Consider the following 144179-nt stretch of genomic DNA (forward strand, 5'->3'; position numbering starts at 1 on the left):
TTTCCAAACACTTGCCTGTGAGGACTAGGAACTATAGTTGCTGGATTTAGAATATGTAGATAAGGTTCATACACCCAGTTGTTCACATGTATACCACTGCATTCAGAGCAAAACTTTTCCTTGAGGCATTTGTGAGTATAAAACGAAAGAGGGAGAAAACCATCAGGTTGTACACTTTAAATACACAAATTCTGTCAATTATACTTTTTTTTTTCAATTATACTTTAATAAAGCTGAAAAATATAATTTCTTAAAAAAAAAAGGAGCATGCAGAACAACAAACTCCTAATTATATGAAGTAAATATAGTATTTCTTATTTCATGTAAGTCACATCCATGGAGATGATGATGTTACTATAATCATATGCATATCTGTTGATTAACACAATGAAATACCTCAAATCTCTCAAAAACTTTGCTTCACTCTTTATTATGCAAAAAAATCACTACTCAAATTAAATCTTCACCTCTCTGATAAAGTCTCAACTATTTTGTAGGTTTCCCTTTTCAGTGATGCTGTGTTAGCCAAAGAAATGTGCAAAAATCCTGTGTTCATAAACAGTGTGATACCAGTAACCACTTGTTTATATTGTAAATAGGTAGCCAGCTGAAAAATTTTGACAATTTAATTGCAGCTTGCCAGCTATGAAGACAAGCCAACAGGCTACCCTGCTGTGTCCATAAATCTGACTCACATACATTGGACGAGCTGCTTGATCTTTGATTGTTCATACAAGACAAATCAGCAGAGAGAGGAATTCATAAAAAGAGAATAAAGCTTTGCAGAATAGAAACTGTCTTTGGATTTTCAGAAGTGACTAAAACATTTTAATAGGGTTCTTTTACTGTCTCTGCTTACCTATGAAATATTGACAGGTCTTCCTGACTGGAAAAAATAAAAACTCATTAAACTCTCTATGTCTTACTCGATTGAATAAAAGGTAGAAAAGATAGACTGGTTATTATGAGAAAAGAGAAACAATAGAAAGTATGGAAACTGGGGCTCCAAACACCAGTCTTGACTTGCGCACTCCTGAGCAATTTTCTAACTAGCCATCCACTTCCCATGCCTCTTGTGGTGAGTCGTGGTCCTCTGGGCACGCAGACCTGCCAGCCAGCAACTTCCAGTCCTCGTGTGCCTCACAGGTTTGTTCCGTTTCTCCAGATATTGCCCCCCAGGATGTGCATGTTAACTTCTGTTTTGAGACAAGGTCCAAACGACACCTACCCCGCTTCTGGATTGAAAGGATACTATAAGTGCAGGAAAGTCAGCTAAGAGCTCACCTGAAGACACACGCCTTTGCTCTTGCTAATTTTTAGATTAATGGAATGTTATGATGAGAGGGAAATGAGTGAGGGAGGTGACAACTCACATCAGGATGAAGCAAATATTTTAAAAATCGGATGCTATTGAAAGGCAAATACTACAGTAGGACTCCCATGAGGCAAGCTGTAAACACTAATGCTTTCTCCCCCCACCCTGAGTGTTTGGCTCTTCAGATTAACAGCTTCGTTAAGTTGTTCAGTTGCCAAGTTGTGTCCGACTCTGCAACCCCATGGACTGCAGCACACCAGGCTTCCCTACCTTCAACCATACTTCTGATGACTAAAATCTTGACATTTTTCTCCATCCTGGCCATCTTGTTCATAAACAGATAATGCAAAATAAAACAGATAATGTAAAAATTTTGTCTTATATTTTCATTCTTCTCATAGCTGTTGCAATTTGGAAGAATTGCTTTGTAATTCAATATTTATAGTGTTTTATAGCTTGCAATAATTGTTTTATATATATATATATACATAAATTTATATATAATTGTTTTGTAGCTTCTCAGGTAGCTCAGCTGGTAAAGAATCTGCCGGCAATGCAGGAGATCTCAGTTCAATTCATGGGTTGGGAAATTCCCCTGGAGAAGGGATAGGCTACTCACTCCAGTATTCTTGCCTGGGGAATCCCCATGGGCAGAGGATCCTGGTGGGCTACAGTCCATGGGGTTGCAAAGAGTCAGGCAGGACTAAGCGACTAAGCACAGCATATCTTGAAAAGCAATATATATATGTTATCTCATTTAATCCCACCACTCTCAACTTTACAGACAAAAAAAGCTGCACATCAGAGAGATTAAATTGCTCAAGGACGCACAGCTCATAGAAGAAAGAGGCAAAACCCAGGCAGGCCCTTATCTTCTAGTTCAGTGCTCTCTTCATGCACCAAATCCACCTCGGAGGAGGAGAGTTTTGAAGTTCTGGATAAAATTAAAAGCGAGCTTATTTTCCAATATTGCTTATAAAAGTGTCTAGCTTTATGAGCAGTCCGAGAAAGATACAATTTCAGATGATTGATTCAAAAGCAGTAAAGAGAAAAAAGATATTATCCCATTTCTTCATTTTAAATTCAAGGTCTCTTGGAGAACAAGATAGCCTATAAACTCAAAATCCACTTAGAGCCACATAAATCACTTTTTGTTTTTAAATCACTTTTTTTTAAATATGATATTCTGAAATTCATTTCTAAAAATGTTCTGTTTTTAAGTCCTCTGATCAAAAAGTTCTAGGGATTAGAAAATACACTTTAAAAATAATATCCTCTTGCATTTCCTTCCTCGGAAGTTGACAGATTAAAATGAAAATTCATATATTACTGAGAGTGAAATTTTTACAACAAACAATCAAAATAAAATGTATAATCTCTTAACACATTTACACATTGTGACTATATATTATACTTCCTGTGATTTCGGTTTCATTTCCACAGTTTCTTGCAGGCTTGTGAACTTCTCAATAGACTGAAAGGACATACTCTGCACTGAACAGGTTTTCTGAGAAACGTTATTGGGCTGCTGGACTCCATAAGTTCAGAAGTTTGGAAACTTCCCCTATGTTTCTGAGTAACAGATCTTTGTGTGTTTTTTTTTATAATAAGGATAACACCATTATTATAATAATCATATATTAATAGAATATAAATCAATAATATAATTAATCATACTGTATTATGCTATGTTTTATATTCTAATATAAATTATAATGTACAGTTTAATCTCTTCCTTTTTAATATTGATAGCTGTTGATTCACTTTATTTCCTTACGGCTTGCTAGAACCTACCGAAAAAAAAATCATTAAGTAAAATGATTAGAGTGGGCAGCTCTTCTTGTTCCCTACTTTAATGTGGATAGTATGACTGTTTCTCAATAGTAAGATTCTTGTCATTAGTTTCTAACAAATATCCTTAATTAATTTAAAACAATTTCTTTCTGTTTATCTCATATAAAATTTTTTTATTAGGAATAGAAGTTGAGAATGGAGTTTTGGCTAAGACATGGTTACCTCTAAGACCAGACCTGATCTACTGTGCTTTGGGCTATTGAGAAAGAGATTTAGCAACTTCAGCAACATAAGGAAAGTCTAAATCAAAACAGTTAAAAAGAAATTGTTTAGTGCTATAAAGCTCTCAGCCTAGAGGAAAGTGTTTTTTAAAAAAACAAACATTTGTATGCATCCACGTCTTGAAGTGAAGTGAAGTGAAAGTCATTCAGTCGTGTCTGACTCTTTGTGACCCCATGGACTATACAATCCATGGAATTCTCCAGGCCAGAATACTGGAAGGGGTAGCCTTTCCCTTCTACAGGGGATCTTCCCAACCCAGGGATCAAACCCAGGTCTCCCACATTGCAGGCGGATTCTTTGCAGGCTGAGACACAACGGAAGCCCATCCATGTCTTGAATGTGTCTATATGCACTGAAGAAGGAAGCTTAAATTCAAAATAATTATAAAAATAATCCTGACACATTCTGAATATAAACTAGTTCTTATGCTACTTGAAACATAATTAAAGAACAATTTTTCTTATCGCATATATATGGAATTTAGAAAGATGGTAAAGACGACCCTATATGCAAGACAGCAAAAGAGACACAGAAAGAACAGACTTTTGGATTCTGTGAGAGAAGGCGAGGGTGGGATGATTTGAGAGAATAGCATTGAAACATTTATACTACCATATGTGAAACAGATGACCAGTCCAAGTTTAATGCATCAAACAGGGCACTCAAACCCAGTGCACTGGGACAACCCAGAGGGATGGAATGGGGAGGGATGTGAGAGGGGGTTCGGAATAGGGGGACACATGTACACCCATGACTGATTCATGTCATTGTATGGTAAAAACCACCACAATGTTGTAAAGTAATTAGCCTCCAATTAAACAAATTAATTTTAAAAAGAAACAAAGAACAATTTTCTTGTTTGCAAATGATGCGACTGATAAGGGCTTAGTTTCCAAAATATACAAACAGCCCATACAACTCAACAATTTAAAAAAGCCCAATTGAAAAATGGGCAGAAGACCTAAATAGCTATTTCTCCAAAGACATATGGATGGCCAACAGGCACATGACAAGGTGCTCAACGTCACTAATTATTAGAGAAATGAAAATTAAAGCTATAATGAGGTACCACCTCGCACTGGGCCTAATGGCCATCATTAAAAATGATTAGCAAATGCTGGAGAGGGTATGGAGAAAAGGAACCCTCCTACGTTATTTGTGGGAGTGTAAGTTGGTGCAGTCACAGTGTGAAACAATATGGAGGTTCTACAAAAAACTTAAAATCTAGTTGCCATATGATCCATCAATCCCATTCCTGGGCCTACATCTGGACAAAACTATAATTCAAAAAGATGCAGGCACCCCTATGTTCATAGCAGCACTGTTCACAATAGCCAAGACATGAAAACAATCTTAATGTCCACAGACAGATGATGGATAAAGCAAATGTGTTACAAATATACAATGGAACACTACTTAGCCATAAAAAGAACAAAATAGAAACAGACTCATAGACATAGAGAACAGACTTGTGGTTGTCAAGGGTCTGGGGAGGGAGAGGGGTGAACTGGGAGCATGGGATTAGCAGATGAAAACCCTCATATTTGGAATGGATAAACAACAAGGTCTTACAGCACAGGGAACTATATTCAATATTCTGTGATAAACCATAATGGAGAAGAGTACAAAAAATAATGCATATGTATGTGTAACTGAATCAGTTTGCTGCACAGCAGAATTAACACAACACTGTAAATCAACTAGACTTCAGTTTAAAAAAAGAACAATTTTTCTTCTGGTGTCTTCTAGACTAATTAATCCAAACAGGTCATAAGAGCCAAAATTATTTTGTGATTATTCTTATTCTTTGCGATTGTTTTCAGAGTTCTTCACTGTTATAGAAAGCAATTTTATACATAATAATTCACATTTCTAAAACTCCATCTCAGTAAACATTATCTCAATATTTCCAGGCATTTAAAAAATATGATTTATTCAAAGATATGGTTTTGAACTCTTTTATCTGCATTTTCACATTTACTAATATAATCCTCATCTATTTAGAAAAACTGTACACATTGGCTCTGGGCATAAATCCAGGAGCAGTTTTTTGAAGTTTGCTTTCCGTTTACTCTGTAGAGACATGTTGGTATTACTCAGTAGCCCTGCATAGTTTATTTAAAACAGCAAAAATCATTCCAGCATGATAACACCAGCTTTTGGGGGGTGGGTGGAGGGCATATGTGACTTTCGGGGTCTTAACTCCCTGACCAGGGATTGAACCTGGAGCCCTCGGCAGTGAAAGTGCAAAGTCCTAACCACTGAACTCCCAGGGAATTTTCAACACCAGCTAATCATTACCAACTAATCATGTGTTAAACAAAGATTAACTCTAAATGGATTAAAAACCAAAATGTAAGATCTGAAAATATAAAATTCCTAGACTAAAAACTAACATATCCTGGGGCAACTATCCCTCAACAATACAAACTTTTGGTCATTAGGATTACAGAAGGAGAGGACAGACTCATCACCATCCTTGGGAAGAGGAAATCAAGCAGAAAGATTGCGTGTCCTGGCTGTCCTTCTCAGATGAAATTCCAGTTTGCCCTTTTCGTATTATGCTCAGAATATAAATCAGCACTTCAAATTTGCTGTATTTATTTCCTCAGTCATTATGCTTTCACTAGTGAACTTTCTTATTTCTATTTCTTGATGTCACACTAACATTACTTTTTGTTATTTCATTTTATAGTCTTTAATAGCTTATTAATTATATCTTTTTTGTTTGTTTTGGTTTGATTGTTGTTTTGGTGTGTACAGGATGCAGCCTTAATATCACAGTTTCCAAGTAACATTATACTACATTCAGTATAAGAACTTTGCTTCTTGCATGAGATCCATAAACAGCATTCTCCCATTTTTCCCTCCCAGTCTCTGTGCTATTGTTGCATACACTTTCTTTCTAAATATACTTTATCCTCATTATTTGCAGATTCCATATTTGTGAATTCATCCACTTAATAAAATTTATTTATAAACCAAATCAACATTCATCGCACATTCATTGCACTTTCTCAGTCATTTGTGGACATATGCAGAGGAGGAAAAACTTTGAGTCGCCTGAGGCACACGGTCCCATCTGAGGCCAAACAAGGCAATGCTCTGCCTGTTTCACCTCTGACGGGACCTCTCAAATAGCCCTGTTTGTGGTCTATTAGTGCCACCATTCAAATTGTGTACTTGTTGGCTATTTAGTTGTTTAACATGGCCAAAAGCCTGCATACTGAAAACTACAAAATGTTGCTGGAAGAAATAAACAATACAGATAAATGGAGCAACATCCCATGTTCCTGAATTGGAAGACTTTGTATTGTTAAGGTGTCTCAGTTCAGTTCAGTTCAGTTGCTCAGTCGTGTCCAACTCTTTGCAGCCACATGGACTGCAGCATGCCAGGCTTCCCTGTCCATCACCAACTCCCAGAGATTGCTCAAACTCATGTCCATTGAGTCAGTGATGCCATCCAACCATCTCATCCTCTGTCATCCCCCTCTCCTCCTGCCTTCAACCTTTCCCAGCAACAGGGTCTTTTCAAATGAGTCAGTTCTTTGCATCAGGTGGCCAAAGTATTGGAGTTTCAGCTTCAACATCAGCCCTTCCAATGAACATTCAGGACTGATTTCCTATAGGATGGACTGGTTGGATCTCCTTGCTGTCCAAGGGACTCTTGAGAGTCTTCTCCAACACGACAGTTCAAAATCATCAATTCCTCTGCTCTCAGCTTTCTTTATAGTCCAACTCTCATATCCATACATGACTACTGGAAAAACCATAGCTTTGACTAGATGGACTTTTTCTGGCAAAGTAATGTGTCTGCTTTTTAATATGCTGTGTAGGTTGGTGATAACTTTTCTTCCAAGGAGCAAGCATCTTTCAATTTCATGGCTTCAGTCACCATCTGCAGTGATTTTGGAGCCCCCCAAAATAAAGTCTGTCATTCTTTCCACTATTCCCCATCTATTTGCCATGAAGTGATGGGACCAGATGCCATGATCTTAGTTTTCTGAATGTTGAGTTTTAAGGCAACTTTTTCACTCTCTTCTTTCACTTTCATCAAGAGGCTCTTTAGTTCTTCTTTGCTTTCTGCCATAAGGGTGGTGTCGTCTGCCTATCTGAGGCTATTGGTATTTCTTCTGGCAATCTTGATTCCAGCTTGTGTTTCATCCAGTACAGCATTCCTCATGATGTACTCCGCATATAAGTTAAATAACTTTTTCAGTTAGACATTGTCTAATTTTACTAAATATCTATATATCTTCCTGTGTCTTTCCTTATTTAATCCTCATTACCCTATGAGCAAGGTACTATTAATTATCCCCATTTTACAAATAAGGATAATAGAAGTTAGAGCGGTTAAGTGAACTGCTCAAAGTCATGCTGCTAGTAAATGGATGAGCTTGCAGGCAGATTCCAGAAGCTTCTCTAAATCCTACCTATATTTATTTATTCTATATATGGGATAGTTAGTCTGTTTATATATATTTATCATATATGTATATATAGCTACAATTAAATTCAGCTGTTTCTAACCTCCATGTCTGAGGCAACTGGTAGAGACTTGGAAGTTGAATGATGCATTGACTCAGCTGCTATTTATTGGGCATCTACTAACGGCTAGGCATTGTGATGAGTGCTAAGGATGTAGAGATGAAAAATGCAGTTGCTGTCATTAACGGTTGGGAAAAGGGAAGAAGGCAGGCACCTAAAAGTCCCATGAGGAAAGAACTAGATAAGGACCCATGGATAGAAATTATAAAGGAAGATTTTGATACAGCAAGTAAGTTTTCCTAATGGTCAAAGCTGTCTGAAAATGGAATAGGGTGATCTATTATAGAAGAGACTGACTCAGGAATAACATGGCTGATCAGCCACTAGGCCGTCACTTTGAGCTGGGATTTTTAAAGAACGATTTCAACAAAATGACTACTTGCAGAGACGTGTGCAGGACTGGGGGAGCTAACAAGAAGTGTGATGCTCCTGTTGTTGTTGCTCAGTTGCTCAGTGTTGTCTGACTCTTTGCGACCCCATGGACTGCAGCACGCCAGGCTTCCCTGTCCATCACCAACTCCCATGAGCTTGCTCAAACGCATGTCCTTCGAGTCGGTGATGCCATCCAACCATCTCATCCTCTGTCGTCCCCTTCTCCTCCTGCCTTCAATCTCTCCCAGCATCAGGGTCTTTTCCAATGAGTTGGCTTTTCAAATCAGGTGACCAAAGTATTGTTCCTAGGTACTAGCAGAAGCCAGAAGACATTTCGACCCTTTTCCATGAATTTGCAGAAAGGACCTGATTTAAAGTTGGGGCCTTGGAAAAGAAATTCTCAGAAAGAAAGGGAATTTCTGGAAAGTAGCAGAATTTTCCAGAACTGGGACAATGTAGTACCCCCAGAAACAATCAATATACTTCCACTTCTCTCTCATCAGCTTATTCTCTTATTTGCTGTGCCACTCATGCACCAAACCCAAATGAAAGCCGGAGTCAAGAGGCTATAGGAAAGTGAAAGTTGCTCAGTGGTGCCTGACTCTTTGCAACCCCAAGGACTATAGAGTCCATGGCATTCTCCAGGCTAGAACACTGGATTGGGTAGCCCTTCCCTTCTCCAGGGGACCTCTCCAACCCAGGGATCAAACCCAGGTCTCCCACATTGCAGGCGGATTCTTTACAAATTGAGCCATGAGGGAAGCCCAGAGGCTACAGGTGAAATAGTTAATAGACCATGTAACACAATTCACAGGGGCCAGTGTCTGCGGCCCCCACAGGGCAGAGGAGAATGGACGTGGATCTGGACCAGCAAAAGGAGACTAAACAGCACAGTTGGCTAAGAGCCCTTCTTTACTAAGAAGCAAAAAATTCTCCCTGAGATTTGCAAAAGTGAACAATTAGGAAAGTGAATATCAGCGATGTTAGACAGCCAGTGGAAATTTACTGTATGATGCAGGGAGGTCAAATCCAGTGCTCTGTGATAGTCTAGAGGGTGGAATGAGGTGGGAGGTGGGAGGTTGGAGGGAGGTTCAAAAGGGAGGGGACATACCTGTATGGCAGAAACCAACACAATACTGTAAAGCAATTATCCTCCAATTAAAAATGTTAATTTAAAAAAAAGAAGAAACCTCAAGAATGGGAGAAAATTAGAGCTCAACAGAAAATCCGACTCTGCTCTTCCCAAGCCTCTTTCCCAGCGCAGTGTCCCCCTGCTGCGCTCCAGGGTGCACCACCTGCCCTGATGTCTGGACGAAACACCGGTCAAGCAGAGCCTCCTTCCAGCGCCGGGTACCAAGACCAGCCCGGCGCGGGTTAGCCCAGCTTTCCCAGGACGAGGAAGCTAGGCTGGGGCAGGCGTTCTGCCCCGCCCAGGCGCTGATGCCCGCAGGGTCCGCCCAGCTCTGTTCTGCACGCTGGGTTTGCTGAGACCATTCAGAATGCCCGCTGCCAGACAAGCAGGGCTCTCCACGTGGGCAGAGGCAAGGCTGTCAGGTGGCAAGGATCCAAGGCGGAGCCTTCTTCCCCTCCAGGTCCACCCACCGCCCCTCCCCATCCCCGACCCAGAAAAAGACACGCACACAAAAAACTTTTGCCACACTATTAATATATTCGCGTTTCCTCCCACTTTCCCAATGGGCTACCAGCTGCAGAACTCCTGAATAGAAAGCTTAATTGTGCTTTGTCATGCAGAGTACCTCGATTTTCTATAGAAGGTTACAAAGGGCCATTTGAAGTATTTCTTTCTCGCCTAATAGTGAACCATTTGCATAGGGCACCTCTGCGCCTGCCAGACCCAGGTAGTTCTGCCCAAGCTCCCAGGGGCCCCCGGGTAACAAAACTCAGGGCGGTGTCCAAGGGGCGCCCCACCCCGCCTCCTGTCCCGAGTTCCCACTCTTCTTTCCACTTTCTCGGATCACGGCCAGCCTGGGCCGCCGATCTAGAGGATGTGAAGCTTGAGGCCGGCAGACCGCGGTGGCCCGATGCCTCCTGCCATCCAAGCCCTCTCCCCCGGACTGGGGCCTGCTCTAGGCCTGGCCTCCGAGCTCAAGTGGTGTTTTCAGCTCCTACCTGTGGGTCCAGAAACCAGGCTGTTACCCAAGGGAGGCCCTGTGTTCCCTGGCCTCTGGCATAAGGCCCAAAGGAGTTACAGAAGACACTGACCTTGAGTTTGATTTGGATAGACGCTGTTCCATTTCTCCTGGGTGATTGGCAGGACTGCCTTCCCAATATCTTTTCTTGTTGCTTGTTTTGACAGTTCAAATCCAGGTCTATGTGACATATAAAGCTAATAAAATTCTAATTTCATTGTTAATCTTATTTCATTGCAGTATAGAAAGTTTTTACCCTCACACCTGCGTGGCAGGGTGTAATTCCATTAATAAAAAAAAAATCAACATATTCATTGCATGTCTTTTCCCTGATGATATATTGTGAGCAGTGTGAGTTGAAAAAGAACCATTTATTCCCACCGTGAATGAGCCTGCATGGGGCGGGAGCTTCACCTGCCCCTCAGTCAATTAGGAATGTATCGAAAAGTCTAGCAGAAAACGAGTTAAATTAACCGTTGGCTAATTTCCTTGTGTCCCTCCTACATAATCCCCCCTTTTCAGCTTGCCCCAGAAATTACCACATGTTGCAAGGTTCAAATAGTGCCTAATGAAACAGTGACTAAACGCTTCTCCCTCCAGTGCCACCGCCGGGGGAGCCTTTTCGCTGGCCTTCAAAGCCTGAGCAATTCTGGTTCTCAGGTCTCTTAAAAATGATATTTTTTCTTTGTCAGGAAAAAAAAAATTATTTTTAAGCTGTCAGTAACTCGTGATCCAGTGGGTGAACACTGCTGCCCACTCACTTCCTGCCACTGAGGACATGGTAAGATTCTGAGCTGCGGTGTCCTGGCAGGGGCCGCTCCGGCATCCTCCCGTCTCCGGGGACAGCTGGGGTCCTGCCGTTGGGAGGGTTGCGCCAGGGCTAAGGGAGGTTGGAGGAGGATGGGGAGATCGGCCTGGAGAACAAAGAGGATAAAGATTCAGAGAAACAGAGACATACCAAGGCAGAAAGAGTACCAGCGACAGGGAAAAAACCAGAGGCTGACAACGGGAGGGAAGCAGATAGAGAGATACAGACAACATTGCCAACTTTCAACTTTCTTCTCCCAACTTAGAACCACGTGCCTGGCTCAAGCAACTCATCAGCCCCTGGGGGAAGGTGTTTTGAAGTCTTGAGATGCAAGGCCCTAATAATTAATCGTGGTCATTAATTAATTAAGGAGGAAAGGGGGGAGGTGGCTTGCTGCTGCTTGACCCCAAACAATTTAAATTGGGCTTTGTGAAGGTAGACTCCAAAAGCCTGCCCTCCCCCTCCTTCCTATTATTTCTCTTTCACGCTCTCAAAAATTTCCATTATAATCCTCAGCGGTCTGGGGCCAGCAGAGCTGCGCGTCCCTCTCTCGAGCCCTTCCCAGCAAACTGAGGCCAAGCTGGCTTCCACTCCTCCTCAGAGCCGGCTGCCGCCCATGGACAGGGAGCTCTTTCCCATAAGGGGTAGCTCCCACCTGCCTTTTTTCTCTGCACCTGCTGCGGGTTGTTTCTCCCTGAACTTCAGAAACCAAACAGTTGCTTAAAGTTGAATTAGTCTGCTGCAGTGTTCATACAGGCTAAATATCACTACAGTCTCCCTCTCTCCCTCTCTCTCTCCGTCTCCTTTTTCCTCCTCTCACTAGAGACTTGAGTTCCTTATTTGAAATGGGGCAGCTAATACAAAGTCATCAAAGCACTATGGTTCTTGTCTTAAAGTGACAGCCCTCTTTATGAGGCTGTTTGAAATACGCCCCCTGCTTTTCAATGTCTCTCTATCCATCTTTGTCTGCTCTTCAGAAAAGCGGACAATATAAAGCCCAGCCTGGCGAGCTCCCCACGCTCAGGCCTGGGCAGTGCCAACCTCCGCCTTTAAGCAGATTGAAATTGTCACTGCTTCATTAATCTGAAACTAGTTACTTTCCTAAGCACACAGCACACACTTCCGATCTGTCCAGATTCACTCAGAGGGGCCCCTGGGGCCTTCCTGGGTTTGGAATTTGGAAGATTCAACAAAGGTAGGACGAGAATTCAGAAACACACAGGGCTTTGCTTGCAGAAGTGCAATGCCTGGTGCAGAAGGGCAGGCACTGACCCCAATATAAGGGCATGCAAAACACCATTTTCAGAGACAGTGGGATGGGCAAGCTTTTGGAAGGTGCACTTGAGAACAACAAGTCCAGCTACGCGAACTGATAAGGATATCTATCTCCATATAGAGTAGTTTATGGCAGGGATTTGAGGGGCTCACAGGCTTTGGACTTTCTGTCCCCAAACAGAAGAAACTTGCTTCCAAATGGGAGCCAGGGTTGGCTGTTGTTTATTCATCTGAGCTCCGCTTCAGTTCTGTTCCTAAGAGATCTCTTTAAGTTCTGGTTCCAACTATAGTCTGTGTTACCCAGTCCAAGTGCCAGAGCCTTGGGTGAAGAGCCCTTCATTCCTGTGGAATTCCTCATCATCTGGGAGACAAGCTGACTCTTTTCTCTATACCTCCACCATTAACAAAAGACAATACAAATTCCTCTACTTTTAATATTTCCTGCTGGTTTAGAATAGCAAGTTTTTGGATTCTATTCCATATAATTTAGGGGAGAGACATGGGCTTTTTTTTTTTTCAGAGAAGCTCAATCTTCAGTAATGTGAGCCTAAAGATTTATAAAATAGATTTATATTAAATTATGTTAATAGAAGCCTAGTAAATGCACCATTTAATTGCATGGAAAAAAATTTCCCTTTTAAGAGGTCTGTCACCTTAACAGGTACATTCAAAGATTCCCTGTGAATAATGAAAATAGGAACAATTGCTTTGATGCTCTGAGCTGCATTCAAGTCTAGGACAGCTTTAGGCTGTGTTTGGAGAGGATGGGAGGAGTTCTTTTTAAAGCAGTGATTGCTCCTTTAAACCCAATTTCCTCCAGCAAACAGGTTCTATTGGAAGTGTCACGTTCCCCCTCTCTCTTACACCCTTAAGGCTGGACCTGAGGTCTTACTCAGAGCTGTCATGTTTGGTGGTTTAGTTGTGCTAAGTCACGTCTGACTCTTTCGACCCCATGGACTTTAGCCTGCCAGGCTCCTCTGTCCATGGGATTTCCCAGGCAAGAATACTGGAGTGGGTTGCCATTTCCTTCCTCCAGGGGATCTTCCCGACCCAGGAATTGAACCCAGGTCTCCTGCATTGCAGGCAGATTCTTTACTGACTGAACTACGAGGGAATCTGTTTTCCTCCTTCTTCTAGCCCAACTCTCAGTGTCTTCCTGCCTCCCTCAAAGAAGTCTCCCAAGCAGTGCCATGAAAAATGAGTGAAAACTGCAGAAAAGAAGTGGGAAGAAAAGAAAAAAGGGAAAAAAATCTAGTAAAAATAACCCTTTCTTTTCCACTTACACGACCACCATCAGGAGTTCCCCCCACATACACACACATGTATGGGTACACGCATATACACGCACAGACCCAGTTGCCCTCTGTGGCCACCTTTCATTTAGAACAACCACCTTTCTGGCAATTCCCTGACCACAGTCAGGATGGACCTAGCGAACTGCATTCCTAATCCTGATTAGATATAAGTGGGCAGCACTGGTGAGGAGTGGGGACAAGGGGAGGAAGGAGAAAGTCAGAAGATCAAAGACGTCACTTCAGAATTTTTGTTTCTCCTAAACTATCTTTGGATATCCTTGGGGGGATATGTTGAGGGTTGGCAGTAGGGAGTAAACGATGATGGCCTCTTCAGAATAAGGAGAGGAGTAGGATCTACCATCACAGCGTCTCTATCACCCAGGTCCATGGGTCCATGCTGATAGTGTCTCTATAACCAAGGATAGCTACTGAGTCCCTTCTGCCCTCGTCGTGGCTTGCAGTCAAGAAGCCTTGCTGAGTGCCACGATTATTGTTAGGCCCTTGGCCTTGGGCTTGTGTTGGTCACTGAGTGGGAGGGTGAAGGCGAAAGGTCTTGTCTCTTCCTCTTTGCTGGGATTGTCTGGACTGGGTCAGGACACAAAGGCAGGAGGTCATTCTTCCTGCTGTCCCCCCTCCCCAGTCCCCAGCTCTTTTCCTGTTTAAAGAGGGGGATCCATCCACACTAATGACTCCTGCTGCTCACGTCTTTTCTCTTAGTGGAGCAAGGTCCGGATTTTTAATTATCATTTTTATTCTATTTATCTTTCCATGATGTGGTTATAGGCCCCCAAGAGGCCAAACTTTGTGGGAACAGAGTTCTGTGTCTCAAGTGGGATATATTGAAAAACTAGCATCTAGTGCTTCCCAGGTAGAAAAGTAAGGGTGACTCCATGCATCTTAAACATTCTTCTTTTAACAAGTCTGGGGACAATTCTCTTAGAGTGGCTGATGTCAAGATCGTTGAGCAGAGTATTTGTACACTGAGTGTTGGCCTAGGTGTTCTTAACCTAAGAAGAAACCATAGGTCTTTAAAATCAGACAGATCCCCACAGCCTCATTCCCAAACTTCCTAAAGCTCAGCTGAAATTTTTCCGGGAGGAAGGGGTTTGGGGAAGTGTAAAATAGTAGACAAGGAAACCTCATGGTCCACTCTGACAGTGACAAGAAGATTCACTCTGCTCCAAATGTTCTAGGACATGGAGGACCTCCCCAGGAACCCCGGGGAAACTTTCTTTGGAGAATGTCCAACGTCTTTGCCTGAAGCTTTTTGCCTCTCGTGCGGGATCCCCTGTTTATTCTCTCTTCCCCAAGGAATTTCCCCAAGAGGGGAGGGAGAGGTACGGAGACCATCCCAGGAGGACTGGTACGGCGTCTCCTTCTCAGGGAGGTGGAGCTGGGCAAGGAGCGGCATCCGGTGTGGCAAATGGGTGGCTCTGGGCGGGGATGGGGGTAGTCAGGAGAGGTGCAGATGCTCAAATCTGCGAGGGCAGAGACTTGGGGAGGAACAAGCCCGAGCGTGGGGACGACGGAAGGGCCGGGGCGGGTGCGGATGGGATGGGGACGGAGTCGTCTATCTAGGAACTAGCAGGAGGGCTCAGAGGTGCAGCCGGGGCTCTTCGGCCTTCGGTTACTTCCTGCGAAGGGATTCTTCCTTAGGCGCCGGTTCTTTGAGCTACGAAACCCCCACCTTTCCACCCCTGTACTGGTGCCCAGAGATGCCTGTTTATTAGTAAGGAGGAGGAAGGGATCTTCGGGAAAGGCGGCAGGCCAGCGCCCCTTCCCCTTAGCCGCGACAGGGCGAGGGGCCCGAAGCTCTGCTCGGGCTAGCTCTAGCTCTCTGTGAGCTAGAGAGCGATACAGATCCTGAGCCCCTGCCCGGGGCAGGAGCGAGCCGGTTGCCTGTGACCACTGCGCAGGCCCAGTCCCACGTCCCCGCACAAAGCCCCAGCAGCTCCCCATTCAGGGCGAGCCGTCCAGCCTCGCCCCCCAACTCCCACCCCCGCGCCTCGCCTGCCCCGACCAGCACCAGAATAAGAGTTGACAGCGGGCCTCCGGAATGTGAAAGGAGACTTTCCTTTTCTGGAGTGTGTGTGTGTGCGCGCGCGCGCGCGCATGTGTGCGTCTGTGTGTGTGTGTGTGAGAGAGAGAGAGAGAGAGAGAGAGAGAGAGAGAGAGAGAGAGGAGAGAGAATCTCTGGCCAGGGAAACCATGGTCACATCTTTCCCCCTCTTTCCTCCTTCCCATACTAGATCTGCAAGCTCACCTGTTCAAATTTCAGTCCCTATAGACCTAAAGTAAATCAGACCTAAAGAGGTGTATGTGGTGTTAACAGTTCCTATGGCTTGGACCTTTGGGGTGGCATCTTTACAGAAAATAATCCGAAATAACACCAGTGGGTGTTAGTGGGACTCAGCCTTCAGGGAAATGAGACTTCCTAGTTCCAGCTTCACTCTCCATTAAAGGACAGAACCTAGCTGTGCTGAAGAGTGAGTCAGGTTGCCTGGCTTGGCAGAGCCAGGGCAGAGCCAAAGTCTTCTCCAGGGCCAGGCTTGCAGGAGTGAACTCTGCAAGGTGATGGGAGCAGTGGGACTAGAAGGGAACTAATTTAGGTGAAAAGGAGACAAGGGAAAAACCCCCAAAGTCCAAGGGCACCTCTGAGCTATTTTGGAAACTTGAGAATGCATATCTTTGGACAGACTAACTCCCTATTCCTGAAAAAAAAATTTTTTTTCACAGCAGTGGTGGAAACCAGCTAATTTCTTAGCTAGACAAACACTCAAAAATGGTATTGTTTCTAGTCGCTTGTAGCATCATTCATAAGTTTCCATGCTTTTGCTTCCAACCTGTTTGATGGACTGTTGCCCTTCCTAAAACAATTCCTACTATTCAGATTCCTTCACATAATTCAGGTTTTAGTATTTGAGAGAAATGAAGAAGGAAAAAAGGGAGGAGGGACTGCTACAGAAAATAAATAGGGGTAAGGGACTTTCAACCTCCCCTGCTAAATAAATTGAAAGGTTTGCCTCTCATTAATTGTCAGTGTCACTCTAAATGGATTTATCCTGTCAGCTGTGAGGAAGAGAGCTATTTTAAGAATGGGGAGTACTACCTGGTAGGCAGCATCATGACTGAAAGTGTCTTGGCAGAAGTTTTGGTGACACAAATCCTACAGAGTCACAAACTCCCTCAACCAAGAGACTCGCATTATCAAGTTACAGTCATTACTTTGCTGTAAATTCTCAGACACTTTTATTCTCTATCCATAGGGGGAAGAGAGAGACAGAGGAAGTTGGTGAGAGCCAACACCGCGAATCTAAACCTTGATTTTTGTCTCATTTATTTAAATAAATATAAATATAAATTTTATATAAAACTATTCACAAAGAGACTTCCAGTGACTTGGATTTGAGACTCTCCTCAGGCAAATTTTCAGAAAGCAAGACCTACAGGGTTTAATTTTCTAAGTTATTTGCAACTCAATACCTTCATTTAAAAAAATAATCAAGAAACCCCATGTTCTTATCTGGTTCTGAAAGACAGGGAATGGGAAATGACATGCGCTTTAAAAAAACCCACATACAGTTTTAAACTTAAACCAATCCTGTTTTTCCTTTGTTATATGACAAAACTGAGTTGAATCTAGATTATTTACATAAAAAACAACAACGACGACCTATAACTGAGAGTGAGCCCCAAACAGACAGATCAAGGAGACAGGAGAAGGGTCAGGCCCGGTATGCACGCCCCCGGGGAAAGCTCCTCTCTAGCTTCTCCAGGTGGGACCACCGAAAGGGTGAGGATTTTGGCCCCTGGGTGCCAGCCACATCGGGAGTTAGGGGAGATGCCGGGAGCACGTGTGTTGAGGGGGCGAGGGGGGACGGCCCTCCCTTATAAGGGGGAAATCTCCTTGTCATCGTTGGCCGAGGCCGGCGACAAGGAGTCCTCATCCTCGGAGCGCGCGAAGTGCGCCTGGCTGCCAACGCACTTGCAGCCCGCGTGACTGTTCCTTTGCGTGCCCTTCCCTTCCTTCTTATGCTTCACCCTGCGGTTCTGAAACCAGATTTTCACCTGCTTCTCTGACAGATTCAGGTACGTGGCGATTTCGATCCTCCGGAGTCGAGACAGGTACATGTTGGAAGAGAATTCCCGCTCCAGCTCCAGGAGCTGCGTGCTGGTGAACGCCGTCCTCATCCTCTTGCCATTGGGTACCTGGCTGGCGTCCGAGCCCCCTGCAGACGGGCCAAGAGAGGACAGAAAGGTGATTCTCGGGCGAGGCGCTCCCACCCCAAGGCCCTCTCTTGGAAACGATGCCTCTCAAGGACCCACCCGCGAAGCTCAACCAAACACCTGTATCCATCCCTCACTCTTTCTCATTTGGAGACAAATCTTTACTTAGCCGGGAAGGACAGAGACGCCCAAAGCAAGCGAAGGCCTTTGATCTCGGGGATGTTAAGTCAGAGGATTAAAGTGGGGGCGGGGGAGGGGTTGGCAGAGTCCTGTGGTCTCCTGTCCAACCTAGCGGAAAGGCAGGCTTAACCAAAAGCATCGAAACGCTTTTAGCCAGCCTCGACGCCCGATTGCCACACTTCAGTTCAAACACACCAACCCCGAACCTCAGTCCGTTAACCTCGGGTTTCTCAGCTCTCAAGTTCAAAGTCTCAACGGGCCCGCTATTATCCCAGACTCGAGCACCAGGTACTGGAGTCGAGCGCACCAAGCTTCTTGGAGAGGCTGGCAAGGCTAACTTTCACCTTCTCGGAACTTACGGGGACAACTCCGCAGTTATTCTAAAAGCCCCTCCTTCGTCCCCTCCGCCCACCCCACAGGCTCCCACTTCCTCCACTGAAGGCGCGACGTTTTACTCCCGGGAGCCGGCAAGGCGTAGCGCGCAGGTGCCCAGGACCCGCCCTACCCATGGTGAGGCAGTGAAATCTCCGCGGGTCCGCCACGTTGTAGGTGGTGGCGGTGCAGACAGGTGCGTGGTGCTGCGGGTGCCCCAAGGCCGCCGCGGCCGCCGCCGCTGCCGCCGCGGCCGCCGCTGCTGCAGCCGAGCCGGGCTGCTGGGGCTGGTGGTGGTGATGGTGATGCTGCGGCGGGTGGTGGTGATGGTGCGCGTGGGTCACGCGCGGGCAAAACTGGGCGTCCCCAGGACCCGAAGAAAACTGACTCTTGAGCAGGGGCAGGGCCCCGGCGGCTCCTGCCGCTCCGCCACCCGCGGCCCCTGCACTCCCGGCCCCTGCGTTCCCGCCGCCGGAGCTCGCGGGCCCACGAGAGGAGTGCAGGTGCGAAGTGACGCAGAGCGGGCAAACGCAGAACGCGCCGCTCTTGCGGGACGCGCAGCCCGGCCCGGACATGGACATCACCAACGGGGACGGCATGCCCAGCGGGATGAAAAAATCTGGCCCGGGGTGCGGCTCGGGAAGCGAGGGCGCGGGCCGTGAGGAGTCCTTGATGATGAGCGAGTCGACATAGAAGGAGCGCGACATGTCGGGAGGGGTGGGTGGCTGGAGGACCCGGCCGGTCGTGGGGGCCCCCTCCCCTCTCCTGTCCAGAGCTCTGGCCCCGGGCGCGGCGCGGACGCAGGCGGTCAAGCCCTTGGGGACGCCGAGGTGTCGGCGCCTGGACTGCGAACAAAGGGGTCCCTGGAGAGGGCTGGTCCTCAAGTCCCCCGCCCGACGCCCCGGCTCCGGGATTTTATAGCCCCCACCCCGACACGTGATGCTGCGGAGTACCGCTCGGCTCTTGCTCCTCCGAAGCTCCCCACCCTCGGGATAGGCTGCCCGAGTCACAACAGAAGCGGCGAGGAGGGGCGGGCGCGCGGCAGGGAAGAATTCGGAGGAGGGGGATGGGGGAGACTTCGCAAAGTGTAGGTTTTGTTAATTTCCCGGGGAGGCCGGCCTCCTCCCCCTCTTTCTCCACGCTTTCCCGAGAAATCACAGAGCTCCATCCTCCATCCCACCCCTCTCCCTAGCCTGGGCCCCAGACCAACTCCTCCAAGCTTCCGGCTGCACAGCGCACCAGGTGGGGACTTGGAGGCCTTTCTAATCGGAATGCCCCGTGCTCCCTGCTCCTCTGTGCCAGCCGTGGATAAGGCACGGAATAGTATGAAGCCTGAGGTTTAGAACAGGATTGTGCCGCTGTGGACCGGCAGCGGCCCAGCCCTGGAGCAAAGCGTGGGACAGGCACACACAAGCACACAGAGTCCCCCAGCTTTTGGACTTGGCCAATGTCATTCAGGTGGTTGTGGGGGATCTGGGAGGCATAACAGAGAGGCCTCCCAGCTAAGAAGAGGAACTTTTCATTTTGATGCTTCAGAAGTTCTGAAGTGCTTGGCACTTGGGGCCTTCCTGGGACCACTCAGATCAACCATCTTTCCTTGTGCCTTTTTCGAACCCGAAACTCCCCCTTTGGCAGAGAGAGACACTGAAAGGGTCACTCTTTTCTTTCTCCACGGGGTTCCACTGCTACATTTCCAGGCCAACCCTACAAACTCCAACCTAAGGACTTTGGGGAGAGGACCAATCCCTGGCCCTTCTGGAAACTGGGCAGGGGTTGAGGGAAGCCTTTGCTCTGGGTCCTGCCATCTCCTACCCCTTTGCATTTTACAGATCTTAGGCAGCTAGAAGACTAACTAGGAAGCACGCTCTTCTATGGACCTCTTTTAAAGCCCTTAAAAATTAAAGAGGAATTGAGCCCCTTGATGCCTCAGTATGGGAGAAGTGGTTTGGTAAAGGAAACCTCCCTGAATGGCAGTGGAAGACTGGTGCACCAAAGACTCTGCGAGAGACTAGCTGTCCTCCTAGGGGCTATTGATCTTTGGGGAAGGCAAGGCTGCAGAAATGACAGCTTTCTCTTCTTTCACCCTGTAGAAAGTCTGGCTGGGAGGGTGAGCAACAGCTCCAAGTCCAATCCTTTTCCTCAGATGGCAAACTTCAGGCCTGAGATCACAATGATTCGAAGAAACTTGGTGACCAGACCCCTCCACCTGTGAGAGCCAAGGGTCAAAATCCTAGGGGAGACCAGCTTCTCAGCTGGTGACATGGCTGTCTCTATTTTTCAGTCTCTCCTTTTCCCTTTCCATCTCTGTGACCATCTCTCTTGCCTGCTAGAGAAGTATAATTGGGTTGTAGGGACGCCCCCGCTCTGGGGAGCCCAGGATTTATGGATGGCAATTAAAGTTTTATGAATTGCAGCTGAGGCTGGTTATTGAGCTATTTGAATGTGATTAGAATTCAATTAGAAAGCGGTTAGTGGACAGTGGGTCTCCAGAGTGTAAACAGACAGCTATTCCAGAAATGTGCTAATCCAACATCTTGTGACAACAATTAAGGAGTCTCAAGGCTTAACTCAGGGCAGCTCAGCTGTAACTACTTTTGTAACACAAGGCTTGCCGCTGCAGCCATCGCAAGCTCTCAGCTTCAACCCAGCCTGCCTGGCCCAGCCCATCTTCAAATGGGAGAATCCAGGCAGTCCCCGAGTCACTGCAGCCTCAGAAAGAAGACTGGGAGCTCTACCATTGGGAGATGCCTAGTGCCAGGATGTTTTGACAGGCCTAAATTGTTCAAATAGGTGACATGATTTCCCTGTTCACTTTATAAGTATATACATATTTTTTCACTTATATTTTATATAATATATGCATTTATTTATTCACTGTGATCTGCAGTGGTTCTAGTTCTGTGCATGGGGAAAACTTCTATGCTAATATGCTGGGAGTTGTGCCTATGTGAGGACCATTTTATTTTAGAGAATCCTAATTATGATGCTTGAGCATCTAACTCAATTAATGTCTGACTACAGAAACATCCAGTTGGTGTGCTGGGGAATTTTGAAAAAAGTGAAAGGCCCCTGGGGTTGCTTAGGACTGCAAGGGGAGCAGCGGGTTGGGGCTGGCCTGAGGCTGAAAGCAGACCACGAGTGAGAAATGTGTCTATTAGGGTACTGGGTCAATGGCCAGAGCCCGCCATGAGCAAGTATTTTGGGGTCATGTTCCACACTGGAGTCTCTCTTTAGTTCTCTTTGAATCTCTCTGTCTCTCCTCTTTCCCCCACTCCAGCCCCATCTTCAGAAGCTCCCCTTCCATGTGCGTAGCCCCCTCATCCCCCCACGGCCCTGGACAGCTCTGTGACTGACCCTGCTAGCCCTGCCCTTCCTCAGATAGCAGCTCCTCCAACCCATTTGAAGCAGAAAGGGACCTTGGGCAGGCCATTGGCATGCCCCCATGGGGCCCCCGCTGCCACCCAATTTTATTTCTCAGTGATCCTGTCCGATAAAATTTCATCGTCCATTAAGTAATCCCCGAAGTGAGAGCTCTTATGAGCCTATAATGAGCTCTAATTGCCACGACTCGGGGAGCCACGTGGAAGGATTTATTCGGCATTAAGCAGTCGGGTACAGAGTACAGGCTGTTACCTAAGCCATTGCTTTCATAATTCAAGGAGAAAATTAGTTCTTTTGGGGGGGGCGGAAATCCTTTGATTTTTTTTCCCCTCCCTCTTGCTGGGGATGATAGAGGATGGCTTTGCTTTATCTTTGATGATGTCACAAATGCAAAGGTAACAAAAATTGTCCCCCACCATCCCCCACCCCTGAGCACTCGAGATACCCCATCCTTACCCTCAACTGAGGGGAAAAAATTCAAAGCAGTTCAGTAGAGCCACCTTCTTGCCTCTAAACTGTCCAACTCGAGTCTGGATGAGCAATTTCCTCGCAGCTCAACCTTGAGATGTGAATTCTTGGATATAGCTTTCAGAAAGTCTTCCAGTACTTTCCCCCATCTGGGATCACACCAGACTTGAACCCCACGTTTTCCTCTTCCTGTTTCCTGTCACCGGCAAAAACAGGGAAATAAGGAGCGGTGTGAACTTGGCATTACTTATTCAACAAACGTAGAGTTGTGACCCACTGACGTGCTTACTGGGGTTTTTTTGCCCCCCCCCCCCCCCCCCCGGCGGCTGTAACTCCTGCTTTGCCCCTCCCTCTGCTCCCCGCCTCCCCCAACTCCAAGTCCTTTTTTTCCTCTTAGTTTCAGCGTTTGCCCACAGGGTTCTGCTGCCGGATCTTCTGCCCGATAGGGAGGAGGCCACGAGCAGGGGCCGACAGCCAGGAGTTGGCGGGGCCGCCTCGGATTTATTTGCTCCTCTTACATTGATTTCATATTAGTTTCCAAAGCGATGAATGATCTCAAAGCTGGGTTTTGTTAGCCGAACACAAACAGGAGACAGGACTTACTTGCCCCCAGCTCCCTTTAATGAGGTCATTATCAAAGCGTGAACAAGTCTATGAATGTTTTATTGAAAGCGCATCGTTAACTTGTATCCATCCTTTTCTCCAAGTGGCATTGTGATATTGCTGTCTATGGCACATCTTACCCGATATAGCCCGAGATTTCCCCATTCTCTGTAACCAGGCAACCCTTTCTGAATACCCCAAAATTGAAAAGAACCGCTTAGTCTTCAAGAAAGTCCTCAATAATAGTGGAAAAGAACAAAGATCCAGGAGACAACAAAATGCCACAGGGGTGACTTTTCATGAGCAATTATCTCTCATTAATCAGAAGAACAGCTGCAATATTAATTTTCTCTCTTTCTTCCTCTCTTTTCACAGTCCCCAACATTTGAATAATCATAAATTTTGATTTTATGAAGGAGTCACATTTCAGGGGCCGCAGGAAAGCAGCTACCTAGGTGAAGACAAGGAGAAAACGCTCTCATTTGATTTTTGTTGTTGTTTGGGTAAAGCTGCCAACAAAGCAAAATGGAAAAATAAATACATATAAATAAGAGAAATACAGGAGAAAATGGTCCTCCCCCACCACTTCTTCTTGTAGATGGTGACTGAGAAGCAGGACTTTTCCCCGATCCCTCTTCTAAAATTTCCCCTTCCTCCCCCTCCTCCCTTGGACCCACTCCCCAGTTGTGTTGTGAGCAGGGCAGAGGGAAATGCCCCGGCGTCTGGCGTGGGAGTTTCGGCCGGGTTTCTGCCCGTTTAACTTGCAGACGTGAAGCCAAGCGTTGTCGATATGACCAAAGGGACACTCTTTGGGCGTAACTTGCATTGTGGCCATCAAAAGCCCGCCGGCCTTGGATTAGCCGAGACGTGCACTCAGCAGAATTGGGGCGCTCGCTCGCTTTTCAGGAGCCAGAGAGGAAATTGTTCACGGGATGTGTAGCCAGGGTGGAAAATGAGGGTCCCCAGATGAGGCTGTAACCTGCAAACGGGCTCGGGGGAGTTCAGAGAATCTCATTAAGGCCAAGGCTGCAATTAGCAAATACACACTCTTAGAGAACCCAAGCCCCTCTTGAAAAGCCCCCAGTGGGGAGAAAGACAGGCAGTTGGGAGTCAGTCCCCCATTCCTGCGCTGGCTGAGGGGTGAGGACTTAGGCCCTGGTTGCCCCTTTGGCTGCCCCACTACGGTTACTTTTAATGCATGGCCGGGAGAGGCCGGGCCCTGGAGAGCACAGTCTGCGGACCTTGTGTTCACCCACCACCAGAAATGATCTTGCCTGTCCCAACTGTTTATTCAGAACCGATGGGCCTTTGAGAAACCTGAATTCGCCTTTGTGCTCGCCACAGGCGCAAGAGTTCAATTCGGCCCTCAGAGAGGAAGGGGTGGGGGAGGTTCTGGGAAAGAAGTGAGGAGTTTGGCCGAGAATTTCAGGAACGGCCTTCAGAACAAGAGTTTTGATGGCACCCAGTCCCCACCACACAGCCCTTCTGCTCCCCGATTCACCTTAATTAATATTCACCCAGTCCCAAATCCTTAAGCCTAACAAGGCCTCCCTCCCCCATTTAAAGCTCTCCTCTGTCACCAGAATAAAATTTATTGAGCGCCTTCTCAGTGCCCAGCGTGTGCTGGGCTCTGCAGGGAGCAAGCCTGAAAAGGCCCAGACTGTATCCTATAGAATATTGTTTCATTTTAGTAACAATGGTCTGAGGTGGGGAACAATTATCCAGATAATTGAAGCAAATGCTGCATCTCCCTCCCTCTCCAGTTCTCTTGGCGCTTGCCTTTTTTTTTTAAACTGGGTTTTTCAAAGTTAGTGGTTTTGGTTGGAAGGGGGGATCTGGGAATATAAAGGGAGGGCTGAATTAACACCAATTCTCCACTTTCCTTGGCCTAAGTTTGCTGAAAGCACTGGGCCCAAATGGCTCCTTAGTAATGGGATTCAGGACGGTTTTTTATTTTTAAAAAAGGTTTCCAAAAAGAGGATGAATCATTATAATTTTTTAGCAAGCTGGCCTTTCTGGTGTCCAACTTTGATCATCTACAAAAATCACCTGGGGAGTATGGATGCCCTAGAGATTTTGATTTAATGGTGTGTGGCCAGAACACTGAAATTTAAAACAAACAAAAACCATGGCGCGCTTTCTACGTGGTCCTAATGCTGGTGAGGGCTGAAAAATAATGGGTAAATCCTACCGTCACTTATCCAAGATAATAACCGCTTTGAATCCCATTGAACAACTGATAGTGGTTGAAAGTGGGTGCTGAGAGCCCACTGTATAACTGGTTCCGGACTGGGGGATCCACTGCGCAAGGCCCGTCCCCTGGAAATTTACACTTTGTCGAAGGAAGCGATAAACCAACTCAAAGCTGGTTACTTACAAAAGGTCTCGTGAATATGAAAGCAAAGCCCGAGCGGCTCTGGGAGCGGAGAAAGCCCAAGTGTGAAGTGACCTGCGGGACCACCGGCTGTCATCGGCCTGGGACTGGATTGGAGGGAATGGGTCAGGCCACCCAAGGGCGCACCCAAATGCCGAGAGGAGTTTCTTTTGGCTAATTGAAAGTATTGAAAAGAGGTCTCCCTTAGACTGGTAGAAGAATATCAGGGTCTGCCTCTGTGAACCAGGAAAAAAACCGCCCGCCGCTTTCGAGTCTTCTCCAGGAATTAGGGGCTGCCTAGCACCCGGCCTGGTGCTTAATGAGAGCTCGCGGCGTCTCTTGTTTCCTGTAATTATCTGCGATCTGCAGCTCCACGGATCCTGAGGTTTGGGAAGGAGGTACCAGAGCCCGGGGTTTCCTAGTGAGTAACCAGGAAGCCGGGGCCTCTGCCCAATCACCACACCGCCCCCACACGCCTTTTCCCGGCCGGATTTGCCAGCTAAGGCTCCTCCGCAGCCCGGCGTCCGCTCGCTAAAGGCGCCCAGTCCCGTGGTTTTTCCAGCCCTCTGTTTCTGGGCGAACAGTTCAGTAGCCTCCTCAACCTGGGCCCGCCAGGAAAGCCTCGCCACCCCCTACTCCGCCCGTCGGAGGCCTCTAGCTTTATTTTGGCAGTCCCTGTTTAGGACTGCGGTCTACATTTCAAGGCTCCTTTGGCCTGGAGAGACCTTACTGCTTGGAGGACGGACGGTTTTACAGAGGAGGAAACAGGAGGGTATGAGCATCTCTATTTCCCGAGCTCTCACTGTGTGTGCCTTGCCCACAAAATCTCATTTAATTTGCATAGCTGCCCTACCAGATAAAGTGCTATTTTTCTGTTATTTCTCCAGTGAGAATCCTGAATCTTATTAAAGTTCAAAGGCTCATCCAAGGTCACAGAGCTAAAGATGAGGCAGCCAGAACTCAGATCCTGTCTGTAGAATGTAAAAGCTGGAAGTTTTAAGCACTAGGTGATACTATCTCCTAATAATATATCTAGTATGTATTGTGCACCTACTATATTTTAAAAAAATGATTTTTATTGGCGTATGCATGTGTGCTCAGTCATGTCCAACTCTTTGCAACGCTATGGACTGTAGCCAGCCAGGCTCCTCTGTCCATGGGATTTCCCAGGCAAGACTACTGGAGTGGGTTGCCATTCCCTTTTCTAGGGGATCTTCCTGACCCCGAGATTGAACCTGCATCTCCTCTGTTGGCAGGCAGATTCTTTCACCACTGAGCCATCTGGGAAGTGTTATTGGAGTGTCGTTGATTTACAAGGATGTGTGCTAGTTTCAGGTATACAACAAAGGGAATCAGGTAAACACGTATCCACTCTTTGAACATTCTTTTCCCACATAGGTCATTACAGAGCGTTGAGTTCCCTGCGCTATACAGCAGATCCTCATTAGTTATCTACTTCATGCATAGCAGTGGAGCCCCTGCTATGTCCTCAGCTGTGAGTTAAGCCTTTAGTGTATTTCTCATGAGAAATTTATTTCATGAGAAGTAAATGTATTTCTCATAGTGACCCTGTGAGGAAGATACTTTTATTATTTCGAATTTGTTTATTGTCCACTCCTTGGTTAATGTGGCTTTCCTGCAAATTAAAGGTTACAAAGGCCAGTCTAATGTAGCCCATATTATAGAAAAGGCATAGACTGGAGTGGGATGAGATAGGGAATATGACTGTTTTTATTCACTTGCTCCCAGAACATAGTAAGTGCTAAAGACAGTCGGCCAGGTGAAAGCAACTTGTTCCTCTTATTTCAAAAGCTGTCATCATAATCAGTATTTATGTCTTCAGGTTTATCTCAGTGCTGGTTGAGTACCTCCCCCAGTTGAGTGCAAGCTGCCCTGGGCAGAAACTGCGTCTGTTTTTATTCACAGGTGTGTATAAAACGTCTAGCCCAGAGGTGGCATATATTAGGAGTGGAGTAAATACTTGTTGAATGACTAATCCCTCATTTTGCAGATAGGATAAATGAGGCTCAGAGGGGCTATGCAACTTGTCCAAAGCCATGCAGCTTAGAAGTGGGAGAGGGAAGATTCAAACCGAGGATTTTCTAACGCTGACCCCGTCCCCCTTTTCACCGTGGCCCACAGCTTTCTGTGCTGAGTCCTCTGGGTCACAGGGATTGAGCACTGGGACTGGCGCTGCGCGGCCAGGGGCTGTCCCAAGTCCGTGCCCAGTCACTCCTCTCCCCAGGCCGAGAGATACGGAAGCTGTCGGAGGCCGGCGAGGCCGCTCCCTAGACGCGGTGAATAGGCACTCCCCGCCGGTCGGCCCCTACCCAGCGCTCCAGCTGCCACCGCGGGAAACCTGCACCCCATTCCTTCCCGGTGTCTGTCTCCCTCTCTGAGTCTTGATCTGCTCCTCTCCCTGGCTAACTTCTCACTGGAAAACGAACGACTCTAAGAGATCGCCTTGAACCCACAACCTGCAAACGCTTCCATCAGCAACAGTCCCCAAACTCCAAGCACACGGGCATCCACGCTGGGCACAGCGTCCTCACCGTAGCAGGGGCGCATGCGCAAGCTGAGTGCAGGTCTGGAGAACCTTGAGAGTCTATGCGTGCGCAAGCGCGGGTGAAGCGTGTGAGCGAGTGTGGGGGTGAGCGTGAGTGAGTATGAGAATGAGTGCATGCGGGAGGGTATATGTGATGTGCATCTGTGTATCAGCAAGCGTATGAAGAGGCGAGGAGTGTGAATATGAGTTAAGTCTAAAAGTGGAGAGTGTAGGTATTTAGGAGCTTGAATGGGGGTTGTAAGCATAAGGGCGCCTGTGAATATTGGGGTGTGTGGATGTATGAATGTGAGAATTAAAGAGACTGTGTGAGGATATATGTGTTGCCGAGGGTATATGATTGGGCGTGTGACTGTGAGTTTGTGAGAAGTGTGGGGTCCCAATGCGTATGTGCGAGAGTATGTGCGTTTGTGGAAGCACGTGTGTGTGCATGCCCGCAAGTGTGTACTGAAGAGTATGGGGAGTATGAGGGTTTGAGTATGAGTGTGAATGTGGAAGAGAGTGCGTGTGTGTGTGTGTGTGAAGTTGGCATATGAGACCACCGCCTTCGTGGGCCGTGTGCATGGGGTTCGGGTCCTTCCGCGGGCCTCAAAGCGGCTCTCTCCAGCTCACCCAGTGGGCATCCTCCTTAGCACACCTCCTCCTCCGACTGGGGGCCTTGGAAGCTGCCAGGTCAGAGTGGGGGGCGGGGGGAGCAGAGCCGAGAGAACCTGGCGGGGAAGCCAGGACCTGCTGAGTGGCGGGGCTTCGGAGCGACGCCTCCAGGAGTCCCCTTCTTTTCTTCGCCGCCTGCCTCCGGTTTCCCTCACTCCTGTCTGGATCATCTTTCCATCCATTTTCTCACTCAGTGGACATTTATGTGTCCTCTGCTAAGGCAGAGGACGTCCTAAGCGACGTTTAGACAAAGCCAGGCTCTGCTTTAGGTGCTGGGGAAACCGGGAGAACTCACTCACTGTGGAGTTTTCACAGGGCTTTCTGTTGATGAGTAACTGCTTTGCCAAATACTGATGATTTGATACAAACTAAAATTTTGGTCTCTGCCCTCAAGCAGAAGGGCATGGAAGGCTTTTAAGACAGACAGTGATACCAATAAGACAATTCACTGAACCAAGTGTCTGTGTATCCCGGTTCCATTCCAGCCTCAACCCTTTCACTGAGCTTGGGCTTAGGGTTAGGAGGTCCTGGGTGTGAAGCTCCCCTCCTTTGACAACGAAAATAATCATGACTCTTCTCATAGGGTGGCTGTGGGTGTTAATTGAGTTAAGTTGTGATAACTGTGGGGAAATGCCTGGCACGTGGTAAGCACTCAATATACCAGCTATGATGATGGTGATGATGATGTTCCCCAGGTCACAAGCAATGTGGGAGAAGGGGAGATGCTGTGTTTGTGGGCTACCAGTTTAAGAGATTATCCAAGGATTTAAATTAATCTGTGTATGATTATCCTGCATTCCTCTCCAGAATCAGGCTCTATCAGATACCTGGTCTTCAGTCTTCTCTAGTGACTTCTTTATTTATTTTTATTTGGCTGCACTGGGTCTTCATTGCAGCATGTGGGATCTTATTAATAGTTGCAGCATGCAAACTCTTAGTTATGGCATGTGGGATCCAGTTCCCTGACCAGGGATGGAACCCAGGCCCCCTGCTAGGGAGTATGGAGTCTTAGCCACTGAACCACCAGGAAAGTTCCTCTAGTGACTTCTTGTGCTCCAGAATTAATGACACCGATAGTGCTGTTGTCAGGAGAAAGTGAAAAAGCAATGGGGGAAGAAAGCAAAAATCTACAGGAGCCAAATGTTCTTTCAGGCAACCTTAGAAGCTTTTCAAGTTCACTCGTGTACCATTAAAGTAAAAGGGAGTATTTTCACAGTGACACAAAATACATGCTGTAATTTAACTTGTGAACAAGATTTCTGATGAAATATAACATAGGAAATATATTTCCTGATTAGCCAGGTAACTCCCTGGAATAAGATACTGTATAAACAATTGCAGGACATACTTTGTTTTTAAAAAAGAAATCTGTCTTATTAAGATTCATTTTTTGATGTTCTAACTAGGATCACAAAATAATTTTCTTTTAAACCAAAAAGGGCATGTTCAAAGATTGAATTTCCTTGTTGAGGTTTTTTTTTTTTTTTTTGAGAAAAAAATAACATCAAAAATAAATCTTGAAAAGTGTGAGAATTGGTGGCACCATCTACGTTCTTGAATTTAGCAAAATGAAATGGAATTTTGCCTTTATCCTGCTGGCTCATTTCATATTACAACTAGAGAAACTGAGGTCCAGGAAGATGAACTAGTGTGAATAGTCAGTTCCTCCATCAATCACCAAATAGATCATTTCAATCTTGTTCCTCTAGGCACAGTTTTACATTTGCAGGAAGAATTCCTGCAACTAGAAGGAAAAAGACAGGGAGGAGTTTCAATTCCCTTCCATATGGGCACATCTCTATCTCTGGCAGTTCTGCCTTCTGGTCCGTCAGACCCAAATTTTGTCGTCTTCCTGACTCCTCTCTTTTTATACGTTTAATCCACTGGGAAGTCCTGATGGCTCTATGTTTAAAAATATCCAGAGCCTGACCCCCCTCCACATTCCCACAATTGCCATACTGGTCTACCTTACATTCTAGTCTCCTGACTAGGCTTTTTCCTCCTATACTTGTTTCTACAGTCTGTTCTCAACCCAGCACCCAGAGGAGCCTCTAAAAATAGGAGTCAAATCAGGTCAGAGCAAAAGCTATACTGAAGATATTACAGTGGCCAGAAAGGCCCTCCATGATCTGGCCGTGTGCATCTCTCTGACCTCCTCTTCTCATATTGGCCTACCTGCCTGCTCTGCCTTCCTTGCTTGTCTGGCTCTCTCTTGCACTGGCCTTCCCCTCTGCTGAGAATTCTACCCCATAAGCTCACTTCCTCATCTTCTGGTCTTATCCCAAATGTCATTTTTTTCACTATTTTAAAGATACCAAAGCCTCTACTATGCCCTCTGTCCTCCCAACCCCCTTATTATGCTCCATTTTGTTCTCCCATAACACTTAGCATTTTCCAACATGCTGTATAATGTACTGTGTTAGTATGCTTATGGTGGAATCTCCCTGCAAGAATGAAAGCTCCTGGAGAATATTTATCTGTTGGGATCTGTTGGGGTCACTGAGAACAGAGCCTGGCACAGTAGGCAGTGCTCAAAAATACTAGACACAGGATTGAAAGAAGAATGCCAGTGTTCTAGGTAGATGCCTAAACACAACTCATATCTTACATCTGCATAACATTTTGGAGTTTACAAAGAATATGTTTTAAACGTATCTTAAATATGTTATGTCACTGAATCTGCACAATTAATATAAGCTAGATAGGACTATTTCCCCCTAGTTGTTATTTCCACAATGAGGTATTCAGAGGTTATAAGACTTGACCAAATGAGATCCAGGACTAAAATCTAAATCAGAGTGTCTTTTTGGGTGAGAGACGTTTGGCTCAATGAGGAAAACTAAGTTACTAGATTCATAGTAGATTCTTCTAAATCCTGCCCCAGGATGAAGGCTGGGGTCCTCCCTCCACTGTCTGCTTTTCAGCTAAATGAGTAGTGCTTGGGGGACATAACACAATGGCCACATCCTCTTGTGTTTATAATTTGCACAGAGTTGAAAACAAGAGATATTGTCCTGTTAGCTCAAGCTTATTTGGAGTCTGCCCTGAATCTCTGGACTTGGCGGAATGCCCTCCCTTGTCTAACTGCTCTGGGCAAACCAACAGGCTGTCTGAGTCAGTGTATTACAGTTCTTTCCTCATGTTTGGGCTCTCTGTCAGTCCATCAGATTTAGCTGATGAGCTCATTGACTACAAACTGATTTAGCAAGATAATATCCCTCATTCTCTGGGCATACACAGCACTATTGTCTTCCACAGATACTAGTAAAAATTGACATCTCCTTTCGAGAGCATTGATATCTCAATAGCCATTAATCAATAATTGTTTTTAAAGCAACAAATTATCATATTGAACTACAAAAGGAGTTAAAAAATAGATGTAAAAAATAGATGTAAATATAAAATTACCAATTCTGAACAAATTTTTAGAGATAATACTTTTTCCTCAAAGATGTTCACGTTTAATAAAATAAATGACAGTTGCTTCTTTGTTATCCCCCAACTGGCATAAATTGTTACTTTTTTATGTGAATAGGAAAAATTTAAACATTTCGAGACAAGAAAAGGAAAAGAACAATTTAATTGTTTATTGAAATATTAATTCAATGTTTGGTTATTCACAGATTATCTCCATGCCATCTCCATTGAGAATTTAATACTTGTCTCAGTTATACACTATTTTTTAGTTCCAGGTGCTCGAAAGCAACAGAGATGTTAATTATGAATGCAGAAGGCATAGTTTAGAAACAATGGCAGCCAAAATTAACTGTATCATTGCTGCTCTAAAGGGGTTTTTTTACCTGTTCTTTTTTCTGAGATCAGGCAAATTAATGGAATTTCTAACAGTGTACCTAATAATGATCACAATGCCATTTATACTGGACAGAGAATGATTCTTACCCAGATAAGATTCTTGGATATTTAGTTGTAAACCCTAAAGAAAGCATATCAGAATAATGGCCAATTTTAAATATAAGGTCTAGGCCATATTGCTAGAGGAACTTCTTGAAATAGAGCTGCAGTTGCTATTGAAATTTGAATCAGTTTATTTTACCATTATTTCCTGAGTTCCTACATGTGCTAGGTACTAGGGTTACGAAGATGGCCAGAATCTAACCACAGCCTTCGTGAATTCTAATGGGATGCAACAGTCTATGGAACCATGGAGAACAGAACCATTCTTTCTTCTAGCTGGCATCAGGGACCCTGGGATCGGGACTTGAACTGTTTGTAGGATATGCTCAGATTCAAAACAATGCCACCACAACAACAGCCGTGAGAGAAGAGACTTCTAGGTCAAAGGTCTGCTGGTGGGCACAGGCCTAGAAGATGGATGTTCCATCATGTGGGAGTGGAATGCCTGCATACAGCAGGGTGAAACAGCGAGGGCTGCTGAGGGGTGGAAAGCAAAGGGTCCAAGTGGCAAGTGAAGCACTAGGAGATATCGCTATACTAAATGGACAGTCACTGAAGGTGCTGAGCAGAAAATTGCAATGATTATATTATAATCATTGAAAAGGATGGATTGGAAGAGAGAGAAACCCATTGAAAAGGATGGATTGGAAGAGAGAGAAACCAGAAGCAGTTAAAGTCTTAAAGTCCAGTCCTGAGATGATGAAGGTCACACTAATCAGTGGTGGCAGGAAAGGAAAAGAAAGGATAAATTTAAGAGCCATGTGGAAGGGACCACAAACAGTCCTTGGTTGCCAATTGGTTGGAACATAGGTGCAGAAAGAGAAGAGGCAGTGGGAAATTTATATTTCTATCTCAGGTGTCTGCATTGATGGTGATGATGTTAAATATTAACCCAGTGGTAATAGCTGGAAGAGAAGCTGGTTTTTTTGTTTGTTTGTTTCAAATGGGCTTGTAGATAGAGTGGGTGGAAGAGGAAGAAGAAAAACTATTTGGTCTTAAAGATTTTGAGTTGTAAGTGTTCTCTGAACCACCAAGGAGAAATTTTTTACATATAGTAGTGTTGTAAATATGGATCTGAACTTAAGAGAAATTGGGGTTGGAATAAAAATGGCGTTCGTCTATAGTATTCAAACTGTATTTTTATAATAGTTGCAGTATTAAGATAAGATGAAATTACTCAGGGTTGAGGTGATGGATAGTATGGTGGTTGGGAAAGGCATCAAGGTTGTTGTTTTGGTTTAGTGCCCATCAGAGTAAATGGTACATAGTATTTAACATATTTGTTGAGAGCTGATTCTGTTCTAGAGTCTCATTTCTTTGTCCTCAGGTCACTTTGTCTCTTGGTCACTCTATCTTGACAATGGAACTGGAATGCAATAGATTTGAAAATCAAAGTTGTAAGGCAGTTTGGTAGAAATACAGGATTAGTATTCAAAAGAGTCTCCTTTAGCCAACCATGTGCCTTAGAAGGTTGGCCTGAGCACTCTTCTCCTTATCCTAACCCATCTGATAGAAACAGAGTGAGTTAAAGAAATGCTAAGGTAGCATTCAGATACCTTGCCTTGTTTTCTTTCCAAAAGACTTCCTTTCCATGTAGACCTTAGACGTTTTCTGATTGATATGACTTTGTCTCCACAGGGCTGTTGACAACTTAGCCTGCCAAGAACCCATCAAGTAGGGCAATCAGATGTTTATGGTCTGGTCCTGAGCAGCAGCATCGCCCAGATTCCCAGTGTGAGTCAGAATCCCACATGACTGTTCCAGGTCACAAGATGTTTGTATTTCCTTAAGGACTTCAAGTGCTTGCAAAATGGTCTGTCATAGCCACCTCCAGAAAGAAGGTTGCTCATCTTTGAGTTCCCAGGTAGATGAAAAGAGCAGGGAGAAATGGTAAATCATTGCACAAAATCATACACCTTTGCACATACCTTTATCATCAGCTATAACTTTTTATTTATTTTTCATTCATCACCTCATTATCTATCTAACTGCCCACATCCTAGTACATTCTGGACCAACTTCTCTGTTTTAAGCAGTCAGGCCTGTTTGTGGTCCACAGCACATAGAGTTCTGTGTTTAGGGCACTTAAAGTGCCTCTACCCTTTTCTTCTACCTTTTTCTTCCTAATAGTGAAAACTCAAGTCATCTAAAATTCCTCAATGTTTACGTAAATAGTAGCTATAAGTTTTATCTCTACATAGTATACACTGGGGTGTAATTTCTCAGGTTCTATTTACACAGATGCTAATCTTTCAAGAGCAGTATCTTATAGACTAGCCCTAGCATCATCTAGAGAGATGGTTGAGTTAAATGGACTACTCAACTAAGACAATTTGAGGTTTCTTAAATGATGAGTTTAATAACAATAGTAACTATCATGTATTAAGTGTCCACTATGCCAGACTAATGGAGACAGGCGTGCCAACCCACTCCAGTATTCTTGCCTGTAGAATCCCATGGACAGAGGAGCATGTCAGGCTACAATCCATAGGGTCACAAAGAGTCAGACACAACTGAAGCAACTTAGCATACAGGCACACATGCCAGACTAAGCATTCTGCTGTGTTATTACATTTGATTGAGTGAGAAGATACCCTCCTCATTTTACAGATGAGAAAATGGAAGTTTAGAGAGGTTAATTTGCCTGAGAGCACATGATTAGTAAAACTCAGAACCTAGATTCAAATCTATGTCTTTGAGACTCTGCCATTCATAATCTTACCAAAACACCATATGTTTAGTGTTAATTTTTTAAAGAACAAAAATAGTTTCTGTATTTTCTTGATCTCTTTCCATTCCACCTTGTACAGGGCTGTGTACTGAGTGCTGTAATTAAATGGGCTATTTTTAGTTATAGGAACACACAGATGTTCAATTTTCCTGTGTGGATTGAGTGTTTTTGGTAAAGATAAACAGAGAAGTAAGGATTTGCTGAGGGTGTATCTCAGTAAATGTGAAGCCAGACCAATGAAGAACTGGAAAAATTGTTTCATCTTATGCCCATTTCTTTCAAAGAGACTTACTTAGAGACCTATGGATCCTCCTTCCCTTTGAGAACAAAGCTTGCTAATGTTCAGATAAAAGAACCTTTTTTAGAAATTAGCTCCTTCATTAATTCCACAAATATTTATTGAGTGCTCATTATATGTCAAGCAGTCTTCATGGCACTAGGGCAAAGAAAAGAGATAAAGTTTTCTCCTAATTGGGCTTATTTTCTAGTAGTTCCTTATATTAAGTTTTAGGGATCTGTTGATAAATCTCATGGGGCTCATCTTTTCTTAATGCTTATTCTACAGATTTTGAGTCTTCTCCATTTTTAAGATTGCACTTGAATTAAGAAGTAGGTATACGTCAGTATTTCCCAAATTTATTACATTGGTTAATTATTTCTACAGCATTCATAGTGTTTGATTTCAGCCTTGGAATTCTAGGGAAGCTGACACTCTCTATGGCTCCAAAGAAGAAGCTGTAATCTGGACTAAGCTGATCAGTGTATATTGTCCCTTCCATTATGATTGGCTTGGTAAATAGCTTATAATCTGAGAGGGTCCAATAAGACCAAATCTCAGAACTTCTGTGGGTAGGAGGAGTTCAAGAATACTTAGTCTCTCACATGCTCTGGAGAGTGTGATGTGTAAGTATGAAGGATGGATCTGCTGCAGTCATTTTTCAGAGAAGAGCAGAAATCTAATATATAGATATAAACAGAGTTCAGAAATGGAGCTGGAGGTCTGATCAAATTGTACCATGTTTGTCCCACCTCTAGACTTTAATCATCAGTGAAGTCAACAAATGTCTACCTACTGAGACAGTTTGAATTCAGTTTCATTAATTATACCTTAAAGCATAACAATTGACACCAAACAACAATGACAAAAGGAAGAAAGGAAGAAAAGGAAAAAGAAAAAATACTTACCTTCCCTTTTTATTTTTTCTACAAGCATTTCACTGGACTAGATATTCTCAAAGTGACTTCACATTGGGAAATGCTGATTTTGACAATTGGTGGCTATTACCCAATGTCAGTCCATCCTCAAGGAGATCAGTCCTGGGTGTTCATTGGAAAGACTGATGTTGAAGCTGAAACTCCAATACTTTGGCTACCTGATGCGAAGAGCTGACTCATTTGAAAAAACCCTGATGCTGGGAAAGATTGAGGGCAGGAGGAGAAGGGAGTGACAGAGGATGAGATGGCTGGATGGCATCACCGGCTCAATGGACGTGAATTTGGGTAAACTCTGGGAGTTGGTGATGGACAGGGAGGCCTGGCGTGCTGCCGTTCATGGGATCGCAAGGAGTTGGACACGGCTGATTGACTAAACTGACTGACTGACCCAATGTCCTAGATAGGAGAAAATATGCATCCCTTTGTTCAAGATCTTTCCAAGTTTTAAGAAATATCTTTATACCCACTGTTCTGTAATCTAAGTGCAAAGAGGTATTCTTAAAAGCTAGTCTTAAAAAAATGGCATGTAGTTTAAATTTTTAACACAATTTTTCAGTGAGTGATTAAAGTATCTTGGAAATATTGCATGAATGCAAGCTCAGTCACTCAACCATGTCTAACTCTTTGAGACCCTGTGGACTGTAGCCTGCCAGGCACCTCGGTCCATGGGATTTTCCAAGCAAGAATACTGGAGTGGGTTGCCATTTCCTACTCCAAGGGATCTTCCCAACCCAGAGATCAAACCCGTGTCTCCTGTGTCTCCTGTATTAGCAGGCAGATTTTTTTTTTTTTTTACCACTCCTCCACCTTTGAAATATTAGCTAAGGAAAAAAAAAAGAAAGAAAAACAGAGGACACTATAATTATGATGAAAGAAATAATATATCTCAGGGGAAAGAAAATATAGAAAAGTTGGAAGAAAATAAAGATAAAGATAAAAATCAGTTTTCTGCAAAGGGACGTTTTAACACTAATCTAGAAGAGAAAGTATGCAATAAAATTTCTAAGGTTGTATAATTTAATGTCATGTAGGAAAAATATAAAGATAGTAGTTAATAAATCATAAGATCTCTTAAGATTGAATAGACAGAAAAATGAAGACTCAATATAGATAAATATAATTCAAATTTTATTAATAAAGTTATATCCATGTTACTTTAATTATGATACAGAAACAAAAAGGGGATTAAGGATCGTAGGACTGTTCCTTAATGTTATAAACCTAATCTGACTCAATTAAATCAGATTGAATAGCTCTTCTCAACATAACCATCAAAATGTTGTTTTTGATGATTTTAGGAATGAGAACAGAAAGCAATATCTGACCCTGGCAGTGGCATTTATCAAAATGACATTTGATGCATATGTGATGGTAGATCCTGAGTTACCTAAGTTTGTAAACTCATTTCAGTAACCTGAAAACAGTCTCTACTAGTGGGCACTAATTATAAAAATAACATGTTGGAGACATTACATTCAGGGTTTGATTGGTATCACTCATAGTTGATCTGAGATTATCATTTAAAGAGCTTTTGATTTTGGATTCATTTGCCAAGTTGCATCATTCGTAAAACATCTCAAATCAGGCATGACAGGATAGAACCACATGCTGGTGCTATGGAGTGTAGCTGGGCCCGAATGGACCCTGATTTAGTCAACAGTCATGCTTTCATCATGAATGATCAGCTGCTCTATGATATTAACGAGAATGGTCACCTGCTGTGTGACATGCCCTTAAACTGGTCCTCATAGTTGGTGGTGGGTGACAGGAAGGCTGCTCTGGGAATGAAGATACAGGAATCTGACAGAAGGAGGGCGGAGTGGGACTCTGAGCCAACATGAAATCACTTCTAAGGTGAGTGGGAGCTACATCAGCCCAGCAAGGACATTTGAAGGAAGCATCTCCTTAGACAAACTGCTCACAGGCTAATCACTATGCTAATCCACAGCAAAGCAGTTTGTCCATTCCTTAGATGATACATACATTACCACCTCAATGAGCCTCTTATAGATAATGTAAACTGTTGGGTTAAATCTCAGAAAACAATTAAGTCAAGTTGACTGTTCCTTCCAGTTCAGCCATGAATTTTAAGTTGCCCGGCAACTGTGTAGGTCTGAATGGATGGCTACTGAAAAACCCCTTCACAGTCTCACAGTGTGGCTTTGCTCAGAAAGTCAAGGAGGGAGAAAGACAGGATGAGAAAAATGGTTGCGGTATCTTCTTATATTTCTGTAGGGCTTTGTAGATGCTCAGAACATGATCCAGCATGGTGAATTATTTCTGCAGGAGCAGCTAGGAAGTGTATTGTCTTCATTCTCTAGATAAGAGTATTGAAGGAAAATAATTTAGAGTAGGTTGATTATAATGCAGCATGCAAATACATGTCTACCACTCTTTATTCTAGTATTCTCTCCACACTGATTAAAATGACATCATCATTAGTCATAACAACTAGCGCTTATTGAGTACTTATCATTCCTTACAGGTATTATCTCATTTAACCCTCCCAACAGCTCTGTGCAATAAGCGTTATAATTAGTTCTGCTACATAGATAAGGGTAACAAGTATTGAGTCAACCCCAGTTTCCTGTTTCTTAAGTATCATCCTGGGATTGCTAAGTGTTTGGGGAGGCAAAGAATTTTTTTTTTAATAACCACTCAGCAGCTCCTCATTATGTTGCATAAAAATAGTTAGCCTTGTTTTCTCTTTAAGTTTCTATTTTTTTCCTTCCTTGTGGTGGAAACTTACCCTCAGAATCAAAGAGTCTTAGGTCTTCATTGTATCTCAGCCTTTTAGGAGCCAGTTGAACTTGAGTCTCTCATTTAACTTCAGCTTCCTCTAAAACGTGTAGAATGGAAATAATATCCCTCTGTTTTTATTTCACTGGAGTGTTTTGACGGTCAGATGAGACATTCTAAGTGAAGATGTTTATGACATGATAAGCACTATGTAAACATTGATATAAATATTTATTCTACTTATAAATTGTCTTTTTTCTTTGCCTCATTTTCCCTTATTTTTCTGAAGAAGAACATTGCATTCTTTTATATGTTCCTATCCAAAGTCTTCTGAACAGTGCAATTAACTGTAACACAAAAGATAATAGAAAGATTCCTGAAAAAGTTCACTTAGAACTACTGTGTTCCTCCAGATCTGAGTTTTCCCAATGGTAACGGGTACATTTAATTTTCAGAGCCTCCAGATTACCTCTCAGCGAGTTATATCTTCAAAGGACACTTTGGTGATCTTTAAGTACATCAAGTACAGAGTTACTAGATGATTTCCCCAAACCTAAAATTATTCATGCATCTTCTTAGGTGCTGAGCATCACTAACAGAAACATAATGTGTTGGGTACTGAAGCCCTGAAGTTCATTTGCTTGAGAGAATTTGTTTACAATTTTAGTTCTACATAAAAGTAACTCAGGTTTTACGAAGAGGCTGAATCATAGTAGGCAATGAAAATAGAAATGAAAGACATTTCAAAAGTATGAATGTAAAAAGCAGGTGTTCAAAAAGAAAATAATGAGGGAAATATCATAAGAAAACAGCAGATGTGATTGAAAGCACGGCATGGCAAGCCTATCCTGTGTGTGTTGGAGGTTCAGTGAGCAGTGCAGAGAGAGAGGCCAGGAGCGAGTTCTCTCCTAAGTTCCCATGTGAAGCTGGGTGTTGTCTAAACTCAATCATGTGAGAAGTCCAGCATGATTGGAACCAGGAAGTCCCAACTCTTCCCTGTCATGTTCAAAGAAGCGGAGAAGAATCTCGACATTAGTGAGTAGCAAGGCCATTGGTTCCCAGTGAGAGTTCCCAAAAGGTAGAAAATAGATTTCATCACACCCAATTCAAGAGCAAAGATTGGTTATGTCCCTCAACCTTAAAGATGAAGCACAATATCGCAAAAATTATGTACTGAGTGTCTATCTAGGGGGGCTTCCCAGGTGGTGCTCGTGGTTAAGAACCTGCAAGCCAATGCAGGAAAAGAAGGAGATGTGAGTTCAACCCTTGGTCGGGAAGATCCCCTGGAGCGGGGCATGGCAGCCCACTCCAGTATTCTTGCCTGGAGAACCCCAAGCACAGAGGAACCTGTCAGGCTACTGTCCATAGGGTCGCAAAGAGTCAGACACAACTGAAGCAGCTTAGCACACACGTAAGTATGGCACTGTGGCAATGTACAGAAGCGTAAAACAAAACAACCTAACTACAAAAGGTACCAAACAAATGTTTACACATGGACACACATACACAGATTTCCCCAAAACTGTACAAATTGAGAGTTTCGTCAGTCCATTGAATCTGTTTTTCTTTGTCTTTTTACTGTTGCTACCAGGGTCCAGAAGGAAATGTTAGTCTCTTTATCTTCTGACTTGGCTGTAATAATCATGTATCCCAGCATAACAGATTACCCCAAAACTCAGTGCCTTAAAACAGTAGTAGATGTTTGTTATTTTGGCAGCTTCCATGGACTAGGGATTGGTGGTCTGGCGCAGGATCTCATAATGTTGCAGTTAGCCGGGCCTGCGGTCATCTAAGGGCTTGAGAAGGGCTGTTTTCAGGATGGCTCTCACGGGCATGGCAGGAAACCTTAGCTCCTCTCTTCGTGAGCCTCCCTGTAGGGGAGTGTCCTCCTGACCTGGCAACTGGCTTCCCCCAGAGTGAGTGATTTAAGACCATGAAGGGTATGTTGCCATGTCTTCTATAACCTAGTGAGGGAGGGGTCCACAGAAGGGTGTGAATACCAGAGGTTGAGGCTCATTTGGGATTATCTTGGACATTGACTATCACATTGGTCAAATCACACTATGTCTGGTCTGAACCCCAAATAATAAAATGGCTATTGACCCAGCAAAGCTGATAAGAGTCAGATATAGCCTCTGAAAAGAGTCAGAAAACTTGAAACTACCTTCTTGGAGGAAAAATGGTGGAAGCAAATGGGCATGTTTAGCTTAAAGAAAAAAGATTTTTTTCACTTACTTGAAGAAAAAATAAACTTGATTTCTTTCTCTCCAGAAATTGGAAAGAGAATTAATAGAGGAAGATATAATGAATGACTCTTGAATTCCAGGCAATAAGAAAGGGCTCGGAATAAAAAAATAAGGCCAAGACACAGTCCCAGACCATAAAGAATCCAGTCTTTAAGAACTGTGGAAAATATAATAAAGCATTTTTGCATATATGCAGTACATTACAGATATTTAATATAGCTGTCAAAGATGTTCAGTAGAGCAGGACACACCACATGATTTAGGCTGAAGCATGGTTTTGGAGGTTAGTGTGTACAAAATGACTTCTGGATTTCATTCTGGTTTTATGAGCCTATGATTTTAGGAATAGACTCTAGAACTTTGTGGATTTAAAAGATGGCAATGAGGAAAACCCAGTACAACTTACATGTCATATTTATAGCATTGGTTTAAATCAGGTGAGCAGCTATAGATAATTATTCTAGGGTAATCTAGGAGATTGGCTTAAAGTTGGCTTAAAGCTCAACATTCAGAAAACAAAGATCATGGCATCCAATCCCATCACTTCATGGCAAATAGATGGAGAAACAGTGGAAACAGTGGCAGATTTGATTTTGGGGGGCTCCAAAATCACTGCAGATGGTGACTGCAGCCATGAAATTAAAAGATGCTTACTCCTTGGAAGAAAAGTTATGACCAACCTAGACAGAATATTAAAAAGCAGAGACATTACTTTGCCAACAAAGGTCCAGCTAGTCAAGGCTATGGTTTTTCTAGTAGTCATGTATGGATATGAGAGTTGGACTATAAAGAAAGCTGAGTGCTGAAGAACTGATGTTTGGAACTGTGGTGTTGGAGAAGATGCTTGAGAGTCCCTTGGACAGCAAGGAGATCCAACCAGTCCATCCTAAATGAGATCAGTCCTGAATATTCATTGAAAGAACTGATCTGAAACTGAAACTTTGGCCACCTGATGCGAAGAGCTGACTCGTTTGAAAAGACCCTGATGCTGGGAGGGATTGAGGGCGGGAGGAGGAGGGGACGACAGATGATGAGATGGTTGGATGGCATCACTGACTCAATGGACATGAGTTTGAGTAATCTCCAGGAGTTGGTGATGGACAGGGAGGCCTGGCCTGCTGCAGTCCATGGGGTCACAAAGAGTTGGACACGACTGAGTGACTGGACTGAACTGAACTGAATCTAGGAGAATCCATATGGATTTTATAGATTTTTTATTAAAATATTTGGACACCAGACATTGAACTAAATATGTATATACAGTGTGAAATGAACAAAGAAAAAAATGAGAACGAGTTCCTGTGGGTAGTCCGTAATATTTATAAATCACTCACTGTGTACTACGCACTGTTGTAGGTGTTGGGAAAATGAAAGTGATCTGTATTTCTCTGCTGGTGTCTAAGATGGGAGAGCTTAACTGGAAAGATCATGGGGTGAGAAAACATGCTGTTTAGGCTCAAATCCTGGTTCTACCATTTCCTAGCTGTGTGACTTTGGGCCAAGATAATTTCCTTTTGCTTCAGTCTGCATATGTATGTATAAAATAGGAATGAAAATGGTACCTATGTTAATGGGATGTTTGTGAGGCTAAGTGGGTTGATATATGCAAAGTGCTTAGAACAGTGTCTGGGATACTATGTATGCTATATAAGCGTTTGTTTCTTTTCCCTAATAGAGGAGATTCTGCCCTCAGGAAGCTCCCAGTCTAGTTTATATCACCTTCTCTTCCCCTTCCTCAGTCACCACAGTTATTCAGATGACTGTAGAAGCTAAAAAAGATAACTGTCCCTCCCCAAAGGCCTTTCACATGCTTATATCACACATCAACTTTCCCTAGGTGCTGGAGTGCTGGAGTGCTGGAGTGAGTGCTATTTTTCACTAGTTATACTCTGAGCACCACAAACTTGAGGAATTGGGACACACTGTGCCAATTTTGTGTTAAAAAATTTTTTTACAATGATCAATGTGGGTTGAAAGAATTAATTTCTTTTTTGGAATTATATCTTTGAGTGAAGACATTTTGTTTGTTTTCCTGGAGAACCAAGAAATTTGAATTTCTCCAGATAATCTAAAACTCTCCTGATGCAATTAAAAATTCTTCTTTTTTTAAAAAAGTTTTTGTTTTAAAATATTTAGTTATTTGACTGTGGAGGATCTTAGTTGCTGTATGCGAGATCTTTAATCTTTGTCTTGGCCTGTGGGATCTTTAGTTGCAGCATGTTTAGTTTAGGCAGGCAGGATCTAGTTCCCTGAGCAGAGACTGAAGCCTGGGCCCCAGCACTGAGAGATCCGAGTCTTAGCCACTGGACCACCAGGGAAGTCCCTAAAATTCTTCTTACCTAAGTACTCATGGCTGGCACCAAATATTTTTTCTCCTAAGGCTATGTTCCCTAATATCACATCTATCCTATCCAAATATCTAAATAAATTATGCTCAAGAACATACAAAATCAAATGTTATTATTGATATTATTGTTCCTATCACTCTTGTTATAGAGGAATAGAGACAGAGTAATAAGAAGAAAAATAGCATCTAACATCTTCTGTGTAATTACCAGGATCTAGGCACTATATTCTAGACCCCACCCCATTTGTCTTTTTCAGAGTTCATATGCTAGATATGATTCCTCCTTCAGCCAGTTTCTTAGGTTGGCCATTCCTATAATACAAGTGTGGTGTAAATTTAGACATAGCGGTAAAGCAGGGTGCAGGCCTGAAGCTTTGATTTTTCACCAAAGATCTTTATTTCCCCAACCCAGAATTCCAGCAGGAAAATTTTCGACATTGCTTCCTTGTCCCATGGACAGAGTTTTTCTGGTTTCTCTCCTGCAGCCTTTCCTGGTTGGATGTTGTGGTCCTGCCTTGAACCTTCCCAGGGTCAAGTCTCCTATCCCAGCATGCTAAAATTCCTACCTTTAGCAGCTGGGACCTATTTCTGGTCCAGTAATTCCCCCCTCCCTTCCCCTCCTAGTCCTATAGTGTATTCTATGAGTCTATTACTCAAGCTTTAAGCTTTATCTTTGCTTCTGGCACTAAAAAATTTCTCCTATTCTTTGAATTCAGTATTTACTATACTACTAACTTTTAAAAATTAGGCTTTATTTTTTAAGAGCTGTTTTAAACTATAAGGGAAATTGAGAATATAATACAAAATGTTCCCTACACTCATGCATGCAGTTTTCTTTATTATTAACATCTTACAGTATGTTTGCTAAAAATAATGAGGCAATATTGATACATTATTATTAACTAAAGTCTATAGTTTATTCAGATCTTCCTAGTTTTTACCTAATTTCCTTTTCCTGTCCCAGAATCCCATCCAGCATGCCATATAACATTTATTTGTCATGTCTCCATAGACTCCCCTTGGCTGTGACAGTTTCTCAAACTTTTCTTATTTTTGATGACCTTGGCAGTCTCAGGAGTACCATTCAGGTATTTTGTAGGATGTCCCGCTATTGGAATTTGTCTAGTGTTTTTCTTTGATTAGAAAGGGGTCATGGATTTGGGGGAGCAAGATCGGAAAGGTTCAGTGCTATTTTCATCATATCATAAAAAGGCACAAACTATCAATGTGATTTATGGTCAACATGATGTTGACCTTGACCTTGACTGTTTAAACAGTGTTTGTCAGTGTCACCACTGTAGAGTTAGTCTTCCCTCCCTTTCCTTGGGAAGGAAGTTACTATGTATGGTCCACACTTAAGGAGTGGAGAGTTATGCTTCCCTTTATTACTGTTTTTTTTTTTTTTTTTTTTTTTTAACAGTTATATGTAACCAAGGGGTTTTGTGTTGGCTCTGTCTGTCAAAATGCTACTTACAGAAATTAAGTCCTTTCTCAGGATTTTCTGTTCTCTTTAATACAGCTGACACTGGTTGCTATCTTACCTTATTTCTGCAGCATCTCACATGAACAGTTAACTCCTTTCTTCTTTGACTTTTCTCTTCCTTTACTTGAAACATCACACTCTCCGAGTTGCCTTTTATACAACTTTGGTTAGGCTCTCTCAATTTCCTTTGTCAGTTTTTCCTCCTCTCCCCATTTCTGCTCACTGAAATTCTTTCAGCCTACATCCTCTTAATCTTCACTCTCTCCCAGCCACCTCACCTCTTGGCTTCTGAGCCATCCTGCTCACTACTATGGCTAACTTTACCATCTATGAGTTGATGGATCCCATGTATTTATTTTCTACCAAGATTTATCTTTTGAGCCTCTCCCCCAACTCATTCTTTCTCCTTTCCTCTCTCTGTTTTATCTACCTCTTCATTTATCTACATATACATCTATCCATCTATCTAATATCTCTGTCTGTCTATCCATCTATGTTCTACTGGACATCTCCACTGGGTATCTCATATTTCACAATAAATCCATTATCCTCTCCTACAAACCTGGGAGATTTTAAGTGTAGCTGAACTCAGGGGACTCAGGACATTATCATTAGGAAAAGTCATGTTTGCTTCATCCCTCGGTTCTGCTTTCCTCAGTGCTGGCATCATTCTTAGACTATTTCTACCATAAGAATGACATGGTTCCTAGTAGATCATAGAAAAGAGGTCCCCCTGTTCCCAGTAGTTCTATTAAAAGTCCTGATATTGTGAGGATTTCCCTGGTGGTGCAGTGGGTAAGAATCTGCCTGCCAATGCAGGGGACACAGGTTCAATCCCTGGTCTGGGAAGATTCCACATGTTGCAGAGCAACTAAGCCCACACTCTAGACTCTAAGAGCTGCAAGTACTGAGCCGGCATGCTGCAACTACTGAAGCCTATGCATCTAGGGCCTGTGCTCCACAACAAGAAAAGCCACTTCAATGAGAAGCTCATGTACCACAATGAAGAGGAGCCCCCACTCTCTGCAACTAGAGAAAACCCTCGTGCAGCAATGAAGACCAGCACAACCAAAACTAAATAAATTTTTTAAAAAAGAAAGAAATTTGAAACTGCCCAAGACCACTCAACTAGGTAATGCAAAAATTTGGAAGTTTTCAAATCTAGGAATATTTGCCTTAAAAGCAACTGCAGATTTGTTGCCTCATGACACCCCCAAGGCATTATCTTGTTTGGCTTTGAACCATTTGGTGTGAAGGTTAAGTGTGAAAGTGTGTGAAGCAGGGATAGAAAGGGGAACTCAAATGGAATGAGTCCATACTGCAGAGTGCAGGAGAGCACATAAACAGTGAGGGAAAATACACTAAGGAGGGAGATTTGTCCCCAGGAAGAAACTGGGGAAGGCACGTGACAGGAAGTTGGACCCTGGAGGGCTGGAGGTGGAATTTGGGATTATGATGTCAACCATCATCAGGGAAATGTTTGACTCATTTTCCCTCACCCTCTTGGCATTGTTGCCAGGCCCCATATCCTTTTGCTGGCTCTGACAGGTTTTTCAGAATAGGACAAAGAAGCGCAAAATAGGAAGAGCAAAAATAAGGTAGCCCCCACCTTACACTGAGGCAGTGGGAATTACAAAGGTCTCTCTGCTGCATAGATCTTAGAATAAAGAACATTTATCCCACACAGAACCACTGTTAGATAAGGGTGAGGTTCTCACAGTCCTCCCAAGCCTCATGAACTCATGATGTTCTGGAAATAGCACCAGTAACAATGCATCTCAATTCAGATAACATTTATTGAGCCCCTTCTTTGAAGCAGGAGTTGCAAGAGTGCTGTATGTGACTTCCCCTGCCCTTGGGAAGTTGTCAGCTATGTGATGATTTAGATATTTTGGAGCATCGGCCCCTTATCTTGGCCACTATTTCTACAGAAAGGTGAATTCTCAGTCAGAGTACACAGGGTGTGGGCCATGTGTGGGACATACTGACCTTTCTTCCTCTGATTCCCTTTGCTCACTCTCCCATTTGCTGTCATTCCTTTAACTGACTGCAGCCACTTGGCCTTCTAGTTCCTGCCAAGAAGGAAATTCAGGAGCTTGGCCTACCCAGTGCACTGAATTGAAGCCCTGAATTAGACTCTTAAATAGTTATTTGGCTATAAGGCAGTCACGTAGCATCTCTGAAGCTGAGGAGTAAGTTACAACCTTGGTTACCTCGCACAGTTTTGGGGGAATGTTAAGTGATATTTGTGCTTCATAAACAGTAAAGCATTACATAATGCAATAAAACTGAGCTGATCCCCAGAGACTCAGTTAACTACTTGGATGGGACCATAGAGATACCCTCTTGCCACCCAATGTTTACTATATGCAAGGCTTTCTTCTAAGCATTTCACATGTAGTGACTTATTTAATCTGCAGAGAGCCCAATGGGGTAGTACTATTATTATCCTCATTTTACACATGAGGAGCAGAGAAGTTAAGACTGGTCCAGAGTCACACTGTAAGTGACAGAGCTGAATTCAAAGCCAGGCAGTCAGGCAGGGAGTTAATCACCAAACCAAGCTCCCTCCTCTGTGCTTTCTTACCACCCTCTCTGTACTCCTCTGGGAGCACTCGGCAGGGTTATGATTGCTTGCCTTAGTGATAAATGAGCTACTAGAAGGCAGAAACTATACCTCATCACACACACCCCCCACCGTGCCTGCCACATGGTTGGTGCTCAGTACATATCTGTTGAACGAATAAATGTCCTCAGCAGAGACACATAGCAAGTCTGATTCCATCTACTATGTTTTTCTTTCATCTTGTCTTGGCTAACTATGTTCGTTTTTTTTCAACTGTTACTAGTAGGAGGTTCTTTGGCATGTCTCACTTGCCCTGATTGCCCACCTTTGCACTTTCTCAACTCAACAACGAATCATCTAAACTGGTAGGAAGTGAACACTGTACTTGGGAGAATATTCTGACCAGCACCAGGTCCGGTGTGACTATCCTTTCCTGCTGTCAGTATATATTCCTTATCCTGGACTCTCTCAGGAGCCCACTCCTGCCCCTGAATGATTTGTTTGCCTGGGCAGGTTCTTGACTATGAATACAACCAAGTACCCAGAGTGAACCTTGGGCCTTTAGTGATGATCTAGGCAGGTGAGAGGAATCCACTAAATTCTGCCTCCTCTCTCCTCCCTCCCTTCACCTTTCTTTTCCTGGGAGGAGCTGGAAGGAAGGGAAAGGGATTCCCTAAGTTCTTGAAGGAGAAATGAGGTTATGGCTGGTGAAGAAGTTGAGGGAGGCAATTGCATCTTCTAATCTGGAATCCAGAGTTTGTTAATTTTGTGTCATGGCCTGACTACAATGAGCTTTCTCGTAAGAAAAAAAAATGTATCAGCATCACTGGCCTCATCTATTGGACTATATTTAAGGGGACGATGGGACAAGATGTTTGAACTTGGACATATTTTGAAAAATCCTGTATTACAGTGGGCAAACATATTTGCGCTGTGTCTGTTGGGTTCCTCAAATTGGAAAAGTACAGACTCTGGTTCTCATCATAGACTAAAAAACCTGACGAAAAGTGAGATTCGATTGTTGGATAAACCGGCAATCACATGCACAATAAATTCTCTACTTCAAACTAGGGCTTTTATTTTTAGTTGTTTTGGTTAGAGATTACTCTGGGGAACCAAGTGCCCCACTGGACACTCAGAACCCTGTTCTTTGGGTCGGGGTCAAAACCACCAGTTTCCAGAGACATTCTCCTTAAGCGTCAGCGACTCTTCTCCTGGAGGGCGAGGCCGCGCCGGCGGGAGCGCGCTCCAGGAATAGACCGCGGGTGCAAGAGGAGGAAAGCGACCTGGGGAAGCGCGCGAGGCCTCACGTGCGCGCTCCCGCTCGCCAGCCCGCGCGCTCTCGCGCCCACGCGCCCGCTCACCCGCCCGCCTGCACTCCCGGGAAGTCTCGCGATGTCGTAGCCGGGTGCTCCCGCTGCGGGAGGCTCTGGCTGTTGCTGTGGTTGCCTGAGTTGCTGCTGCGGCGGTCGCGGCACTGCTGGTGGAGGTGTCGGCCCTTGGGCGGATGTTGACATTGTGTTGTTGTTATTGCTGACGGTAATGGCGGCGGCGCTGCCGACGGCCAGGACCCCATCTCCTCTGTAGCCGAAGCTGAGACTGCACAGAACGAACTCCGCGGCCTCGGAGCCCGCGGCAGCGACTCCCCTCAGCCTTCGCCGCCTCGCCAGCCCGTATCTCGGCCTCAGCCTCTGGACAGGCCCCTTCGGGCTGGGGGTCTCGGAGTCTCAGGATGGCGGATTTCGACGAGATCTATGAGGAGGAGGAGGACGAGGAGCGGGCCCTGGAAGAGCAGCTGCTCAAATACTCGCCGGACCCGGTGGTGGTCCGCGGCTCCGGTCACGTCACCGTGTAAGGCCCGGTGGAGGGCGAGGGCGAGGACGGGAGGTGCAGGGCTGGGGTGGGCCTCTTACTCCGCGGGGGCCTTCTCTCCCTGGTGTCCGTCGAGTGTCTGAGGCCTTCGGGAAGAGTAGGCGACCAGGAAGTGAGAACTTGTTTTATTTTCATTTGTTTCTGTCTCCGGAGTGGGGACAAACGCTGCCCTGCGTCCCCTCACACTCCTGTTAGCAGGCCCCACGGGCCTGGGCGCTCTGACGGATCCCGGGAGGAAGGTTATTCTTTAGGGTCTGCCCTTCCGGCCACCCCTTCAGCTTCGGGGTGGAAATACACGTATTTCTCAGGTGCCTCCCACAGTTTTCTCACCCATTTACTCTGTGGTTCTCTTTGCTCGTTTGTGCCTTTGAGCCTAGTGACATATGGCTCAGAGACCGGACCTGGGCCGGGTGAGACCCTGGCGACGATCAGTAAAGAGTGGTTCCCTGTCGTCGTGTCTGTTTCACTCATACCCACAAGTCTTCCCAGTTTCTTGCAGAGTCAGTTTCTGCGGAACTAATGCAAGTTCCTGTAATTGTATATGATAAAAAAATGTATGGATGAACATATGTATTTAAGATGCAGAATGATGTATGTTTACACATAATTTAAAAATCTACGTGATGGACACACACTGCTCAGGTTACTCAGGGTTCTCTGTAATCTAAGTCCTTCCTTGGGGCACGAACTCTGGGATGGCTTCTTCATTTGATAAGGGTTCCTGTAAGTTCAGTTGGCAACATTTTAAAAGCCTGATATTATTCAAACAATAAGGAAGGAGCACTTTCTGAAAGGTCATGACTAATAAAGGAATGTGAAGACTTGTACCAAATAATGAGCTGTCCGGAAGCAGGAAGTTTTGTAATGTTTGTCTGAGAAGTTCAGAGTTTTGTACAAGTTGAAGAATTTATCCCTTTTCATTTTAGAGCTCTGTTCAAATCCTAGGTCAAACTTCATGCTTGTCAGACATCTCTCCACTTCACCTTTTTAGTAAAATACAAAGGGCCAGTCAGTTTGAAATTGCCTGGAACACTTTATATTTTATTTTTGGCTTAGGGTGAGTGGGATGTGCAGTGAATAACTTTTAGTGAAATAGTAGGACTTCTCATATAAGACGGTCAGCAAAATCCTTGCATGTCTCAAAACATGGTATGACCAGCCATATTGTTGTTTCGGTGTGCTTATGTAATGCCTTGATTTCTTTAGTACCTGTTAGTTTATATTCTGGTGACTTAGTATAAAAACACTACATTATCTCTATCACAGTGCCATGAGAAGACAATAAAATTTATCACTGTACTAACAGTTACTTAGTATTTTAAGTGTCATCACTAGCATAATTAAGACATATAGCCAAATACTATGGGATATTAAATCTTTTTAACATATATCACAGAAATGTTTATATCTCAGAGCCTGCCATTTGTTTTGTTTGACTATTTGAACCTTAATACATTCTTTTAAACCTAAGGAGTGCTTAAAGATTGGTTTTCAAACTTCGTCATGGTATCTGTCCACCTTAATTTCCTTAAATTCCTCATATCAAAGAAAAGCTGGGAAAATTTTATTTTAAAAGGTGCAGCTATAGTTATAATGTTTCTTCTGTTTGAGTAAAAGAAAAGCTAAGTACATTGTTGGGCATGATGGAAAAGTCAGAGAGCTCAGAACCGAATAGGTGATTAGTAAATTTGATTTTAGTTGGCTACTTACAGAGGTTAACAGAGTAGGAGAGAATTATTGGTGGTTCCCAATCTTAATTGCCCATTAGAACCACTTGGGGAGTTTTTGTCATTGCCCCAGTGAAAGCCAAGTATCTGAGTGAGGTCCTAGTTTAAAAAGTTCCACAAGTGACTCAAGTAGGTACCCAGGATTAAAAACTGCTATTCCAGAGTAATAAGAGAAACTAAATGCCCCCAATAAACAATATGCCTTTCTGCATAGAAGTTAATTTTTCTGTGCTCTCTCTCAACAACTTCACTTCCTTTCCTGTTACTTTGGTTCTAGGCTCTGGGTTCAAATCTACCCTTTGCCACTTCTTGGGTAAATTATTTATCTATGACTCTTCATTTAAGATGGGGCTAGTTGTAGTCCCTGATTGTCAAAATTAAGGATTAATTGAGACAGTACATGCAAAGAATTCATCACATTGTGTGGTACTGTGCTCAGTAAATATAGCCTTTATTAATCATCCACACATAGAGTGTTCCTCTTTGAGAAACATAGGTATAAAGCACAGTACTAAGAAATCCAAGTGCCATTCTCAAACCTAATAGTGATTCACTTTAGTCTTATTTTTCCATTTCTGGGCAATTTGTATGAGGGTAAATTGTGTGAAATATTTCAAGGAGAATTAATAAGAATCTTCTGCATTGAAGACCTGATCCTGTTTTGTGGTGACATAGATAAGTATGGTTAATAGTAGTACAAAACTTTTTGTATCATTCACAGGCATACTATGCCAGTAGGAGCCAGTTAATACCTATAATGGTTTTTGAAATTGGTGTTTGTGTGTTGCTGTAACTGTTGAGCATGTTCAGTTTCTCTTGCCTGCAAGTATAAATGGGAAGAGCCATTAAAATAGTTAAAAGACTACTGGTTAAGCTTATCACTGCAGCTGCCCTATCTGCTCCTCCTTTATTTTAACTAAGGAGCTGCTCAGAGCTGTTTTCCCTTACCGGTTTGGAAGTGAATGTAGTGTAATGTATTGAATCATCTGTAATCTACATCAATCTGAAACTATATAGATCCATTCATGTGTGTTTTTCACAGATTCTACTTTTGAGTAGACCTTTCTGATTGATTATTTCTACTCTTTTCCCCTCTATGGTATCATACATCATATTATAATATTACTGTTATTTTATAAATCACTGTATTCTCGTATGACATGCGACATGTCATTATAGTGATGTGAGAAAGTAAGTCATCTTTCATTTTCTACTACACAGGCAGGGCTTGGTTAGTTTTGTGGCATAATCAGATTTTGGGGATACAAGTATTTAAAATGTATAATTTGCCTAAATGAAGTTTGCTTTAATGTAGTTTCTAGTATTTTCATGTTGACCACAGGTCAGGCTTAAACTGTGTACTTCCATTAAGATCAGTATTCTCTCTTGATATTTTTCTAAATGAGTGTAATAATTTCCTTCGTTTTTGGATTTGCATGTAGCAATATGGAACAAGGTGGCAGCTCCAATAGGAAGAAATCTTATGCAAAATAGTATTTTGAGGAAAACTGGTATTTGAAGGAAGAGAGGGAAATGATAAGTTCCTGTTATTGCATAATTTTTATGTACATGTAATTTAAAAGACTTGAGCTCACACTTCAGTTAAAAGATTTTTCTGTGTGTGTGTGTGTACTTCTCAGTTTATTATGTAATGAAGATGAAGGAAAGGTGATTAATTTATTAGGAGTTAATTGGCAAAATTGGTTAGTATTTTTTAAAATTATGACATTCTCTTCCCCATAGAATAAATTTTTGTAACTATCATTTGTTGAAGAGTTTGATTTTTCACAGTGATGATAGCAGTGTGTTTAATATAAAAATTAGAATTTAAAACTAGGTTTTAGGCCAGTATTTCATGTCTAATCTGTCATCATAACTGACATCAATTCCTGTCTCATTTCATGCCCTCCCATATAGAAATCAAACTTGGAGCCTCCCTAGGACATGTATAATTTTTGACTTCTAATATAAGCCTTGTCATAGAACCAGCTTATTTCTAGGTTTGTTTCTAATGTTATTCTCTTCTAATTTCACTAAATTACTGTGTCTTCGGGTACTTTCCTCTGAGGTATAATCTTTCTACCATGTCCACAAAAATTCTGCATCCTTTACCAGTTTTTATCGATAGCTGTGAGACATCACTCTCTTTATCATTCATTTCAGGTAAGCTGTGGAAAATTGAAAGATTTAGAAATGTGACTTGAAAAAAATATGGAAACACTTTGGAATACAATAGGACTTTTGCATAGGAGACATCACAGAACACCTCAGTATATATTGACCTTTCAGATGGTAGAGTTAAAAAAAATTCTGTCTTGAAATGTACCTGACCAAGATTCCTACTGCATGCTGTGGTAAGCAACAGGAGACCAGAATATGATTTGCTCAAGTAACAGATTCACTTCAGTTAAATAATTTTGTAAACTTTTGTAACTCTAACCTCCTTACCTCCACTCAGCATAAATATTCCATTTTTAATAAACTTTTTGTTTGGAGACTTTTAAGGTTCTTCTTGATATTCCTCCACAAAGCTGGATAGTCCTTTGAAGGCAGGAATTACGCTTACTGGTTTTTATTTTTCCACTACTTAATACGGTGTCTGGAATAGTGAAGTGAAAGTCACTCAGTTGTGTCTGACTCTTTGCCACCCTATGGACTATACAGTCCATGGACTTCTCCAGGCCAGAATACTGGAGTGGGTAGCCTTTCTCTTCTCCAGGGGATCTTCCCAACCCAGGGATCGAACCCAGATCTCCCGCATTACAGGTGGATTCGTTTCCAGCTGAGCCACAGGGGAAGCCCAAAAATACTGGAGTGGGTAGCCTGTCCCTTCTCCAGTGGATCTTTCCGACCCAGGAATTGATCTGGGGTCTCCTGCATTGCAGATGGATTCTTTACCCTCTGAGCTATCAGGGAAGCCCTGTCTGGAATATGATGGGTTCTGAAATGTTCTGTAAATAAATGAGGTAATTCCATACATCTTTGGATCTTGTAAAACTTGTCAAAAGAATAACTGTTTTCTTCTTTTTTTTTTTTTTGTACCTCTTGAGTGAAGGCAAACTATTTTGCAGTAGAACTCTTATAATCACATTCATAAGATAAATGGGTTATCATTTTTTACTTTATTTTTTTATTTTTGGCTGCACTTTCAGGATCTTAGTTCCCTGGCCAAAGATTGAACCCTGGCAGTGAAAGCACAGAGTCCTAACCACTGGACCTCCAGGAAATTCCCTGGTTGTCTTTTTCTAAAAAGCAAATTTGGTAATTGTGAGAAAATTGTCTCTTTAAAGTAGATATTATTTTCCCAGAGATTTTTCTTGCTCCTTATAATTTGAGAGGAAATTACTTTGATTTAGAACATAGCATTGAGCATATTTCTGACACTATAAAGAAAAAAGTGCTCAATATCTTAACTGGACCAAGTGCTAAAACTTCTCAGTGAGTAAACTTTCTTGAAGAGATGAGAAATATGGTAGTAAGCCTGTTTCAAAATTTTACTGTAACTTGAAATTCACATGATCAGTTCAGTCGCTCATTCGTGTCCGACTTTTTGCGACCCCATGACTGTAGCACGCCAGACTTCCCTGTCCATCATTGACTGCCAGACCTTACTCAAAATCATGTCCATCGAGTCTGTGATGCTATCCAACCATCTCATCCTCTGTTGTCCCCTTCTCCTCCTGCCTTCAGTTTTTCCTAGCATCAGGGTCTTTTCCAGTGAGTCAGTTCTTTGCATCAGGTGGCCAGAGTATTAGAGTTTCAGCTTCAGCATCAGTCCTTCCAATGAATATTGAGGACTGATTTCCTTTAGGATGGACTGGTTGGATCTCCTTGCAGTCCAAGGGACTCTGAAGAGTCTTCTCCAACACCACAATTCAAAAGCATCAATTCTTCAGCGCTCAGCTTTCTTTATAGTCCAACTCTCACATATATCCATGACTATTGGAAAACCCATAACTTTGACTAAATGGACCTTTGTTGGCAAAGTAATGTCTCTGCTTTTTAATATGCTGTCTAGGTTGGTCATAGCTTTTCTTCCAAGGAGCAAACATCTTTTAATTTAATGGCTGCACTCATCATCTGCAGTGATTTTGGAGCCCAAAAAGGTAAAGTCTGTCACTGTCTCCATTGTTTCCCCATCTATCTGCCATGAAGTGATGGGACCAGACGCCATGATCTTAGTTTTCTGAATGTTGAGCTTTAAGCCAACATTTTCACTCTCCTCCTTCACTTTCATCAAGAGGCTCTTTAGTTCTTCTTCGCTTTCTGCCATAAGGGTGGTATCACCTAAATATATGAGGTTATTGGTATTTCTCCCAGCAATCTTGATTCCCGCTTGTGCTTCATCCAGTCCAGCATTTCTCATGATGTACTCTGCATATAAGTTAAATAAGCAGGGTGACAATATACAGCCTTGACATACTCCTTTCCCAGTTTGGAACCAGTTTGTTGTTCCATGTCCAGTTCTAACTGTTGCTTCTTGACCTGCATACAGATTTCTCAGGAGGCAGGTCAGGTGGTCTGGTATTCCCATCTCTTGAAGAATTTTCCACCGTTTGTTGTGCTCCACACAGTCAAAGGCTTTGGCATAGTCAATAAAGCAGAAGTAGATGTTTTTTGGAACTCTCGCTTTTTCAATGATCCAATGAATGTTGGCAATTTGATCTCTGGTTCCTCTGCCTTTTCTAAATCCAGCTTGAATATCTGGAAGTTTACTGTTCATGTACTGTTGAAGCCTGGCTTGGAGAATTTTGAGCATTACTTTACTAGCGTGAGAGATGAGTGCAACTGTGTGGTAGTTTGAACATTCTTTGACGTTGCCTTTCTTTGGGATTGGAATGAAAACTAACCTTTTCCAGTCTTGTTGCCACTGCTGAGTTTTCCAAATTTGCTGGCATATACAGTGCAGCACTTTCACAGCATCATCTTTTAGGATTTGAAATAGATCAACTGGAATTCCATCACCTCCACTAACTTTGTAGTGATACTTCCCACGGCCCATTTGACTTCGCATTCTAAGATGTCTGGCTCTAGGTGAGTGATCACACCATCCTGGTTATCTGGGTCATGAAGATCTTTTTTGTATAGATCTTCTGTGCATTCTTGCCCCCTCTTAATATCTTCTGCTTCTGTTAGGTCCATACCATTTCTGTCCTTTATTGTGCCCATCTTTGCATGAAATGTTCACCTGGTATCTCTAATTTTCTTGAAGAGATCTCTAGTCTTTCCCATTCTATTGTTTTCCTCTATTTCTTTGCATTGATCACTGAGGAAGGCTTTCTTATTTCTCCTTGCTATTCTTTGGAACTCTGCATTCAAATAGGTATATATTTCTTTTTCCCCTTTGCCTGTGGCTTCTCTTCTTTTCTCAGCTATTTGTAAGGCCTCCTCAGACAACCATTTTGCCTTTTTGCATTTCTTTTTCGTGGGGGTGGTCTTGATCAAAATTTTACTGTAATTTGAAATTCTCATGATATTCCAGTCCAAACAGTTCAGTGTGGGATTTCTGCCTGCCAACAGATGTGAAATTATCTACTACTTAAAATGTTATGTTTAGCTAAGTGGAATATAGGAACTAAATGGTGGAAAGTAAATGATAAGAGATTATTTATGATGGTAATCAAAAGGTCTTATTATTGTAAATAACATTATTCTAAAGAGTAATATTTTTGAGAGCTGCTCTTGAATCCCAACTTGAGTTTATATTCCTAACAGGTTAAATGCCTAGGATATTAGATCAACTATATACTCAAAAGGGAATCTTTTTTTCTGTTTTTAGTAATTTTACTTTATTTTTTGTGCTGGGTCTTTGTTGCCCTGGGCTGGCTTTCTCTAGTTGTGAGCAGGGGCTACACTTGGCTGCAGAGCATGGTGTCTAGAGCTCAGTCGTTCTGGTGCATGGGCTTCGTTGCTCCGTGGCACGTGGAATCTTCCCAGATAGGGATTGAACCCATGTCCCCTCCATTGGCAGGCAGTTTCTTATCCATTGCACCACCAGGAAAGTTCAGAATGGACTCTTAAGTCTTTTTAGTATCTGTGGCTTAGGTTTTTAATCTACTATAAAGCTACTTAAGATATTATTCTCAATGAAATTAAGCTTTAAAATATAACAGCAACAGATGCTTTTAAGTATCCTTACTCTGATGTCTTCTGTGTAAGATTTGTTGGTGACTTTTCACAATTTGTTTCAGAATCCATTTGTAAAATCAGATGTATTATACCAATGTTTCCCTGTTCATGCAGTCTAACTTAATCTCAGTACAGTATTTCTTAAACTTGCCTGATTATTAGAATCACTTGCCTGATTATCAGAATCACTAAGGACATTTTAAAAAATACACATTTCAGACATCCCTAATTAGAATCTTTAAGGGAAGAGTCTAGGAATTTTTATTTTTGATAGGAGCTTGGTTGATTCTTAGACATGTTTGGAAAGCAAGAGATGGTTCTGTGGAAAGAGTGGTCTCTGATGTCAAGCAGATTGATTTCAGTTCTCAGAAACTTCCAAACTGTAGCCGTTAACCTTTCTTAACTTTTGTTTTCTCATCTGCAAGAGGGATATCTATCTCAGGGATTAGGTGTGACAGAAATAACTTACCTGATTCAGTTCAGTTCATTCGCTCAGTCGTGTCCGACTCTTTGTGACCCCATGAACCTGGCAGCACACCAGACCTCCCAGTCCATCACCGACTCCCAGAGTGCACCCAAACCCATGTCCATTGAGTCGGTGATGCCATCCAACCATCTCATCCTCTGTCGTCCCCTTCTCTTCCTGCCCTCAATCTTTCCCAGCATCAGGGTCTTTTCCAATGAGTCAGCTCTTTGCATCAGGTGGCCAAAGTATTGGAGTTTCAGCTTCAACATCAGTCCTTTCAATGAGCACCCAGGACTGATCTCCTTTAGGATGGATATTACCTGAACCCATAATAGACATTTGGCAAATTATTGCCATATATTTTTATATTTATCCCTGCATGTGTATTTTTTGGTTAATCTTTATCATTGTCTTGAAAATCAGTCTGAAATATGCTCTCCTGCTTTAAGATCCTATCAGAATTATTTGATTGAGTAGAGGAAACTTTTAATGAAAAGAAAATATTGACAGATTGGTACATAGTGATGTTCTTAGAGGCTTTTGAGGTATTTAAAGTTTGAGGATCTTTTCTAAATGGCACTTTCTTTTGAATTTTGCATATGAGAGCTTTTGCTTTCTTGTTTATGTTCTTCTTTTCTTTCTAATTGATCAGCTGTAGGTTAGAAATGAGACAACCAACTTTAAAAGACCAATGTATAAAGTAAGAGAAGTTGGTTCTGAGTGCTGGATTTAGATGCTTGAATTTTACTTTTTGTTTTCTTTTTTTTGTTATTTGTTTTTTGTTGGATGCTTGAATTTTAATACTTGGGTTTTGAGATTCTTATCTCCTCAGAGTATTTTTCAATTAATCCTTCATTATCAACTGTCTTGTTGAGGTTTCCTGACAAGTAATTTGACAAGTATTTATTAAATTTTATGCCCAGTATTATGTGAGGCTCTGAGTTTACAGTTATGAATGAAACATACATAGTTCCTCTGCCCTTCTGGAGCTTACAGCTAACAGATAAATTATGTCTAAGAAAGTTACTGCGAAGGAGACATTAGCATCTGTGGCAGAAAATAATGTGATAGAGAGAACCCCTCTGAGAAGGTAACATTTAGGAAGGGTGAAAGAGTCCTGTGAAGAGCCCCGCGGGTCTGGAGAACAGCAAAATAAGTTTGGCTTGCCTGAGGAACTGAAAGGATGCTACTACTGTATTGTGGCTAGAACATAGGAAACAAAGGAGATAGTTCCTTGAAATGAGGTTGGCAAGTTCAGGGACCAAGAAGGATTGTTAGAGAGATTAGAGTGAAACTGGGGAGAGTAGTTAGGAGCTGTTGGAACAGTAAAGATGAGATGTTAGTGGCCTGATTTAGGGTGATGGACTTTAGATAAAGGAGGCATTACAATTCTGGCTGTAAGCCATCAAATTTAGCAGCTTTTCTTTGAGGTATGGCAGAACATTTTCTTGGTCACTTTTGCCATCTCATTTCCCAGTTGTGTTATTTTTTGTTTTCTTTTGGTCTTTGTTTTGGTTTTGTGGAGGGTGAGGTCAAAGATCGGTGGCTGCGCTTACTATTGACTTGAGACTGTCATGATGACATACCTGCATTTCCTGTTCTGCTGCCACAGGGCAGCTAAGTATGACAAGAGAACAGTAGCTACTCCACAAGATCGTGGCTTTCCCACAAGGTCATAGATTTTGAAGTGAGGACCTTTGTACCCTTTAGCTACAAGATGTGTGGTGTTTGACAGTGATCTGTTCTTTAAATTTGAGGAAAAGACTGCTTTTTACATTTTTACTCTTAAAGCTGAATTGTCTACATAAGGACTGAAATTTCCTCAAAGATCTGGAAAAATGATTTTCTTCTTCTTGATGCTCTTTTCCATTCTACATGTAGTAAGTGAAGTTTACTTAGTGTAGAGTTGGTTGGACTGTTGTTTTAACTTACTTTTGTTTTTTGATAAGAAGTGAATATATATGTCTGTATCTCTGTCTGCCTCATCTGTCTGTCTGTCTGTTTGCTTCCTACAAGAGTAACTGGTTTTATTCTCTTTCATCATGCATTGTAAGTAATTACAGTGGAGTCCTTGATTAGTCCAGTGAAGGAGTTCCTATGTATCCAGCCTTCTTTCTTTGCCCTTTCTAAACTATCCAATTATAGATGTTGGAAGTGGGAGGGAAGTTCATGAGGGAGGGAATATATGTATACATATAGCTGATTCATATTATTATATAGCGGAAACTAATACAACATTGTAAAGCAATTATATTCCAATTAATAAGTTAAAATTTTTAAAAAAAATTGTAAATGTTACTTGAAGTTGATATTTTGGTAGTCTGTGCTCCAAACCAGTTCAACTGTATATTGCTTCTTAAATGGACATAGTTTATCATCATTGTGTTGCTCATCATGTTATATAAATTATGAAGCATACTCTAGACTGTATACAGATTAGATCTATAAAATCTTTTTTCCTTAGTCTGATACAGATAATGTAAAGTAGTTGAGTTAGATTAGTTGAATCCCTATATTATCAGAAGTAATACCATGAAGTTTAATTACTATATATGTTTTAATTACTATATATATTTTACAAAACTTTCACTGCTTAACAACATATGTAATTGTCTGTTGAAAATATAATCTTAATAGTTGAAAATTAGTAAAATTCTAATACTAGAATATTATAAAACTGTATAGTGATGAGGTATAGTGATGAGTGATTGTAGTACATGATTTAAGTACATTTTTGATTTCGCTAGTTTATGAATGAGATTATACTTTCACAGAGCTGGTTGAACTCAAATGTATAGAATTTTGTCACACAGTTAAAATTTTTAGACTTATATTCTGAGACTCATATATTTATGTCTCTAACTCCAGGGGTTCTGTATCTTCTGGGTGCACTTTCAGTTCTATCCTTCCATGAGCCACATTGATATTTAGATGTGTATTAAGGCAGCCAGATGATTTTAAAGCATGATTTTTATGTATTAAAATCTATTAATTTCTCCTTTGATTATGACTTTATCTCCCCAAATAGCTAAAAAGTTGACTCCATTGAGCTCAGAGTTCAGCATTAGAAAATAAGTGCTGTCTTCACTTGCCATTTGTATAACTTACGTGTTCAGATTGAATCTGAAATTTCTGGTTTATATCTCAACACGCTAGCAAATAATGCTCAAAATTCTCCAAGCCAGGCTTCAACAGTACGTGAACTATGAACTTCCAGATGTTCAAGCTGGATTTAGAAAAGGCAGAGGAACCAGAGATCAAATTGCCAGCGTTTCGTTGGATCATCAAAAAAGCAAGAGAGTTCCAGAAAAACATCTACTTCTGCTTTATTGACTATGCCAAAGCCTTTTACTGTGTGGAGCACAACAAACGGTGGAAAATTCTTCAAGAGATGGGAATACCAGACCACCTGACCTGCCTCCTGAGAAATCTGTATGCAGGTCAAGAAGCAACAGTTAGAACTGGACATGGAACAACAAACTGGTTCCAAACTGGGAAAGGAGTATGTCAAGGCTGTATATTGTCACCCTGCTTATTTAACTTATATGCAGAGTACATCATGAGAAATGCTGGACTGGATGAAGCACAAGCGGGAATCAAGATTGCTGGGAGAAATACCAATAACCTCATATATTCAGGTGATACCACCCTAAGGGAGAAAGCGAAGAACTAAAGAGCCTCTTGATGAAAGTGAAACAGGAGAGTGAAAATGTGAGTTGGACTATAAAGGAAGCTGAGGGCTGAAGAATTGATGCTTTTGAATTGTGGTGTTGGAGAAGACTCTTGAGAGTCCCTTGGACTGCAAGGAGATCCAACCAGTCCATCCTAAAGGAAATCAGTCCTGAATATTCATTGGAAGGACTGATGCTGAAGCTGAAACTCTAATACTCTGGCCACCTGATGCAAAGAACTGACTCATTGAGAAAGACCCTGATGCTGGGAAAGATTAAAGACGGGAGAAGAAGGGGACGACAGAGGATGAGATGGTTGGATGGCATCACAGAGTCAATGAACATGAGTTTGAGTAAGCTTGGGGAGTTGGTGATGGACAGGGAAGTCTGTTGTGCTGCAGTCCATGGGGTCGCAAAGAGTCAGACACGACTGAGCCACTGAATTGAACTGAACTGATGTTCATATGTGTTATCATATTGACAAGAAGATAACATTCTTTTGAGTCTATAGATTTGTATGGGTTGAGTGTCTCAGAGTCCAAAATATCCAAAACTGAATTTGTATTTTTTCCCCCTGTATCAGCTTTCAAGTGCAGCCTTCTCCTTCTCAGTGGATGGTATACCTGGTATCCTGTTGCTTAGAGTAAAAAAAAGACTTTGACACATCCTTGATGTCCCTATTTTTCTTTTACTGCATCTAATCTGTCAAGAAGTAAATCTCTTGACTCTGTCTTAAAAATATCCATGGCTGATCCATGTCAATGTATGGCAAAAACCACTACAATATTGTAAAGTAATTAGCCTCCAACGAATAAAAATAAATGGAAAAAAAATATCCAAAATCTAACCACTTTTTGCCATCTCTGTACTGCTGGTGTGAGTTGTCAATGTCTCTCTTCTGCCTTGTGTTTCATACTTTTCTTCACCCTGCTCCCACCTTTGCTTCTCAACCTTTACAATCTTTTTGGTACATCTGCCACAGTGATTTTTTTAAAACACAAATCAGATCATGTCTCTTTTCTGTCAGAACTCCCCATCTTCAGAATTAAAGTTCCTTTTAATGACCTGTAAGACCTTACCTGATGTGGCCCATCATTATTTCTCTGACTTCCACCGTTCTTCATTTGTTTACCCTAGTCTAGTCACACAAACCTCCTTTCTATTCCCTGAATTATTCTAGGCACACTTCTGGCTTAGGGCTTTGCACTGTTTGGTTCCACTTTCTGGAATATCCCTCTGCCCCAGATACCCAAATGGCTAGCTCCTTCACCTTCTTCACATCTTTCACAATTATCTTAATGAGTCCTATCCTCCTTTCTACTTAAAATTAAAACTCATCTACTTCCCCTTACTCTGTGCTTCTCTTTTTTCATAGTGCTTCCTCTGTCAGAATGTGAAATGAGCCACACTTGGTAAAGAGTACAAACTTTAGCAAAGAGGAAAACTCTCAAACTTTGTTGACAGGAATAAAGTTTTAAAACTTTCTTCCATTTTTTGGTAGTAGTAGTTCTACCTATAAAATGTGAATCCAGAAAACCTGTCTATTTTTTTTTTTTTCCTTAAAAACTTTGAAATTGCATTTGACCTTTGGGCATAAGCGACCCTGAGAACAGGTTGTTTTATGTGAGGCAAGTAAACCTAGAAAATTTGCTTTCTTGAGATAATATATCTAGTTGATATCTGAACCAGGGTTAGAATTCAGGCATTCTGTTTCTCCATTGTGTTGCTCTTATATTTTCACCACAGTAACTTCTTTGTGCCTTTTAACCTTTGTCTTACCTGCATGGATTCCTGGCCTCATGCTTGCCCATATTAGCTCCAACTGTTTAATTTTTCCTAGCTTTCCTGAGGGGCTTCTCTGGTGGCTCAGAAGGTAAAGAATCTGCCTGCAGTGCAGGAGACCAGGGTTCACTCCCTGGGTTGGGAAGACGCCTAGAGAAGGGAATGGCTACCCACTCCAGTGTTCTTGCCTGGAGAATCCCTTGGACAGAGAAGCCTAGTGGGCTTCCTGAACCCAGCTGCTCTCTGTGTATCCCGTTTCCTCCACTTTACCCCTGACCTTGAAGAGGTTAGCCGAAAGTTGGAGTATCTTTGACAGTTAACATTAGTTAGTTTTATCATTGGCTGTTTTATTTGCTAAGCTGTTTGAAGAGGGTGTTTGTGACGTCATTGTGATCTGGACATTCTCTAGTTTATCTATAAAAAGTGAAAGTGAAGTTGCTTAGTTGTGTCTGACTCTTTGTGACCCCATGGACTGTAGCCTACCATCTGTAGCCTCCATCCATGGAATTTTCCAGGTGAAAATACTGGAGTGGGTTGCTGTTTCCTTCTCCAGGGGATCTTCTCGACCCAGGGATCCAACCCAGATTTCCCACGTCGCAGGCAGACGCTTTACCTTCTGAGACACCAGGGAAGCCCCCATCATTATCTATAGTGGACATTAAATGATAATATTTTCAACTTTATTAGAAGGGTGATAACCGTAATAAAAACATAGCATTACATTTGCATTGTTTTGTAAAAAATAAAAGCAGTTAAACATACGGAGTTTATGCAATGCATTGTTGGTGGTCTATGTATGTGAACTCATTTAATGAGTTAGAGGTTGTTATTATCCTTGGTGTATAAATAGGGAAACTGAGGCTCAGAAAAAGTAACTAACTTGCTCAAAGTGACACATCTGGAAAAGGCAGTCAAGATTTCAGTCCAGGCAGTCTGGCTTCAGAATCTTGTTTGCTTAATTGCTTTTATTGAACCAGAGCAGCAAACTCAAGTGTTCTCTATATAATTCATCAACAGAAATACTTATAGGAAAATCTTATATATTTGGGGATTTTAGATACAAATGTGAAAAGCTCAAAACCAGATTTTTTCCCCTAGATCCATATGAGAATGTTAATATTTATTGTGTGTTATTTTTTAATGCATTCTTGTAGTTTATCAGCATTTTAAAATTTATTTTTAAAATATTTATCTGGCGGCTCTGGGTGTTGTAGCTTGTGGGATCTTATAGTTGCAGCATGCAAACTCTTAGTTGCAACGTGGGATCTAGTTCGCTGACCAGATATTGAACCTCAGGCCCCTTATATTGGGAGCGTAGAGTCTTAGCCACTGCACCACCAGGGAAGTCCCATATGTTGTTTTTAATTTTATAATTTCTGTTTGATGGAAAAAGTTTTTTTCCATCCAGTTCTCAAATGTTTTCTCAATTTAGAGTTTCTAGTTCAAGGAGATAAACGTTTTCTTTGCTTACAATGAAAGTTATTAGAGGCATTGATCAGTAGTAGAAATTACCCTGGCTTGGGTTCAGGAGAATAAGGCTCTAGCCTAGATCTTACATGTTAATTAGTTATGATACCCAAGTTATTTGCATTCTATGCATCAATTTCATCATTTGTAAAATTAAATATTTGGACCAAATGATGGTTGTGGCCCTTTTAGCTCTCCGATTCAGAGATTCTATTGTTGTAGAGTTAGGAATTTTTTTTCCTATTTAATTTTCAAATTCTTTACAGTTTATTTAACATATATTTAAATATATGTTAAAAATCTTTAAAGTATGCTCTGAAATACACTTTAAACTAGTAGAATTATCTTGAAATCTAAACATGTCAGTTGCATGTATATTCCCTTAGGCAAGGTAGGAAAAAAAAAACTCCTTTATCTACTTTTTTTTCAGGTTTAATACTTTTTCTAATTCTAATGAAAAGCAAAAAGATTATTAAAAATTGAAAAGTAGTATTTCCCAGTGAAGCAGAAAGTAAATCATCTATTATCACCAAGAGGAAACGGTCATTTACTATTTTGATGTATTTGTTCCTAATAAAATATTTGGTTTAAAGTAGATATATGTAATTATTGAAGTTTTGGAGAATATGAAATTGTGAAAGTGAAATACCACCCATAATATTATTGCCTAAGGTTAATCACTATTTTGATAAACTTTCTCTGTTTTTATGTAAATATTTTTGTTAAAAAATTGAGACCATGCTTATAATGTACTTTGTATCCTGCATTCTTTATTTAATATATTGGGAACATTTGCCAGTGTTATTACAGATTCTTACATAGTCTGAAGTATTAGGCTCTATTAGATTCCAAGAACAGAAACACTCAGGGGTCCTTTCATTGTGCAGATTTTTTGTAAGAGTGCGTGGAGACTAAAGAAGACAGGAAACTGCGATTGTATAGCCAGACTTGAAGGAGACTGAAATATTATTGTTTTGGATAATTGCGTGCAGCTCTGGTGATGAAGTTATTGTGTCATTTTTCTCAGCAGCATGTGTCCTTTGGTCTGGTGGTCTGTCACAGCAACGTACCTTTCAGTTCTAGCTTCTGCTGTTGCCACGAACTGGCAGACCTTTTTTTCCTTTTATCTTAACAGTTTCTGCTTACTGTTGGCTTCAGCCTATTCTTTTTTTTTTTTAATTTGTTTTAACCTCTACTTACTCATAACTTTACTATATCTTGGCTCTTGTTTCAGCCTTCTTGTTACCATCTGTTGTTTCTTTCTCAGATACCTCAGGAAAGAGGATCAGATTGAATTAGTTGATGTTGTCCTGGTTGGGTAGCCCTGGCCATCCCACAGCCCAGGAATTAGTTATTCTTAAAGCAAATGCCCATTTGTGATCTAATTCACCAGAGTTTAGGGGGATCCTAATTAGGCATGCATAGTAACAGGCTACTCTCTAGTGTAAATGGTTTTGAGCTATGTAGTATCTTTCAGATTAGTGTATCATAATTAATTTAATACAATTGTAGTCTTTTTACTGCTTTAAAACTTTCATTGTTAAAAGTAGCACTGCACTCAGAAACAAGGAAAATAAACACAGCACAAAAGAAAATTGAAGTCAGATTGTTATACTTCCTCTATTTAAAAGGCAAAATTCACAGTGAGTTCAAAGTATATTTTAATTCAAAATAACAGTGCACCACTGGATTCTAAGAGACATTAATATGAGGAGATACAAGGAACCCAGAAGAATTAAAAATCAAAGTTAAAAAAAAAAAAAGGACACGGTTATATGAACTAAAACTATAGAAAAGGTTGAAATGCATCCAGGAAAGCTGTTGATTAGTGAACCCCAAACTCTTTTTTACTTATGATAACATACCTAGTTAATACCAAATAAAAGATTGAAATAGAAGAAATTATGTTGATGTTATCTGTTATAAAATGCTTTTAATATATTTGCTTATATATCTACTGAAAAATAGATCCTATTTTAAGAAACAACAAATGAAACAAAATGTGTTTAGATCTCCCTCACCAGAATAACACTGCAGGGGCTTCCCTGGTGGCCCAGTGGCTAAGGCTCTGAGCTCCCAAAGCAGGTGGCCCAGATTCGATCCCTTCTCAGGGAACTAGATCCCACATGCCACAACTAAGACCCAAGGCAGCCAAATAAACAAGTATTTAAAACAAAACAAAAAAAACCAACAGAAAACCACTAAATAATACTTGGTTATTCATGAACACGTCTGTGCCACTGTAATGAATGTTTTTAAGACCCTCTGTGTGTGTGTGTGCACTCAGTTGTGTCTGACTCTTTGCAACCCCATAGACGGTAGTCCAGGCTTCTCTCTCTGCACTATCAAATTGTGTGCTTGAAGGGTTTATGATTTTGTAAGGTTTTCTCCTTGACATTCTAGATCATAGGCTATGTGTGTGTTTTTGTATTTTTTGCTTAACAGTATATGTTCATATTATTAGTTTGCAACTTCATTTTTAATAGTTGTCTAGTATTATGTTGAGATACTGTAGTAGTTTACTTAACATTCCCAACATTTTATTTTATTTTTCTCTATTGTGAATAAAGTTTCAGGAAACTTAATTATGCATATGTTTTTATTCACATTTTAGATTATTTCTTAGGCAAGATCCCTGAAAGGAAAAATGACTGTACCAAAAGTATAAATATTTTTAATGCAAAATTAATTTCTGGAATGGTTGTAATAATTTATAGTTCACTGACAGTACATGGATATTTTCCATCTTAAGACCTTCTTGCCAACATAAAATTTTTTTTAGTTTTATATCATCTATTAGTCTCTGTAGGTAACTAAGATGCCACCCACCTTGGATTATATCTTAAAATTATTAAGTGCTGCTTCCAGTTTTTTTGATTAATAAAATGTTAGGTTATTAGGTTGAATTCAGCTTCCTACCCATTATTCTTCTTTCAAGTATATTGAATTATTATTTTAAGAAATTTGACCTTTTTATTACTGTCCATGACCAATTATACTTTGACTTAGAATAAAGTAATTATTATTATTATACTTAAAAACCTCAAACTTGAAGGAACATAATGGATAAAAGGAATAATTTCTAATGCTGCCAAGTTAAACTGAAACATATGTCACTTTCATTGTTAACAAACCCTACCCCCTGCCAAACTTAAAAAAAGCAAAAAAACCAGCCCCTCTCCCCCAACCCTCCTGCTGAACTAGAACTAAGGTAGTATAAAAACTAAGTAACTTATGTCACATCAAAATCTTTAAAGATGGTATTTTGTAGTCGGCAAACATGAAGTACGTGGCTTTTCTTGTCCATTTAATAAAAAAGGATGGTTTCATTAAAACTTTATCTGACAATATTGCTTTGGTTGGTGTAGAATAGATTAAAAAAGCAAAAGCTTTGGTAGAAATAGAAGACATAGCAAAGAAAGTATTTGCTGTATTCTATGGACTGTGAGGAAAGCTGAGCGCCGAAGAATTGATGCTTATGAACTGTGGTGTTGGAGAACACTCTTGAGAGTCCCTTGGACTGCAAGGAGATCCAACCAGTCCATCCTCAAGGAGATCAGTCCTGGGTGTTCACTGGAAGGACTGATGCTGAAGCTGAAACTCCAGTACTTTGGCCACCTCATGCGAAGAGTTGACTCATTGGAAAAGACCCTGATGCTGGGACGGATTGGGGGCAGGAGGAGAAGGGGACGACAGAGGATGAGATGGCTGGGTGGCATCACCGACTCAATGGACATGAGTTTGGGTAAACTCCAGGAGTTGGTGATGGACAGGGAGGCCTGGCGTGCTGCGATTCATGGGGTTACAAAGAACGACTGAGTGACTGAACTGAACTGAACTGATACCAAATAAGGGAGAAAGCAATGGCACCCCACTCCAGTACTCTTGCCTGGAAAATCCCATGGACAGAGGAGCCTGGTAGGCTGCAGTCCATGAGGTCACTAAGAGTTGGACACATCTGAGCAACTTCACTTTCACTTTTCACTTTCATGTACTGGAGAAGGAAATGGCAACCCACTCCAGTGTTCTTGCCTGGAGAATCCCAGGGATGGGGGAACCTGGTGGGCTGCCGTCTATGGGGTCGCATAGAGTCAGACACGACTGAAGTGACTTAGCAGCATACCAAATAAGACATTCCCTATTCTGGTAATCAAGCTGTTTGCTAGGAGAAAGCATGCTCTATTAAGTAGGACTCAACGAAAAGAGTGTTTTCAACTATTCTGTTGAGAGCAGTCTCATCAGTAGAGAAATTTGGATTACATCCTGGATTGTAGTGGTTTGAATAATGAATGGTAGGTGAGATAAAGAGATGAATGTGGAAGACTTTTTCAAGGCACTGGATGAGGAAGAAAAAGAGAGAGAGAGAAATACGTTGAGAGAGAGGAAAATAGTTCAGGTTCTCAGGCTGAGTAGACTTAGGCAATTTTGTAAGCTTCGTGTAAAGGAGCCCCAAAAGAGGGAGAAATGAGTAGATTGCAGAGGAGACTGAGGGAGATGCACCGTAGCAAATGATTAGCTTGCCTCCATTGAGAAAGATGATAAAGTTACTGAGAGAAGGCAAAGCAGTTTTTTATTTCATTGGTTTTTTCCTCTTTGGTTGGAGTTAAGGAACTGTGGTTATCTGCAAAAAGAAAAAAAGTGGCTTGTGAGGATAAGGCTGAGCATACAGAGGAGCAGTTGTGAAGTATGGAAAAGGAAGCTGATTATGAATGATTTAAGATTGTTACAGCATTAATCTAACTGAAGTTAGATGTAATTTATGTTTTTTTTCTTCCTAGTGTAGCTCCAGGCAGTGGAAATTGAGGTGAAGAATGTAAACATTTCAATTGGATTGACAAAAGACTCTCTAGAGGTGCAGAAAATAAAGGGTTTTTTTTTTAGTATGGTTAAATGATTAACTGTGTATTTCTGGCAGGTAAAGAGAAAGTAGAGTCCCATGGAGCAGATTTAGAATGGAGAAACAAGGAGGAGGAGTGAGGAGGAGTGGGTTACAACCAGACATGAGGAAACAAATTTAATAAAAGTGGGAGAAATGAAATGATTGATGGGTTAGTGGTAAGAGGAGAAATTTACAGTTCTGAATTTCAGGATATAATTCTAAGTGTTGATGTTGGTTGCTGAATTAAATAGAAGTGAATTTCCTCAGAATAGATAAGGTCAGTTAATAGTTAGATTTAGGTGCTGAATATTGAATTATTTGGGATAAAGACAGGAGTTGTTGTAGAAAGAAAAAACTGACATAAGTGTCTGTGTCCTTAGAGAGTGTGAAGTTGTGCAGAAAAGAACATGGCAGACTTGAGACTGCTATCCTTAAAAAGCTTTGTTTGCTGTGTTGGTTTTTGGTTGGTGCCTGAGAACTTGCACTTTGGAAGTGTTCCCAGCATGCCCAGAATTGATAAGAATGGCTCACTGTGCCTAATCTGTTTGTATAAATAATGTGGTTTGTACTGGACGTCTGCTTTCCTTCTGGGTGTCTGGAATTTTGGTACATGGTAAGTAGAGGGGGCCTATGTAACCAGTCCCTGGTAAAAGGGTACTGACTCTAATGAGCTTTCCTAGTAGACAACGTTATATATATGTTGTGAAAACTAGTGCCTAGAGGAACTGAGCACATCCTGTATTCTTCATTGAGAAGAGATTCTTGCAGGCTTGTTTCTGGTTTCCTCTAGACTTCAACCCATATGCCTCTTCCCTTTGCTGATTTTGCTTTGTACCCTTTTGCTGTAGTAAATCTAGCTCTGAGTACAACAATATGTTGAGTCCCTTGAGTCTTCCTAGTGAATCATCAAACCGGAGGATGATCTTGGGGATCCTCAGTACCGAGGGAGTGACCCGAAATACTGAAAATGATGATTGGGGCTTGGGACAATGTGAGAATCATGTGCATCAGAAGAGAGAACAGTGGAGTGGAAGTTTGCAGTGAGGAGTTAGTGAAATGTAAACCATTTTTCTGGCTTGGAAATTAATTTATTTAGCAAGTATTTATTGAATATTTATCAGGCATTGGGCCGGACATTTAGAATATAAAGATAGTTAACATATCATGCCTACCTGTAACCATCTCACTGATTATCAAGATAGGGAATTAGGCTTATGACATTATTATAATGAGACATGATAATTGGCTATGCAAGAGAGAATATAGTCAAGTATTATGAGAACATGGAAGATGGAGTCTGGAAGATGGAATCCAGAGAATGAGCTGTAGTTGAGAATTTCTAAGGAGAGATTGTCATTTCATAGGAGAAAATATACCTATTTAAGGTATCCAAGTAGCAGATCAATAATTAGAGGTTCCAAAGTTAAATATTAAAAGAAGTTTGGAAAGGGTAGGATCTATCATGAAGAGAGGTTCTGAATTGGATGAAGATGAGAGTGCAGGATAGCAGATTAGAGTCACTTACTCTGAGTTTTGGCTGTAGATTAGGAACAAGGAGACAGTGACATGAAGCCTATTTCAAGATTCCATTTAGACTGAGGTGTAAAGTTTCAGTCCCTTTGCAGAACTTCACCAGGTGTATTGTAAGAACTTCTAAGAACTTTCAAAATTAACTCAATTTATAAAAAAGTAAGAATTGGAGGAATTTCCTGGCAGTTAAGTGGTTAGAACTCTGCACTTTCACTGCCAAGGGCCCAGGTTCAATACTGGTCAGGGGACTAAAATCCACTGCATCCCCCACCCCCACACACAAGCAAAAGCTAAAAATTGTCCTCATAAATACCTTCTTCCTTAAAGAAATTTTAAAAAGCTATGCAAGCCTTCCTTTGTAGGACTTTGTGATCATGAAATGTTACATAGAAGGTGCTCAATAGTTTGATTTGAATGAATTCTCTTTTTCTCCAAGTCCTAGTAGATTGTAAACTTGTAATATATAAGAGTAAAATAGGCTAAGTTTGATGTGCCAGTTTCTTCTTGCCATTCTTTGAAAACAGTTTAAATTTTTTATTACTTCTAAAGCAATGATTATTTTAACAGTGATTCAGGACAAAATCTTTCAGGTAATAGGAATAGATGTAGATGTAGCTCAGCTCAGTTCAGTTGCTCAGTTGTGTCCGACTCTTTGTGACCTCATGGACTGCAACACACCAGGCCTCCTTGTCCATCACCAACTCCCAGAGCTTACTCAAACTCATGTCCATTGAGTCAGTGATGCCATCCAGCCATCTCATCCTCTGTCGTCCCCTTCTCCTCCTGCCTTTAATCTTTCCTAGCAACAGGGTCTTTTCCAGCGAGTCAGTTCTTTGCATCAGGTGCCCAAAGTATTGGAGTTTCAACTTCAGCATCAGTCCTTCCAATGAATATTCAGGACTGATTTCCTTTAGGATGGACTGGTTGGATCTCCTTGCAGTCCAAGGGACTCTCAAGAGTCTTCTCCAACACCACAATTCAAAAGCATCAATTCTTCAGCACTCAGTTTTCTTTATAGTCCAACTCTCACATCCATACATGACCACTGGAAAAACCATAGCTTTGACTAGACAGACCTTTGTTGGCAAAGTAATGTCTCTGCTTTTAATATGCTGTCTAGGTTGGCATAGCTTTTCTTTCAGGGAGCAAGTGTCTTAATTTCATGGATGCAGTCACCATCTACAGTGATTTTGGAGCCCCCCAAAATCAAGTCTCTCACTGTTTTCCATTGTTTCCCCATCTATCTGCCATGAAGTGATAGAACTGGATGCCATGATCTTAGTTTTCTGAATGTTGAGTTTTAAGGCAACTTTTACCCTCTCCTCTTTCACTTTCATCAAGAGGCTCTTTAGTTCCTCTTCACTTTCTGCCATAAGGGTGGTGTCATCTGTATATCTGAGGTTATTGATATTTCTCCTGGCAATCTTGATTCCAGCTTGTGCTTCATCCAGCCCAGCATTTTGAATGATGTACTCTGCATATAAGTTAAATAAACAGGGTGACAATATACAGCCTGACGTAGTCCTTTCCAAATTTTGAACCAGTTTGTTGTTCCATGTCCAGTTCTAACTGTTGCTTCTTGACCTGCATACAGATTTCTCAGGAGGCAGGTCAGGTGGTCTGGTATTCCCATCTCTTGAAGAATTTTCCACCGTTTGTTGTGCTCCACACAGTCAAAGGCTTTGGCATAGTCAATAAAGCAGAAGTAGATGTTTTTCTGGAACTCTCTTGCTTTTTCAATGATCCAGCGAATGTTGGCAATTTGGTCTGTGGTTCCTCTGCCTTTCTAAATCCAGCTTGAATATCTGGAAGTTCATGGTTCACATACTGCTGAAGCCTGGCTTGGAGGATTTTGAGCATTACGTTGCTAGTGTGTGAGATGAGTACAATTGTGTGGTAGTTTGAACATTCTTTGGCATTGCCATTCTTTGGGATTGGAATGAAAACTGACCTTTTCCGGTCCTGTGGCTACTGCTGAGTTTTCCAATTTTGCTGGCATATTGAGCACAGCACTTTAACAGCATCATTTTTAAGGATTTGAAATAGCTCAACTGGAATTCCATCATCTCCACCTAGATGCAGCATATGTCTACATTTTCCTTCAAACATCTAATGGACTGATAGGTAATAAGTATTGAATGGTAGTTAAGACAGTTGTTGATAACACTTTGTCATTCTTCACTTTCTTCTTTGTTTCTTCTCTCTTTCCTTGTGCTTACCCTTTATAACTTTTCCCTGCATTTTTCCTTCTTCTTTTATTGCTTATGGCTACGAAGGACACTTGTTAAAAGCCACAGCTACTGCCTGTCTCCAACAGCAACGTTCAAAGCTAGGGAAAAAGTCATCTATTAAAGTAATATGCTTTGAAGTTAGTTTTTAAGGTATAAATGGTAGCTTATATTAAAGCAACCATTTTCTTTTGTTTATATAGTGCTGGTTATTCCGCCTCTTTTTTTTTTTTTTTTTTTTTAAGTAAAGCAAGACTCACTTCAGGTAGAACAGTTGATAGCATTTGTTGTCAATAATTCCAGCTTTCAGATGAAAATTAGAATTTTTGGAAAGCTTATATCTGCCACTGTGAGCTTGACAACTTCCCAAAACTTTTGATGAGATTGGTAGTTACGGTGTGATGATTCTGATATCACACAATGACGTGTATCAACATTTGGAAATCTGCATCACTTAATCTACCATGTTTTTCAAGGTACAGATATATGAACTTATAGAATCAGGTATGGGTAAAAAAAAAAAAAACTAATAAAAAAAAGATATACAGTGGATTTTAATTTAACAGAGTATTAAAAGTTCATTGATAAAATTTTTTTTTCTGCCTTGCAAAAAATTCTTAATAAGCTACCACTTGTCAACTGTTGTTAAGAATATACACAATTTTCCAACTACATATCTGATGAAACTCAATTTTCTTTATAAGCATTAACCAAAAGAGCATGGGGGATTACCTGGTGGCTCAAGTGGTAAAGAATCCGTCTGCCAGTGCAGGAGACATGAGTTCCATCTCTGAGTTGGGAAGATCCCCTGTAGTAGGAAATAGCAGCCCACTTCAGTATTCTCGCCTGGGAAGTTTCTGTGGGCAGAAGAGCCTGGCGGGCAGCAGCCCATGGAGTCGCAGAGTCAGACACGACTGAGCACTCATGCACACAAAAGAGCATGTTACTACTGACTGAGTGCAGAAGGAGACGTAAAAATTCAGTTCTCTCCCATTGTTGGACATTAAAGAAATGTGTGAAGATCTCATTAAAGTTTTTTGCTTTGAAAAATATTTCTCATAAAAACATTTTCATTAGCATATAGTGGACTCATTTATGAAAAAATATTTTAAATGTTTTAGGGGTTTCACTTCTAATGTATAATCCAAAATAGTGATAAATATAAATCACATAAACTTAAGTTCAGTGAAGTCCTCAAGGGTTTAAGAGAGCAAAGAGGTCCTGACACCAAATGTTTAAATATAGCAGAGTACAAATGGAAAGGGTGCCTGGTTATCATGGCTTGATCTGCCTGTAATCATGAAGTACTTGGTTCAAATTAAATATCTTTTTAAGACTTTTAAAAGGAAAGCAAATTGCTGTTGGGATTCACTCCTGTGGGCTGGTGATACTCCGAGCTCTTCAACAGCAGTATTTTTTTTGACACTCTTTACAGGTATTCTTGTTCAGAAGGTGGGAAACCACAAGTGAGGCAAAATGGAAATAACATTGGCACCAAGTTAACGGCTGGTGTCAGAGCTAAGCACTCTTATCTATTGTGAACACATCATTCTTTTGGGGGTGAGATGAAGAAAGAAGAAGGGTTACTATCTGTTTTAAGACACATCAAAAGTATGACTGAAGAGGGGAGTGCCTAAGGAAAGTCCTTGTAACTGCTAGCTCTTACTCAGAAGAAGAATCACTAGCCTGACTTAAAAGGAACCTTGACTTACAGGAACATCAGGGCAGTTAGCTGGTAGTGCTCCCTGGGTAAAGCATCAACACCCAGCCACTCAACCCTGTTGTAAGGACTATCCAGTCTTGGGAAAGAAAGAAAATTGATGTTTATACTCATGCTGAACTGCTCCCTCCAACATAGCATACTACCTGGCAAACTACTGGTATTTGATAAAATAGTCTTTTAACTATTTAAATATATTAAATATTAATGGCTGAAGATGGTAGGGGAAGACACTTATCTTTAGGAGACTTGGAGGTATCTGATTGTTGCTTTTCTAAAAAAATTTCAAAATCAGTTGGAAGGAGATGGTTAATTGCACTAATAAATGTGATTGAAATGAAACCTATTGATTAAAGGAGAAAGTCATCACACAAAAGGAGATGACACAAGAGATGGAAACGTATAATTTAGAAGCCAATACTCAGGAAACATTTGTTGAATTATAGCTCCTCTAAGAGAAATAGATGAAAAGGAAGTCCGTTATCTAGACCTCAGAAATATCAGCAAGCCCTGTACACCTTTTCCTCGTGCTAGGACCTTTGCAGTTGAAGGTGAATTATCTATAGGGGCAATTTCAAGTAGAACCACATTGTTCTGAGGCCCCCGTATTAAAAAATAGGTTTAGCTCAGAGTCTTGGAAAGACAATGTCATCAATACCAGAGTTATATTAAATAGTAATGGTTTATGTTTAGTGTGAAGAGAACTTTGTCTTGGACCTAGGTAATTGTATTGTAGTTTTTTTCATAAATAGTATCCATTGTTTATAAGGACATATTGATGTTATTTCAATGCTACTATTAAATAATTTTTGAAAGTACTTTAAGATGATGATAGGATGGTCTTTGATGCCACCTCTAGATGTTGTGGAGAAGTCTAGGTCATGATACAAATGACAACCTGACCCACAGAAGTGCTGTGATTGACTTGCACACTATTTTAAACGTGGGAAATTTTGCATAGAGGTCTGGTTTTCTAGCTCCTCCTAGAAGAAAGTCATACAGACTATCACGGGTAGTGATAGTCACACACATTCTTGTGTGACAGTAGTCAGCTAGATCTGACTCATTACAGTCACACAATACCTGGCCAGTCTCCACCACCCCTTACAGCCTTAACACAGACCACCTACTTGATTTCTCTCTGTGGCTTCCCTGATGGTTGAGTCAGAAACCCTGGCCAGCTCTTTGATATAGAATATCCCAGGGAATCCCTCTTATCAGTGCCAGCTATTTAAGATGCAGTCTTGTGTATTCAAGGGTTGCTAAGACAGTGAATTTTAACCATTTTCTTCACAGGAGAAAAAAAATGCGTGAGGTGATAGATATGAACTAGTGAACTTACTGTGGTAATCATTTCACAGTGTCACATGTATCAGATCATTTGGTTGTGTATCTTAAACTAATACAGTTTTATATGCCAAGTAAACCTCAGTAAAACTGGAAGAAAGATTTGGCTCCAGAATCCAGTAAAAATTATCATATATAAGCATCTCAATTTTATTTCCAGGGTGCAGTCTGCTGTTACCAATGTGTCTGTGTTTTTTTTTCCTTTCCTGCTAACTTATGCTAAGAAATAGTCAAGTGCCCAGTCAACCTTCAAGATCTGTGCAAACATTTAAAAGCTTAAAGATGTTAAAATGTACTACCTTGGTTTCATTTCTTTGGAAATATGTGTAGCAGATTCTTAGTATTTGAAAGTTAAAGTAGCCACGTTGTTCCAAATATTTTTAACATTCTCTAGGTATAATAGTCAGTGTAGATATGCTGTTCTTAGAAAATGTTATTTGCATTCTTAGAGTAGTTACTACTTTGTTGAGTATTAACAAAATGCTCTTGACCTAAAGAGTAATTAATAGCAGAGATTTTAGCTTTCTGTTACTTAATTGGAAGAATCTTAGTAATTTTGACAAAATTGGACAGTTGTGTTGTTTTCCATTTCATTAATATTTGGCTCACAAAGATAACTCCAAAAAAAGTGGTTTCTTTATATATTCTTACCCTTTTGTATTAAAGTTTTGATTCAGCTGCAAAATTGCTTTTTGCATTTCATAAATTGCTAATTATAATGTCTTAAGCTTCCATTGTTGTTCTGTGTGTAAAGTTGTGCTCTTATTTACTTGACCTTTTACTAAGTTACATGGTCTATTTTTTGCAACAGTGGCATATAATAACATATTTTTCTCTTTTTTTTAAAACAGATTTGGACTGAGCAACAAATTTGAATCAGAATTCCCCTCTTCATTAACTGGAAAAGTGAGTGTCAATTATTTAGACATTATTTATATACCTCAAAAATAGTCTTTTCCTGACAAATTAGAAGAAAATTTATGTTAAAGAGACATGTTTATTGACATTAATATTTCAGTATTGTTATTTCTTAAAATTTTTCTTTAGGTAGCTCCTGAAGAATTTAAAGCCAGCATCAACAGAGTTAACAGTTGTCTTAAGAAGAACCTTCCTGTTAATGTACGTTGGCTGCTTTGTGGCTGCCTTTGTTGCTGCTGCACTTTAGGTTGCAGTATGTGGCCAGTTATTTGCCTCAGTAAAAGAGTAAGTTGAATTATATATTTTAATTTAAATTTAGAAATAGACAAGCGAAATCTTGCACCCTCTAGTTTTTATTTTTTGTATTGAATGAGTCACTCTTTTGAATAATACACAAAAATAATTTGATCCAGTAGAGAAGTAAGTGATTGATTGACCATATACTGTTATATTCAATAGCCATCTAAAAATAATTTTTATGATGTAAGACATTACGTTAGAGTAGAGTACAGCCTTATCTATATATCCATTGATGGTGGTAATTGGAAATTTGTATTAAGGTCTGCCACTTATCTCTGTGACCACCTCGAATGTGTTTCCTAACCTCTTTAAACTTTAGTTGACATATCTGTAAAATGGCAATATTTACTTCCCTACTGAATAGGACTGTTGTAAGGATGAAATAGTGTTTGTAAAGGTTTTAGCTGAGTAGTTCAAAGTAAGTCTAATAAATATTGATTAATAGCATTAGTACTGATCTATAAGATAGTACCTCAGAAAAAAATGGCAACAGTGCTTGTTTTTATTTGTTAAAATTATGGAAAATTTGATTTTCTCTTTTTATTGAAAGAATTTTTGTTGCTGTTATTTTACAAGTTTCCTGTGATGAAATAGTAATCTTATAATCGGAAAAAAATGATCTGATGGTAGTGGTTTAGTTGCTAAGTCGTGTCCGGCTCTTGCGACCCCATGGACTGTAACCCTCCAGGCTCCTCTGTCTGTGGGATTTTCCAGGCAAGAATACTGGAGTAGGTAGCCATTCTGTCTCCAAGGAATCTTCCTAACCTAGGAATCAAACCCAGGTCTCCTGCAGTGCAGATGGATTCTTTACTGACTGAGCCAGCAGGGAAGGCAAACAAATGATCTAAAGACTAATAATTTTGACTGCTTATAATAAAAAATTTCCAAGATGTGGGTAGAGGTATGGCAAATTAGTACAGATTGAATGTTACATTTTTTTGTTATAAAGCTTTAAAAAATTATGGTAATTATATGTATAAAAATGAAATACATTGGAAGTGAATGAATATTTTGTGTGGCTACATTTCATTTTGTCATCAAATAATAGAAAAGCAAATTTTATTTGTCCTTTTTTGTCTTACAAAATAAGATGTATATTCTACTGTAAAAGGTTTTTAACTAGTGCATTTTATTGATAGGAAGTAGATACTGCCTTGTAATAGAATTGCTATTGTAATATTTAATTTTTTATGGTCCAAGAATATTTCTTTTCTCCCCCCATATAGTATTCATCAGATCATCTTCCTACCATAGATTAAAAGAAGAAACTGGTTTTTCCTGCATGCACAGTTGAGTTTGTGGCTCTTGTAGTTAGATCTCCTCGCTCCCTCCTGCTGTTCGGGCGTTTCCCGTGCTTGCATGACTGCTGTAACTCCCTTGCTTGGTTGGTTGCTGTTATTTAATCCAAGGAATTAAAGAGTATTATTGCTATAGAAACCTTTGAAACAGTTATTTTTTTTTTTTAATGAATAAACAAGATATTGTAATGTGTGCACAGTGTAGGATTTAGAAAACAAAAAGAAACTTCCTACCCTTCTCCATGCATTCTTAGTAACAAGATCATATTTTGGATGCTTTCACTGAATTTTTTCTTATTTGAGACATAAGGTAGATTGACTTTTTTAGGTTATTTCAGTCTGTACTTTCAGAAAGTACATTTCATTCAACTTTGTATTATTATCTCTAAAGTCTTTCTTGTATATATGTTTATGATTTAATTTTATATGGACTTTGCTGTCCACTAGGCATAAACAGATAATGATTACTGGTTAAAAAACTGTTTCCCTGTCATGGGTACAGGCTGTAACATAATTGGAGAGGGGGACCCTTCCTGTATATATAAAGGGTATTAGAGGCCCTGAAAAAAGGGATGCTTTGTCAGATGGGGGTGGGATTTAAAGCAGGGATTTTTAACCTTTTATTTATTATTTTATTTGCCCTTTTCGTCTTACAAAATAAGACAAAGTAAGCTATAAAGTATTATAAATAAGACCACATGGTATTAAACTCAAGATGGACCCACCCATAGAAATCAATAGAACAGAACCGATATGTAGAAATCTGAGAAGCATTCTCTTGTATGGATATATTACAATTTGTTTATCCATTTACCAATTGAAGGACATCCTTTGTGAGGTATTTAACTTGCAAATATATTTTTCTAGTCTGTAATTGTTTTTTCATTCTCTTAATGTCTTTAGCAGAGCAAAAATTTTTTATTTTGATTAAGTCCAGTATATTAATTTTTTAAAAATTGTGTGTTTGTCATCATATCAGAATTCTTTGCCTAAATTAGGGTCACATGTTTCTCCTATGATCTTTTCTGTGTTTTATGACCCATTTTGAATCCATATTTATATATATGTGAGATACAGCTCAAAATTCATTTTTTACATATGACTTCAAGTTTTCCAGGATGATGTGTTGAAAAAAGTATCCTTTTCCCATAAATTGCCATTGTATATTGTCAGAAGTCAGTCAACCATATTTACGTGGATCTATTTCTGGACTCTGTTCTGTTCTATTGATTTTTGTGTGTCTGTCCTGATTTTAATACCATGTACCATGTGGTCTCATTTGTAATACTTGATAGCTTTATAGTATATGTATTTGCTATAGTACTATTTGTTGTTTAGTTGCTAAGTCATGTCTGACTCTTGCACCCCCATGGACTGGAGCACGTCAGGCTCCTTTGTCCATGGGATTTCCCAGGCAAGAATACTGGAGTAGATTGCTGTTTCCCTCTATCTTCCCAGCCCAGGGATTGAACCTGAGTCTCCTGAGCTCTCAGGCAGATCCTTTACCATGGAGCCACCAGGGAAGCCCCGCTGTAGTACTGGACTACTATACTGTATAGTAGTCCACTATATATGTGCTATACTATAGTACAGGGTGCTATACTGGACTACTACCATAGAACTATAAAGTATTGTAAACAACACGTGTGTGTGTGTGTGTGTGTGTGTGTGTGTGTGTAGTTTAGTGCCTTACAGCTTTACAGTAAGGGTTGAAATCAGGTAGGACAAGTCTTCTAAACTTCGTTCTTCTGTTTCAAGATTGTTTTTGCTATTCTGTTTTCATTTTCCACACAGATTTTAGAATCAGATTGTCTTTTAAAAGTTGCAGTTTTGATTGGATTGAAATTATAAATCAATTTGGAGAAAATTGACATCTTTAACAAGTCTTCAAAACCAGGAATGTGTTATACCTCTTCATTTATTTAGATCTTTGATTTCTTTTTCATCAGTATTTTCTAATTTTTTGTGTAGAATACAGATCATGCACATATTTTTATTAGCTTTATGTGTATATGTTTCTCTGTTTTTGATGCTATTAATGGTATTTTAAAAATTTTGATTTCCAGTTGTTCATTGCCAGACATAAAAAATGTAGTTGATTTTTGTATATTGGCATTGTGTCCTATGACCTTACTGTATTTCAGGAATATTTTTATAGATTCTATGGGATTTTCTACATAGATAACCATGTTGTTTTATTTCTTGTTTTCTAATCTGTATGCCTTTTATTTCTTTTTCTCTTTTTTTCATTGGGTAGAATTTCCAGTAAAATATTGAATAGGAGTGATGTACGTGGACTCCTTTAAGTCCTGATTTTTTTCCATTTTTCTGTTTTTAGTTTCATTGATTTTTTTGCTCTTATTTTTACTACTACTACTACTTTGCTTTGGATTTAATTTTTTTATTTCTAAGTGCAGTGACTAGAATCTCCAGAAAGTCTTTGACTGAAATAGTGAGAACAGGGACTTCCCTGGTGGCACAGTGGATGGGAATCTGCCTGCCAGTGCCGGGGCACAGCTTCCATCCCTGGTCCGGGAAGATTCTGCATGCCTCGGGCAGCTAAGCTCGTGTGCCGCAACTCCTGAGCCCGCGTGCTGCAGCTACTGAAGCCCCCATGCCTAGGCCTGTGCTCTTCAAAAGAGAATCCCCTGCAGTGAGAAGCCTGTTCACCACAACAAAGAGTAGCCCCTACTCGGTGCAACTAGAGAAAGTCCCTGTGAAGCAACAAAGATCCAGCAGAGCCAAAAATTAAAAAAAAAAGTAATGAGAATAGATGTCCTTGTCTTATTGCTGATATTAGGGGGAATGTATTCACATTTTTATCATTCCATATCATATTATGGGGTTTTATAGACGTTCTTTGTCATATGAGGAAGTTTTATTCTACTGCTTTGTGGAGAGTTTGCATGAGGAATAGATGTTGGATTTTGTCAGATACCTTTTTTGCTTCTTTAGAGTGCTTATATAGTTTCTTATTTTTAGTTTAAAAATATGTGGAATTGATTGAAATTTTAGACTTCAAGTTTGTTTAGAAGTCCTCTGTCTGCTCATGAGAGATATTTTTCTGTAGTTTTCTTTTCTCATAATACCTGATTTTGGCATTAGGGTAGTGATAGCTCACAAAATGAGTTGTGAAGTGTTCTCTCCTCTTCAGTTTTCTGAAAGAGTTTGTTCAGAAAATGCATTATTTCCTTCTTAAGTTTTAGGAGAATTCACCCGTGAAGCCATCTGGACCTGTAATTTTCTTTGTTGGAATTATTTAAACTACAAATTCAGTTTCTTTAATATATATGGAACTTTTCAGGTTACCCACTTTATCTTCATTGAGCCTCATAGTTTCTATTTTTCAAGGGATTTGTCTATTTTATTTGAGTTGTTGAATTTTCATACAGTTCATAATAGTCATTATTCTTTTACTACTTGTAAAATCTCTAGTAATATAACTGCTTAATTCCTAAAATTGCTCATTTATTCCTTGTTCTCTTTTTTTTCCCTGACCAATCTGGCTAGTGGTTTATTAGTTTTGTTACTTTCAGAGATCAATTTTTGATTTTATTGTTTCTATCAAGTTAATGTTTAATATTTTGTAGGTTCCACTCTAACTTTTATTCTTTCTTCTTCTTACTCTGAATTTGTTTTGCTAGTTTTTTTTAAAGTTGGAATCAAAGGTCATTGATTTGAGAACTTTTGATAGTTAATGTTAAAATTTTTCTTCCTGAGTATTGCTTTAGCTGTATTGCCCAAATTTGGTATGTTGTGTTTTAATTTTCATTCAGTTTCTTTTACTTTCATATTTCTTTTTTGGCTTTTTCTACAACCAATGCACTATTTAGGAGTATTTTATTTAGCTTCCAGATAGTTGGGGGGCTTTTATAGAGATCTTTCTGTTGCCAATTTTTAATTTCATTGTAGTTCGATAATACTTTGTATGTTTTGAATCCTTTTAAATTTTTTTAAGATTTATTTTATTACCCAGAATATGAACTGACTAGGTAAATGATCCTTGTGCACTTGAAAATAATGTGTTTTCATCTTCCTTTGGGTGGAGTGGTGTGCTTTAATTCAATTAGATTAAATTGGTTAGTAATGTCAGATCTTCTATAGTCTTACTGAATTTCTCTCTAGTACTATTAGTTATCAAGACAGGGATATTAAACTCTAAGACTGTAATTATGTAACTGCAGATTTATCTATTTATTCTTATTGTTTTTTTGACATTGTAATTAGGTACATAAGTTTCAGATTTTTGTGTCTACTCCGTGAATTGACCTCTTTATCATTATGACATTGACCTTCTTTATTTTTTTCTCCACAATATACCTTTTTCTAGTTTTAATATTGTCGTTCCAACTTTTTTTGATTAATGTTGTTAGCCTGGCATATCTTTTTCCTTCTTTTACTTTTAACTTAATTGTGCCATTATTTAAAATTTGTTTCTTATAGGCACTGTTAGGTCTTGATTTTTTTTTATTCAGTTTTTATTCAGTCTGACACACTCTGTCTTTTAATTAGAAATTTTGCACCATATAGATTTATTGTAACTATCAATTTGGCTAAATTTAGGTCTTTCATTTTGCTATTTGTTTTCTTTTCTCCCAATCAATTCTTGGTTTCCATTTTCAGCCTTCATAAATTTACAAAATAATAATTTATCAAAGTGAAATTTACATAATAAAAATTAAGTTTTCATTATTAAGTGAACAGTTTAGAGACTCCCTGGTGGTCCTAATGGTCAAGACTCTGCACTTCCAGTAATTCTCTGGTGTCCAGTGGTTAGGGCTTCATGCTTCCACTGCAGGGAAATGGGTTCAATTCCTGATCAGGGAACTAAGATCCCACATGCCTTGTAATGTGGCTCCCCCTTCCCCTCCCCCAAAAAGAATAAAGTGAATAATTCAGTGGCATTTTGTACATTCACAGTGCTGTGCAACTATCACCTCTGTCTAGTTCTAAAAACATTTTCACCACTCGAAAGTAAAATCCTTTACCCACTGAGCATTTTCTCCCCATCGTCTTTTCCCTCCAGCTAACAGTGTGTGTTCTGTCTCTGTGGATTTATTTATTCTGGTTATTTCATGTAAGTGAAATCATACAGCATATGACCTTTTGTATCTGGCTTCTTTCACTTGGCGTAATGTTTTTAAGGTTCCTCCGTGTTGTAATAGGTCTCAATTCTTCATTCTTTTTTATGATTGAGTAATATTCCTTTATATACACCATGTGTCCGACTCTTTGCAACCCCATGGACTGTAGCCTGCCAGGCTCATGGGGATTCTCCAGGCAAGAATACTGGAATGGGTTGCCATGCCCTCCTTTAGGGTATTTTCCCAACCCAGGGATTGAACCCAGGTCTCCTGCATTGCAGGCAGATTCTTTACCAGCTGAGTTACCAGGGATATACCATCATAATTTGTTTATCCATTCATCCGTTGATGGACATTCAGGTTTTTTCTGCCCAAAAGGTGACTAGTGCTACTGTTATGGACATGGTTGTATATGTATTTGTTTGATGCTTTTTTTCAGTTCTTTGGGTATATACCTAGGAGGGTGCTTAACTTCTTGAGTATCCGTAGCAGTATTTGATCTAGGGCTAATCACTGGTAAGGCAAGATCTTTCTGGCTATTCTACTCAGTAGCTTGTTAATTGTGATGTTCCCTAGTCTGGCTAATGGGAAAGGCTTTGTGCTGTGTCTTTGTCAGTCTCTGTGCTGGATCTTTGGACATTCTTACTGCACATCCTCTCTAGTGACTCTTTGCTCTCCCTTTGCTAGCTCCCCTACCAGCACGCACTGCTCAGCAGTCACCTTAATACTCAGTAAGGACTGTCTGCATGCAGATCTTTGGAGTTCTCTGAAACACTTTCCTCTTTGGTACTCTGTTCTGTGGCTTCAGGTTGCCTTGGTTTCTCAAATTCTCAACTCTGTCTCCTTAACTCAGAGTTACCAGGCTTTGTTTAGGCTGTCCTTCCATTTACTGTGGCCTGGAAGCTCTCTGACATCAATAGTCTTGCTTTTTGGGTTTTTGTTTGTTTGTTTGTTTTGGTAGTCTCAGGCCGGAGGGTAAATCTGGTGGCTATTGCTGCATCTTTGCTGAAAATGAAAGTCTGAATGTCCTAAAAGCATTTTTGACAAATAAGTACTGTGCTTGGGATTGAAAGATTTATATTAATGCTATATTGAAAGAGCATGTAATCTGTTTGGAGAACTGGCTAGGTGAGCACAGAAATAGTTCAAGTTTATAAGTACTTGTTATGTTTTTCATGAAGTAGCTCTAATAACAAAAGACAATAAATATATGTCCTAGAAATATGAAGTAGCCACCTGCAATAACAGTATTTTTGAAGTCTTGTGTTATATCTCAGACACTCATTTGAATTTTACATTCTATTATATTTATTTGTTTTAATAGAAAATGTTTAAAATGACTTACTGAATAACGTTGATACTCTTAGAGTATAAACATATCTGTCTTATGAAATTGCTGATTTTAACTGCCATTAGTTTATAAGCTGTTGGAGAAGGAAATGGCGACCCACTCCAGTATTCTTGCCTGGAGAATCCCAGGGATGGAGGAGCCTGGGGGACTACAGTCCATGGGTCCTCAAAGAGTCAGACAACTGAGGGACTGAGCACTTTAAGCTGTTAGCATGCCATTCTCTGAAAGTTACTTTTTCATTAATTCAGTTAATTATCTCTAAAGCCACACTGTGGGCTTGGTATTGCTTCAGATGATGTTAAGAGGTTATGTGTTTACTCTTGTGGACTTAAAAAATAGACAAAAAGGCAATGAGGTAATTACAAATAGTGATAAATGCTTGAAAGACAATAAAACAGGACACCTCAGCCTTCTGGTAGTTCTTAGTGTGAGTCTGAGGAGCTTACAAGCAGGTATAATGCTTCAGCTTCATTAAATAGATTTTATTACATTTACTTTGCAAAAGCTTATTTTTGTTAATACTTTTGTTTATACTTTGCTTCTTGATTGTGCCTTGATTGTAGTATTATAGTTTTGAAAATTGATGTCTAAGTAAGTGAACTCTTTATGACTTTTTTGCTTTTAGCCTGGCTCATTTATTGAGGAAAAAGTTTCATTATTTTACTGTACATTGTTACAGTGTTTTTTGTTTTCCATCTTAAAGTAACTATTAGTTTCAGTCTTTTGAGATTTTGTATATATATATATATATATACATATATATATGATGTACATATATAATATCCCAACTTTAGTGATTTTATGGACTTTGTTTATATGTATGCTCAGCCATTGTCCTTTCTGATTGAAGAACTCTAAGTTTTAGAATGTTTACATACAGACTTCTTAATCTTGGAGTTATTGTACCTTTTTTTTTTTTTAAGTGCTTTAACCTTCTCTTACCTATAAGGAATAAAATTGCGTGGCTTTCTAAAAATGTTCTCAATATGAATTTGTTGTACATAGTATGTATTTCCATTCCCTTTATACTCTTCTGTATTTAGACCTGTATCAGGGAATCATTTCTTTAGGAATAGGGAAGTAGGCTGCAACATGTGGTAGCTGGGACCTGCACTTTGATGCTAGAAAGAACTGGTTTGGAAAGTGGCACTTACTCTGAACATTGATCAGTTCACACTCTCTAAACCTCAGTTTTTACCTCTCTGAGATGAGGTTAATCTCTTCCTTGCAGCATTGTTTTAAAAATAAGAGCAAGTACCTTAGTATGGTTTTTTGGCTATAGTATTTGCTTAGTGAATGGCTGTTGCTACTAAAATCACGTTGTTACTGTTCTTCCAGGGTCTGTCTTTGTAACCACTGCATCTCCAGTGCCTCTCACAGTGCTCTCATCTGTTTTGTGTTCGATAAATGTTTGCTGAATGAATGTACCTTTTGGCTTTTGAAATTCTTGAGTAGTAAGATGATAACATTTCAGAAGACATAGTCCTCACTGTTCAAAACAAGATTCCTAAGAAAATGAAAGTGTTTTGTCTTCTAGAGTAAATAACAGACATTTTTTTCCTGCAGGGGCAGTGTGATAAAGTACAAAAGATAGTAAATCACTGTTTGAAGCTGAATGACTTTGAGTCACTTAAAACCTCTCTGAGCCTGAAGTTTAACCACCATACTCCCTACTTTATTTTTCTCTTAATCTCAGGAGAGGAAAGGCTGACTGATCTCTCTAGGTACTCTCCAGTCCTGAAAATCTATAATTCTTTGAAAACTGAGCTGTGTAAGTCAACAAAAACATCCTTATTTTCAAGCTCTAAGTAAAGAAGTTCTCAATATTGATTTTTATTTCCGATCTAAAGATTGACATTTTTAGTAAAATATTTTCTTTATTTTTAAATTTTTAAAAACTTACTTTTTTTTAATTGACGGATAGTTGCTTTACAGAATTTTGTTGTTTTCTGTCTTTAGTTTTTTGGTCCTAGTTTTTCTTTTTTGGCTTCTCTGAGGTTTGTTTGTTTGTTTTTTGATAATTGCTATTTAGTTTTGAAATGTAGATGAGATACAAGTCTTTTTTTAAATCAAACTTTATTTCTTTTAAGTTGTAATGTGCTTAGATTTACTTCTAAATGTCTTTTCTCTCGACCTCAAATTTAGTTATTCAATAATAGTGAGTTACTTTGGTTGGGGTATAGTAGGAGTAGAAAATCCAAATGGAAGAGGTCAGGACTTGAGGGTTTTAAGTGAGAGTGTAGCCTTGTAATATTTAAAGAAATTCAAGAGAAAGTGAGCCTGGGAGAATCATAACCAGAAAGCTGCAAATATTTGTGTGTATGAGGAACTTGGAGTTTACTTACTCAGTTATAGCAGCAATATTAAAAGTTACCTAAAACTTTTAGAACTCTAATTTATTCTGTGTTTGGGATTTGAGCAATTGTATTCACTTACTCTGAATCATAAGATGAGAATTGCAGTGAAGATGTAGATGAAAAATTAGAAAGATGCTTCTAACATGTTGCAGATAATGAAAGCAAAACAAACTTAAAAGCATCATAATGAAATTTTAGAGAAGGAGGGGATCTTGAAAAGTTTCTGGTAAACAGATGATGAACTAAATGTATTCTTACGACATTATTATAGACTGAAGGTTTAGGAAAATCAGTGCTAACTTTTTTTTAAAAAGAAGCTATCCAATTGCTTTATTTCTATAAATACAACATATTTATTAGGGTATTCATATGTTCAAAATAAGTATGCACCTGTGACACAATCATTATAAACAATGCCATAAACCTAACCATTGCCTCCAGTAATTCACTCCTTTCCTCCCTCTTTTTTTGTATGTATAGGTATGATGAGAACATTTAACATAAGATCTACCCCCTGCATTCTTTTCCTCCCAGCTTTATTGCCCCAGTGGCTCAGCTGTAAAGAATCTGCCTGCAACACACTAGGCGTAGGAGATGTGGGTTCGATCCCTGGGTTGGGAAGATCCCCTGAAGGAGGGCATGGTGACCCACTCACTCCAATATTCTGGCCTGGAGAATCCCATAGACAGAGGAGCCTGGTGGGCCACAGTTCATAAGTTTGCAAGGAGTCCGACGCAATTGAAACGGCTTAGCAGGCATGCACATGCACACACAATTGACACATAACACTATGTAAGTTTAAGGTGTACAACATTGATACAATTTATATTGTATCAATTGATAAACATTGATATAACATTGATACAATGTACCATTGATACAATTTTGATACACACACACATATATATATATATAGCAAAACCCATATGTTCTCTTTTAATCTTTACAAAAATCTATGTGGTAAATATCGTGGTAACATCTAATAACTAATTGTTGAATGTTCACTGTACACCAGGGATTGAGTTAATCAGCTTACCTGTACTATGTCATTCAGTCTTCCCCAAATCCCAAGAGTAGACATTCATGTTATTCTTGTTTTAAGGATGAGAAAACTGAAGCTCAGATCAAACTGAGATCCCACTGTCTACAAAGCTAGGCCATAGTTAGAACCCAAGGCTTAAAGCTCCAGATCTCGTATTTTTTTTTCCACTCTTTGATAAGGATACAAAATCAGTTATTTTTTTATGCTTTATTATAGTTTTTTTATATCAGGAAGCCAGGGCTATTTTAGAGGCTTTGAAGGAACTTAAAAGATCATTATTTCACATGATAGGAAATTCAGGTCCATAGATTGTCGATAATAATTTACCTAAGTTTATCCAGTTGATTTATAAATGGTAGTAATGTTCAAGCATTTAATATCAGCTTTTGCAATACTTTCAGTTTTTTGGCAGATTTAACTTTCCCATTATTTTTTTCCCTAATAGTTAAGCAAATGTGTATTTCTTGAAAATACAAACTCACAGTAAAGGAAGGAGGCCATAAAAGAAATAAAGATGCAAGAAAACAGTGTATTTTAATTAGATTTTATACTGAGTTTCAGTTGGACAAATGAGAGTTGATATATTGCTTTTGCTTCTGTTTTACTTTTATAAAAACAAAAAAATCAGTATCCCTGTATTTGAAAAATTATCAGGTTCTCGCTTCCTAATAAATAAGTACATATTATTTCTGATAAAGTTTTTATTGTTTCTAATATTATACCCTTCCTTAAAACTTGTATATTCACTCTTAGATTGAGAATGTCATGTAGTGAGTTAATGCATTGTAGAAGGGACAGGAACTCTCACTGAAGGTAGAGTTGGGTTTTCTGGATCTAATGCCAGATACTCAGTTTGCAGTTTTTTGCCTTAATTCCTATAAAGAAATAGGTTTAACCTCTTTCAAATCTTACTTCAGTGGGAAAGATTTCATGTAATGAAATGTGGGAAAGGGATCTCATGTAAAAATTTTATGACCAGAAGAATATATTTATTGCTGTTTCATTTAAAAAAATACCTTAGGGTTGAAACTTGGAAAACATTCTTACATAAACTAAATTACTACCATTAGTGTGAATGACACTGATTATTTGTTTTTAGTTGAAGGGAGACCCTGATGCTGGGAAAGATTGAAGGCAAAAGGAGAAGGGGGCAACAGAGATGACATGGTTAGATAGCATTACCAACTCAGGGAACATGAATTGGAGCAAACTCTGGGAGATAGTAGAGGACAGAGGAGCCTGGCGTGCTGCAGTCCATGGGGTCACAAAGAGTTGGACACAACTTACCAACTGAACAACAACAACTAATAAAACTTGTCAAGGCTTCCCTGGTGACTCAGTGGTAAAGGATCTGCCTGCCAATGCAGGAGATGTGCGTTCAGTCCCTAGGTTGGGATGATCCCCTGGAGAAGGAGATGGCAACTCACCCCAGTATTCTTGCCTGGGAAATCCCACGGACAGAAGAGCCAGATGGGCTACAGTTCATGGGGTTGCAAAAGAGCCAGACACAATTCAGCGACTAAACAGTAACAACGTGTTACTAATTTCTCATTATAAAGGAGGATAATGCAAAAAAGCAAACTTTGATTCTTAAATGTGCAGAGATAGCACTGGGACTTTAAAGATGTGCTAGACTTCTTTAAAATGTGTTTTGCTGAGAGCTGACCGACATTCAGTTCTTTCTGAATATTTAGGACATGGTAGTGATGTGGTGATTTGTAGAAAGCTTTGCTCATCTTCCTCAGTGTCTGGTCTGTTCTTACCCTACGCAGTGAGTTCTTAATTTCAGACACTATTTTTCAGTTCTACAAGGTACATTTGGTGTTTTTATGGTGTAGTCCTCTTTTGAAATTCTTCATTTTCCCCCCATTTTGTCCATTTTCTACTATAATTGAACATACTAATCATAGTTAATTTAAATTCCTGTCAACTAACACCAGTACTTGCATTATCTCTGGATTTGTTTCTGTGGGTTTTTTCTTTGGATTATTGGACATATTTTCCTGGTTCTCAAAGTTTTTAATTTTATGTTAGATATTATAAATAGAGTGAAGTAGAACTTCCAGAAGAAATCTTCAAAACCAAGGGTCCCATCGGTCCTCTTTCAGGCAGATCTGTTCAGTTCAGTCACTCAGTAGTGCTGACTCTTTGTGACCCCATGGACACCAGGCTTCCCTGTCCATCACCAACTCCCGGAACTTGTTACAAACTCCTGTGCATTGAGTCGGTGATGCCATCCAACCATCTCATCCTCTGTCGTCCCCTTCTCCTCCTGCCTTCAGTCTTTCCCAGCATCAGGGTCTTTTCTGATGAGTCATTCCCTCGCATTGGGTGGCCAAGGTATTGTAGTTTCAGTTTCAGCATCAGTCCTTCCAATGAATATTCAAGACTGATTTGATCTCTTTGTATTCCAAGGGTCTCACAAAAGTCTTCTCCAACACCACAGTTCAAAAGCATCAATTCAGGCAGATAGGGTGAGGAGAAATGATCACTTTGATCTAATCAGAGATTGAGCTAGGTTGGACTGGTAAGTGAGTCATCGTCAATACCTAGTTTTCTGTTTCTTGGTTATGGCCCTTCTAGACTTTTGATTGAGGCCTAGCAGGTCTTTGCCTCATTTCCTCAGAAAGTTGTATGTATCCTCTGGATATTTTGAGTTTAGATTTTATGCATGTTCAAGTGTTTTCAGGAGTATACCAATTTTGAGTTTGTTGCCGATCCTCCTCCCTCTAGCAAAATTTGTCTCCTAAGTACTGAGAGACTATGAGTAATCTTTTTCTGCCTGTTTGTCTTGGTCCCCCACCCTTCTATGCTACCCCAGAAGTCAGTAATGTCTTTTGGGAATGTCTCTTGCATTTTAGGGTACATCTAATTTCCAGTCCACTGAGCCAGGCTGTGCAATCTGTCAAAGCTCTCTTGATTTCCTCTTTCCTTAGTAAGAGTCCCACTGGTTGTGCCAAACCTAATCTTCGGCTGATTTCTCTAAACAACAAAGAAAGAAAATGGTTGGTACCTAATCATCAGATGATTTAGAAAGGGTGCTTTCCTTCTCTGGATTTTATTTCATCTAGGCCTTGTTGCTTCCCAGAATGTTCTGATGTTTTAAAAATAATGTGTGTGTGTGTGTTTTTTTTTTTTTTTTTGGTTTGTTTTTGTTATTTCTTCAATTTATCCATTTCAATTTTTGGTGGAAGTGTTGGCTTGATGTTCACATCCTACCCAGAAATGGAAGTCTCTAGTTTCCTTGACTTTACATAAAGAATTGTGCTGTTCTTTGCATATTGGGAGGGAAAGAACAGTGTGATTATTATTATCTTGCTTTTTAACATTTTGTTTGAAATTTCTTCATATTTGGAATTAAAGAAATCATATTTTAAGGACACGGTATTCATTTTATGTTAGTGCCTTGAATGGAAGGATTTAAAATTGATTTCACTTAATTTAGATGCAAGTGAAAGTAGTTAATGTTTGCTGATCCCAGGTAGAAAGCATGTTTGGTTTGGAAATCTCAGTTTGAGTCTTATCATACATACCCTTATTGGTATGTGACCTTGGGCAAACCATTAACTTTTGTAAAATCTGTGTATTTAATCTGTAAAATAATGATATACCTCAATTCATGTTTAGTTGCACAAAGCAAGTTATAAACAAAAAATACATTTTGGATAAATCTCATTGAGACTTAAGAATAGAGTAGAATGAGTATTTCCTAGACCTCAGCTGGAGAAAATTTTAGTTTTAGATTAAGTTGGCTGTTCAAGGCCAATAGCTGAGTTAGTGGTTTAAAATACCTTGCATGTCATAGAGGTGTTATCCAACAAATTACAAATTCTTTACAAATTTGTAGCTTCATTGAATAATGGAGAGAGCATGTTACTGAAATCCTGGATGTTTCAAATCCCAGTTCCATCATTTCCTAGTGTGGCTTTAAGTTTCTTAACCCCACTAAGACACAGTTTTCATTTGTAAAATAAAAGTTATACAAGCTGCCTTCTAGGTTTATTGTGAAGATTGATTGAGATAACAGGGAAAACAGTTAACATGGAGTCAGATCCAAAGTGAGGATCACCAGATATGATTCCTTACTCCTTTGTTTCTCCAATTGTCATTATAGTCAATTAGCAGTATTTTTCCCCCTGCCTGCTCTGAAGTAATTCTTCCTTGTGAAGTCATACAGCTTTTTAAAATCTCTGATAGTAATATGTTTGACTATTATATAGTCATATTATATATATATATTATATATACAAGCTATATATATATTAGCTTAGTGAAATTCATTTGTCTTATGAACAATTTTTCTAATTTTCTTCTGTCGTTTGAAACTCAGTTTTAGTTTTCTGAGATGTTATCAGTATTTTCTGAAAAGTTATCGGAGACTTGTGGATAGCCCTTTAAATTTGTGTGCAAAATTTTTATATATAGGTGCATAAATGCCTTTTTCATCAAATCCCATAGTAGTCAGGGTAACCTTAAGAAGTCAAGAACCACTAGCCTAGTCATAAACTCTTGATTAAATTGTGCTTAAAATTAATATTTGTAGGTCACTGCTCAGTACTAAGTTAAAGGGAATTTTTGATATACAAAATATTTGCAGTTGTTTAGCTTATCTTCATCTGAAAATAGTATTTTTAACAAACAGTATGAAAACGATTTTTTTTAATATACTTTGGTGGATATTTAGCTTCTCTAGATTACATAAAAGTTAATATTCACAAATTATATTTCTCTTTACATACCGTACTTTTTATTTATTATGGTTTTGAAACTTTTTATTTTGTATTGGGGTTTAGCCAGATAACAGTGTTACGATAGTTTCAGGTGGACAGCAAAGGGACTCCACCATATATATATATATATATATAAACCATGTATCCGTTCTCCCCAAAACTCCCTCCCCTCCCGTGTGTTTAACATAACGTTAAACAGAATTCCATGCGCTTTACAGTGGATCCTTGTGGGTTATCCATTTTAAATATAGCAGTGTGTATATGTCAATCCTAAACTCCCTAACTGTTACTTCCTCTATCCTTACTCCCCCTCCCCCCAGCCGTAAGTTCTTTCTCTAAGTCTGAATATTCACATAAATTTTTTTGAACTATTTTTCAAGTCTTTATTGAATTTTTTTACAATATTGTTATGTTTTGGTTTTCTGGCTGAGAGGCATGTGGGATACTAGCTCCCTGACCAGGGATTGAACCCACAACACCTGGATTGGAGGGTGAAGTCTTAGCACTGGACCACCAGGGAGTTCCTCCTCACATAAAATTTTTAAAAGGGGCATTTAAGTACAGGAAGGGATGTTTTTGAGGAATTTAATCATATTCTAGCTTGTCTTTTGGTGAATCTAGATTTTTCATGTATTACAATACTGAGATATGCCATTTAATTTTCTGTATATTATTGCAATATAAAATTTATATTAATCCAGGACAGAGATAAATCAAGTAACTTTCTCTTAAGATAATCCATTTAAAATTTTGCATGCTTGCTTTCTAATGACTTATAACTAATAACATTTTTGTTTCACTTATTTTAATGATTTTAATTTGCACAGATGTCAAAAGATAAGTATAGTTCTTGTTTGAAAAATACTTAAAAATTTAAAAAATTATGAATACATTCAAAGCATTATTCTAGTTAAAGCTTAATTAATGCATTATAAACTTAGGAGTTTAAAATTTGTTTTAAATAAGAAATTAAACATTTAAAATTGCACTCTGAGCTCTGTGATATGAATAAATCCTATTCAAAAAGCTTTAATTTTAAGTTTAAATAGTTGAATTTTTATAAATAGTTATTAGTGAGCTACTCATACATTTTGTTAAATATTTTAGCATCTTATATTCTAAAGACTGATAAAAATGCTCTTTCTTTGGGGAAAATTCAGAGGAATTTTGTTACAGCTTCCACATTTAACATTTTTTCTTTGGTTTTAAGTACTTAAAAATCCATGAGGTTTCTATTGATCTTATCAGCAAGTTCTAGAAAACCAGTTCTTTGAAAAAAACATTGTGAGTCAGTGAATAATTGGTAATGAATATACTGTTATGGAAGAGTGGTAACAGTGGTAACAAAGTGGGGAAGTAATACAGGGAAAACTTTCTAAATGATTTGCTGTCCTGAAAGACTTATTTATATCTAATAGTGCATAGTTCATTTATGAGGAATAATAGCATATTCATTAGTAAGTATAATATTTAGAAAAATTACAAAAATGTTTCTTCTCATAATAAATCAAATTTGAATTTTCAGAGAATCCTAATTTTCAATTGTAGTAGCTTACTATATCTGGGTGTTTCATATGTATTTTTCTATTGTAAGCTTACTTTGATTGCTTCTTTGGAAATTGATAGGGATTTATCAACCTAATATTAATTGTTGATCAGTTGTTATTTAATTAGCCTTTTTGTGAATTATCCAGGCTGTTTACCTCTTTTGCATTTTTCATGGTTGATTTACTTCCACAATTCTACCAAAAATTTAAAAGGAACCAAATAGAAGCCAAAATTTCTATCCTTCTATTATTATTACTTGTTATTCAAGTTAAGTCTGTTTAATAAGTCCATTTATAATTGAAATGATGTTTTTTAGTTTGTTATTTTTTACTTTAAAGTTGCAGAATGGTTATATTAGAATTAGTTCACCAGTGAGAAAAATACAGTTAGCAAAGTGTTGAAATGAGGAAATGTGTGGAAAAAAAAGTAAAGAGAGCTTTGTGAGGAGGGAGGGGGTTCAGAGTCCAAATGCTTAGAGCGGTCCTTTTTCCAACTAAGTTAGTTGACATGATGTTATTTTCATAAAAACCTTGTTTTGATTACATGGTGTGGATTGGTGGTCTTGGTCCTTTTAACTAAGGGTAAAAATCCACGATAAAATTAGATTTCTTGTTGATCATCTTTTGCAGAAGGGCTGAGGATTCATTGGTTAAGAACCGCTAACCTGTCCTCTAGCCTCCAGGGTGTGAGCACTGAAAAGGATTAGGGCCCACTGTAGGGAAGCTTGCACTGAAGCCTGCACTGCCCTTTCCCCTGTTCTTTCAGTTAAATAGAAGATTGTTAGTTCCCATGACTATCAATCTGGTGCTTTTCACAAGCACCAAATTCTTTTAAGAAAATTGATTATTTTTAGATCCACTGGCCTAGAACACTGAAAGATGATTTTTTTTTTTTTAGTATTTTCTGTTGATAGACCCTATACATACTGTTTTTTTCTGAGGCATATTAGTTTCCTTTAATTTATGTAGATTTGGTGATCGATAGAAATACTTTAAAAAATCAGGGACAGGTTTTTATATGGTTAAGTTTGTTTGCTCAGTAATAGAGTTTGGCAGTGTTTAATCTTACATTTTGTTATAAATAGCTATCTGACAACCCTGTGGACATAAACTCTTCACTTTTATTTCTAGAGTACTCAGTAATAAGGTACTTTCTTCTCACCTTTAAAGGCTTTTAAATAGATTTTTATAAATGCTAGTGTCATTTTTTAAAATCTCTGCCAAATTGGTGTTGTATTTAATCGTGAAAATATATTTTGATTTTGTTAACTGAAAATAATTGCAAAGTATTAAACATTCTCAGTAGTTAAAGCTCCCCCCCCCCCATTTAATTTGAGCTTTTGTTGTTACTAGCAAATAATTTGTGGCACAGTTTCTTTTTCTTTTTTAATGACTGCTACAATCTATATACTTGTCATCTTAGTGTGCTAGAAATGTTCCACTCAGATCAAGAGTTCCTTTCTGGTTTTGTATGTTCTCACCTGCTCCTCACTGTAAATCATTGAGATGTCAAGTGCAGTGATTAATTAAGCTGCACGTGCATGTGCTTTTTTTTTTCACCTGTCAAGCAGGAAAGAAGTCTTATATCAATAGCAAGATTAGATGCTGCAGATTCAGAGCTATTACTCCAGACTGTCAAGTGTATAAAAATATTTTACATTTAGATGCTTATTTGGAATATGGCATGCCACCATTTGTTTGGTTTAGAATTCTTAAATTTTGTAAGATACATAAAATCCTGTCATTAAACTTCCAGTTAGAAGCAAAGGATAAATTTGGCATTTCTACATAAATATTTTGGAATTTAAGGTTCATACTTTATACTTGTCATTTATTCACATATGGGTAGTTGATTTGAGTTATTTAAAGTAAATATTTTAAGTTTCTAAATTGATGTGTGTTTGTGTGTATGTATCAAATACACCATGAGATCCATTCATAATGTTTGTTCTTGTTATAGTATGGGTTTAAATTTGTGATAAATGATTGTGGAAACTACACTTTTTTTTTCTGTGTGTAATGAGTATTTGCAGAATGTAATGTTAAACTTTTAATTTTTATATATTAATATGAAACAACAGACTTGAAAGCTTGTTCTCCTCACTCTACTTCTTTCATACCCCCTGCCCCCTTTTTAAACATCAGCAAAAGTAAAACCTCAAATTGTATAGTAATCTTAATCTATTATTAAAAGGTCCTAGAAAGGAAGATTACAAGGTAGATTCAGGTTTTGAATCGGTTTTGCCATTGGTTTAGCAGCGGGTGGGCAGGCAGATGCCTGCTCAGAGTAGAACCTATTGCCATTTTTCACCATTGATAGAGTAGCCTTTCAGAGTCAATGAGCTCTGTCAATGTGAGCTTGTCAAGGCTACAACTTCATAGACCTGAGAGGCGGTTTGAGAGGTCAGCCCTTTTCAGGTTCGCTGTGATGCAAATGAACTTTAATGCTTAAACAACTATTGGAATTTTTATGTCTGCTCCTTGTTCTTTTTTCTTCACAAAGTCATTGACGAGACATTCAGTGCTTTTTAAATTGGAAGTTGCATTGTGCTAAAGACCTAGTACAGATTTACGGAGGGCTGAAAGCAGTTAGATCATGTTCTTTTCATGGTGCGATTAGAATCAAATCGATTTCCCTACAGCCTTCAGCATTCAGATGGCAATTTTAACAAAGCTTGGGGGCTAGACAAGGGACAAAACGACTGAACTGAATGTTAATTACACTCTGCAGCCTTATTTTCTTTTGATTTGGGGCTGACTGGCAACTAAATTAACAAAAAGTGTGACCATAACTGCTGCCCTATTTTCATTTAAAAGGAGAGCTGCCTCTAAAAGGCTATCTTTACAAAGAAACAAGTGAGGTCTGCTGATCATTGTTAACAAGGGCACTTTTTTTCCTTTAAAATTCTTGCCAAAAAAACTGTTCAAAAAAGTAATGTAATAAATTAGTCATTGGCATATTATTACCCAGGGAGTTAGCTGAGTTTCTGATTTTTATGACATAAGCTTGGAAAATGTAAGGCAGTAAGTGGTAGTTATGAATTATAATTGGCACCTCTGTGACTGTGGTGTGTCTTTAGCATGTTCCACATGCTAAAAGGTAATATGGTAACTAGATTACAGTAGATACTTTAAATAGATATTAACCATTTTATTATGTAACATTAGAGTATTCAAACTCAGCTTGACCATAACAGTTTTTCACCTCGCTCATCCTTGTTTGATAGGCAGATTTTCATATTTGATGCTTAGTACTTATGTGGTTGTGCCACACTGATGGAGCTGGATGCTGCTTTCCTTTCCTGGCAAGGACGCCGCAGCTGCAGCAAGTTGCGTTTGTTCTTGCGGCAGCACTGTCCTGTTTGCACCTGCAGCTCTGTCAGTCTCATCCTGGCACCTGGCGCGGTGGATTGTCCTCCTCTTCACTCCTCCTCAAGCAAGGAACAGTTCATGCTGCATAGTGGGTGCTGCGAAGATCAAGTGACCTTCAGTGTAAATTTCCTAGTTGTTCCTTTAACAGTAGTATTAAATAAAGTTTGATTTTCAAATAAAACCAATTTAATTTGAAAACCAACAAAAATGGTTGGATTAAATGCAGTTTTGCCTCTGAAAATCTTTGTGGAATAATAAATAAGCTTAGCTTTTAAATTTGGACATTATTTTTAAGTATGATATAAAAATTAGTTTGATTTGACACAGATTGATATTTTTTATTAACTTTTAATCATTTCCTTTTTTAATTTAGACTAAAGACCCTTTTCATTTTGTTAATGTATAAATAGCTTTGTTTTAAAATATATATTAAGGTATTCTTATTACTACTAAATATTACAGAAATATTTTTGAAAGCAATGGGGATTTCAATTTGTATTTTTTGCTGGATAACATTAGCTTTTTAGACTTAAATAAATCAGAGACTAGTAAGTTTGAAACAGTTAAAAAATACAGTGCTGAAAACCAAAACCATATCTTTATCAAAACAGTACTATTTCTGTTCAGGCTACTGTTTAGTGCTAGAGTGTTGCTAGTGTTAGAGACCACTCTGTACTCAGCCACTGTCTTATACCTCTCTCCTTTTCACACAAGAAACAGCTGCAAAGCCAAGTTTTTCTAAAACCAGTCAAGAGTAAACTTTTTTCTCATTTGTCTTCTAGACACGAAGATCGATTGAGAAGTTATTAGAATGGGAAAACAATAGGTTATACCACAAGGTGAGTACCACAGGGAGCAGCTTCGTACTGTTGGGGTCTGAACTGCACAGTATGGAAACAGATGCTTTTGTTGAACTGAAAATATGAAAGATGGACAAATGGGTTAGTCTGTGTGCTGCAATAAAGTAGAGCTCATTTTTCTTCTTTTACTCTCCTACTTGTCTAGCTGTGCTTGCACTGGAGACTGAGCAAAAGGAAATGTGAAACGAATAACATGATGGAATATGTAAGTTAAAGGGCTGTTTTGTGAGTTTCTCTATTAAATGATCATTTATTTTGCTTCTGATCTTATTCTTTCCATGATTATTAATCAGCAAAGGTGTCAGAAGCTTAATCTCCTGAGTGCAAGGATTTTCTACGGTTCACAGATGCATGGTTTCATGTGCAAGACTGATTTATAAAGTTATGAATGACTTGAAAACAAGGCTTCACTGTGTTCTGAAAAATAATAAATTAATTGCCAAGATAAAATAGGCTGAACATGTGTTGATGGAGTGTGAAATTTTAGATGCTGTATAAAGAATAACCACAACTTTGGTTACGCAGCAAGTCAGATATGGCTTTATATAATGCTAATCAGGTTTCCAAGTATGGAAGAAAACCTTTCAGCCAAGCCGCTGAAGCTTAAGAAACCTTTAGCCTTTATAGATTCTAACTGCCCATACCTCAGTGGCCTTTAAAGAATCTTTCAAAGTGTTGTTGGAATATTATTCTGTAAAAATTATCTTAAAAGTAACAGGAGATAAGATGTTGCTCACCCTGTGTTTATTCTTTAAAAGATATCTAATGGGTATGTGTATACAGTGAATTTTAGAGCTTAGAATGGGATTTAATTTACCAACTACTTGATTTACTTGAAAATTTTTTCTCAGTTTGAGAAGTTCAGAATACTATAGAAAAAGTATGAATCTTTATTCTCCTTTGAGCCTGGGTGTTTTATGTTAAATATGAAAAGATTAATATATGAAAAGAAGAAGATCTGAGCACAGAGTTGAGTATCTAGCACATCATTTCTGACAGATTTTTGTCTATTCTTTGACATAGTATAGCCATCATAGGTAGCATGTGTGTGTGTGTGTGTGTGTGTATAAAAGATTAATGAAAACAGTGCCTGGATACTGGAAATAGTTGGAAATTATCATAAAATCATTTTTCTCTATAGCATTTTCTCTTTCTTTTCGTTATCACACAATCAAATACCATTTCTAGCCTTGAACATAAAAGATGTCTTTAAAATGTCTTTTTTCATAGAATAGCTCTATTCAGTGAACTAAATAATGTATTTATCATTATCTATTATATCAAACATGTTAATTTATGATGGTAAAAAGGCACTTGATACTTTTGTATAATAATAAAAGCACATTCAAATAACTTGTTTTGAGATTGACCTATGAAAATACTAGGCTTGTATTTTCATCATAGATGAAAACTCACTGGTGAGAGAGTTTATGTATTTTGTGAGAAGGGATGGATATGTAAGTGATTTAAAGGATTTTGTGAAAAAACATTTGCTATATTTACAAACCCAAACACTCAGCTTATTAATAAAATAGAAGCTTTTACTTATTTATTTAGCACACTTCTAAATTTACTTTGGAAAGCAAAACATAAAAGTATTCCTAATACTATTATTTCCAGATAGAACTATAAGATCATTCATTCATAAAATATGCTCATTCTATTTAATGTTTATTTTTATGATGTTCTAGTATTATTTAAAATAATTTAACCTTCCAAAACATTCTGAGCTTATGTGCTCTGTAAAATATGTGCTCTTACTGCTCTGTTAAATTGTCGTTAATTTTTAGATAAACACTTTTGTACTAAAGCCATTATATTTTCTTACCATCATAGAAGGTATCTAGAAGAATAGTTTTTAAAAAACTTAAAAATTACTTTAAAATGTATTTCTCTTCAGTTTTCTTGGTGTGTGTGTGTGTGTTTGTATGTGTATTTATGACAGTTGAGTGGAGTAAAAACAATTTTAAAAACTCCCTAAAAATAGTTTTGCAAAGTTAAGATAGAAATAATCTGTATATCTGTTTGACTTCACAATTTCTTCAATTTACAGAAATTTCATTTGTTAGTTAAAGGGAAATATTTCTCCTTGATTATGTTTTGAATATTGGTGTAAATCTATGAAATATACCAAATTTTCTTTTATTCAGATATGGCAGAAGAAATGAGAGAAATGGTTAACTTCTTTGTATGGCTTCTGAAGGGAAAAAGTTTGTAGGATATATTCTTTTAAAACTAGTAATAATTTAGATAGTTAAAGATATCTTTTACTATTCATTGTGCAATATATACTGGAAAATATAATTTAGTCATCAGATTTTAGAACTACAAAGAATCTTGCCATCTCTCCAGCCCTTTCATTTTATAGGTGAAGAGACTGAGAAACAGAGGACTCTAGCTCAAATACAGCAGCTGGGTAGGAAGCTAGTGAACATTGTATGGGCAAATGACAGGTCAGGAGAGCGGCACAGGGGCACCGAAGGATGAGTCAGCCAGGGGAGGAGTATGCTGGAGCCACGTATAGAAATACCTTCTTTATTGAGACAGGCCAAAAATCAGGAGAACTAAAGAGTGAAAATGAAGATTTGTGGCTCAGATGGTTAAATGTAGAAAAGTGTCCAAACCTAGAGGTCATATCAAGACAGTTTCTAAAAAGACAGGAGTTCCTCAAACTGGAGACTGTTCAAATTGAATAATTTTTTGTTTAGCATCCATTCCATACAGAGTTCAAACAGGGAAAATTGATTATAATTTAAGACAGTTCCAAGTTTGGAATAAAAATTAGCTCTGGTCAACTTGTGTCTTTCTGTGTTACTGTGTTATGTTTTTTTATTGATTTTCATTTAGTTTCCTAGTAAAAAGTCCTTTGGAACAGATATTAACTTTTAATTTTGCTAGCCTAACATTTAATTCTGCTAACCTAAAAAGAAAAGAATGTTCTTAAAAAATTAAGATAGAGAGGACCAACACTTTGTCTAGAGATAACATGTCCTGGTACAGTAAAATGAGAACAGCTCTAGAACCTAAAGACCCGTGGAACTGGGCTGTAAATAAAAGGGAGAAAGCCCGTGGAGCTGAATATTAGGGTCAGCTGCAGCCACCATAGGGGAGTAGAAAGGTCAAGGCTTTGGAGTTAAGACAGTCTTTTGTTCATATACTAACTCCATAATCTATGGTGTTATACTTCTCAAATCATCAGGTTTCTCCTCTGTAAAGTGAGTATGATAATACTTGCCTCATAGAGAATTGTCGGGATTAAATAGATGCATATAGTATGAAATACTTGGTATGTAGTTAGCTTTCAGTAAATGCTAGCTCTCTCTTCTCATTCATTCATGCATGCGTTCTCCTCTTTGTCAGAGGCACTATAAAAATTGTTTTAAGTGATGAAATATAACTGAAGTTTTTTTAAGATAAAATTTTAAAGAAATCCTTTTAAAACTTGTTTTCTCCTTCTGCAGGTCATCCTCATAGAATTTTTACCAAAGACACCGATTTTTCGACCAGATTAGCATTTACTTTATTTATAGAGACTTTCCAAGTATGTTGTCTTTCCAATGGTGCCTTGCTTGGTGCTCTCCTGGTGGTGACATAACATTGGTTCTACAGAATCGTGTGGTGTTTTTTTCTGTTTTTTTTTTTTTTAAATAACCGCATGTTCTAAGTGTGCATTTTTGTCAAACTTTGCAACAGTTATTTCATACAGATGTTTAATACTTAAGTTATTGTGCTCTTTTCTGTTATGTATTCTGAATTTCAAGGATTACTTTTTTGTATTATCAAAAAAAAAAATACATTTGAACTTAGCATAAAAAGTGGCCAGCTTTTTTATTTTACCACCAAGGTATACACAGTCCTTTATTTATTAATTCCTTAATATAGAAAAAGACCTTTGTAAGGCTCTACTTATCTATCATTCTAGTAAGCACACTCTGTATTATTTCTCTTGCTTTTTAAATTTATTGTCATTATTTTAAAATAGTGTTTTCTTTCATAGCTTTTTGAACCATAACATATTCCTTCTCATACAATTCCTAATGCTATGTTTACAGCAGAAATATCTGTAACATTATAAAGACCTGTCAAAAAGTTTTGAAAGTATTTCTGTCTTCAAAAGTCGTAAGGCAGGATTAAATTATTTTCATTAGAATAGACAAATCAGTGAATGATATGCATGCATCTAATGTTTACTAGAGCTCAGGATCACAAAACATAGTAGCATTACAATCTGTATATTTTTGATCAAGGTATTAATAATAGCCTTATTTGGGTTATTTTTTATTGTTTTATCAAATCTTATGTACAAAAGTATAGGAATCCTAGAAATACTCTTTTAAAAAATTTCTAAGGAAAATATCTCCCAATCTAACAGCAATTGTAGAATGCATATGTGCTTCTGAAAAGTTTTTGAAAGAAAACAAACATTATAGAATTAAACTCGTGTTTAATATCCCATTGATATTTAAAACAGATTATTACTAAGAAATGGAGGGCATATCTAGTACTGTTTTAATCCACTAGTTTGCTTTCAGTCCAGTTGTGTATGCTTTTTTGATTAAGAGTATGATACACAAGTTTGAGTCAGATCAGTTTGTTTCTTTAAAATATGTACAGGCATACTTTTTTTTTTTCCTCCTCCTTTTGGTTGTACATATCTCCATGCATTTAAAAACTTTCTAAATTTCTGAATGGCCTATGTGTAAATTTTTGTTTTTATAAACCTTGAAATTATACAAATTTTGTGTGTGTATACAACATGTTCCATACAACTGTGGTATCGAGCAATAATGTGAATAACTTTTGAAATTATATAAACTATGCTTAATTTGTATTAAGAATTGGTACCACTATATAATACTTTTTTCCTTGTATTAAATCTTTTAAATACCAGTTTCATTAATTTATATACCTGTATTTTTAAAAACTATTTCTTTGTACTTCTCCAAAGTACTGTAATTCTATGTGAATTTGAATAGTTTAATGACATATCCTATATCAGATATTAGGAACTATCTTAAAAATTAGGATTTTTGGAGAAGGGTGTGTCCTGAGATTTATTTGTTTCCTTTGCTTCCCAAAACACCAACTTGGATTTATAAAACACTTTTCCTATGAAGAGCTCAAAAGTACAGAGAATTCATACACTTCTCATTTTATTTACTTTGTGTCTTGGATATGTCCTATCCTTAAAGTAGTGCAAATTAAAAGATAATGCTATTCAGAAACTCTAGTTTTCCTCTGTGGTTTTCCTGTGACAAATTATCTTATGGAGAACACTAATTTTGCCTCAGGAGGATTCCAAAAGAACAGAAAAATATGACTGTGTAGACTGTGCAGCACAGTTTTCCAAATCTGAAATTGTGTAAATTTGTGGAGCATCATGTTAATCAGCTTTATAGGAAGAACTGTATCCATTTAGGCATAATTCTTTTCTCCTATTATTCTTCTATAAATTGTAATTTTAACATTACTATATTCCCATAAGAATATTAATATTTTTAACAGGATAGTTTTCATACTTGATAATGTTAAGTATAAGATTTTAAAATATTTTCCTGATTTTATTGAGAAACATGTTGCCTAAAGATTCCCTAGAAATGGGCACTCATATTTCTAATGAATGTATGGAAAAGAGCTGTGAATGCTTAATATGTGACATTACCATAAGCCAGTTATGCTTTGAGCAGTTAGGGTTCCATGTTTGGGTTTTTCATTAGTAGCCCCCAGTGTAAGCCCTTTGGTTTACCGTTTCTTGAATCATTAAGTGTCCAGGTTACTGGAAATGAGGAATGTCGGAGATGCCTGCGTTATATGAACATTAGTCCAAAGGAAATGTTTTAAATGATGATCTTTAGTTTCTGTTTTCTAACTTAAAGTTTGTGAGACATGGACCATAGCACATAATTATAAAAATGGCCAAGAAAAGGTATTATCGGCAGCAAATCTAATGTATAGATTTTACACAGGTTAAGTGAATATCTTATGATCTTCATTCATATATTACTGGCATTTTACAATTAGTCCAACATCCCTTTGTAGAAACATTCCTTAAACAGTGTACTTTGCAAACCCTATTATATTTTAGTACATGACTTTTGTATACCTGAATTAAAATATATGGTTATCCAAAATCTAATGACTGTAGTAAAACTGAAGTAACATTTAGCTTTTAAGGTAAATATGCCCCTCTCTCACAACCTTACTTATATAAAATAGTCCTCAGATGCTCTATTATGACTCTCTAATGACTAGGTTTCATCCATTTAAAATATAAACATGCAATTTTGGCCTGATATCAAGAAGTGTTCAACCTTGAAAACTAGTAAACAGTGATTTCCTTTCCTTACTAGAGAAGCTGGTTTTGTAATTGAATAATTTAAAATCAGGAAGGATCACAAGTTTCTCCATAGTTGTATTTTCAGTGTTACATATAGCTTCCAATTGCCCCTTTATGTTAATAGACACAGACTAACCCTATAAAATATTGACAGCATTCCATATCAATCTTTGGTTATAAAATAAAGATATTAAGTAGTAACATGTACAGTTGGATCCATAACTATATCCATAGCTGCATGATTTCAAACTACACTACTTTTGTTATTGTTGTTCAGTCGTTCAGCCATGTCCAACTCTTTACGACCCCGTACTTTTATTTGGTATTATGTATATAGACTATTTCAACTTTTATGGTAATTGCTTCACTATTATAACCATTAGCTGCTTGCCTAATGTTTCACTGTAAATATTTGCTTTGGCTCAACTCTTGGTCACTAGTACTTAATCAGAAGTACAATGTGTTTAAAACTGTCTTTGAATTGTATGTAGCATTTAGTCCTGGACTCTCTTTCAAGCTTCTCCTATCCCATTGAAGTATTATGGGTCCTTTTGCTGCCCTCCTGATGTCCAGAATCTTCACCCAGGTGTGGACATAGTTCAGAATTGCCTTTCTATCTTCCTTACTCAAAGCTCCCAGTAAGAATGTTAATTTTTTGGCACTGTTAGCTAGGTGTTTAGAAAGCCAATTAAAGTCAGTCAGTGACATTAAGTGATGAGTGGCTGACACTCTGAATTCTACTAAAGTGGTACTTACATTTTTAAAAGGGAATCTCTTAACTTAAATTTTCAATTGGTTTTCCTTTTCAAAACACCCTATCACTCTGGACTTTCCCAGGAGGGAAGTAGTAGAATGGTTGCATGTGAGGCTTCTCACACCACTATTTCTGAAGAAAGCTGATTTATGTCTAGTAGTAGGGTGGAAAGAAAAGGCTCAAGACCAATCCCAAACCAAACTATTCATTATTCCATAATAGTTGGTATTAAGTAAACTCAAACTTTTTTTAATAAAGAAATTCTTAATTTTCCATAATTGCCAACTGTATGTTGTTTTTAGGATCAGACCTTTTGTAGAAGTTGAGGTTTGAAGGAGATTTATCTTTGAGATCTGAAGGAGATCTTGAGTTACCTTGTTCTGTACTTTTATAGACTTTTTAGATAGTTTAGCAGAAGTTTAGCTAGTGTTTACATTATTAGTTATAATTCTGTGTACTTGATTCTGCTATAGGAGCAGAATCACCCCCACCCTCACTGCCTCACCTTGGTAAATTAAAACAACAGAGATTGATTGTAGCTTTAATAGACAGTAATGAAGACAGAAGTTCAGATTACTAAACCTGATTTTGAATTGATTTCTCATGTTCTGCCAGATCAAGTTTACTTGGCCTCTTCGCCTTTGATTTTCATGGAAGGATACTATGACTACCTCATATTTTTTGATCATTTATTTTGCTGTTGTTTATTATGTCCTATATGGAAATAAGATGTTTAATAGCAATGATTGAGTAGCTTTTTTAACTTATGATATCAGCAGAAACTTGAGTTACCAAATTTTGTTTTTAAAATTGAAGAGTTAGTATAGTGAGTACTCCCTGTATATACTTAAAATAATGTTTGCTTATTTAAAAATCAGGTAAACATTAAATATAATATTTGAGAAAAATTTCTTTCTAATAAGACCTTTTAAAATATATCTCTGATATTTAAGCAAAATTATGCCTTTGTTTTGGTGTGTTTTAACATTCTACTTCATAAACATGGTGCTCTGAATTTAAGAATTGACAACTTTTTTCTCTTCATGAAAGATACATTGTATATTGCTTTCTTGGCTCTTTATCTCAGAAATATTTCATTGATTAACTATACTAATTAATTCTCAACTTTGGCAGATAAGGTATCTATTCCTAAAAACAAAAAAAGGTAAAGAAAGAACCATAATGTCAGCCAGCCTTCAAGAGAAGAGGAGTAACAGGCCACTGTGTGGCCACTCTCCTGTGCTGGACCATGATGTGCCCTTAAACTGCAGACATTTCTTTCCTATTATTTTTCCTACTGGTTCTTAATTCAGTTGGAGTGGTTAGATTTTAAACATTTTAGAAGAAAAGTATATTCTAGTTTGGCAAGAAACCTTTTGTACTAAATAAAAGACCACCTCCTTTTTCTTCCCTTTTCAGTTCAGTTCGGTTCAGTCGCTCAGTCGTGTCCGACTCTTTTACAACCCCATGAATTGCAACACGCCGGGCCTCCCTGTCCATCACCAACTCCCGGAGTTTACTAAACTCATGTCCATCGAGTCGGTGATGCCATCCAGCCATCTCATCCTCTGTCGTCCCCTTCTCCTCCTGTCCCCAATCCCTCCCAGCATCAGGGTCTTTTCCAGTGAGTCAACTCTTCACATGAGGTGGCCAAAGTATTGGAGTTTCAGCTTCAGCATCAGTCCTTCCAATGAACACCCAGGACTGATCTCCTTCAGGATGGACTGGTTGGATCTCCTTGCAGTCCAAGGGACTCTCAAGAGTCTTCTCCAACACCACAGTTCAAAAGCATCAATTTTTCGGTGCTCAGCTTTCTTCACAGTCCAACTCTCACATCCATACATGACCACTGGAAAAAAAGCAGCTTATTTAATTAGGTACTTACTCCAATCTCATTGCATTGCCATAAAGTCTTCATAAACAGAAGTTTGTTGTAACTGAAGTTATCAAAGCCCTTTTAAAGTCTCTATTTCTTTTTTACGTTTATTAGAGCTAACGACATTTTGACCTCTCAGAAGAGTTAAGCTTTGTAGACTAGAGCTGGAAAGCAAAGTAGACGTGATTGAAAGTGTGTGTGCTGAATTCTACTGTTGGAGAGAAATAGCTGCATTGTTATCCTTCAGTTTGGTTTACAAAGGGGAAAGTTATGCAATGGCCAGAAATTGCACACAGCATTATACCTACTTTTATATATTCTTTATGTATTACAGGTCACTGGAAAGTATTTTTTTTTAAAGAAAAATACTTTTCTAAAGTTTTCCTCTGCTTATAATGTTGAGAAGATTGGAGGCTATCTTGAATACAGTATTCTTCTGTTTATCTTTTATAATTTAAATGTGACAAACAATTTGAAAAGTACCAAATAAAGGATTATAGGAATTTGTTCCTATGTCCTTGATGAGCATGGAATAGTTTTCAAATAAAATAATTCATTAGAAATTTTTGATGAGTGAGCAATTATGCAGACCCATGATCAAGGTCCCTATTAATTATACTTTCAGGTTATTCTAATTACACCCAACTAAGTCTAGTAATGAAAATAATTGGTAAATATGCAGTTGAATTTTAAAGATATATATTTTTCTTTATTGAGAAATTAAAGCCATTGTCAAATGGGTATCATCTGTTTTTGTTGATGAGATTTTTCTTTTGGTTAGATAAAAATTTGTTGGTTTTTATAATTGTGAAAAAAATCTGTTATTAAGGTGGCTTGGTGTTTGTTCCAGTCTTGGCTGCAGAATATTTAGCTGTGTAAAATTAAGTCTTCATTGACATGATTTTTCTGTAGTAAACAAATGGAGACTTGATTTGAGCTAGGTGGTTTTTTTTTTTTTTTTTACTTGCTTACTTTGCCCAGTTGAGTTTTTATTATTCTTAAGTGAATCTGTTGCAGCACATGACTTCAAAACATGATTCTATGCTCAAAACTCAAATATGGGTTAATTCACAGCATTTGGTCTCCAAAGACTATAAAATGCGTTAAATAAAATCTTAAGCCAATTTAGGTGAAGTTGGAAAAGGGAGTCTGGAATTTAGAGAGCAAATCACTTTAAAAGAAATTGACCAAAGGTAGTCATGTCTGTTGAAATGACTGTGTGAATGAATACACACACACATATTTCTGGGAATAAAATATTACACATTACGAATATGAGTTTAGGAACTGTAAGCAATAAACTTATTAAAGAAAATTTTATATTACTGTGTTCTTGGACTTGCTTTATAGTTGGAAAACAAAAGTACAACTTATATATTACCTTTTTTTTCCCTCCAAAGATCTTATTTAAGTTGTCCTTAAGAAAAAAAGCCAATATAGCTATTAAAGTTTAGCATTGATTTTTAAGTTTTTTGGGGAAACATATAATTCTAATCACTACTCCTGTAAATATACATATTTAGCATTTAGGTAAAGTTTGTTATACTATATCAAGTGACTTTTTGTCATATGAGCTATTTTTTTCATTTTACCTGATTGACCCAGGGTCCAGTGCGAACCTTAAAAAAGTTCCATATATATGGAAAAAAGTGTATATGTGTATGTATATATATACATAATTTAAAATAGAATATTTATAAGTAATTATATCTTGGTTCATTAGGACATCTCTCTAGTAAGCAGTAGAGATGCTTTTACACTCTGTCACCTGGATTGTTATAGTTAAAATGCAAAATGACAATTGATTCTATTTAAAGCATTTAAAAACTAAGAAATTTTGTGCTTGTGGATTATTTTTGTTTCCTTGAATCATCTCAGTATTGTAGTTTTGAAAGAATTGATTTCTCATTTTCTGAATTTTTAGTCTTTTATTCTTTTTTCTCCATGCTAACAAGAAAAATGCAAATGTTCTCAAAAGTAAATGAAGTTTCCCTTTTCACAGATGGAGACCTAAGCAAAAATGCCATTACTGCTTGCATTAGTTACTATCTTAGAATCCATCACAGAAAGCCCAAAAGATAGCCCAACCTTTTGTACCTATAGTCTTAGATATTGTTAGATAGCCATTCAGTTTTCTTTACATCATGTGTGAGATGAATATTTCTTTAGACTTTTTTGTTTGCTTTACTAAAGAAATCAACGAAGGGAAAAAAAAAGTCCAAAAAACAAAACAAACAAAAAACACCCTGTAACTCATGTGAAGCATGCAGGGTGTTGTAATTTCAGTTTGCAAAGTGGTGTGATACAATGTTGCTGAGGCAAAAGCACACGATAGATTTAATGTAGCCAATTGTATACTTTTGAAAAAAAGAGTAACTGTTCCCTGTGAGTTAATTTTGGATTTTTTCAAAATCTCTCTTTTAGGCTTTGTGCTGGATTCTTCCAGACAAATGCGTATTCCATGTGGGCCACTGTTCTGCTAAATGCTCTCAGTTCTCCTTTTGCAATCAAGATTATGTTGCTAAGGAGATTTTGCTTTTATTGGTGCCATTGATTTGTGTTAATACGTTTTGAATACCTCTCCGTATTCTTCCATAGACAAGGCCAAAAGAAAAACTTCCCCGAGTTTCCCAATTTACATTACAAATGGAGCGGTGGTGTAATGAAGCCGATATAAAGTGGGCAGTTGAAAGGGAACTAAAGAAGGGCACTCAAGTGAGAAATGAAGAAATGTGCCGGGTGTAGTCGTGGGCTGCCTTTGGCCCAGCTGCAGGAACTGGCTCAGGCCCTAGGTAGACGGAGTGAGCACCTCCCTCTGCAAAGACCACCCACTTTTTGGAGCACAGGCTAGCATATTGCAGATTACCTCGTTGACTGATAGAGGGCCATTAAAAAAGTGAGAAACTCTTCTTCTGAAGTGGCAAAGAGATGATTCTCTCTCACCCTCGAATCTCTTCTTGAGTCCTTCCTAGAGCATGACTGAGGCTAGACTTTCTCTGCCTTATGAGTTTAAGTTGTCCTTTAAAGGAAGCCTTGTGGATGATTGTGAGGACTAGCATTTTCAAGTACTGCTGGTATGTCTCCAGGTGAGAAGGATGGTAACTAGATTAAGGGTGTGCTCCTTCCTTTGTATCATATTCTGGACTCCAGAGATGGGTCTTCTTACTAAAAAACACTCAAGTGTTCTGCTGTGAATGGAAGGGGAATCCAACTTGACGTGTCTTGAATCAGTGATTTATTCACAGTGGTATCCGAAGGTGCAGAAGAATACCTCTGTGGCATAGTCACACCATTTTAGTGGTTTACATTGTTCAGACCCATATGGTTTGGTTTTGTTTGTTTTTTAGTCAAAACACAAATACTGCACTGATACAATGTGAAGAATTTTCAGGCATTTTAAAGGCATTTTAAATTTTTCAGGCATTTTAAATTAGAAATGCAAAGAATAATAATATTAGGAACTATGAAGAAAATTGCTATATAAGTCTGAGGAAATAAACTGATCACAAACAAAGCAACTTAAGTGTTAAAAGAACAAGCTTGCGTTATTTAGAGATGAAATATGACTGTTTCTGTCAAAATAATTTACTGATTACTTCAGCAGAGTAAAAGTCTAAATTATCACACCTTTAATTTATGTATGATCTGGGCAAAAAGCATAAATTGCAGAGGCATTTGCTACAAGTGGGAAATATAAAATTCATATAAACATCTGAAAAGGAAATCTTATTTCCTATATTAATGGTGTCTCCTCAGTAGTTTCTTTTCCCCAAAAGATGTTTGTCAACTATTGTGTTTCCTGCTTAAAATTCCAGTTTGCACACTAAATGTGGTAAGAATTTTTGTCTTATGTCCCAGGATCTTTGTCTACTTGTACTTCTGGGGCATCTTTTTCCTGTAATTATTTTTAAGTCTTTTAAAAGTAATTGCCTATAGTTTAAAAACTAAACTTGAAAAACACAAGGTGAATTTATATATTCTGTCTGGTATTTTTGGCTGTATTTCTCAATGATTTCTGTATTAGTGATACCATTCTTCCATGGTATAATCTTAAAGAATTTATTATAGGTAAAAGGTAGTGAGACAAACAACAGAAATAGTTTTGTACTATGTACTGAAAACTTTTTTCCTCCAAATTGAAATTAATCTATGGAAACGGACTTAAATTACTTTAAACTTATGCTTAGAAAGATGACCTGAAGAGATAGGCAAAATAAAGCATAAGCAATATAGTTTTACTGTGTACATCGAACATGTAACAAAAACTAATGAAGTTATTTCCAAATATGATTAAAATTTATCAGACGTATTCTAAGGTTTATGAACTTTGGAAAACCAGTTCTTTATAGTCTTCTGTTGATGATATACTATTCCTGCTGGAAGGTATTTCTGTAAAAGAATGCAAGGGTAGCAAGTCAATCATTCTGCCCAGCTTGTCTGACCAGTGTTTCTTCTGTCTGCTACTGAGAGCAAAGATGAGTTAGATGCTCTATGAACACATAGTACGTGTTTAAATACTATCAAAGCCATCAATAATTAGGCTGCACCAGGAGAACCTTGCAGAAAGCATGTGTGTAGGAAGGTACTATCTTCTTTTCCAGTTGTGTCAGCACTGGGTATTGCTCTTTAGCCATATAGCCCACATCTATTTTAAGAAAGAATCTCAGAGCTGGAAGAAATCCCAGTGGCGATGTACCTTGGAATCAACTGGGGAGTTTTTTGTTTTTGTTTTTTCAAGTTCAGTTGGCTGTCCCGTCACTTCCACCTATTAGAATTGGGAGGAGAGGGAAGGAGAATATGTATATTTTGAAAGATTTTTCTCAGTTATGATGACATCGTCCCTCCCCATTGTAACCTTATAATGACCTAAGGAGTTTGTCATTTATCTATGCTCACAGATTGTTTGTGACAGAGCTTATGTATGTGGGGGGGATTTCCTGTAGTAAATGCTATAACATAAGTAGAATCTTCCTTTTTGCAAATTTAGCAATTTGAAAAAAATCCTAAAAGCTGTTTATCATTTGAAATTAAGAAATGTTACCAAAATTTATTCTTTGCACCTGAAAGACTGTCAGCTATGCTTAGAGCACCTAAAGGCAATTTGTTGAAGAAAAACAACCCCAAATTGTTATCTCCCTAAGTGGTGAAATTCTAGCTCTATCTACTGTTCAACCTGAAAACTGTGACTTAAACATTTAATTATTTATTGCTAGTCCGTGTGAAAACATTTAGAATGGCTGGCAGCCTACCAGGCCCCGAGTTAAACATTCTACAGTCTGACTAGATTTGCTGGGTAGCCAACTTCACATCAGATTAAACACATTCTCTTCATGGTGAATAGCTTGGAACCTAAAAACTTGATTTTGTTACCAGAAAACGCAAGGGGTGTGTTGTTTTCAAAATTAAAATTATTTTATGTTTTCCTGCCACCATTCTATTTGTGATTGTCCAAAGTATTTTCTTTGGTGGTGGTGAGATGGAGAAATGGACAATGAGGGACTTTTGGTACTAATAAAATATAAAAAGGACTCCAACAAGGTTGGACACAATGCAGCCTAGAGATGAACATTCATGAATTTTGTACAGAAAAAATTTACATTTCATTACCATTTTAAATCACAAAGGCAGGTCTACAGACACTGGTCTGTGTGCTTGTGTGTTCTCATCGCGTTTTCTGAGCAAATGGTGAATAATGTGATGCTGACTGTATTCTGTTTCCTTACCATTAATTTCCCTTTTTAAAGTTTAAGCTAATTGTGATGTGTAGTAACTAGTAACACTCATTTCAGTGAGTCATACTTTATGGATCTATGCACATAAGCTCTATGTAATGTTCCCTTGTGTAATAAATGCTTAGGGACAATGAAGGGTACTCTGAGCATCACTGCTCAGCTATGTAGTACACCAGTTCTCCACAGACTTGCCAGTCTAGTTCTGCAACCGCATGGAGAGAAATCAATAAACTGTCTTGATAGTGAATGACAATAGGAAAATACAATATTTTGATGATGAAATTCACTAGACTATAATAGAATTCAACCGAGTTTGCTATTCTTTCAAATATGTTATACTTTGGGAAATTCTGTGAAATTACAAAGAATTCGAAAGGGTTATAGAGGAAATGGTGACTAACTAATGAATTGAAATGTTGGAACTAAGAACTCTGCTCAAGGGAGCTGGCTGTCCAGCGGGCTGCCAGTTGAGGGTAATTGACAAGCAGGTGCCTGAAAAAACCACAGGAAAGGTCCTATTTTTAGTTATTGGCATCAATAATGACATGGCTTTAGGCCATGATTGAAGAAGATATTTTCTGAGAGTAGTGTATCTTGAATTTAAAGTGTTCAACTGCAGAAAGTTACAACGTCTAAAAATTTTTAGTAACTGAAAGCCCTTCAGCCAGAATCTATCTTTAAGAACTTATTCATGTTCTGTTTAAAATTTTAGCAGCTTAAAGAAAAATCGGCTTTAGATATATTTTTGATAAAATGTACTTATAAAATCACAAAATGTTTCATACTTTGATGAATGTGTTGTTTCACTTATTAAATATTTGGAGCACTCAGAAATATACCTAGTTTTGGAGTTATCAAGGAAGCAGCCATTAGTCAAGAATATTGATATTACAGACTTAGTGAACTCTGACATTTGTCTTTTTTAGACTCTTCTAGCAGTACGGAGTCCTTATAACTATGCTTCAAATGTGCTATGATTCCTAAATGCCATGTTTTCAACCATGAAAGGGTAAACATGAACAATTTCTTGGTTATCTCCTTTTTCCCCCTATTGAACAACCCTGATTTACTCATCAAAACTGCATTCTTGGAATAATTTATATCAAGACCACAAATGAATTTTATCAAACCATTCAAAATCAACTAGAAAATATTTTTAATTAGGAAGATGAAGGACAGGAATTGGCAATGTTGAAGCCTAGATTCTTAAATAGTATGTTAAAATTTGTTAAAGTATGTTTTTGGGGTAAATTTGTATAGCTTAAAACGAATAAAAGAAAAATGATTTTTGTTTTAAATAATTCTAAGTATTGGCCAGAGTTAGAAAGTCAGTGGTGATTCTACTTTGAGATAATGCTTAACTTTCAAAATTAGAGTTTTATTTTTATTTATTTACTCTTATAAAAAGGATACTTTGCTTCCTTCAACAAGAGAGTGTTTAAGATTGAACTTTTTGAAACTGCTAGATGTAATTATTTTTTTTAAACAAATCTTGTGGAAATAGAATGTCAAATATATTTCAAACAAACTTATAGCAAATCTGTTTACTTACAGAATTACTTTTCAAAGATATCTCAAAAACAAAAGGGAGAAACAAATTTTTAAAATTTATTGTCATTTTAGTGCCACTTAAAGCATGTTTGGGCTTCCCTGGTGGCTCAGCTGGTAAAGAATCTGCATGCAATGTGGGAGACCTGGGTTTGATCCCTGGGTTGGGAAGATTCCCTGGAGAAGGGAAAGGCTACCCACTCCAATATTCTGGCCTGGAGAATTTCATGGACTGGATGGTCCACGGGGTCACAAAGAGTCAGACACGACTGAGCGACCTTTACTTCATGTAAGCATGTTTTTGACCCATTTTGTTCTTAATAATTTTAAAATAGATGATGGTAATATTTTTTCCTGAAACAAAAAGGAATCTACTTTTAAAAGCTGCCCTGTTAATACACTTTTCTTCATAGGATTATCCATCACATTTGAGTGGATAAATAAGTTGCCTCTTAATTGTTTCACACTGTCTATATGACTTTATTTCATTACCTCTAATAGTTACAACTTTAGCTTTGAAGAATAGTTTTATCAGTTTTTTTTTCTTTACATCAATTAAAAATTCAGATGATGAGAAAAAAGAAGGTAGAGTAGTGGCTAGTTTCTATTCTCTTTAGTTTGCTTTCACAAATTGATCATTCTATTGTGAATTTAGTTTTATTTTTGTTATTAGTATTTATTTTCCATTGTTTTGGAAGAGATTTGTTACTGAACTATGTCCTCAAATCGTGTTAACAGTCTGTGGCCTGGAACAGCAGATGAAAACTTCCTTTAAAAAGTATATTAGTAAGTTTATTTCCAAGAGATAATACTGATGTTCCTGGGTGAGAAAAATAATCCAGTTAATATCTTCCACAATAGACCTCAGGAAGATAGTCTGAATACCAGTTGTCCACCGTCATAGCTGGCGCTCAGATTGAAAGGGCAAGTGTTAGATCCTCAGTCATGTCCAGTTCTTGGTGGCCCCAGGGACTGTTGCCCTCCAGGCTCCTCTGTCCATGGAATTTTCCAGGCAAGAATACCGGAGTGGGTTGCCATTCTCTTCTCCAGGGGATCGTCCTAACCCAGGGATCAAACCCAGGACTCCTGCATTTCGGGCAGATCCTTTACCAGCTGAGCCACGAGAGAAGCTCGGTGCACAGTTTATTACGTCAGTCATGTCGATTTTGAGTACCAGGTAAGAGAGCTAAAAACACTTCACTAACAAAACTGGAGACATTTGGCTTGTTCCTAATAGAGCCATACTCTAAATTGGTTTGGTGAGGGAAGGATTTAAAGAATGTATGTTAAGTTTGGCCTATTCCCAGGTGTTGTGCCAAGTGCGAAGGATATCAAGGGAAATCACATCACTCTACTGAAGAGTTGAGGCTGGTGGAATAAACATAACGTGGTATAATAAGAGCCAGTGATCAAGGGGATTGGTTGGGACGGTGGGGCCACAAAGAAGCGGGGAATCTTGTGTTGGGTGAGAAGGTCAATGAAGTCCTCAGAGGAGATGGTTAAGGTGATTGTGAAGGGTGAGTTGAAAATGGACAGGTGCAAAGGCAGAGAGGGATATAAATACGTTGCATTCAAAAATGGGTTCTGCATGACTGGAAAATAGGGAAAGATTATCTGGTATATAGTAATCATCTTTTAAATTAATGAATTATGGGGAAATATCAAGAGAGAAGATCAGCAAAGGGAGAAAGTTTGTGTGTTTCATGCTGAAATTTTAACCTGAAGCTATTGGAGGATTTTTAAGAACTCACTGTTTTAGCAATAAGACCAAGTGATAGGTAAGATGAAGAACAGAGGTGTAGAAAAACAGTTTTGATGTTTGTTTAACAGAAAGACTAGCCTTCTAACAATTCTGGATAATTATTATCTATATATAATTATATAATATTATCTGGGACATTACAAAGGCATCTCTGGAGTCAAACCTGGTCTCTACAGCTCTGCCACTTTCTGGCTGTGTGACCTTGAAAATGTTAATCAACAGTTTTGTGCCTGTTTTCTCATTTGTAAAACAGGTTTATAATAGCACCTGTTTCAAGAAATAGCTGTGGGGATTAAATAATGTAATACATATATTCTGTCGGCAATGCCACCCAATCTAAGATTACTAGGAACACGTGAGGAGTTGAACAAAATTGGGTTTATTGTTTGTTGAAAGTAGAGCACACACAGTGGGGTTCCATGGAGCTGTTTCAATCAGAGGGTGCTGAAAGGCCTTTTAAGATACAGGCTCATGTTAAGTGATTTGAAAGAGGTCAAGGAATCAAGGGTTTGCTCTGGATTGTGTTCTCTCAGAAAGTGGGATAATTTTATGACTGGGTATCTTAATGGATCTTGTTTAGAAGGTGGGAAGAAGGAAGGAAAGTTGAAACTGTAATTGGTAAAAAAGCCACAGACACCTAGTATTAAGTGGGGAGGGGGATGCTCAGTATTTTGTGCTTTGCACTGTGACTTGCATATACAAAATTATCTATGCCTATACAAAATTATGAAGAAGGCTCGTCTGTCTTACTTCGTCACGGTCAGAGTGACCTTGTCTGATGTTGATGTTCTATGAGATGAAATTTTATGTTCAACTAGAGAACACCAAGACATAGCTAATAGTAACAAGTTAGTTCCCAGATGCCAGAGGCTGCTTTTCCTTAATCATCACTTAGCATAAAGCCTATTATAAACTTAAAGTTTAAAAAATATTCCCCAAATTATAATATTGAAGCCCCCTCTCAAATAGTTTGGTCCATTTTTGGCCTATCCTATTGGCCTGCACCTTCTTATTCCTTTTCTATGTGAGTAGATTTTTCTTATGTTTTAGATTTTTACTTTGAGCTAGTATTTTTCATATGCAGAAAAGGATAGAATGTTAAACCTCTAACAACACATTCTTTGAACATTTTCATAAAGGTTTAAAACTTTTTAAATGTAACCATTCCACATCTCCATTTTATCTAAGTTGACACTGGTCAACTTTATACTGTTTCTCAGACTGAATTTAAATATTTACTAAGTGTAGTTATTTGTATAATATTTGTGTTCTGTTACATACCATGAGATCTGTTAGTCTTATCGCTAGCACTAAGTTCAGTGCCTGGCACACAGTAAGTGTTGAAGAAATGGTTGTTGAATAACTGAAGGAGGAAGAGAAAACTTCTGTTTGGGAAGCAGAACCAAAACTAAAATATACTGAGCGTTATTCAATGCCTGGTGCTGTCAGGCACATTATAAAAGTTATAAGGAAATTCTGGACATAAAGGTTAATTTCTGTTCTGCAAAGGAAACTGACCTAAGCTAAAGATAAGTAACTTGTTCTAGGAAGTGATAAATAAAGCTTGATTCCAGACCTGTGTCATGCATCAAACATTTAATAAACACTTATCTTGTATTGCACTGGGGATTGAATGTATCAAAGCCTATCATTAGCAGTTGCTGCTTTGTAATTACATTGACTCCTTCAGCTACTCTCCCTCTGTAAGAGTCAGCTGGGAGTCTCAACTTGTTTTAAACAGAGCTATCTTGCTACTCTGTGCTTACATGTAAGAACTGAATGGGACTGGAGGAAAACCTATAACCAGTGTTAATTTCATTTTCAGTTTATTACCACAAATGTCAAATAGCCACTACCCAAAGATCTGAACATACTTCACAAATATACTCTTCAAAATTTGTCATATCTTCACTTCCTACTTCAAATGTTCAACACCAACCTTCACTTACTACTGGATCTTTTCATCAGCATATGAACATTCTCTCTGCCTTCCCTCTTTAATAAAGAAACCTTCCTCAGTGGCTCAGCAGTGGGGAATCTGCCTGCAATGCAGGAGACCCAGGTTCAATCCCTGGGTCAGGAAGATCCCCTAGAGGAAGAAATGGCAACCCACTCTAGTATTCTTGCCTGGAGAATCCCATGGACAGAGGAGCCCAGCAGGTTACAGTCCATAGGGTCACAAAAGAGTCAGACATGACTTTCATTTTAATAAACAAAACCCTCCCTGGACCTTGTATCTCCTGCCATGTTTCCCAGACCTCACAGAAGGCTTCTCAAAAACTTCCTCACATTTCAGCTTACCTCTACTGATGCTAACTAGATTTTGATTACCCACTCCCCTAAAGTTGCTTTTATCAAGATTACCAAACATCTCCACTTTGCAGATCAGTACTCTGAAACATTTACTCCATTGATCACTACATCCTCTTCATACACCTCCTTCTCTTGGCTTTCCTGAGAGCATGCTCTCTCAGTTTCTTCCTCCTTGTTCCATCCATTGGCTCCAGCTCCTCCTCTTCATCCTTAAATGTTGGAGTGCTCCAAAGCTCAAGTCTAGGACTTGATTTCAGCTCTTTTTCTACCCAATCTCATGTAATCCCATGGTTTAGATGCCATCTATTAATGTATGCAAATTTATAATACCAGCTCTGGCCTTTCCACTAATTATAAATTTAGATATCTAGATGCTAACTTAACAATTCTCTCCTTGAATAGCAAGTGGGCATTTCACACTTCTTGGTTTTCTCCCTTGTGAAAACTGTTCACTCTTCCTAACCTTAGTATATGGTACCTCCTTTCACACAGATATTCAAGACAAGAACCCAGGAGTTGTCTTTTCTCCTCCATCTCCCCAACTCCCCATACTCTACCTTAAAAATACATTCTCAGTACATTTCTCTCTGTACCCCTTGCTTTCACTTGTGTCTCAGCTTCCATTATCTTATGTCAGTTCTTATCTGAATTATTATGAGGACTCTTTTAACTATTTAGCTTCCTTCCGAATCTGGCTCCGGTCTTACTCGAAAAGACAAAATGTAGTTCCCCTTTGGGGTCTGGTTCATTTTTGCCTCTGCCTGGAGTGACTAACTACTGTCATTCAGGTTTCAGCACAAATGTCCTTTCATCAGTTGAAATCTTTCCCAGCCACCCATCTGAATTACCATCTCCACCCAGTCAGTATCCTACTGTATGTATTCTTTTGACTGCTTTTCACGGTCTGCATTGATCTTATTCATATTTTTGAAATTCCTTTTCATATTTTTGGTATTCCTTTTATTATGGTATCAGCCCTATAAATTGGGTTCTTCCCACTATATTCCCAGTTTAAGAACATTGCCTGGCACATAAGCACTCAATATATTTGTGGAATAAATGTATAGCCATGTTTGTTTTATTATAAAGCCAATTTCAGCCTCCCAACTTTGACCCTAGATGCTATGCCTCGTTTCTCCCATGGCTCTGTGTATTCATGGCTTCATTACCTCATTTCTTAATTTGAGACGCTTTGTCCCTCTTTTTCACCTACACCAACCATTGAAAAGAAGGACCATAGTATCTTTGAATAAATATCAGTGAAGAAGATCATCAGTAAATTATCCAATTGTTCAGTCACTCAGTCGTGTCCGACTGCAACCCCATGGACTGCAGCACGCCAGGCTTCGCTGTCTTTGACCATTACCCAGAGTTTGCTCAAACTCATGTCCATCGAGTCGGTGATGCCATCTAACCACCTAGTCCTCTGTCGTCCCCTTCTCCTCCTGCCCTCAATCTTTCCCAGCATCAGGGTCTTTTCCAATGAGTCAGCTCTTTGCATCAGGTGACCAAAGTATTGGAGCTTCAGCTTCAGCATCAGCCCTTCCAATGAATGACTATTCCCATGAATAGTCAGGATTGATTTCCTTTAGAATTGACTGATTTGATCTTGCTGTCCAAGGGACTGTCTAAAGTCTTCTCCAACACCACAATTGGAAAGTACCGATTCTTCAGCTCTCAGCCTTCTTTATGGTCCAACTCTCACATCCGTACATGACTGCTGGAAGAGCCATAGCTTTGACTACACAGACCTTGGTCTGCAAAGTGATGTCTTTGCTTTTTAAAATGCTGTCTGGTTTGTCATAACTTTCCTTCTGAGGAGCAAGCACGTTTTAATTTCATGGCTGCAGTTACCATCTGCAGTGATTTTGGAGCCCAAGAAAATAAAATCTGCCACTGCTTCCACTTTTTCCCCTCTTATTTGCCATGAAGTGATGGGACCAGATGCCATGATCTTAGTTTTTTGAATGAGTTTTAAGCCAGCTTTTTCACTCTGATCTTTCACCCTCAAAAGGCTCTTTAGTTCCTATTCGCTTTCTGCCATTAGGATGGTATCATCTGGATATCTAGATTGTTGATATTTCTCTCGCAGTCATGATTCCAGTTGTACTTCCTCCAGCCCAGCATTTCTCATGATGTACTCTGCAGAGAAGTTAAATAAGCAGGGTGACAATATACAGCCTTGACATACTCCTTTCCCTATCTGGAACCAATCCATTGTTCCATGTCCGGTTCTAACTGTTGCTTCTTGACCTGCATGCAGATTTCTCAGGAGGCAGGTCAGGTGGTCTGGTATTCCCATCTCTTTAAGAATTTTCCACAGTTTGTTGTGATCTACACCATCAAAGGCTTCAGCGTAGTCAATGAAGCAGAAGTAGATGTTTTTCTGGAATTCCCTTGCTTTCTCTATGATTCAATGGATGTTGGCAATTTGATCTCTGTTTCCTCTGCCTTTTCTAAACCCAGCTTGTACATCTGGAAGTTCTTGATTCAAGTACTGCTGAAGCCTAGCTTGAAGGATTTTGAGCATTACATTGCTAGCATGTGAAATGAGTGCAGTTGTTGGGAAGGTTGAACCTTCTTTTGGTACTGCCCTTCTTTGGGATTGGGATGAAAACTACACTCAATATGTCAGCAAATTTGGAAACCTCAGCAGTGGCCACAGGACTGGAAAAGGTCAGTTTTCATTCCTAGTCAACGTTGTTAGGGTACAAAACAAATGGTACCAGGGTACTTTAGGAAAACCTTAAAAACTTGTCATTTGCTTTTGATCTACCCACTTGACTTGTCTGCAAACAAATGATTTTGAAAGGATTTTAAATTTTACCTTGTGTTCAAAACAGTGTAGTAGTTTTTGCCAAATAGGTTGGGAACGGGTCATCTCAAAAGGAAAAAAAACAAAAACATTTTAACAGATAGTTGTGAAATTTTAATTACAACAACAAAATTTTTATTCCTTTAAGTATCAGTGGAAGCCTTTTATCCATCTTCTAATATTCCCCCATGAATTAAGAATATATAAAAAGATTTTTAAAATAATCTTGAGTAATATATTACTTATCACTTTAGTTCAAGAATAGTAAAGTTGATACTGCTGACCAAGTCCTACTTGCTCAAGACAGAGAAAGTTGAATGGGACCTGTTTAGGCTGTGGCTTGGGTTCTAGCCGTCTCTTCCAACGCTGGTTGCCCACTACTGTTACGTGCTACTAATTTGGCATGCTCTGGTCATAATTTTGCTTTTATTCTAGCAAATCCAGCCCCTGCGGCGCTCAATACTGCAGCTGTCAGCCGGGCTTCAGCAGTGCCTGCCTTCAAGGCTCCCGCGGCGGGCCTTGCCCAGCGCTCTCTGGGCTCTGGGGGCCACTGAAGCAGAGGCCACGCGGGGCCCTGCTGAGGGCGAAGCCCTCTCACAGCTCGGGAAGGAGAGGGCCTTCCGCATTCTCACTTCTGGTGGGAATCAGACGAAAGGCCGCCATAGCAAGGCTTTTCTGCAGAGTGATGCACTTTGAAAGAGAATACACAGCTCCGAAGAGTGAACGTGGAAGATTTAGGGACCTCCCCCACCAACTTCCCACACCTTTTTCTAGTGAAAAGCTTGTGGGGCATGGCTGGCTGTTAGAGAATGAAGTAGGGGGGGTTATTGATTTACTTTACTTCCTTGCACTGCAATTTTTAAAAGAATGGAATAGAACAAATGAGCCAGATGAACTTTTTTTTTTTCAACAAGGCAGGGTATACATTATTGAAAAAGAAAAAAAAAAAATTGACCTTGAGTTCTTGCAAACAGGAACCAGTCAGAGAAAATGCGGCAGGGGAGAATGTGATAGAAAAATGGTGACGCCTGCTCCTTTTAGGGGAGCAACAAGGGCTGCTCAGAATGGCACTGGTTTTCCTGGAAATACGGACCCTATAGAGCAGGCCGTATGACTCATCCACAACTGATATGCAAGACAAAGAGAGCCAGGGAAGGCAGTGAAGCACTGGAGTACATTTACGTGGATTCTGGACCTGTACTCATTGCAGGGTCTGCATCCCTCTTCTCTGAAAGCCTCTGCACGTTGTGAGGAGAGAGCAGAAGAGAAGGGGGAGAAGAAGCAAGAGGGCAGGGCCAGCCTTGAATATCTGGTAGTGTATTGTCCTCAGCTCACCAAGAGAACTCTGTACAATTCAGCTCCTATTAGTAACGAGAACAAGTAGCTATTGTTGAGGCTTAAACAGCTCGAGTGTTTCTTCTAGAGATAATTAAATTAATTAAAATGGTCCCTGAAGCCAAACTGAGCTTCATATTGAGCACTGCACGCATTCCTTCCAGATTTCAGCCCAGGCTATTCAGAACAAGCAAGGCATCAGCCGTGTAACTCAGACTGGGCCCCGCAGACTAGCCTTTTCACTTCCCTTGGAATAGAGGCCCCAGGTCAGGGGCTAAGACAGGAGGAGTCTTTTCCTATGCTGAGGGGAGCGCTGTTCTGGTGCTGTTAAAGAAGAGATCATCTTGTATTCTGTGAGGTTAGTTCCAAAAGTGATGGGGGCATATTTTTTCCCTCAGGGTTCAAGTAGGAAATTTGCCTTGCTGGCTGCATCCAAATCAATAGTCCTCACTCAGTATAGTCTCAGAATGTTGGTGCTCAATAAATATACATTGAATCAGTGAGTGGATACATGAATGAAAAACAGTCCCTTTGACCGACTTTCATCCTATTTCCTTCTGGAGTAAGAAAGTAAATGCGGAGCATCTGATCTTAGATCAAAACTACCAAACTGTCATGTGTCCCAGTGGACATAGTACGATGCTGTGGCGTTGTTCAGTCGTGCCCAACTCTTTGCAACCCCATGGACTGCAGCACACCAGGCTTCCCTGTCCTTCACCTTCTCCTGGAGTTTGCTCAAACTCATGTCCATTGAGTTGGTGATGCCATCCAACCATCTCGTCCTCTGTCATCCCCTTCTCCCCCTGCTCTCAATCTTTCCCAGCATAAGTGTCTTCTCCAATGAGCTGGCTCTTTACATCTTGTGGCCAAAGTATTAGAGCTTCAGCTTCACCATCAGCCCTTCTAATGAATATTCAGGGTTGATTTCCTTTAGAATTGACTGATTTGATCTCCTTGCTGTCCAAAGAAGTCTCAAGAGTCTTTTCCATCACTACAATTGGAAAACATCAATTCTTCAGCACTCAGCCTTTGTTATGGTCCAACTCTCACATCCATACATGACTACTGGAAAAACCATAGCTTTGACTATATAGACCTTTGTTGGAAATGTAATGTTTCTGCTTTTTAATACATTCTCTAGGTTTGTCATAGCTTTTCTTCCAAGGAGCAAGTGTCTTTTAATTTCATGGCTGCAGTCACTGTCTGCAGTGATTTTGAAGCCCAAGAAAATAAAGTCTGTCAGTTGTGGTTTATTTGTGGTGGATGTAACTCCATATGTTTGGAATAGACAAACAGAATTAAAAAAAAAAATTTTTTGGCTATGCCACACAGCATATTGAGATCCCCCCACCAGGGATCAAACCCATTCCCCCTGCAATGGAAGCACAGAGTCTTAACCACTGAACCTCCAGGGAAGTCCCTAGAATAAAGATCTTTGTGATGCTTGTTGTCTAGCAAGGGCATGCGGATGGAAGGCAAACAAAAACCATAAACATATGAAAGTAGGTGCGAAGAGAATAGTAGTGAAGAATTACAACGGCAGAGTTGGGGATATGGGAAGGCGGGAGTGGCTTGCAATTTTTGAGAGGGTAGACAGCGTGGGTCTCTTTGAGAGGGTGATGGTTGAGCAACAGTTAGAGTGGTGAGGGAGTAAGCCATGTGTATCTAGAGGCAGAATGTTCTAGGCACCGGGACGCCAGCACAAAGTCCAGAGGGCAGGAGTATGCCAGGCATGTTTGAGAGCAAAGAATGAAGAAGATAATGTGACTTGGAGAAGGAGCAGTAACTGCATCTCTGTGGATGCACAAGGCAAGAAGCAGAGAACCTGGATGCAGTAGGTGGGTAGACGTGGGAATCTGTGGAGGTTTTTTCTGATTCTCTCAAACATCTTGGGGAAGAAGGAAGCAAAGTCATCAGCTGAGACAGAGGGGAAAGAGGAAAGTATGAGCTTGTCCTCCAGGAGAACAGAGAGTGAATGGACTGGGGGAACATATTATGAATGCCAGGCAGCACTGAGGTCCCACTTAATGGGTTAACAATCAAGCTCAAAATGAGGCCAGTCAGCACAGGTGAGTCTTTCCGCAGACATATTCAGCTGCTCTGGTAGGCACAGAACTGGGTTTGCCAGAGTGGTAGTTCTGCTAAGCAACGTTGACAAGTGAGAAGAGGGTAAGAGATTTCAGGGGTTCTGAAGTGAGTAATTACAACATGATAATGACCAGAGAATTTATGCTGAGTAGATAGGACCCCAAGTAAAATGAGGGAAGGACTTTCAAATAGATTAGAAATCCCCATGATTTAGAGGGATTGGAGGAATAGAGGTACTAGAAAGAATGAACTGGAAAAAATAGGAGGTATGGTCAGAAAACGCTTCTGTTGTAAGGACTGTGCTAAAAATGAATGAATGGGGATTTCTCTCATGGTACAGTGGATACCCTGGTAGCTCAGATAGTAAAGAATCTACCTGCAATGTGGTAGACCTGGGTTCGATCTCTGAGTCAGGATGATCCCCTGGAGAAGGAGATGGCAACCCACTCCAGTATTCTTGCCTGGAAAATCCCATGGACAGAAGAGCCTGGCGGGCTACAGTCCATGGGATCACAAAGAGTTGGACATGACTGAGTGACTAACACATAGGGTCAGAATGGAATGTGTCCAATTAAGATTTTGAAAATGCATCTAAAATCTTAGGGCAATATCTGGCACAAATCAGATACTCAATAATAAATAGCTATCGTTCCGAGTTCACAATACCTGTCCAAAACCTTGAGGCCAGATATGTTTCATAATCCAGAGTCCTTCAGATTGTAGAATGAGGTCTTGGAAAGCTTTCCATAATCAAGTACACTTGTATTTCTTCAGTGAAATATATGAATATTATATGAATATATGAATGTCCCACATTAAGTGGGATACATAGCCAAAGGTAGGCTTAGGCCAGACTTTGCTATCCAATAGGTTTTGGCACTAAACTTAAAATGCAGACAGTTTTTGTCTTGGGGACTTCCCTGGTGGTCCTGTGCTTAAGAATCTGCCTGCTGATTCGGGGACATGCTTTGAATCCCTGCTGGTTCAGGAAGATCCCACATGCCACAGGGCAGCTAAGCCCATGTGCCACAACTACCGAACCCATAAAGCTCTAAGAGTCCGTGCTCCACAACAAGAGAAGCCTCTACAATGAGAAACCCATGCACCAAAGACAGAGTGGCTTGCAGCAGTGACTCAGCACAGCCAAAATAAATAAATAAACAACTGAGAGCCTTGGAGATTTAAGAATTGCGGACGAGAGAAGGTGAACCTGTACTGACATTTAGACTAAGAGTTAAGGAATTATGGGCTATCACTTCATCTCTCTAGATATTAGTTATTTCTGTATGAAAAGAGGACTTTGAAAAATTTCTTAGCTACTTTGAGCTCAACATTTTATGTTTCACTGATACCCTTTGCTGGGCTTTAAACATTTTACTCATAAACTATTTATAGTTGAATAAAGAGGGTTGGCCTAAATTTTATATGAATAAATGAGCTTATTTTGATTGACTATTTTGGTCTTGGGGATTCCCTGGCAGTCCCGAGGCCTCTGTGCTTCCACTGCAGGGTGCATGGGTTCTATCCCTGGTGGGGGAACTAGGATCTCATATACCTAGTGGAATGGTGAAAGAAAAACAAAAGCACAGCAAAACAAACAAAAAACTATTATAGTCCAGCTTAAACTGATATATCAGAAGAGTTTAGAACCTTTTCTTTTGCATTTTCAAGGCTAAGAACAATATAAATCAGTCACAGGCATTTGAACATCTATCAAATTTGGTGAAACCTCACAGGTCAGATAAGTTAGAAGGAGGTCAGGGTGAATTCATACAAAGTTTTAATGAAAGTACTTATGAAATGCTGCATTATGTAATTCAATTCAAATTTATTTTAATAATGACTGTTTCCCAGTAGATGTTAAGCCTTGACTTGCTTTGATGACTAAATGAGGCTGATTTTTAATTTAATGCATCATTTGCATATAGTGTGCTTATAAAATGCTGAGGAAAAAAAAAATGTGTCCTTGAAATGTATTAAATACATTGCCTGCCTTCGGTTGCTCTATTCATTATCTTAGCAAATCCTTTCTTTGTAGGCACAGCAGCTTTGTTCAATTACCTCATATTCTCCAGGGAAGCTTTCCAATATGGAGTTCACTTTCTGTTCAGTTCAGTAAGTGAACACAATTCTAAAGAATGGAGCAAAACTCCAAATACTAAGAAATAGAATGTGTTGCATTTTCTATCATATTTTCTGTAAATAATGATAAGATGTAACTAGTTTAAAATAAAAAGTCCCCAGGGACTTGCTCAAATCCACTTTCAGCCCAGACTGTGCTCTGAGTTTCTATCCCAGTTCCCAATAGCTCTGACACTTGGATTTGAGTTTGATTCAATGATCTGTTTGAACTTCTTTTACATAATCATTTTTCTCCTTCAGGTGCTTTGCTGCCCTTCCCTTTCTTTTTGCTTAGCTTCAGTGTTATCATGCTTTAACACCCAGCTTTGGTGACACCTCTGCAGGAGAGTCTTTTCTGTTCACCACCCGCCCGCATCCCCAGGCCTGGGGAGGGTGTCCTTCCCGAGTGCTCTCGTGCTGACACTGACTGTCCCCACTAGAGTGTATCTCTTTCGTTTGCATGTGCGTGTTTTCATCTCCCACTGCGTCCAGCTCACAGCTTGGCTTCTTCAGGGTTACCTGTCTTAAGCTAACTAAAGGTTAAGTTTAGAGTTCCAGAAGTAGGCCTTTGAACTGAAAACCTGGGTCATGTAACCCAAAGCCAGATTTAATCCCACTAAGCTCTTCTAGAGGCCTCAAGGAAAAGAAAGAAGGTCGAGAGAGGAGCATTACAATTCCTCACCACTCCTTATCAGAGGAAGATGGGGCTGTCCTTACATCTGACTGGTCCCTAGGGACACTATGTCCTTTATCTAGTCACAGGAAAGACAGCATTCGTCTTAGGAGGCCTCAGTAGGTAAGGAAAGGGGACACAAGGTAAAGATTTCATTTTCAAGGCATTCATCGAATAATACAACAACAAATATTTTCCAAGTACCTCTGCCAAACAGTGTGTGGCAATGTCTATCTAGGGAGCCCTAAGGCATCCTCTTTTGGGAGCCTGGTCTCTCTAAAGAAAGACTGAAGCAGCTCAGGTCAAACAAACAACTCTGGCCTTATTTACGTAGTCGCCTGTGTTCATCCCTGATCTTGTTAAGAAAGGGGTTGATCTGCCCAGGCACACACATTTAAAGACACAACATTTCAATCCACACAGATAGATAAATGATAACTACACTCATAGATTTATTTCAAACACAACATTGGCTCCTAAACTCAAATTGCTGTCTTACAGTAAAATTGCATCAGCCAGCATTACATTTAAAACCCACAGGCTGCAACTAATTAAAGAGTCTCTAATGATTAGAGAAAGAAAATGTCATTGTAAAATGATGTTGGCTTAGTTAGTCCAGGTCCCCCAAAGAGGATGGGTTTCCCTATCTAGATAGTGTCATACAGTGTTTGGCATAGGTGCTTGGGTAAATACTTGTACTGAATGAATGCCTTGAAAATGGAATTTTTATCTTTTATTCTTTACTCTCTTTTACCTTGTTCCTGGGCTTCACTGGTGGCTCAAATGGTAAAGAATTTGCCTGCAGTGCAGGAGACCCGGGTTCGATCCCTGGATCCAGAAGATCCCCTGGAGAAGGGAATGGCAACCCACTCCAGTGTTCTTGCCTGGAGAATTCCATGGACAGAGGAGCCTGGCAGGCTACAGTCCATGGTGTCGCAGAGAGTCAGACATGACTGAGCAACTTTCACTTTTACTGGGTTAAGCATGATGAGTTTATAGCTGTACGTGAATATGTACATGAAGTACATATTAACATTTCTCTGTGTTCAGGAGTGAAGGTCATTGATAAGTGCACAGCTGAGGCTTCCTATTTGGCGGAAGAGTCTAGCCGTGACCCACATCAGCTCTGATCATTATTTATGTGAATGGGGGAGCAGGGGATAGTTGCTTCACAGACTAGCCTAGAGCTTGCTACTCAAAGTGTGATCCTTGGGCAGGGAACATTAGCACCCCCTGGGAGCTTATGTGGAATGCTGCCTTTCAGGGTCTACCCTAGACCACCTGGACCAGAATCTGCCTTTCAATAAAACCTTCCAAAGATTTTTAAGCTCACTGAAAGTTGAACATTGGCCTAGGAGTCAAAGGAGGGCCAGAACTTGGACCTCACATGAAGATTACCAAGAAGAAAAAAAAAAAGATTACCAAGAAGGTAGCTCAAAGAAGAGCAGAAAGGGCAGTCTGGAAGGGATACTAGAACCAAAGAGAAAGAAGGCAGTCAGCCCAAAGGTGGTGGGTGGAGGAGGCAGAGGAAAATCAGAAGTGACTTGTGTGTTTGTTACACTAGGCTTAGAGCTGGAACTTGGAGAGGAACAAGTAGGCTCCAAACCAGTGATGGAGCATCAAGTTAGGGTTTGTAGGGTCATGGCTTTGGGCTCAGAAGAGGTTTAGAGTCGGACATCCTTGGAATTCAAATCTGACTTAGTCCTCTGTTGTTGCATAGCAAACCATAGGTTTTAGTAGCTTAAAACCACCTATATACTTATGAATGAATCTGTGTGCTGGCAGTTTAGGCAGGGCTCCTCTGAGATGGCTCGTCTCTGGCCCACGTGGTGCTGGCTGGGCTCATTTCCATGTCTGCAGTCAGTTGGCAGGTCAGCCTGGAGGGGGCTGGTCCCAGACAGTCTCATTGGCTCCATGTGTCTTGTTTGACTGGAACAACTGGGTTTACTGGGCCTCTCTCTCCATGAAGTGTCTCATCCCCAGTGAGGCAAGCCTGATTTTGTTCACATGTTCACAGTGTTCCAAAAAGGCCAGAGTAATAGCTGTAAGACTTCCTGAGGTTCAAGCTTGGAAATCATTTCTGCTACTTTCTTGCAGTCAGAGTTGGTCAGAAGACCAGCCTGTGGGGTGTCCTTCAAAGACTGTCTGACCAGCTGCCATACTCTGTAATATAATAGCTCTTGGACTCAGGGCAAGATTCTTAACCTTCTGAACCTCAATTTCCTCTTCCTTTAAAATGTAAATAATAATACCTCTTTCATAATATTATATTATGTGAGACAAATTGTCCTAGTGATTGGCATGTAATTAGTATATAATAAATGGGAATTGGAGCTTCTACACCGGCTTAGTGGTAAAGAATCCGGCTGCCTGCCAACGCAGGAGATGCAGGTTCAATCCCTGGGTCAGGAAGATCCCCTGGAGGATGAAATGGCAACCCACTTCCGTATTCTTGCCTGGGAAATCCCATGGACAGAGGAGCCTGGTGGTCTACTGTCCGTGGGGTTGCAAAGAGTTGGACACAACTGAGGGACTTCACTTTCTTTTCTGAGCTGCTAACAACACACAGCACAGACTGCATGGCCAGAAAAAAGAAAGGGTAGAATCAGGCATCAATAAACCATCCTAGCCAGACAGTGGTGAGCACGTGGGCAGGACCTGAGTTGCAGACAAACCAGGCAATGATGCACCTTGAAGCTGAGAGACCAGCATCCTCAGAACAGGTCAGTGTGCTGGTCGTCACTGTCACAGTGAGATCTCACGCGTCGGTCCCAAACCTCCAGCCAGTGTGAGCACTCATCCACTAGCGCGGTGACCTCTGCTTGTTTGGGGATGGTGTAATTGTTTTCTTAATGGGGCTTTTAATCTGGTTAAGATTTGGAGTTAAATAGGTAGTGAAGTAAATCAAACCCACAGGGTTAGCATTTTTGTGTAAGTTCAGGAAGAGATTTTTATAATCTTGAGGATGATGTGTGTTGTTTGGTATTTCAAATATTTGTAAGGGAGGATTTAACCTGTTAGAGAATTGCAGTCCTAATTTAAAGAGTGTAATTTGTAATTTTTAGATGAAATGTATATAAAGAGAACTTTAAAAAGTTTTTGATTAAGGTTCTAAACCGTTTTAGTTTAAAAGAACTGCAGATTACTCTAGTTATATTGTTCTAGAGTCATGTAAGCATTTGAGAAAATTTTGCTTAGAAGGATTTGAAGTGCTAAAAAAGCACCACTATATGAAACGTATAATGCAGCTTGAAATTTCTCATGGAATTTAATTAATTAAGTATTTAAATGAGACTTTAGGAGAATTTAATTCCTGCCGCTTTAGTTGACAGATCTTTAATCCTCTTGAAACTGATGGTTAAAATTTGCTTGGCTTATAAATAGAATAATAAGGTTTCTACATTGAACTTTAGGTTTAAGGAAAACAGTTTTAGAATTATTTAAATTTTCTTCCTTCAATACATTTCATATTCATTTAAAAAAAAAAGGAATCTGCAAATAGTCTGCAGTATGCTCTAAAACTTCCATTAAGTGTACCAAAAACTCATGTTAGCATAAATAACTTAAATTGTCACCAGTATCTGATAAGTTTAGACATTTTAAAGCCAAGGGCATGTTTTTTGGTATGTGTGGGACACTCTTCCTGCACTATGACTCTCAAAGCTGTAACCTTCAGGCTCACAGGTAAAATATTCCCATACACCATCTGTAGATAACTTGCCAGCAGACTGCACAAGCAGCCTCTTCTGTGATTCTCCTGCAGTGACTGCCACCACAAAGCATTGGTCTCAAGTCCCCTCCACCTCACACCCAGAAACTCATGACAGCAGAAGACGAAAGCCAGTCAATGAACCAAAAGCTGAAGTTTTTCCATGGTGTCCACTGATCCATGCCACTGATTAGAATCACACAGTTTGCTGACTTTCCCTTCTCAAATAGCTCAGAACTCAAGTCTGTATTGCAAATTGCAAATGGTTTGGAAATTTCTGTTTTAAAAGTGATGTTTGAGACTTTCCTGGCAGCCCAGTGGTTAAGACTCCGCACTTCCACTGCAGGGGAAGAGGGTTCGATTCCTGGTTGGGTTACTAAGATCCCACGTACTGTACGGTGCAGCCAAAAAAAAAAAAAAAAAAATGGTGCTTGGCATCCTGAGGAGTGTATTTTCCTTGGGCACAAGGCTGCCTCCCCGCTGGTGGTGATGTCAGGGAGCCAGCTAGGTATCCAAATTCAAGGAAAACTTGGTCTTCCATGGACTGCCCAAAAGACCTCTCTTAGAGACCTTGATTCTGTTGGCTCCTCTGAAGACTTAAAGCAGAAAAAAAAGATTCGTCCTCAACCCTTCCTACAGAAATTGCTCTGCTTCTGAGGACTTCATAAATACAGCCGGCTTAGTAAACAGAAGTCACCTTGAAACTGGTCTGCTGAAGGCTCACTGGGTGCTTGATGTTGAGAGGTCTATTCTTTTCCCCACTCTGGAAGAATTGGAGCTAAGAAGGGAAGAAATCCCTGAAAATAGCAAGTGAAAGTGAAAACATTAGTTGCTCAGTCATGGCCAACTCTTTGCCACCTCACAGACCGTAGCCCACCAGGCTTCTCTGTCCATGGGATCCTCCGGGCAAGAATGCTGGAGTGGGTTGCCATTCCCTTCTCCAGAGGATCTTCCTGACCCAGGGATTGAACCTTCTGAGCCATAGCATGTGTTCTCTTAACCCTATATGGTGAAAGGTGAGCTTGGGAGGCTTTTGCTTCTAAACTGATGTGCCTGGTGCAGAATTCATCGTCATCATTGTTGCCCCTCTGCCCCCTTCTTCCTGGAGCTTTCCCTAGGTTCTCCTTGGGTACCTCCTCATATCACATAGCACTATCATGTGTGTTTACTTATTTATTACCCCTCCACCACAGTACCTCAGAGCAGAGCTTGCATTTTATTCATCCTGTATTTCCTGTGACTTCTTTCGAAACAGTTCACATATGCTGAGTGTTCAGAAAGTATCTGCATGACAAGTGAGCGAACTAGAATAGCCCCTAATTATAGCAGAAATGTTTACAGAGAAGTATATGGAAGGGTGGTTTTCTCAGTTTGCTTCGAGTTCTGACTTTTCCCCCCATATATATATTTTCTTTTTCTTTTTTTGCCTGAGCTGTGTTGCATGTAGGATTTTATGTCCACAACTAGGGATCAAACCCACCCCTTGGTAGCAGAAGCACAGAATCCTAACCACTGGACCACCAGGGAAGTTCCCTTATTTGAAATTTTAAGTGTAGGTTTAACCCTAACTTCATGGCTATAGTTTATTATCCAATATGTGCATATTTTATAGGAAAGGTCTGCCTGCAGTAGTGGAGAAAGAATCATAGAACTTAACCAGACTAGGTCTCAGAGTTTATGTAGTTGGCTAAGAATAAGCACTTACTAAATGCAAGGCTTAGTGGTAAACACTGTATGTACCTTAACTCATTAAATGATTGAAATAGCCCTAAAAAGTAGGTAATATTATTAGTCCCACTTTACTGATCAAGAAAACATACTTCAAAATTTTATATAACTTGCCTTGTTTAGCAAAAATCATTCAATTTTTTTATGTTTGACTTTTATCACAGCATATTTATCTTTCCAATACATTTTATTAATGCTAAAATGAAAATAATTTTGTATTAAAAAAAAATTAGATATAGTCCCTCCCCTCAAAGAGCAAAACCTCCAACAGTGAGGGCATGTACTGATTCAACAATACAAGGTAGAACTCATTGGTCCATGAAAAGAGAACAGATGAAAAGTCAAGGTCAGTTAAGGAAACCACAGCAGAGGGAGTTGATATGTGTCTGGGGGACCTGGGAGGGGAGCCCTGAAAGATGTGAATTCTCATTTGGAGTCAGTGGGGCAGAGGACAAAGGGGAGCCCTACCAAGAGAGAGAATAGCGGAAGCAAATGCAAACACAGCTTGAAACGATTAACCAGTGCTTCGGCTACTCTCTCCCCAGCCCTACTTCTTTGACCATAGCGAAAAGTAGTTTGTACCTGGAATACAAGGCCAACAGCTTCACTTGAGCACCTCTAACTCATCACCCTCTCTTCCCTCTGACTAGCCTCTCTCGACTGGTTCCCAACCTATAGCTCATACGTAGGTTCTGGTTTACTCCATTAAAAAGAAAATATCCTCCATTAGTGGGCATCTCATTGTGGGTTGTTTCTTTCCTTCCTATCCCAATCTTAAAAAAACAAAAAAAGTCTCTGTTTATAGTCTCAACACTCTCAATCTCTATCCTCTCCTCATCCTAGTGCAATTCAACACTTCTACTCACTGTCTTGATTCTTCTCCACCAGCACCCTACCTCTACCCTGCCAGAAGAGAACACTGCTTGCTAGGATGTTTATGACCTCTTCATTGTCAGCTCCCATGAACATGTGGTCTGTCTGGTAGGTGACATTGTTGCTAACATTCTTCTTCATTAGAACTCTCTCCTCCCCTGGCTTCTGACCTCTGCTCTTTTGCTGGCTTGACTTTATATATATGGGCTTCCCTTGTGGCTCAGCTGGTAAAGAATCCACCTGCAATGTACAAGACATGGGTTTGATATCTGGGTTGGGAAGATCCCCTGGAGAAGGGAAAGGCTACCCACTCCAGTGTTCTGGCCTGGAGAATTCCATGAACTATATAGTCCATGGGGTTGCAAGTTGTTGGGCATGACTGAGCAACTTTCACATAGCATGTGGGATCTCAGATCTCCAACCAGGGATTGAATCCACAACCCCTGCATTGGAAGCACAGTCTTAATCAGTGGACAGCCAGGGAAGTCCCTCTATATCCATAAAGAGTGGTGTCTTAGTCCATTTGGGCTGCTTTAACAAGAATACCATAGATTAGGTTAACAAACAAGAAGCATGGCTCAGCTCTGGAGGCTGGGAAATACACGATAAAGACTGGCAGATTTGATGTCTGGTGAGAGCCCGTTTCCTGGTACACGCTGTCTTCTCACCGTGTCCTCACAAGGCCAAAGGGGCAAGAGAGCTGTCTGAGGTCTCTTCTTATAAGGGCGCTCATCTAATTCATAAAGGCTCCATACTCATGACTCACTCACTCCACACTCATGACCTACTCACCTCCCAAAATTTCCAACTCTGTACCATTACAATAGGAATTAGGCTTCAGCATATAAAGTTTAAGGAGACACAAACATCCAGCCCATGACAACTGGTGTCTTTTTACTCTGGTGTTCAGCCTACACTTGGTCTCACCACACATGGTCCCTGAGTGACTATATCGAGTCCAGTGAATTCAGCATGTCTCTATTCAGGTGAGTACAGAACAGCTCTAAGGGTAAGTACCAAGTCTATCTCCTGAGCTCCCTTTGAGCCAGGTCATGGTGCCTGAATGCTCAGACTCTCTACAGAAGACATCTGTAGACCAGACACCTCCACATGGACATCCCACCATTCAGGATCCTGAAGGGTACTGATCAACTCTTCCCTTATTCATTCCCTGGTCCATTTTTCTACCGAATTCCCCATCTTTTTTCATGGTACCATTCTTTACCCATCAGCCCATGGACACAGTCTAGCCTCTCTTCCTTATGTCTAATTGGTAACTGGTGTCTTGCCAAAACTTGACTCTGAAGCTCTCTGGGACTGGTTTCTTCCTCCCATGTGCTCTGATATGCAGCCTCAGCATCTCCTACTTGGAATATCCTGAGTTTTCCCCTCTTCAACCTCTTTTCCTTAAAATCTATGCTGTAGCAGTACATTTCACAAACATTGTCTCACCAATGCTACATTACCCTTCTCTGCGACCGTGCCCCTCTGCCCTCTGCTCTGACCTCCTCCCACCCGCCCGCCTCTTAGCCACCCAAGCACTGGTCCGACCCAACTTCCAGCAGCTCCCCCTCGCCCTGCCCGCCCTCCAACTCCTGTCTCTTGCCCCGCTGGAGAACTAGCACTCCCCTGAAAACCTAAACGTTCCTGAGGTTTCCAGGCAGATGACTGCTGGCAGACTGTCAGGAGTTCCTCCAGGGTCCAGCTTGGTCTCGTTCTTTTTTTTTTTTTTTTTCCACTTTTTATTTTTTATTTATTTATTTTTTTATTAGTTGGAGGCTAATTACTTCACAACATTTCAGTGGGTTTTGTCATACATTGACATGAATCAGCCATGGAGTTACACGTATTCCCCATCCCGATCCCCCCTCCCACCTCCCTCTCCACCCGATTCCTCTGGGTCTTCCCAGTGCACCAGGCCCGAGCACTTGTCTCATGCATCCCACCTGGGCTGGTGATCTGTTTCACCATAGATAGTATACATGCTGTTCTTTTGAAACATCCCATCCTCACCTTCTCCCACAGAGTTCAAAAGTCTGTTCTGTATTTCTGTGTCTCTTTTTCTGTTTCGCATATAGGGTTATCATTACCATCTTTCTAAATTCCATATATATGTGTTAGTATGCTGTAATGTTCTTTATCTTTCTGGCTTACTTCACTCTGTATAAGGGGCTCCAGTTTCATCCATCTCATTAGGACTGATTCAAATGAATTCTTTTTAACGGCTGAGTAATATTCCATGGTGTATATGTACCACAGCTTCCTTATCCATTCATCTGCTGATGGGCATCTAGGTTTCTTCCATGACCTGGCTATTATAAACAGTGCTGCGATGAACATTGGGGTGCACGTGTCTCTTTCAGATCTGGTTTCCTCAGTGTGTATGCCCAGAAGTGGGATTGCTGGGTCATATGGCAGTTCTATTTCCAGTTTTTTAAGAAATCTCCACACTGTTTTCCATAGTGGCTGTACTAGTTTGCATTCCCACCAACAGTGTAAGAGGGTTCCCTTTTCTCCACACCCTCTCCAGCATTTATTGCTTGTAGACTTTTGGATAGCAGCCATCCTGACTGGCGTGTAATGGTACCTCATTGTGGTTTTGATTTATATCAAGGATTGGCTGGCATAGCGAGGCCCTGTGAATGTGAAAGTCGCTCAGTCATGTCCCATGACTATACAGTCCATGGAATTCTGTAGGCCAGAACACTGGAGTGGGTAGCCTTACCCTAGGAAATGCCAAAAGAGAGATGAAAACCTAACCATCTCAAGTTTGCACCCTAATCTTAAGCAACAAGCCTCCATGAGGGGTTAGCTTTTTTATTAATTCAAAGATTCATGAATACTAAAGGGTGGTTTTCACAGGAGCTGAGATTCACTTTTTCTTCCTGCTAGATTCTTCCCTAGGGCTTGTCCCAAGGGAAGTGAATTCACTCTCATGGGAACAAGCAGGCCATGTGGGGCCTCTGTGTCCCTCAGCAACCTCTCCAGCCCTGTGCTCAGGATCTCCGCTGTGCTGGCCGCTCAAGGATCTGGCTCCCCTGCCCCACCCCCACCTCTGGCATTAGAAAATGAAGCTGAGAAGCAGATTATTGACTCTATTTGAAATGTCACTTCTCTAGGTGATCTGCCACCTTGCAAAGAGATCGCTATTGTTACACAACATCATTAATGGTAGCAGCCTTCCGGAGGATTAAACTGTTATCCATCTTTCATTTTTTAAGAATGCATTTGATTTGCAACACAGAAGAGTGAATTTACAACATTCACTCTTCAAACCAAATAAAAGATTAGAGCAATTAAATGAAAACCGCCACCAATTAATTTAATCTAGGCTGAAAACTGCAAATTGGTTACTAACACTGATCATAATTACAATGACATTAAGATGCCTTTTTGGGTTGTTTTTGTTTCTTTGTAAATGGGATTTAAGTAACATACCCTACGAAGATGATAGACCTAACTGCATGACTACCAGGTGCAGGAATTCTATTTGTGTGGCATGAACAAGACTGCTAATCCCTCACTTGTTCCTTTCTGTTTGGCAGCTAAACACTTCCTGGTGTGCCCTGTAATAACAGGCAGCTGTCCTGTCAGCTCCACTGAAAAATGAGATAATAAGGCAGGCAAAGGATGTCCTTTATGGCCTGCACCTACCACTTCCTGCAGTTTTCTTCTCAAATGCTTCAAGTAACAAGGATCGGTGCAATTTTCACACTTTCTTCTTCTAAAATAGTTAGTCCAAATTCTTGGTGGATGTCATTTCCCTTTGGACATTTGGTGGAAAAAGAGGCAGCCTGCTTCATTGCACCAGGACTGAAGGCTTCCAAAAAGCCTCTGAATGGAGTTTATGAATGGAAATCCCCCCCTCAAAAGCCACCGAGGTGATTGGAGCTGGAACTCCTGTCTGGAGGGACAGGGTTGGCTTCCCTAACAACAACTGCTGTGGACCTTGCCATTCTGCCCCTGGGACAGCTGGAGGCAACAGCAAGAGCAGAGATATCCTGCCACTCGAGAAAGTGGCCTCCTGGCTGGGAAAATTGTGGCTGTGAGGGGCTATGCTTGACGACTCGCCCAGGGACCCCTGGTGGTGTGGGATGTGTGGGTTTTGAGGCATCCTGGAGTCACCCGTTCTCTCTCCTGTCCTTTACCATAAAGGAAGTGGAGGCTGTAGGTCAGAGGGCAGAGTTGGAGCTAGAACCCAAGCATCCTTTGGCCAGGCTGGTAATGGTATCTTTTCCTAAAGTAAGGATGTGTTTCTTGGCTTTCTTTATAATTTACACTGACCCAAGGCTAATAACAATTGAATTCCCCGTTTTAAATCCTATTCATAATGTAGAAGGTTAACGTTCAGAGAATGCATGTTTTAGAGTATGTTTTAGGGACTCACTCAATTATGTCATTCATTCAACCATCTGTCCGTGTGAAGGAGTTAGACGAATAGATCAGTTGATCTTGCTGCCTGCAGTGCTGCTTCAGGAGGTGGCAATAACCAGGGAAACACATTCCAAGAATGCTAGACACACGGTTTTATGTGTGTGTGTGTGTTGTGTGTGTAGTGTATATGTGTAGGCGGGAAGGCTAACAGTCCAAATGAATCCACAAACTGCAGCCTGATCACTTTATTCCACTTATCCAGACTGTTTTCCCTGTGGAAGAGAGATACACTTCATAGATTCATCATATTTCCTGCCCTTTACTGGAATTAGCCTTAACACAGCCACAGGACAGGGGCTGCCCCGGGGGCTGAGAACACTGTGCCCACTGTTGTTGGCAGTCCTGGGAGGCCTGTGCAGCCCCCTGGGCTCAGAGGCCCAAGCCGCAGGCTGCGGGCAGGCATGGAGCAGGGCTTTGTCTTGCCAGGCCTCAGGAGGGGTTCAAGCTGGGCAGAGGGCTGGAGTGGCCTCCACAAGGAAGGAGCAAAGAGAGGAATTTAATAACTTTTTGAAGGAGTTCACTTTTCAGACCACACTTCTTACTGACATCCCTCTATCTGGGGGCAAGTTTCAGCATGCTGAGCATAGGTGGTTTATTTGCACTGTTGACCTACCTGTCTTTCCTGAGGGAATAAGCACCCCTTTTATTCACTCAAAATACTGCACTCTAGTCTCCTCCCCTCCTCAAGTTTCTCCCCCCCCCCCCTTCCACTTGTATTCTTAGGGAAGAATAGTATACCTAGTATTGATTGAGCTCTTATTATGTGCTTTAGCACTCGATCAGTTGCTCAGCCATGTCTAGCTTTTTGCAACCCAATGGACTGCAGCACACCAGGCTTCCCTAATCTTCACCATCTCCCTGAGCTTGCTCAAACTCATGTTCATCGAGTCAGTGATGCCATCCAACCATCTCATCCTCTGTCATCCCTTTCTCCTCCTGCCTCCTGCATTCACCTCTTAGAAGTATTTATTCATGGAATCCTCGTAACAACACAGTAAGGATTACTGTTATTAACCTCATTATACAGATGAGCAAATAGGCTCAGAGAGATTGAGTGATGTGTGCAAAGTCACACAGCTGGTAAGTGGAAGGAATTGGGCTTCAAATCCAGGAAGTCTGGTTTCAAAGTTTTTCCTATATATAACTCCTCTAGGAGCAAATGATGGTTCATCCTCAGTTTTCTAGAAATGTGCTGTCCAATATAGCAGCTACTGGCCACATGTAGCTATTTTATTTAGCATCAGCATGCGTGTGTGCTAGGTCGCTTCAGCTGTGTCCGACTCTTTGCGACTCCATGGACTGTAGCCTGCCAGGCTCCTCTGTCCATGGGATTCTCCAGGCAAGAATACTGGAGTGGGTTGCCATGTCCTCCTCCAGGAAATCTTCCTGACCCAGAGATAGAAACTGCATTTCCTGCAGCTCCTGCATTGCAGGTGGATTTTTTACCGCTAAGCCATGGGGGGATGCCCCAATTTAGCATCTAAATAATTCTAATTAAGTAAATTGAACACTCATTTCTTCAGTAGCACCAGTGCCATTTCAAGAGTTCAGTTCAGTGTCTAGTGGCTACTGTACTGGAAAATACAGTTACAAAATGTTTCCATCACAACAGAAAGTGCCCCAGAATAAAGTGCCCTGACTTCCTACAATTTTATTCTGTTTGTTAAGGACCAAGGACAATAACACAACCATGAAAAATTGAAAGTGAAAGTCGCTCAGTCGTGTCCAACTCCTGGAATTCCCCAAGCTAGAATACCGGAGTGGGTAGCCGGTCCCTTCTCCAGGGGATCTTCCTGACCCAGGAATCAAACCAGGGTCTCCTGCATTGCAGGCATATCAGGGAACACAACCATGGTGATCTGTAAAATCTGTATTAAGTGAAATTTAACTTTTGAAGATTTTTCATGTGATGTTGTTGTATGGTCACTAAGTCGTGTCCGATTCTTTGTGACCCCCAAGGACTGTAGCCTGCCAGGCATCTCTGGCCATGTGATCTCCCAGGCAAGAATACTAGAATCCCCTTCTCCAGGGGATCTTCCCAACCATGGGATCGAACCCAGGTCTCCTACATTGCAGGCAGGTACTTTACTGCTGAGTCACTAAGGAAGCCCTTCATATGATATTAATAAACTAAAACAAGTTCTTCCTGGATAGGTGTTTCTAATGCAGTGAGTGAAAAAAATGAAATGCGGGTTTCCCTATCTGAAAGTAGAGGTTCCTATGAAACCTTTTCTTAGCTGAAACGGCCTTAAGTGAAGAAGCAATTACCTGAGGACATGTCTTGGTAACAGATGCACAAAATCAGCTGAAATGAAGTACAGCTGCTCACAGACACGGTTCAGTGCTATGGCGGCTGATGCTGAGTGTAGTCCCCAAGAAGGGGCTTGGCGAGGCCACTCTTTGTACTGAATGTGGCTGCCTCTGTGATGACTGCTGCAAAACCCATGCAGATGCTATTTTTGCTTTTCCTCTTTTTTCATAAAGCTGGAAATCCTCTTTGAATTTCTTTCCAGCCCACCCCCCACCTCCAAAGCTAGTCACTCTGAGTGAGTGAGATGCCCCAGGACAGGAATTGCCCTCCCCTGCTCAGCTGAGCACCTGGCTTCACCATCACCTCCACTCACCCTCTTGCACTCTCCTCCAGCTTTTCTCTTTTCCACAATAAAGAAAACCCCAACCCCCAAACACACACACACACACACACAGAAAAGTGAAAAAGAAAGTGTTAGTTGCTCAGCCGTGTCCTACTCTTTGCGACCCCAGGGGCTGTGGCCCACCAGACTCCTCTGTCCATGGAATTCTCTAGGCAAAAATACTGGAGTGGATTGCCATTTCCTTCTCCAGGGGATCTTCCTGACTCAGGGATCGAACCTGGGTCTCCTGCACTGCAGGCAGATTCTTTATCGTCTGAGCCTCCTGGGAAGCCCCTACACACACAGAGTGCAAATATTTGCAGAAACAATTTTAAAAGAAAAAGAAAGAATGAAGACAGTCTGTGCCATGATAAATCCTCTGAAATCTATTCCTGTTGGGTCTGGGTTCAGTCCCAAGGGTGGCCACCCTCCTGGTCTCACCCATTACTTTAGAGCCATCCATGCTAGCTCCCCTATTTCCCCAGGGAGCAGCAGCTGGGCTTTTTGTGTCATAGCAACAAGCCAAAGGAGACTTCTCAGACAATCTTCTTAGAAGGCTTGCTACGGGAGCAAGTCGTCGGCGAGCAGGCAAGAGAGGCACGCGCCCCGGGTCAAGCTGAGGGCTGCGGCAGGCCTGCTGAGGATGCAGCCCAGGCTGATGGAATCCTGATGGCTCCCTGGTGGAGGGAGCTGCTCCCCTGTTCTTTCCCCACCAGCGTGGGCAGACAGCCCAAACCATCTGCTGAGGCAAGGACCAAAGAGCCAGTCCTTCACATCCTTTCATCATGCAGCACATTTGTGGTTTATAGCTTCAGCCGAGGGATTGAAAGGTCTGAGGTTCAAACTCTTGGGGTCTCAAGGGAAAAGAAAAGGACTCTTGTTAAGAAAACATTTCTAGCAGCTCATCTCCAAGGCTGCATTTGTGAGGCCCCAACTCTCGACCCCTGTGTGAGAAAGCGTGTCACTAAGTAGAAAAACCGGAAGGCGTTTGACCCTAGTCCCCAGTTACAAATTCCTCCCTGGACTCAGCCACGTGCGCTGCTCTGCTGGGAGATGCTGGGGCAGTTCTTGAAGGCCCCAAGGGAGGCCAGGCTACAGGGCCTCTGGGCTGGGGGAGGCTGCACCGAGAGGCCTTTCAGTTCTTTTCTGTGAGAAATGTGTGTCTGAGATGCCAGCTCGGGATTGTGGCATTTAAGAGCCCAGGGAGCCTTGAATGGTGGGGAGGGAAGCCTCCTTTTTGTCCCATGAATTTCAATGCAAAGAAAAGAAATTAACCATAACTTAACTGATAGAGAAATGCAAAGAGATTCTGTGTCACCTTGAAATGCCTTTCCTTACGGGAAAGCAAATTTCAGCTAATGTTTGAGCTCCTGAAATCCTCGCAACGTGCTTAAACAACTTTGGAAGGTGAATTACCTGGTATCCCTGCTTAAAAACACACACAGGCTTCTTGTCTTAGGCTATGTGCCCTAGGGATTAAGACTCTTAAGCACCATCTATATTCGCAGCAGGATCCAGGTGTCCTTTGAATTGGTTCTTTCTAGAATGTCATCTGGCTTCCATTCCAGTCAGGATAATTCTGGGTTAGAAGGGTCAGAAACAGTCAGACTAAGTCCCAAATAGAGATGTCCCTCTTTTGATGGCTGAATCAGACCCTCTCCCCTCTGCTAGAGGAGGGGTAAGGAGTCCCTTGTAAACCTCTATCCATCTGTCTCTGCCCTGGACCCAGCTTTCTACTTAGAATTTCTTGTGGAATTTATGTGAACTTATTGATGAAATTATTGAAATTATTAGTGAAAAATTAGTGAAATTATTGATCACGGAGGAATCTCTCTCAAGAGTTTTACACTCACATCAAGAATCTGTTG

At 39.9% G+C, this 144179-nt stretch overlaps 2 protein-coding genes and 1 long non-coding RNA gene across 4 annotated transcripts; 2 read left to right on the forward strand and 1 right to left on the reverse strand.

Annotated features, from left to right (window-relative positions):
* Positions 1–17727: 17727 nt before the first annotated feature.
* On the reverse strand, positions 17728–19325 carry GSX2 (GS homeobox 2). Its single transcript, XM_061145280.1, has 2 exons — positions 18752–19325; positions 17728–18068 (listed from the first exon to the last, which is right to left on the reverse strand). Exons 1-2 carry the CDS (start codon positions 19323–19325, stop codon positions 17728–17730), a joined length of 915 nt encoding a protein of 304 aa, XP_061001263.1.
* Positions 19326–49334: 30009 nt separating this feature from the next.
* CHIC2 (cysteine rich hydrophobic domain 2) lies at positions 49335–104805 on the forward strand. The gene is made up of 6 exons (XM_061145947.1): positions 49335–49754; positions 77573–77627; positions 77769–77924; positions 99503–99559; positions 99726–99785; positions 103042–104805. Exons 1-6 carry the CDS (start codon positions 49636–49638, stop codon positions 103090–103092), a joined length of 498 nt encoding a protein of 165 aa, XP_061001930.1. The 5' UTR covers positions 49335–49635; the 3' UTR covers positions 103093–104805.
* Positions 52177–62586, forward strand: LOC133058881 (uncharacterized). Of its 2 annotated transcripts, none has more exons than XR_009693414.1 (2): positions 52177–53856; positions 61279–62586. It is a non-coding gene; the product is annotated as an uncharacterized LOC133058881 (long non-coding RNA). The 2 variants fall into 2 exon arrangements; XR_009693415.1 differs by having other exon boundaries at positions 61283–62586.
* Positions 104806–144179: the final 39374 nt, after the last annotated feature.

The sequence above is a fragment of the Dama dama genome, chromosome 6, assembly GCF_033118175.1.
Source record: "Dama dama isolate Ldn47 chromosome 6, ASM3311817v1, whole genome shotgun sequence".
Classification (NCBI taxonomy): Eukaryota; Metazoa; Chordata; class Mammalia; order Artiodactyla; family Cervidae; genus Dama; species Dama dama.

Bases quoted from the DNA above. Each gene is read 5' to 3' on its own strand.
- CHIC2 (XM_061145947.1), top strand. From the start codon at position 49,636: ATGGCGGATTTCGACGAGATCTATGAGGAGGAGGAGGACGAGGAGCGG. The intron at 77,628-77,768 runs GTGAGTGTCAAT...ATTTTTCTTTAG, and splicing joins CCTCTTCATTAACTGGAAAA to GTAGCTCCTGAAGAATTTAA. The intron at 99,560-99,725 runs GTGAGTACCACA...CTACTTGTCTAG, and splicing joins ACAATAGGTTATACCACAAG to CTGTGCTTGCACTGGAGACT.
- GSX2 (XM_061145280.1), bottom strand. From the start codon at position 19,325: ATGTCGCGCTCCTTCTATGTCGACTCGCTCATCATCAAGGACTCCTCA. The intron at 18,069-18,751 runs GTAGGGCGGGTC...GCCCGTCTGCAG, and splicing joins ATTTCACTGCCTCACCATGG to GGGGCTCGGACGCCAGCCAG.